Raw genomic sequence first — 144,179 nt, 5'->3', positions numbered from 1 at the left:
TTATCACACCCCACACGGCACCACGCTCCCTCCAATCCTCTAGCACTGCTCGACAGGTCCCACCATCTCTCAGGGTACAAGGAAGACCTGCATCAAGGCTCTCCTCTATTCTGGCACCAAGGTGGTGGAAAGAACTTCCCCTAGATGTCCGAACAGCTGAGTCACTAGTAGTCTTCAAAAAGACTTACCTCTTCCTAAAGTACTTGACACTTTAAAAAAAAAAAATCTTTGTGTTGTCTGAGCGCTTGTTATTATATTACCTCCCAACAGAGTTTTTGGACTTAAAACCTGAGCGAGTTATGCTTGCATGAAGCTATCTTCCCAATAAGCAATCTCTAACAGCTATTGTTCCCGTGGACCCCTTAACAACTTCTAGTGACTGTTTGCACATGCTTTAGCTACTTTTCAATAAAATTTTACAATGAGCTTTTTTCAGTGGGTGTTGGACTAAAACACACAGTCCTGTGCACAACTCTAGATCTCACTCACGTTTCTTCATAGAAGAGCTGGAAGAGAAAACAAGAGAGGAGGGACAAGACCATGACCTGTGGGTGAGGCCAGTTCATTCTCGCATCACCTGGAAAGAAACAATTTAATTGTTATACTTAGTTTAACTGACATACACACACACACATACACACATACACACACACACAGCAGTGAAGTGTTCCAGCCAATTTTATTAACATTACTCTGAGTTTTAGCTAACAAGGTCCATGCTAGTGGCCCATGTGGAGCAAAGCCTGTAATATTAACGTATTAAAACAGTTCTTATTGTAGTTATACCTATACAGTGAAATTTTCTCCCATATTCACCTTCTAAGCCACCACAACATCTATGACTGGAACATCTATAGGTTTTATTATGAAACCTACTGTTTTATAAAATGTATCATTTATTTATTGTCTGAATATGTCATTTGATTCTTATGTGGTACAAAATATTTTGTGATGGGGTGCTTGTGTAACAGTTTTAGAACCAATATGTGCTGGGGGGCCAAGAATTAATTTTTTCAAAATATCTCCTGCCTTTTAACTTCCATTAAAATCTCAGAGGAGAACTCTGATTTTAATTATTTTAATTTGAATGTCAATACACTGTGGTAAACAGTAAAAATTATATAGCTTTGTCAATGTCCAAATATTTATGGACTGTACACAGTGTGTATATAGATCAATATACATGACGTAATCTATATAATATGTAAACCTTGGTGGGATTGGTCAAACTTTCTGCAAGAATGTTTGTGATTCGACAGAATTCCTTAGGGAATGGGCAAGAATAGGATAAAAAACAAAGTCCTCTAACATTTTGAAATAAATTGAATTAGCGGTTTTACAGGAAAGTAAAACTGTTTTGCAGATAATGAAATATAGAAGTTTGATATTGACTCACTTGTGGGAAATGATGTTTCGGATAACCTCTTTCCATTTGTTTCTCTGGAGGACACAGGTTTTACTGTAAGGGGGAAAACACACACCCTTATTAGCTTTATCTTTATCTTTTAACCGTATAATAAAGTATACAACTTGTTAATGCATTTTGAATAATGACAATTGAATATGCTGACAACCAATGATTACCATTCAAATAGTATTTCAAAGGAAATACACCTCTGTATGTCTCAGGGCAGGGTACTTGGTGACCAGTGCAGTGATGAAAACCATGTACCCATGAAATTAAAATTGTCACCTGTTCCTTGCTGGACCTTAATTTTATCTGTCCCTTAGTCATATGGACACCAGTGTGATACAATGCCTGGAAAAAACTACAAAAATTGATCTGGATATATTATCATTTTAATTTTATTGTTTGTCACTTCCAGGAAAATGATCAGAAAGAACAAATCTTCATCATGATCCAATTAAATGTTGTCTAGAATTTATAGGTCCCACAACTGGAGGCACATCTTGATCTATCTTGGTTCATCTGTGTGTTTGGCTCTGCATTTTCCCACACACTATTTCCTTTTCCAAATGTGCTGGTGAGGAAAATAAAATGATTGGAGTTTATTTGTTTTGAAGAAGGTGGACTTTGTATGAGGTTTTGGTTATGTGATAGGCACTTCTCTGTGGCGCTTTACCAACTTGGGGCTGTTCGATGCTGGAATATGTCCTCACAATTCAATGGGATGCTGCCATTATACACCACCAGGCTCGTGTTAATCTCTTCTCTGTTCTCCTTATTAATCTAGTTCACTGCTGTCAAAGTTTGTTTAGAATCTGGAGGGTGTGGTGTATCTTCAACGCTACTGACTGGAATAAGCTTAAAGACATCACTCTGACTTCCAGCGTTTTTTTTTCTCTTGTGTCAAGTTAATCATGCTGTGTATATTATATATATGTATTTCCAGATTGTGTTCCAAGTCTTTGCGTGTTCTTGTTTCTCATCATCCTAGTTATTTTGAATGTTTAACCATCTCTTCAAATTCTGTATTTTTTTTTTTTTTTTTTTTACATATTCCTTAATATTTCTTCACGCATTTGTATCCAGTGTAATGAAACTTCACTGTTTTGAACCCCATCAGAAGAACACTCTGTAATAATGGATTCAGCCAAACAACATCCAAGAAGGCATGTAGCAACAATCAGTTTGGAGGATGTGGTAGTGGGACAACGTCTGTGGGAGCAACAAAATTGAACCAACTTACCACTGCAATCGCAGGGCTTTCAGAACTGCTCAAAGTACATGCTTCCACAATCCCTAGGAGTAAGAGTTTGGAGAAAGCAGCCACGGCTTCTTGATCTCCCCCACCCAACTCCGGCAAGGACACCACTGCTCCTCCTCATGACTCCGACATCGCTCCGGCTCCGCCCCCGACCCCACAGAGGATATTATCGCTCCACCACCTCCACATCTGCTGACTCCACATAGAATGCTGCCGTCACTCTACCTTCTCCTGACTCGTCGCTGCCTCTCTGCCTCCCCCCAGACCCCGCTAATTCTGTCATTGTTGCTCCTTCTGGGCAATGCTGGCCTCCAGTCCCCTTGCCACAATTCAGCGAACAAAAATTGGTCACGCACACAACAATACAAGTACTACATGGAGTGAAATGCTCTTTACTTTTTTTTTTTTTTTTACTTAAAAACAAAATTTACTCACATAGAAAGAGAAAAAAATATAATATAAAAGATATAAATGGATGTATAAAAGATATAAATAGATGGCAGATAAATTATGAACTGTATGTGGAATAAAGTGCAGATATGAGCAGTAGTAGCAGTATGAGTGTTGTGCAAAGAAATCTAAGGTCTGTATTTATGTGTGTATTTATAAAGAGTCCTAGGTGTTGTCCTGGTTCAGGGCCCAAATGGCCTTTGGGAAGAAGCTCCTCTTCTCTCTGTGTTGGCCTTCAGGGAGCATAAGAGTTTCCCTGACTGCAGCAGAGAGAAAAGTCCATTGTGTGGATGGCTGAGGTCCTTCACTATCTTCCCGGCCTTGGTCCAGCACCACTTGATGTAGATAGACTGCAGGTCAGGGAGCTTAGTACGGATGGTACGCTAAGCTGATCACAACACCCTCTGGAGATCCGCCTATCCTCCTTGGTGCTGCTCCCAAACCAGGCTGTGATGCATCCCATCAGGATGCTCTCGATGGTGCAGGTGTAAAAGTTCCTTATCACCTCAGAGGGGAGTTTAAAATCCCTTAAGCATCTAAGGTGGTAAAGACACTGACGGGCCTTCTTTCGTCACATTTCTTATTTCATATTTCTAGTTTATCATCCTAGTTACTTTGCACGTTTACCCTTCGTTCTGAATTCTGTATTATTTTTACATTTATTCATTCAAACTTGTAATTGTATCCAGTGGTTTGAAACTTCATTGTTTTGAGCCTTGTCAATGCCAAGAAAATCACTTCATTCTTGAGGTCATGGGTAAACACATTCTGATTAAAAAAATCTTTTGCACATGTGTGTGAATAAATTATGAACATTTAAGAAAAGATGTCTGAGTGTGTTGAAACAGAAATGCAAAGATGGCCCAGTGTTTTATGTTCTCCTGTCTTGATCTAATACCTATGAAGAGCTTTAATTATCTGTGTAGTTCAGAACACAACTAGGATTGAAAAAACACCATTAATTTGCATGCCATTAAATTGGCAGCAAATCTCCCCATATTCTTGTTTTCTCATGTCATTGTGTAAGTGTGTTCTATTGATCAACCCACTTACCATCGACTGAGAGTTCAACACTGTTGATCAGATCCCATTTTTCATCGACACGGGTAGATCTTTTTGTGCGTCTCACTGCCTGGTAGCTCTTGTACACACCCTTATCAGCAAGTGTCAGATTGTGCAACACCAACGAACAGTCCCCCTTAAGCAGCTGGTCCTCAGGAACGTCCACACGACTCTCATATCCCTCAGCCTGAAATGACTCCTTGCCACTCCGCTCAAACACATCCCTATCGGTGCTCCACCTAATGTATGGGGTTTTACTTGGCACTCTCAGTTTACACGGCAGGACAGCTGTAGACCCCACTTGGCCAGTGATCTGACGTTCTGCAGAGAGGGGGCCTGAGATGGGGAAAATTAAACTCTAGATTAATTTTAGTACCTTTTAGGCAATACTCTTATGTTAAGAGACTTATATTTCGTCTATTTTATTAAAACAAGCTGATTACTTACCCACACAAATGGTGATCCACAAGATGCCAATTGGGAAAGTGGAGGTCATGATGCTGTGATAGTCTCTGGAAGACTGCGTGCAGGTCTTCAACAAGCAACGGCAGGCTTTAATAGAGAAATATATACAATTAAATATCTATAGGTAATACAGTGTATCTTGTAATTTAACAATAAAGCAACAGAGATAAACTCATAGTATCAGTGTACATCACCACGAGTTTCATCAGTGTAAAATAAGTCAAAATACCCAGCCCTGAGGTTTCTTTTCAAGCAACTCAAGAAAATCTTTAGCTTCCATGTACATTATTTAATGACCAGTTACCACACAGTTCCAGTAGGTGGAGTTCATGTCTTTGTTATGGGAATCTTCAACTACAGTGTAGACTAGTGATAGCTGTGTTACCAAGACATTATACAGTACCCAATCCTTATTATCTTATGTATGTTGAAATACAGTTAAAATATACAGTTTTCTGGCAATGACCTGTACAGCATATGTATTTTATATATGATAAATATGAACACCTTCTATTTAAACTGAGTGTTTCCTAACTTCAGTTTTAAATTATATCTTTTGAATATGCAGGCAGGACAAACAGCCCATTTTGAGACACACACACACACACACACACGTTTTTTCCCCAGTGTCCCAGTGTACATAGCTGGCTTTGTTTCCCATAAAAGATCACATTTCAATAACGACTCTTACTTCCTCATTGTCGAGTGTTGAATGTATGATGAGGCAGAACAGCACTATTTCTTAGCTATATACTACTGTATATGTTGGCTTTACTTGACAGTATTTTAATTGTATTAGACTTACTTGTCAGTAGACAGTAGAAATAGGCTGTAGGCTTTTGAAAAGAAACTACATTGGTTGTCTATGAATAAAATTACCCTGAGTCGCTGGAAATTTCCACTTCAAATGATGGCGCAGTGACACTGAACGGTGCTGTTTAGTAATAGAACACTTTTTAAAAATAAACTTTAATACAGTATAGTCTCAAAAAGAAGGTGAAATAAACATACTTAGTCACATTAATATATGCACTTTCATGTGGAGTAGTCTATTATACATTGTATACACTAGATACTTTACTATATACTATATGATAGTTTTCAATGGCTTGTACATCTGCTTTCATCATCCCCACACACATTTCATACAATTATGTAGAACATTTTAAAGTAACTTGAGCTTTTTTTCCTCCCACAAGTTAAAAAAAACCTTAAAAATATCTTTTGACAGAAATTATGCCATGGTGAATAGGAATTGATTTGATTTAATCTGTGACCTTTGTCTTGTATTTTCTTCCTGTAATAGCCTACTTACTGTTGGTCTTGAGTTAAAAATAAATAAATAAATAAAAATCCACCCAGAATATCAAAAACTGTTTTTTTTTTTCCACAATAACACAGCATTATATTTTATAATATAAGCAAATAACAAGATAAATGTAAAATCAAGTCTTTTTAAAATTAAGTCCTATTAATTTGATTTATTTCTATATCAAATCACTCTATGAATCAGATAGCTGTTTTTTTTTTTTTTTTTGAAGTTTACTATATTACCATGTATTAATATTTAAATGCTGTAGACTCTTACCTTGGAGAAGGAAGAATATAATGTTTATATGCCGCGAATTCACAAAGCCGTTTTCCAGGATGAGTCACACTCCTTTGAGACTGGAGCCGTGTGCAGATGTGATTATTCACACTGCACCACACCTAAACAGAGCTGGGCCGTGTGCAGAGCTGCAAAACACTTCCTGTAATCACTTCTTTCAAAAGCTTTATGTTCTGTTTTCCCTGAAGCAATATCTATGTAGTATTGTTCAATTCCTCCAACTAAAAAAATTTAATAAATAAAAAAAATGCAATGCAAACACAGCAAGGTGCTATGTTTGTGTTTTGGCACACTCAGAAATACAAGTAGCAAACTGTACTTTTCCTTGTTGCTGGAAGTAGTGTACCATTAATGTGTATCTTTTATTGGGAGATGCAACTTTAATTAGCTTTTAGAAAAAAAAGTTTCAAAAGGCACATCAGTGGTCCAATTATGTACCTTAAACTATTTTTAAAAGTACAGTATATTCACATTTCCAGGTGAAAGATGCATATTAAATGTACAAAAGTTGTACGCTTGATGGTACCTGCAACAAGAAGAAAGTACAGTTTAAAACCTTCATTTCTAAGAGTGCATGCGTTCCTAGATTCATATGATTGTGTCCTACTTTTTACATTTTTAAACCCCATCTTATGGAACGTTTAACACACACATCATTCTCTAAATCGTGTACCAAACAGTTGAGATTATGATGAAAAGTTTCACTAGGTGCATTCAGACCAAAACCGCAAAATTGTTTAAGTGCACTAGGTCTGTATGAATAATGATAAATTTACAAATTCACAGCTAGAGCATCAGGATGCAGCTGTACCTTCATCTACAAAAAGTCCATCTTTGTTCACCTAAAAGCTCAGAACAGGAGAATACACTGGGATTAAATGATGTATATATGAAATTTCCTTAAGCCATTCAAGTTTGAAGATTGTCTGGTATTTATTCCAGGTGTCTTTGAATAGAGTTGTGAGTAAGAGCTGAATTATGAAAACTAAGAGGTTTGTGGCATTTGTGGTGTGTAGCATTTGGCATGTGCTCTTCTATAGGTGAAGGATACTATAACTCAAGGCTTATATGTACATGTGTATTTGTCTGGCAGATGCTTTAGCTAACATGGAAATTAGATGCATTCCAATGTAAATCAAGAGCTGAGCTGTACTTGGGTTCAGGGACCTTACTCAAGAATCCACCAGTGCCTTTCTGACAGTGCGCAGAACTTTAAATAAACCTTACTGAGCTTCTACCGCCCACTCAGTGCTTAAAGTTCAAGCGAGGAGGGGATTTTATGACCGCATTTCTGCATGAAAGTTAAAGTTAGCCCCACACCCCCACAACACTCTCTGCAGGGCTTCATAACTCCATTCCTGAAAATCCCTGTGTACTATATGGTTTTATTTTTTCATCCTGTTCAGACATGCCTGAAACTGAATAATAAGGACATGTGATACATGATGAAAAACACAAACCTAGTTTATATGCCAACCTGCTCCGACACAATGTTGTGACCTTAAACACCAAACCTGCTGTGCGACTAGATACTGTTTCCTCAGTACAAAACAGCCTTGATCACATAATCTCCTTAAAAAATGTAGACCTAAGTGTACAAGACAATACACATCTAAAATCTTATCTTCTTCTCAGTGATCAAGAAAATGTATTCTTAAATAATATATTCAGAGAAAATGTTAAGTAGACCTTAACTGTGTAAGTGAGCTGAGTGACTGTGTAATACTTTTAATTTGAAAATATTGTGTGACCGATATAAAGGATAAAAAATGTACTCAATTCAGGAAAAAGCCAGTCAGAAACAGAAGCTTAACCCAGCAGCTTGTTTGTCAGAGGGGAAGGAACTGAAAGTATGATAATGCCTGATGTGGTTTTGCTTTCCTGTGAAGGCTGTGAGCTGTACTTTGTGTTCCTGTAAGTCACATGGTTCTTTTTATACAACTCAATGATTTTCCCCTTGACCTTTTCAGTACGTTTCCCCAGGCCTTACTCATTACTTGAATCAGTAATCAGTGGTGATTGGAAAAGCTTATTGCTTATCAGTCTATTCCTCTAATAAAATTATATTTCATTATTTAAGAAAATAACTCTCAGGTCTATTACTGGGCCACTCTATTACTTCTCATACACACTCATGTTTTCTCCCAGAAGCAGAAGTACAATTACATTTAGGTCAGTCATGAGACATGGCTTTTCCCTCAAATACTAAATGTTAACAAAAATGTTTGGAGGACAGGTTCAGGGAATATTTATCTGGTGTCACCCAGATGAGGACGGCTTCCCTTGTTTTATCTTGCCACCTTTGCCTCTGGCTTGCTAATTAGGAATAAATTTATAATTTTGTGATAATGTCCATTGTTAAAAGTGCTACACAAATAAAACTGAATTGAGTTTTCACTTTCTCAATAGTGAGACCACTGTGCCATTGCACTTACCCAGTGGGTAGCATCACTTTCTTTTAGACTAACTGTTGGTAATCCCACTTGTGGAGGCTCCACATAAAATGGAGAATATTCTTTAATCTCTATCAAGCTCCATTCTCCATGAGACTAGGCACCACACTGTGTGTGAGGAAGGTGGACACATCCCTTGGTGGTGGCCCATCAGAACCTCTCTTCCAAGTATGGCTGTACTCTCCTACCTCTGAAGTTGAATCCCTTGTTTTAACCAAGAGATCTTTCTTTCTGCTTTTACTTCTGTTCAGTGGACGATGAGTTTCTTAGGGTAGACAATTTCTTGATGGGTTTAGAATTTGGCTCACTCCTAAGTCCCGATGGCTGGGCCAATGGCAGAACTTAAGTTAATATCCTTACAGTTTAGTCATCAGAAACTCCTTTTCTCTTTTCTTTAGCCATTTAAACTCTATTTTCCTACATCAGAAAAAAAATTTGACCATAAGCATCCAGTCTGCAGCTCTTGCCCTTCCTCTGGGTGGGACAGTGTGGTCAACAGCTGCAGTCTGTGGTAATTGCTCCCAATTAAGTAACTGTAGCTTATGTCCTGTCTGTGCTGTGCATGAGGCAATGGCATGAGATCTCACCCAGATGACAGCAGTTCAGTGTTTTGCCCTTGTGGGCCTGAACATAGTGCTTTGTGCAGTCAGGAAATTAGCAGCACAGTGTATAAGTAGTGCAGTAGGCAGCAGCGCAGTATATAAAATCATGTAGATACAGGTCAAAGAGCTTCAGTTAAGCATCAGAATGCAGGGAAAAATATCAAACTGCTGATATGACTTTTTTTTGCATATACTCTCATACTTGAACTTTGCTTTTCAGTGTACTGCAAAGTTTAATTTTTAATCTTGCTCTGACATGCATGACTCAGTTTAAGAGGACATTTTGTTTCCATTGTATGACAGGAGTGTTAGAGGAAAAAAATCTTGTCAGACCGGTCAGACACAACTACTTGTTCAAAACTAAACAAGCCAGATCATGTCATCTCTGGATTTACTGACTGTACACGTATAACAAACACTATAATGAATGGCAGAAATAGAGTCCCTTCTCATGGCAGATGTGTTTGCAGGGTGTTACATTCCCACAAGCAAAGGCCTGGGTGAGTGCATGAATGATAATTTAAGATTGCAGGTTGGTTGGATGATAGTGATGGTGGATATGAGTAATTTCCTACACACAAACAGCAGGACTGGCATTTGCCTAGTCTCATCTAGAAGAGAGAACATGGACGGTGCCAAAGGAATGAACATGGCAAAAATGGACTACACTAGGCTGTATTTAAAGTGGCTAAACTAACCGCCAAAAACATCAAACAAAAACTAGCTAACTACACTAGGCTAAGATAACAAGAAGTACAAGGGATGGCACCCACCCTCTAACCTAGTGTGTCTAGACATTCAAAAACACCTATGTGATTGGGTGTAAGTGCACACACAATCTTATCTCAAACCATGGGAGCTAGTATCACAACAGGACATGACAGGACACGACACCAGGGGGCTGACAAAGGGCTTCAATGTGCGGCTTTTAAACAGATGGCTCCACCTCTTTTGGTCAGGTTCCTGCCTTCCCATTGGTCAAGTCCTGTCAACTAGTTTATGATGATTGCCACAGGAATCCACCTATAGGAGGACAGCCAGAGATAGAAGCGCAAACAAACAGTGGAAAAAAGAGCAGAGAGGGAGCACACAAAAGTAAGCACACTGACATGTTACACAGAGTGTAGAAGTACAAATAGCTATATATAATTTTTAAATGGAATGTATTTGTGACAGATATATTATTTAAAAGCCAGTCAGAATGAGAAGTAGAATCCAATAGCATGGTTAGCAGAGCACAACTGAGTGCTCCTGTAAGTCATGTGACTTCAGTATTTGTTCACACTGCAGCTTTGGTTTTTAGTTCCCCAGTGCAGCCATGCAGTATAATAATAGTGACTCTGATAGACACTGTAATAAAAACCATCACAGACGACACACTATGCATCTGTTTTGTTTTTTTTATGTTCATTTTATGTCTGAGTGCAGAAAAAAAGAGGCACAACTAAAAGATTCGCTCAACTTCCTTATTACCCCAAGGCTTAATGTTTTAATAAAGGCTGTGTGTGTTGAGAATTGTATGAGTATTGAGGGTTTTTTATTGAGTATTCTTTTTGGTAAAGATCAGTGTGTTGGTTCTTCAGGTGCTTTGCTAGCATTTTGGTTTTAGAATCTCCTGTTAGCATATCTTGCATACATGTGGCATGTTTTGGCATGCAAACCCATGCTCATTTGCCTGGAAGCTGAAGTATCCTCTTATTAACCTCTAATCTGCTGCACTCCTTATTTATGAAGCTTTATCAATTCTGAGTTTTCTGTTAAAATGAAATGGCACTTAACAGCTCTCATTAAGGACCTGTGGATATCAGTTATGACAGGTGTATTTTATAAAGGGATATAATGATAAAGTACTGAGTGTGTGTACTGAGGCCAACATGACCTTAAGTGCTGGATCAGATTTGACATTAGACGATGTGATCTTTGTAGTTTATGCCATAAACATTATGACACATGACATGACACTTATCATGCACTTGAACAGAGGACCATGATCCCTGTGACATTTTGTATTATAACTCAGGAACAGAAGCTTGCACAGAGTCATCTCAGTTACTTAGTTGATGTCAGCAGCTGCCTATATGCAGTTTTGATATCAGTAATGAAGTGCAAGAAGAGACCTTTAAGTAGCACCTATTTAGTTAAATTCTCCTCCTTTTATCACCTCTATATGATAATAGATTGTGTTTTTGTTTTTATGCTTTACATTTATTTTACATTTTGGGAGTGAAATTTGAACACACTAACATACCATAGCAGTTATGGTCATGTGACCTTTATTCAACAACATTTTATATTATTATTATACAGTTTTATCTGGGTGAGGAGCCATTTTGAGATTATGGGCTATCACTGTCAGTTCTGACATTCCTACATGGGAATATGTAGAACATATTGTAGAGCTAAAAGTTAGTTTCTCCTCCAGCTCACCACACTGACACTTCCAGGATCTTTTTTCTGTTAGACTGTAAATAAAAACTGACTGTAAATAAAACAGATATTGATTGGTCAAGGCCGGCTATGTTGCATTTTTTCAAACTGGATGATAATCTGGCAGATAGAACCTTATAAAACCAGCTTTATCCATGAGTTTAAAGATAGAACTTTTTCTAATATTACACCAACAACTTCTGTAATATTAAAAAAATCACTTCAGGATATTATATATATAAATATAGGACACTATATTTATGCTCATGTTGGACCTAAAAGTTTTAGCAAAATAATCCAAACACATTTCATCAGGTTCACTTGTCATACAGATAACTCTGTAGGTGTGCAATTACAGACTGTAGTCCATCTCTTTCTCTGCACAAAGTATTGGCACCCCACTACCATCCATTAATGGACAGGGAGCACAACTGGGCAGATACAGTATATGGGTGGTGGTTTATTCTCAGTACAACAATAATACTGACATGGTGGCATTTGTATGAAATTAACCAGCACCACTATACACGCTAGATGATGACATCTGCTGGTCAAATGTGTGTAAATGTATCCGGAGAACACAAAACAAAACAGAGTACTTGATTCAGTTCTGCATTTAAGGGTAATATTTATGTGTTGTGTTTTTATAATATACAAAAGACCAGAAATGTCATCAAAATTAATATTAAAGTCTCCAACAATCAATGATTTGTCTAATGAAACAACCAGGTTAGAGATAAAATCTGCAAATTCACAAAGAAATTCAGAATATGGCCCTTGGGGTCTGTAAATAATAATTAGTGGAATCGACTGGGTAGACTTATTTTTTTGTGGTTACATATTTTATGTTAAGAAAAAAAAACTTAAAACGCGTTGAATTTATGACTAGGTTTTTGTGAGATTATCATTATAAATAACTGTGACACCTCCTCCTCTGCCACTTAGATGAGGCTGATGTATGTAACTGTATCCAGCAGGATTAGCTTCATTTAATGTTATGTACTCATTTGGTTTAATCCACGTTTCTTTAAACACAGTACATCAAACTCCTGCTCAGTAATATTTTCATTAACAGTAAGCGCTTTAGATGTAAGAGATCTAATATTCAACAGTCCTAGCTTCAGATCAAACGTGCTGGATGTGCATTCAGTATGTTTTAATTTTATTTTGATTAGGTTACTAAAACAAACTTTGAATATTTCTACATTTTTGTGTAGCTCAGGGAACAGACACAGTCTCAATACGGTGGAACCTAAGTGACGACTCAGTGCAGCTAGCAACCGGTCGGTTTAACCTGCTTGTCTGCTCCCTGGCCTTGGCTCGGGATTGTCACAGAATAACTAGGCCTGTTCTGAGACTATGTGCTATGCTGCAAGAAATGAGAGCAGCACTTTCAGGAGTGGGATGGATACAGTCCCGTCCTAACAGGCCAGCCTTGCCCTCAAAACTACTCCAAAAATCTATAAAGCCCACATTGTTTTCGGAGCACCACCTGGACATCCAGCAGTTCAGCGATCATAACCTGCTGTAAGCTACATCACCACGCCGCATTGGGATGGGGCCAGAGCATATTTGAGTTGGGGGATTGCTAACTCTACATAAGGTAACCAGACTTTCCCCTACAGAAACTACACTGCTCTCACTCTCGCTAGCCCTCTCCATTCAGGCATTACGTTAGATGGAAAACTCCAGAACCCTACAGAACCCTGACGCACACTGAGAACGTCGAGAGCGTTAAAAGGTAAACATGCCTCCATGTTCATCCTTCTTGTTCAAACCTCAAATCAATTTCCCAATCAACTGTCTATGAAACATTAACTTGAGGATAAATAGCATAAAAATGAACTCTAGGTAGGTGTTAGAGATGGAGTGAGATAGTCAGTAATTTCAGATCCGCAGTGCAAATTCTCTCCCAAATCTGTACAGCACAGCTGTAAATGGGGAAAGAGAAAGTAAAAGCTACCCGCAGTTTTACAGGAAATTGTTAACGGCAGTTGAGAGCAGAACCTCCTAAACTCATCAACTTTATCTAAATCACGAGAAATATTCTTCCAGCTCCAGGGTAAGCTCAGTTTTGGATTGTTATCTATGTTTGTGTAAATCTGTGGACTGTGCTTTCAGTAGTTTAATGTTCTACTAGTCACCACTCTGTCCTCATCCTCATATTTCACATAGAAAAATAAAACTTAGTTGCACACTGTGTGTTTATTCTTTTTCCCCTCCATTGTACTTAATAGAAAAATGGTACTGATTGATTGTTTTTAATTTTACTTACTAAAAGTCCCTCTGATATTCATTTCTGATTGACATTTTGCAAGATCAATGTGTGGATTAAGCACAAACATCCCTAATTCACCAATTTTTAGTTAAAATGACACATTTACTCAATAAATAATTATAAATAGATATTCTATATTATATAATCTCCCAAGTAAAACAAAGCATCAGGGAGAAAAGCATTTGTTAAATCAGCTTTACACTTAGTGATCTCACTCATGCTCATCACATAACATTAGTGCCACTGAGACCAAAGTCAGTCCACAACAAAGTTCTCTCTGTGTGTGAAATTTCTTAAGCGCTGCTATGACGCTCGTCTTAAATCCACCAATAGGAGGACGGCAAACTCAGGGGACAGCTACATAGGTGACAGTTAAAGCCTATACATGGTTAATGTATAGAAATGTGGGATTTTAAATAAGAGTGATTTGTTGTTTTATCAGGACATAAAATTGTCACTATTACACTGAGCACTTGTTTGTGTTTGCGCACCTGTTTTCTGCACGAGCTGATTTCCTTATCATTATGGTTGATGTAAACAGAATGTAGTGATTATCTTTAATCACAGGTCTATTGTTAGACGATCTTCACCATATAATCTGACATGGAGAACACACAATATCACACAGTGTGTTATAGCATTCAGAACAGAGTTTATCCGGATCTCGTACAGTGTGATGAGTAATAATCTTAAAAGAGCGCTGAAATCACCGGATATAGATGAACATGCTCTTAAATGTAATTTTGACTAATCATGACTCATATGTGTAGTAAAAGTGTAACATCACTACAACTATGTGTGAAATCAGTTAGCTGTAAAGTCACTTTTGTTTATAACCTGCATTTGTTTGTTTCAGAAAATCTGCAGACACTCAGCAAGAGTCTTACAGGCATCATGACCCTCCTTTATATTTACATCTTATGGGTCGCTGCCTGTGTGGGTGAGTGATCAGGTTCCATAAGACTAACGAGACATAAGTGTCCTATCATTGACTAAAATATTCTACAAATAAAATAAAATGCTACAGATCATGTAGATTGTGATTCTCACATTACTGTATCAGCTCGAGTGGGTTCCACAGTCGTCCTGCCATGTAACCTGAGAAAGGAGTTCACAGAAACACCACATGTTCGATGGCGCACCGATGTTGGGTTTGTGTTTGAGCGAAGCAGTGGTGGTACGGATATAGGCCCAGGATATGAAGGACGCGTGGACATTTGTAATGAATCGCCGGAGGCGGGTTGTGTAGGATCCATTAGCAGATTTAATAGCAGATAATCCAAAACAGTGGGCAGAAACGTAGTCGAGAAACAGGCAGTAAAGTCCGGTAAACCATGAAGTCGAGCAGCGAGGCAAACAAATCCAAAAACACAAGGCAAAGGCAGAAAACCATAAACGTGAACAGGGTCGAGCACAAAAGTCAGCAAAACACTATGGCAGAGAGAAAAGGCTTGGTAATGTCCCAAAAACAATACTTCGCGTCCTAGTGTAGTGAACGCGCTGTTTAAATATCTGAAAAAACCCCGGAAGTGTTTCTCGTGGGTGGTGTCAAAACTCGGGTGAGGGCTCCCTCTGGCGGGCAGGTGCCGATGGTGATGCTACAGAGCCCCCCCCTCTAGGAACACCTCCAGGTGTTCTACGACGTGGACGGCCCCGGGGCCGAGGAGCTGGCCGGTTGGGGTGAAGGCGATGGAAATCCTCCACCAAGGAGGGGTCGAGGATGTCGTCCGCATTTACCCAGGATCGCTCCTCTGGGCCGTACCCCTCCCAGTCTACCAAATACTGTAGGCGGTTACCATGGCGTCGAGAGTTGAGGAGTGAGCTCACCCTATAAGCTGGGGACCCATCAATATCGAGCGGTGGCGGTGGTTCATTCTCCGTGGTTGTGTCGTCCTGGTGGGGGCGTGCAGGTTTGAGCAGGGACACGTGGAAGGTGGGGGAGATCTGATACGAGGCAGGGAGTTGGAGGCGGTAAGTCACCGGGTTCACTTGGCGGATGATAGGGAAAGGGCCAATGAATCGTGGACTCAGCTTGCGGCAGGGTAGCCTCAGTCTTAGGTTTCGCGTGGATAACCAGACCCTCTGACCCACCTGGAGTCTGGGATGTGGGCGTCTATGACGGTCCGCCTGTATTCTTTGACGTCGTATGGCACGTTGCAGGCGGACGTGGGCGCTTTCCCAGACCTCCTGGCTACGGCGGGCCCAGTCGTCTATGGCAGGTACGTCAGAGGGTTCTCCTGACCAAGGGAACAGAGGTGGTTGATACCCCAGAATGCACTGGAATGGTGTGAGTCCCGTGGATGAGTGGGTGAGGGAGTTCTGGGCATATTCTGCCCACGGGAGAAACTCACTCCAGCGCTGCTGTTCAAGGCTACAGTAAGAGCAGAGGTACCTGCCGATCTCCTGGTTCAAACGCTCGGTCTGTCCATTAGACTGTGGGTGGTATCAAGAACTGAGGCTTATGTTCAGACTCTCCAGACTCTAGACGTGAATTGCGGGCCCCAGTCGGACACGATGTCCTCAGGAAGGCCGTAGGTGCGGAAAATGTGGTGAAACAGTGTTGTAGCCGTTTCCATTGCTGTGGGTAGGCCTTTGAGGGGGACCAGTCGGCATGCCTTAGAGAACCTGTCGATGGCTACTAGGATCGTGGTGTACCCTGCAGAACTAGGGAGGTCAGTAACAAAGTCTATAGCCATGTGGGACCACGGTCGCTTGGGAATGGGCAGAGGTTCTAACAGGCCCATGGGGAGCTGGCGGCTGGTTCGAGACTGTGCACAGGAGCGGCAGGTCCCCACATACTCCTCCACGTCCTGGTCCAGTGCGGGCCACCAAAAGCGGTTGCTGATCAGGGCTGTGGTGCACCGGATGCCGGGGTGGCCGGAGCTGGGCGTCTCATGCACCCACCGCATTATTCTCAGACGAAGAGGGGCAGGCACGAAGAGCTTGGTGGGTGGACAAGCTGGTGGTGTTGGTTCATTGGCCTGGGCCCGCTGGATCTCCTCCATGATGTCCCATCGGATAGGTGCGAGTACTATGGCGGGCGGTAGTATCGGTTCCGGGCTGCTGGGCGCATTTATTGGGTCGTGTCGACGGGATAGAGCATCGGCTTTGCCATTCTTGGTGCCGGGTCGATAAGTGACAGTGAACCGGAACCGGGTAAAGAACAGTGCCCATCGAGCTTGTCTTGGGTTTAGTCTCTTTGCGTTACGCAGATATTCCAGGTTACGATGGTCGGTCAATACTATGAACGGGTGACACGCTCCCTCCAACCAATGCCGCCATTCTACTAATGCTTCCTTGATAGATAGGAGCTCCCGATTGCCAACATCGTAGTTGGCTTCAGCCGAGGTTAGCTTTCGGGAAAAGTAAGCACAAGGATAAACTTTCCCTGGGTTTCCATGGCGCTGTGAGAGTACGGCCCTGATTCCGCAGCTGGAGGCATCCACCTCGACAATGAAGGGCAAGCTGGGGTCTGGGTGCCTCAAGATCGGCGCCGTGGTGAAGCTAATCTTTAGCTGGGTGAATGCGGATCGGGCCTGTTCCGTCCAGCGTAGATGCCGTGGTTTACCCCGCAGGAGTGACGTCATTGAATTAGCGATGCTGCTGTAGTTCCTTATGAACCGTCGGTAAAAGTTTGCAAACCCTAGGAACCGCTGCAATTCTTTGACTGTGATAGGTTCGGGCCAGTCCGCGACCGCCTCTACTTTGCCGGCGTCCATCTCCACCCCCTTCTTAGAGGTGACGTAACCCAGGAAAGTAATGGAGTCTTGGTGGAATTCACATTTCGCGGCCTTGACGTATAACTGGTGTTTCAGCAGCCGGGTGAGGACTGCTCTGACGTGGTGAACATGTTCCTCATAAGTGGATGAGTAGATAAGAATGTCGTCAATGTAAGCGATGACGTAGCAGTGGAGCACATCCCTGAAGATTTCGTTTATGAATGATTGAAACACTGCTGGGGCATTGGTTAATCCATAAGGCATCACTAGATACTCGTAGTGTCCCCTGGTGGTGTGAAACGCCGTCTTCCACTCATCCCCCTCCTTGATTCTTACTAGATTGTACGCGCTGCACAGGTCCAGCTTAGTAAATATCTGAGCCTCCCTGAGTTGCTCCAAGGCTGCTGGTACCAGTGGCAGAGGGTAGGGGTATTGGACTGTCAACACATTCAGTCCCCTGTAGTCGATGCATGGCCGCAGACCCCCACCTTTCTTTTCAACGAAGAAGAATCCCGCCGCTGCTGGAGAAGTGGAGGGTCGGATGTAGCCCGTGGCTAGGGCTTTTTTGACGTATTCCTCCATAGCCTTGGTCTCGGGGAGAGAGAGAGGGTAAACTTTATTCTTGGGGGGCATGGTGTTGGGCAGCAGCTCGATCGCACAGTCCCATGGGCGGTGGGGGGGTTACTGCCTGGCTCTTTCTTTACTGAACACCTCTCGTAGATCCTGGTATTCGCACAGTATTGAGATGTCTTCTGATGTGTCGGGGCTTTCGATGGAGGTCGAGAAACATGGCTGTGACTGGATCTTGCGGAGGCAGTGGTTCTGGCAGTGGGGTGACCAGCGGATCAGTTCTCCCTCCTTCCAGGACATGACAGGGTTACGAAGTTGCAGCCAGGGGAAGCCCAGGATGATGGGGTTTGAAGGAGCGGAGATGACGTAAAACGTAGTCTCCTCAAAGTGCAGTGCTCCCACTTGTAGGGTGAGCAGACGGGTCTGATGAGTGATGAGGCCTCCCCCGATGGGACAGTTATCGACGGCCGTCACTCGCAGGGGGGGGTTCTCATGGCAGCGTGGGGAGGTGAAGGTCCTCTGCAAGCTGTTGGTCGATGAGGTTGACGGCCGCCCCGGAGTCCACTAGTGCTGGAACCAAAATAGTGCCCTGAGTGTGGTGCAAAGTCACTTTAAGTGTCATGCAGGAAAATACGAGGTCGTTTCTCACCTTGGAGGTAGATGGTTTCTTGGGACAGTTGTTAACCCGGTGGCCGGCGCCCCCGCAGTAGAAGCATAGATTACGGCGAGCCCGATGTTGACGTTCCTCCAGGGTCACTCTGGTGCCGCCCAGTTGCATAGGCTCCGGCCCCTCCTCCCGTGGTCTGCTGTAGTCCTCCCGAACCCGAGGTTCATAGCGAGGGCGAGACGTGCGGCGTTGCTGGCGGAGGAGGTTATCCAGACGAATGGCTGTGGTGATATACTCAGACAGCGTGACGTCCGTGTTGTGGCAGGCCATCTCCGCCTGTAAAGCCGGAAATAGTCCCTCCCTAAACACTGCGAGCAGTGCGGGGTCATTCCACCCACTCTGGGCCGCTAGGGTACGGAACTTCACGGCGTAATCCGCGGCCGGTTCGGTGCCTTGACGCAACTCCAAGCGTTGTACTGCTACGTCGCGCCCCCCCGCCGGGTATTCAAAAACATCGCGGATCAGCTCAGAGAAGTAATTAAAAGATGTTTTTACCTGAGGATCAGTGTCCCAGATGGCCGAGGCCCAGTCCAGGGCCCTCCCCGTGAGCAGAGACAAGAGGAAGGCACACTTGGTGTTCTCCTCCCGGTAGGCCATGGGTTGAAATGTGAAATAATTCGCGCATTGCTTTAGAAAGCCTCGGTAGTGCTCCGCGGAGCCGTCGAATTTTTCCGGGAGAGCCATCCGGATCGATTCGCTGTGTGCCGGTGCGGCTGAAGCAGCGAGAGTCGCCGGAGTCTGCTGGAGCTGTTCGTGAGCGGCCTGCAGCGCCGCGAGTTGCTCCTGATATGCGCGAATGATAGCTCCTTGGCGGGCCACCACCGCCTGGAAATTCACGCGCTCTGCTGGATCCAAAACAGGCGAAGTATTCTGTAATGAATCGCCGGAGGCGGGTTGTGTAGGATCCATTAGCAGATTTAATAGCAGATAATCCAAAACAGTGGGCAGAAACGTAGTCGAGAAACAGGCAGTAAAGTCCGGTAAACCAGGAAGTCGAGCAGCGAGGCAAACAAATCCAAAAACACAAGGCAAAGGCAGAAAACCCTAAACGTGAACAGGGTCGAGCACAAAAGACAGCAAAACACTATGGCAGAGAGAAAAGGCTTGGTAATGTCCCAAAAACAATACTTCGCGTCCTAGTGTAGTGAACGCGCTGTTTAAATATCTGAAAAAACCCCGGAAGTGTTTCTCGTGGGTGGTGTCAAAACTCGGGCGAGGGCTCCCTCTGGCGGGCAGGTGCCGGTGGTGATGCTACACGTTCCTGTAGACGAACTGCGTAAAGGAAACTGTTCCCTGGTGTTGAAGAACGTCAGAATCACTGATGACGGTGCCTATAAATCCTTTGTGATGGAACACGTGGACAGAACTAACAAATGGAAAGAAATCAACAGGGTTGAACTCTCAGTTGATGGTAAGTAAATTATACAATGTAAAATACTGACTAATTATAGAAGTCATAGCATATAACAGATAACAGATCACTATTTTTTTTTTTTTTTTTATTTATTATTTTTTTTCTAAATAATGTAATTTTTTAACACAGCAGATTAAATATCAAAAAAATCTTCTTTAATAATAAATAAAAACATAATGTTCCTAACATAAGATCATTTCCTAAAAGGTTTTTCCATGTCTCTGCAGCTTTTCAGATATCAGCTCAAGTGGGTTCCACAGTTGTCCTGCCATGTGAATGGAGAAATCTGTCCATCCAAACACCTCATGTTGAGTGGTATATCGATTCCCAGACTCTGTTTGAGCGAAAGGGTAAAGAGTCATTTCAGGGTGAGGGATATGAGGATCGTGTGGACGTTCCTGAGGACGAGCTGCTTAAAGGAAACTGTTCCCTGGTGTTGAAGAACTTCAGTGCTACTGATGCTGCTGTCTACAGAAGCTCCATGGTAGTGAAACACTCAAAGAAATCTGTCTTGGTCCAGGAAGTTGAACTCTCAGTCTACGGTAAGTGGATTAGTCTAAGACGATACTGAATATGACACATATCAGTACACAAAGTTTAAAATGCCTGGAAAGGTACTAAGCTCACTTTAACAGCAGATTTAATGTTAATGTCAGTGTTTTTCAGTCCTGGTTGAGACTGCACTACACAGTTTAATGCCTTTCACAGCTAATTATAAAGCTTATCATGGCTGTGTTAGATTGAGTGAGGAGAACACACACACACACCTCCTGTCCTGCATTTCAATACTGTTTTCAGCACACACTCATTGACTTCCCCTTAGTAATCGAAGTGTGTTGCCTGCATTACACAAAAGAAGGGGTCTTTTTTTCACTTTTGAAGTGTAGAGTGATGTAGATTCAGTCCTCATCTAAGAGCCACGTGAGCTGATAAAGTACTGAAATGGTTCTTAACTCTATAACTATATTAGAAATTTGATATCTATTAGGGATGTTCTGATCCGAAGGACTTTGTCACGTGCTGGTATTAAAGTTGATCCAGGCACATTCTGATGGATCGTGATCTGCGAAGTCCTATCCACGATCGATCCTTTATTGATGTTATTTTACGTCAGTGTGTCATTTTGTGTCATTTATGCGATTGTCGTATAAGTCCACAACTTTCACAACTTAGTAGAAAGTAGAAAACAAAAACAGCACAACAGCCACATGCACTGTATGAAATGCCAATACAAGCAACAGAGGTGCTTTAAACACAACCAATATGATACAACATTTGAAGGAATACAGCGAGTTCCCGCAGGTCACTCAAGAAAAATCCTTCACCAAAGCAACAAACACTGGAGGATGTTTTCAAAGAGAAGTTTCCTCAAAACAACAAAAAGGCGAGAGAAATTACAGAGAGTTTAGTTGAATTTATTGCTCTATATGACCAGCCAGTCTCTGTTGTAGTGAACAGAGGTTTTCATCGCCTTCTGGAGCTTTTGGAGCTGCAGTACGTCGTCCTGTATCAACACTACATTTCACTGCCATACCGGAGCTTTACAATAATGTTCATGACCACCTACGAGATTGTGTTGCAGATGTGACTGCAGTCAGTTTTACTACTGACATTTGGACTTTAGATGTTCGCTCAGTGTCAATGCATAGCCTTACTGCACAGTGGACAGACTCCAGTTTTAATTTAAAACGTGCAGCGTTTTGAGGTTCTCATACAGCTGAGCATGTAACTCAGGCAACTGAGGAGATGTTGAATATTCAATTCAATTTTAAATTTATAAATTTATCCCTAATGAGCGAGCCAGAGGCGACAGTGGTGAGGAAAAACTCCCTGAGACAACATGAGGAAGAAACCTTGAGAGGAACCAGACTCAAAATGGAACACATCGTCATCTGGGTGACACCGGATATTGCGATTATAAATAATTCCATTCTATAACTGTGTGCTACATGGTCAGAAAGTGCAATTGTGTAACCAGGAAATTCATTACACTTTTCAAATGAAGTCTGTTTTGTTGAAGTTACCAACTGTTCACTGATGGAGACTTGAGTGCAAAACTGTTCATGGGAATCGCAGTCCTAAAGCTATCATAGCAATTGTAGTCCTAAGACATTTTCATGGTTTCTAAGTGTTACCATCCACAGTAATCTCATGTATCTTTAGACTGTCCATGTGGAACCATCAGGATGGACACGACGTGTGAGAAATAGACGTGCAATGGGGTCACATTATTTTGAGGCACAACCCAAGATATATAAAAAAATAAATAAGAACAATTAAAGTATAGCTGTGAAGATAGGTGGTTTTCTTAATGCAGAGTTATTTGAGCTCAAGTATATCTGGCCTTAGTGTGTATTATTTATGAAAATATAAAGTTATTGGATCAAGACATCCCTAATATCTATCAATTTTTTACATTTATCTGTGCAACAGAGATTGGTAAAGATTGTTGTTTACTCGTTAGCATGTGTTTGGTGTCCTCTAGTGGCTCTTCAGTGAAATCCAAATATGTCACTTTTTTATCAGTCATTTAAAACGGCCGCCTGCATGTGACTGAGACGTGTTCATTTTCCAGTGAAAGACTGCTGAATCTGAGAAATACATGATAGGAGTAATATCAGTCTTATGAGGGTTTTTTTTTTTTTTGTAAATGAATGATGTGTATTTGTTAATAAATTGATTCTATGTAACCTCACTAAATGCAGTATTTATACATTTCTATTTAAATATGAATAGTAAACACAATATTCATTATTCTATAATTAAAACAATAGTATTAGATCTTATAAGTGTAATTTATTGTTGTGTGTTTTAGATGCCAGAAAGGTTCACTGTCCTGGACGTGTTGACTCAGATTTTAGACAGAAATGCATTTTTTTCTGGTCGATTTTAGTATAAACTAAGATAAACTTACTGATAAATTGTTGCTCTAGCCTAGTAGTAATTTCAGTACTCTGTGCTGTGGGGAAAAATTACCTTGAGAAAATTGTTTAAAAAACTGACATCAGATATGACACAACAAAAAATTTAAACTTTGCAAATGATTTTTGTTACACACTGGGACCAATTATATTTTTAATTTTTAAAACTTGGAATTTTTCTGAACTTTTTGTACGTGTCAGGATTTATAGGGTTCAGATGGGCAGAAAAAAAAAACTGGAAATGAAGAGAATTAAATAAAACAGAATTAAAATGCAGGATAGCACTGGGAGAAACACAGGACTGTATTATTTGTAAGACTTTCGAAGCTCCTGCAGTTATGAAGTAAATATATTTATAACTGTAGAGAAGAGAAAAGTGAACAATGGAATGTTTCTAAAATTCTTCTTTTTCTTTTTCCTCCAAAGAAAAATCAGATGAGTAAATATCAGATGTAAAGATTTACTACAAAACAGTTTTATTTGTTGTTCTAATAATTATTATATGGCTCATTAACCCTCTAAATCTCCGTTTATATTTCTTATCTTGTCATTTTGTCAGATAAAAGGTTTATCACGTTTCTACCCAGATCTCATTTTAAGATTTTATTCAAGAATGTTTAGAATAAATCTTTTCTGTCTGTCTCCAGGTGAAGCTGGAATAAATTGGCCTCACCTGCTGATCTTCATCCTTTCCCTCTTTATGTGTTTTCTCTTCTCACATTGAGGAAACATCAGCGTGATCTCTCTGTGTACAGAGACTGATTTAGGAAAAAGAAAAAAGAAACAAGGAAGATTTCACTGTCTTTCATCTACATTGTCAACAAGCGAACAACTGTGAGGTTCATGAGAACATTTCTGACCCACATAAAGCTGTGATGCTGAAACACTACAATATCAGCGCGTGAGAAAGACACTGTATTACTAAGAGCATCATACAAATCACAGCTCCTAACAGTTGTTGGGTTGTCCTGTCTGCTTTGTCTGTTTTTTTATATATTGGTTATACTTTTTAGTGCAGATGAGAGTAGTGTCTAAAGGTGAAGTTTGATTTGGAGGCATTTGTTTGGTCTCCACTGATTCTTATTTCACTGCCTTTGAGCAGGTGCCAGCTTCTTTACATTGACTCAAATACACTACTTTAATTTACTCCTTCAGTGTAAAGTAACTGGTAAAGTCCAGGAAGTGTGTTCATCCTTAAGTGTGGAACAGAGCCTGCATTATAATGAGGTAAAAGTGACTGTACTCTGAGGTTTACAAGGCACCTGAGGCATCACGGATGTGTGTTAATTTGGGGACCGGTTTAGCCTTCTTGTCTGCTCTCTGGCCTTGTCTCTGGATTGTCGCCGATTAACTAAGGACTGTTCTGAGACTATGAGCTGCTATGAGGTTTATACCTGTTACGTTCTGGGGTATGTTCGCGTGTTTTTTGTGTTTTGTTCTCTCCCCCTTTTCTCTCGCCCTCCCTCTCTTTCTCTCTCTCTCTGCAGCGGTTGCCTGATTGGATAACGTTCCTGTCTGTCTCAATTAACCCCGCTGATGTCATCGACCGTGACATCCAATCAACCTCTGACCCCGCCTATTTAAAACCCGCTGCCATTCATTCAGAAGAAGTCGTTGTTGTCCTGGTTACGTTAAACTAAAACGCTGTTGTGTCTCTGTTTGTTCTGTGTAAAGTTACGCTGCCTTACTGTGTCCTTGTATGTCATTTGTTCCATGTTTCCCCGCTTTGTGCTAGTCACGTGTTTGTCTGGTAAATTGGTTGTTTGTTACCTAGTTGTGACTTTGTTAGTGTTGGGGAAAAGGGGACAGGTAAGTACGTCACGTGACATACATGGTGCAGCACGCAGGAGGTCCGTTTGTATTAGACACACTAGGTTAGGAGCGAGCACCACCCTCTGTACTTTTGGTTTGGCTAGTTAGTATAGGTAGTTAGAGCGTCCTGGACGCTGAAGATTTACTTTCTATCTTTGTTTGTAGTTAGGTTAGAGGGCTAAATAGGTAGATTGGTTTTGTTTTGTTCATTTCTTTGCTTTGGTGCCGCTCGCGTCCCTTTTTCCCCTTTTGTGTCCTTCTCTGTATTACTGTAAATAGCTGTAAATATAACCACTCTCACCCGACACTACACACTTCACTTGTATATTGATAAATAAATCACGTGGCTTGTTTTTGCACTTCTGGTCCCTGGTCCGTGATTACCCGCACACCACTTATATTTTAATAATCCAATAAGTGTTATTCCCCACGTACCCCTAGACTAATTGGGGTTGTAACAATACCTCATAACTGCATGTATGTGCAGGTGTTCCTAATAAAGTGAGGGTGAAAACTCCATTATATTTATATATATATATATATATATATATATATATATATATATATATATATATATATATATATATTCACCCTCACTTTATTAGGAACACCTATATTTATTAGGAATATATATATATATATATATATATATATATATATATATATATATAATGTGTGTGTGTATATGTATATGTAATGGAGTTTAAATAATGTTAAATTCGGAAAACTCGCCATTTGTTGTGCACCACTTCTAGTCACGTTCATTATATTAGTGGGCGGTGCTACGTAATCGGAAGCAGTTTCATGATGACTCGCTGCTGGTAAGCTGCATTGATGATGACTTTTCCACGACATTCTAATTTATTGAGATGCACCTGTATATGCTCTAGGGGTGCTGTATCAGGGCGACGCTCTGACCCCAACTTACTGGGATATGTGTAAAAAAAAATTTTACTTTACTGTAATGTATATATGTGACAAATAAATGCATCTTCTAAATGAACGGTTGCTTGCTGAACATACTTGTGTTTCTGGTCCTGACTGACTTGGACTTGAGAAAATGGTTAGACTTACTCATACTGTCCATTTTTAATTCCACACTGGCAATAACAATGACCCAAGACAAGTGGATTTCAATTATATCACTAGATTTGCAGAGCAAAAAATGCAAACAAGTCCAACTTTAAGAACTTTAAGATGTTTCTTTATTAAAGTATATAGTAATACATTAAAATGTGAACATTTTCCAGATTTTACATACAGTGTAGATTATGCAGTTTCCTTTTACTTTATTATTGCTGTTTTTATTAATTTGTTAGTTTGTTATAAGATGCTTATTATTATTATTATTACTAGTATTATTATTATTATTAATGTAAACCATTAATTGCTATGAGAACTCAGTTCTTGACTGCATACTGCTGAAGACTGGTTAGGTTTTAACATGATGAGGCTAATATAAAATAAATGTAAGAGGTACACAGTTTTATTTTACATTTAGAACATTTTTCAATACTTGAGGTATTAAAAAAATTAAATATGAAAGCAATATTTACAATAACTGATAATTATTGTAATTGATAATACATTTACTTACAAATGTTCAGCTGCTGTAGTGAATAAAATACTTTATGAATTTATGGTCATACAGACCAAATTCTCCTATTCTACCCGACTAAATAAAGATTCAGCTGTTTGTCAGAATCAGGTAATTAGTGGTGTTTGTGAAGCAAAGCATCACTATTGTCATCTCACACACTTTATTATTATTATTATTATTAGTAGTAGTAGTAGTAGTAGTAGTAGTAGTATTTCTGGACAACATTTTGGCACATAACTCATCCCACACCGTTTGTGCTACAGATGTGAACGAGGGCTCAAATCGACCGGCTTACTGAGAAGAAGTGTGACATGACTTTTATAAGTGAGCAGACTTATGATGTTTGAACCACAGACAAAAAAATCTCATGTTTTCGGCCCATAGAGAATGCGTGGGGAATAAAACCCGAGTGTCACAGCTCGGACATTTTGTTTGGCTCACATGCTTGTATCAAATGATGTCAAGTGGCTTAATGAAGAGAATTGTGTTATGAGCATTCTAGTGACGTCACGTGCACCTTAATGCCCAAAATAAATGGAATTACAAAATTACAGCAACATAGGCATGCAACATATCAAAACGCTTGGCTCAATGAGAAGAATTGCATTATGGGTATGCGGACTGCCATAAAGCCTGTTATATTAAAAAAAATTAGAGTTAAATACAATCATTACAGCTACCAATATAGGTCAAATTAGTTATGCTTCAACAAACACGTACACACACGTAGCCTCCCCTAATGACCGGCATGTGCAGCTGCATGTCGGTGTCGAATTTTCCATTGGCAAGCACCACTGATGTTTTCTTCAGAAAATGTAAATTCTAGTTAAGTCTTTCTAACTGTGATTATGTTTTAACCAGATTTGCTAAGAAGAAGAAATTAAATTGAACAAATTTGAACAATTGAACAAATGAGAAAATCTTAACCGAGATAACTGCAGTTGTTACAAAAACTCAGAATTCATAGTTTTGATATTTTCACTTCTATCCAAAATTTCTTCTTTACAATGTAGAACAGAAAATACGGTAAAGATAAAATAAGGGAAAAGAGCAGGAATAGCTGAGAGAAGGTAGCTCCAGCATCTTCTGCAAAGAAACAGAAATTTGTTATAATTAATTTTTTTCTCATTAGTCACTCAATAAATCTGATACCACATTTTTTGCCTAATTTTTAAAGTATTAACATTAAAAAAATTCTGATTATTAAAAATAATTGTTAAAAAATATGCATTTAAAATATATATATTAAAAAATGTAAATATTAAAAGATACAATTATTTTTAAAACTTCACTTACCTATATCTTCAGGTATTTGGGAGGAAGAGGAAACAAACAAGAAAAAGAAAGAAGTTAATTTTTTAGGAACTTTTTCCAACAATTAATCTAAAATGTAGCTCTAGATCAGAAACATGTTTAGGCCAAGAACACAAAAAAATTGCATTCCAGTGTTTCCTCATCCCAGTCCTGCTCTGTTCTGTATTGTTTTTAACTCCGCCCACTTCCTCTCACTGACTTCCTATTGGTTAAGGACTTGTCCATCTCATTATTTTATCATATCAAGAAGACAGTGCAAAATGGACTTACTGAAAATTCCTCTAAGATTTGACAAGCACAATAAAATACATATTAATATCTTAATTGAAGAAGTGTATCTTATTTTATATCACAGCGCTGTTGAATTCTGGATTATGATTGGTCAGAAGGTGTTGATTAATTTACTATAACAGCAGCTCTGACTGTAGTGCAGCTGTAAATCACAGGTTGCACTGTTTTAGTCGAGTAAGGCTGCTTTCACACTCATTTATGTTGATTTAAAAAACCCGTGATGTAACCTACACATTGTAACCATAACAGCTCGAGTGAAAGTTGGGTTAAATCACTCCAGCATGCTGGTCAACCTCCTCACCCAACCTCGCTGAGTTAAAACAGCTCATGCTAGGTTTCCAAATTCACCAAAATGAATTATTCTTAAGCAAGCTATTTTAGAGTGTACTATTAAAAAAAACTTACCATAAACTTCGAGTTCGACTCTCTGGATGAAATGAGTGACAGATCTCTTTCTGCGTTTCACGAACAGGTAGCTGTAGTAAACTCCAGCATCATCAAACCACACGTTCTTCAGCACCAGAGAACAGTTCCCTTTCAGCAGCTGCTTCTCAGGAACGTACACACGGCCTGTATATCTTTCACCCTGGTATAAATTCCTTCTCGTTCTTTCAAACACAACAGCAAAATCAGTGCGCCATTGAATATACACTGTCGGCTTGGATGTGTTACTCAGTTCACAGGGCAGGACAGCTGTGGAACCCACTCGGGCAGATATGACCTGAGCATCTGCAGAGCATTAAGCATCTAGATGAGTTTTAGCATCTCTGAGGCAGTTATGAGAATTATCTGTCCACTTACCAACAGAAGTGATCAGCCATATGATGTAAATGTAGAGGAATGTCACACCGCCCATGGGTCCCTGACTTTCTAAAACACACACACAGACTATAACATATGGAGAAGTTTGCAATACACAGACCTTTCATTTGTGACACAAGGACAGCGTGAAAGGACAACACTGAAAAGCAAAACCTTCAGTGAAAACCAATCAGCAGGAGCTGTTTAAGAGTGAAACGCTGACTTCATGTAAGACGTGAATGTAATTTTCTGTTGCAGTCACTGTCCAGTCACAGACCTAAGCCAGGCCCAAGGGTGTATTTGAAAAAGGGGAGAGAAAGAAGGGCCTGAAAGTGTTTCTTTTTTAACAGGAAATGTTGTTCATATAAAGGAAACACATTATCGTTCAGTGATTCTTCATTCCTGATGCATTGACTGTTGAACCCTTAATCATCAAGCCTTTTAGAATTATTGCTAAAACATGAAAAAAGTGGTCATATGGCTAAAAATGACTCCCTCGTGTTGCTTTATTTTAGGGGACAGGTGAACATTAGCATACTGTTATTATTATTATTACAAATTTCCATTCTGGATTTTCATTAAGTGGCATGTGTGTGCATTTATCTTTAAAAATGAAAAAAAAAATTTCTCTTGTCACAAATCAGATTAAATGGTTTTTCCTGACAGCTATTTTTTTTTTTTTAAATATTAACAATTTTGTATGAAGGTGCACATATTTGTTGTATTTTTTATGCTTGATAACAAACCTCACTGTCATGCCTATGATTGATACATACACTGTAATAATGCCTATAAATGGTGCTGTTTATTAATGTTTAAAATGTAGAAAGTTGGTGAAATATATCTTAAGGGAGGAAAACAGTTTGCCTTTTTGTTTGTATGAAATATGAAGATTAATAAAAAAGCTCCAAGCCACTTTTCAACCTTCAATTTTCATACTTCCAATACTTGTCAAAGTTGGGATTCTGGAAAAACAGGAAAATAGCATCACTGTGCATGTAGCCTATATCATTGTAGATATTTATTGTAGCTACATAAAGTAAGTAATTACTTTAAGTTTTTTTAAAACTATATAAGCCTTTATTAACCCGTTTATGCTATACATTCTTACTGGAAGCATGTAAATTCTTTTATTACAGCTTTTCTTTAATTTCCTCTATGTATAGTTCTTAAAAATCTCTTTCAACAATATTTCCTATTGTCCTTTTTTTAATATTAACATTAATATTTTTATTTTTAGGAACTTCACTTGTTTGTTAAAGTTTTAAAAATGGCATTTCTATGGAATTTCCAAGGCACTGCTTTCCTGTAAACCTGTATGACAGCCGGCAGCAGACTAAAACCTAACCTGTTCTGAAAACCAGTTTCTCACCAGCAAATACAGCAAGGATCAAATCCCATTTAGTTACAAAAAACAGTCAGGTCTTACCTTGGATGGAAAAGAATATTTACTGTGTGTTGTATAAGATAAAGTATCAACAAAAGTTTAACAAGGACAAAAGTCAGTTCTGCCTGTCACACCAGCCTGCATGTTGTGCCACAGGGCTGCTTTTGTTTCCTGCAGGTATAGAGAAAAGGCGGAGTTTCGAAAGGAGTAACAGGTCCTTCTGCTCTTATGAGGGGGCGTACATTCAGCGACATCACAAACCTCAGTTTTTTTCACTTCTCTCCTGGTATTACACTTTGATTTCTAATTACACTCAACATTATAGCCAATTAGAGGATTAATTCCAGGGTGGAGGTCAATTTTCAGCACATGTTGTAAATATTCTCCAATGACCTTTGGCCAAACAAATGACTACAATCAGGGATGCAACCTTACAGCCTATAGGTAATGCTTTCAGTACAGACAAATGCCAAAATAATAAACCATCAAAACCTCAGTATTTCAAAGCAGCTCCAGCTTTGTTGTGAACACATCCTCTAATCATTGTTGATGCCTTTATTATTGACACATTATCAGTCTGCTTATCTTGTTAGCGTGTGTGTGTGTGAGAGAGAGAGCGAGATAACAGCAGAGGAACAACTGATAAGTGGAATTTCAAGCATTTCCACTTCTCTCAGTACATTACTCTCTTTATTCTATTCCATGCCTTGAATTCCACTGAGAGCTAAAACCTGATTCCCAACTGAAAACAATCAGAATAATTAGCCTTCTAAACCCTTAACTGCACCCGCCAACCCACCCACACACCCACATACACACCCACACACACACACACTGTATGTAAACATGTCAGTCATTGTGATGAGTTTCTGCACTTTATTGTCTTTATTCTACTCTAATGTTCTTGCGGCGCAAATATGTAGTGTGAGTGTAATTAAAATAAGTGGGTTTATTTTGCATTTTTAAGGTTTTGTACTTTAGCTAATGTAGTTCCCACATTTCCCTCTGTGGGATCAACAAAGTACATCTGTCTGTCTGTAGATTTACAGCAGTTAGCAAACGCTCGTATCCAGAATGCTTATAGCGTCCATAAAAAAAAAATTCCTCACACTAGGAAAAATTGGCTATGGTCTAAGAATATAACAAGGCTAAACTCTGGTACATAAGAGTTAATGCAAAATGTAGGACATTACAAATGTTTTAAAGTTAATAATCTGTGTAGATTTGGTGCATGTTTATGGTCTTAACGCAGGGGTAGGTCTTGAGTCTTTGTCTGAAGACAGCCAGTGACCCTGGTGTTCAGACAGCCAGTGGAAGTTCCAGGACAGAGAAATGTCTTGATTTATGTCATCCTTGTATCTTAAAGGAGATGGTAGGTCCAGTCGAGCCATGCTAGAGGCTCAGGGTGTGTGTGGTGCAGAGCGGGGTGTGATGAGTGACTGCAGGTAGGTTAGTGGGCAGCTCCCAGGAGTCAGTGGAGTAAAACTGAGGAGATTTAAAACATTCTGTAACAGCTGCAGGGGTTGGATGGCATCCTGACGCAGATCTGCCAGGAGACAGCTGCAGTAGTCTAGTCTCGAAATGACAAGAGACTGTTCAAGCACCTGAGTGGCCTCTGTGGATAGTAATGACCAGATCCACCTGATGTTGTAAAGGAGAAACTTATAATGCCTGAGTCAGGTTAGTCATGTGAGGAAAGAAGTTATCTGGTCATCCAGAGCTACCCCAAGGTTGTGGCACATGTGTGCCCATATCTCTAAAAATTGAAAGATTTCTCATGTCACAGATCAGATTAAGTTGGTTTTCCTGACAGCTATTTTTAAATGTACACTATTTTAGCTACAATTTAGGTATGAAGGTGAAATTAAGTATTTGTTGCATTTTTTATGTTGATAACAATCCTCACTATCATATCTATGACTGATTCATATTTCGGTGCTAACGGTTCTGTTTGGAAGAATAATAAAATATTTTCTTGTGCTAATGAAACACTATCATTACTAACACTGTATTAATGCCTACACATGGTGCTGTTTATTAATGTTCAGAATGCTAATGTGAAATATACCTCAAGGGAGGAAAACTGTTTGTCTTTTTGTTTGTATGAAACATGAGGATTAAAATAGTTTCATACTTCCAATATTTGTCAAAGTTGGGATTGTGGAAAAATAAGTCAGAGAGATCATGAGATGTGGATGCATCTTGTTGGATATACAGTAGCTCAGTCTTGCTGGGATTTACTTTCATTTCGAACATTTCCAGTTCTCCCAGTACATTACTCTCGATGTTCTTTCACATGTTTTGTAAGCTCTTTGGCTTCAGTAGTTGGATGAAACCAAGAAGATGTGAAGAAACTCCTACAGAAACAGCTGATCTTTATTTGGAGTTAATCAGAATCACTTCATTGATGACTGCTGTATGATAATTAATTTTAAATGTTAATCTGAAAGTGGTTCATTCTGAGCACAGTCACATGCCTCGTTATTAAAGGGTGTGCATATTTACCAGGTTATTATAAGGCTTTTTTTTTTCTTTTTTCCCAGGAAATGTTTCTATTTGTTTTTCACTTGAATGTTGTTGGTTGCTATGTCACATTAAAGGTGGGAAAAGATCTGACATGATTTACCTTGGATTCATTTTTTTTTACATCACAAGAACCTGCCATTTTAACAGCGGTGTGTAAACTTCTATCTATCTATCTATCTATCAGCTGACCAGCTCTGTCCCATGCAGATGACCACAGAGCATGTGATTGCTGAAGGTCAGCTGCTCCATCACATCCATCACGCAGAAGTCATGTGAGGTTTAACTGGGTGTCCAGTAGGGGGCAGTAATGCTCCTGTCACAAACAAGAGGAAGAGAAAAATAAATCACATAAAGTAAAAGTGAATGTAGTAAAAGTGCAAGTTGCAGCAGGAACAGCAGGCACACTAGTTTTTGTAATTCAGCAATACAACCTGTGGGATTTGTTCAGTTGTTTCCATGAGAAACAGAAAGCTGGGTGTGAGGAGCTCTGTGCAAGACCTGGTCTCTGGAAAAGAGAGATGTTTCCCAGCTGCTGCTGCAGTAAGTAGGATACAAACATTCACCAGGGCAAAAGGGAATGAAACTGCTCTGGTGTTCATCAGAAAATGAAGTCATTCACTGTGTGTTAACTGACTGATGTATTATTTTAATGCACCAGGAGAGAAACGCTGTGCAAAACTCACTGTTTGTATTTTTTTGTGAGAATTTAGTTTCATTTTCGTCATTGAGGTAATGCTGTGTGGACAAAAACAAACAATCAAACAAACAAACAAACACATTACTTCTGAATTTAGATTTTTTTAATGTAACTACGGTTTAAGAGAAAATATGTTATAGGTACAGTTTATCTAAAGAAAGCTAAAGAAATGTCATTTCTGCCTGTAGTGTCTTGCCTTAACTGGCTTAAATACATTTTAAGGCTTAATCATCCCTATGAATGAGTATAAAACAGCTTCTTTAATGTGTACAATCCTCAAAAAATTGAACCAGGTATAAAACAGCTGCACTCTGTAATTATTTTATACAGATTAAGCCATTAAAAATCTGTCCAAACATGGGTTCAGCTGTACATGTCCTTGTTGCTGGGATGCTGTACATCTTTTGTACCTTTTTTTTTGTGTGATTTACTTAGTAGAGTGCACATAGTATATTTAGTATACTACTTAATGCTTAATTATGGTCCGATTATGGTACCTTATTCCACATTTCCAGGTGATATTAAAGGTACAAAGGATAAGTGTACTTTCCCCAGCTATCAGGACAGGTACAGTGTAGTACCCTTTTTTTCAGAGAGTGTATATCATCAAGTAAAAGCACAGACAGGACATTATGTTATAAAAACCTTATGAAGTAACAGGAGCATGAAATTAACTGTGACTTTAAAAAAACAAAACAAAAAATGTTTCTTACACTTTTAGGAAAGGAGTTTTTCAGGGTTCTTTGGATAGTAAGGGGCACGAGGAGTCTTTTCTAATAGGGAGACACTGTGCTATTTAAGGGTCTATACAGAACTTTTAAGGCTTTCCGCTAGTAAGACAAATTGAAGTTGTTCTAGATTTAACTTTTTGCTCTAAGAGAGTAAAAGAAAGCAGCAGCAAAAAGTTTTGTGTCAATTGTGTGTGGTTTTTTCCCCTCCCTGGTGAACTGTAAGTGCTATTACTGTGAGATCGAAGCATCTCAGAGCAACAACAGCTCATCCATGAAGACTGTGAAGACCATGGATTGGGACCATTGAGTGCTGAAGTGTCTAATGTATAAAAATCATGCATCCCTCATTGCATCACTCACTACAGAATTTCAAACTGCCTCTGGGAGCAACATCAGCACAAGAGCTGTGTGTCTGGAGCTTCATGAAATGCGCATCATTTGGCCGAACAGCTGCACACAAGAATAAGATCACTATGTGCAATGCCACGCATGGGCTGGAGTAGTGTAAATCACCAACACTGGACTCTAGAGCAGTGGAAATGTTCTCTGGAGAGATGAATCACGCTTCACTATCTGTTAGTCTGATGGGTGAATCTGGGTTTGTTATGGGTTTGCCAGGAGAAATCTAGCTACCCGAACACAGAGTGCCAAGAGTAAAGTGGGGTGGAGGAGGGATAATGATCTGGGGCTATTTTTCAGGGTTTGGTCCGCTTAGTTCCAGTGAAGGGTAATGTTAATGTTAATGTTAATGCGACGCCATACAGACATTTTACACAATTATGTGTTTTCAAGTTTGCGGCAGTAGTTTGGGGAAGAACCATTTCCTGTTGCACATTTTTATAACAGCAAAGGGGGAACAACTCCATATTAATGCTCACATAAAGCACATCTCAGTGTGATGTGTAAATATGTGATTAGTGCTTTTGTTTAAATTCTAATCTCACATGTGATATTGGAGCTATTATGTCACTTTTATTAAAGTCTGTCTTTGTTTTGATTTAGAAAATGTGCACACACAGCCCCGGAGTCTATTGTTCGAAACTTCTCTCTTTTGTAATTACGTCTTGGTTTGCTAACGGTGTTGGTAAGTAACTAACTTCAGTAACAGACAACACATAAGTATGAGAAATAATTAAGAGCATTGCTTAAATGTTGCTAAATATCCATTTTGTTTTTGTCTTCTGCTGTCTGCAGATTCTCAGAACATATCGGCCCGAGTGGGTTTGACAGTTGTCCTGCCGTGTGAATTTAATAGCACCTCTGTCCAAATACTGTATGTTCGGTGGCACACTGATAAAGAGGTAGTGTTTAAGCGACTGGGTAAGGATTCATATCAAGGTGAGGGATATGAGGGTCGTGTGGACGTTCCTGAAGACGAGCTGCGTAAAGGAAACTGTTCCCTGGTGTTGAAGAACGTCAGTGTTAGTGATGCAGGACACTACAAAAGCTACCTGAAGAGGTTTATTCAGAGTGTTGAACTCTCAGTCGATGGTAAGCCTCCATATCAGATATCAGAAGAAGTTGTTACAAATAAGGAATATTATTTTATATTGCCATAGCCATCTGTGATGCCATTGCATTCTGTGGCCGGGAGTCCAAGAGAGCAAAACTGAGCATGCTCTCTCCCCCATCAATCACAGCGACACTAGCCAATCATAAGCATCTGTGAGCTCATGTATGCAGAAGAGGGCGGATAGCGCTTTCCTCTGAGTGTGTTACGCTGCTCCCTGATCTTGCATGAGCAGCATTTCGAAAAGATGCTTTCGGCTGGCTGCACGTGCCTCGGAGGAAGCACGTGATAGCGTTCGCCCTCCTTGGCTGGTAGCTGTCGTGTGATGGGGAGAGATGTCTGATGGGTGGGAATTGGCCGTGACTAAATTAGGGAGAAAATCAGGAGAAAATTTTAAAAAATAAGAAAGAAGGAATGTTTGGAAAGGTAATCGCATGATTCATTTATTTTTACACAATTCATTTTCACATATGATTTTTACACATTATTATTTTTTATGATTTCATGATTTAATTTCATGTTATTTTTTTCAACATGTGATTTATTAATTTTTTTACATTATTTTTCCACACATGATTACATATTACTCGCATAATCCCATGTGAGTTGTATGTGATTTTTCCGCAAGGGATTTAATATCAACCATAGTTGAAAATCTGAGCACATTACAGTTTAGTGTTTTTCATACTATACAGCTGTACAGCTAATAATAATGTAACTTTCCAAACACAAGTAATTGGACGTTGACAAGAAGAGCGAGATGTTTGTACCAATAGCATGTCAGTATGCCAATATGAAGGGGTGTGCTGTTATAGGAAAATAATCCATGCCTTTATTTTCCTATAACAGCATGTCCCCATTCCTCTTACACCACAGCAATCTGCCAATTATTACAAATTTTATATACATTAAAGAATGACACATTATGCTTTATAGTTACATTTAATGTTGTGAAACATGTTAGTTCCTGTTCTCACTTACGTTACAGCAGCTATAAACAGTTGTTCCCTCACCAGCCTCTCTTTTTTCTCTCTTTTGAAGTTAATAAGCCAAAAAATTGCAGCTTGTCATGTTACTGAGAAAATACAAGGAAGCGTAAACTCTTCTGTCCTGAAGATTTCGGAAAACTTAAAGTTACAGCTTTACCTCTGACTGTTACAAAGCGCTGACACTGGAGACTTTATTCTGTTTATGTAGAGCATCTGCTGTACACGTCCCTGTGAATGAGCTGTTACTATAGAAACGATAACGTATTAGAACGAGTGCATTAATATAAACCTGTGATTTGCAGCTGCACTACTGTCAGAGCTGCTGTATAGAAAATTAATCAACACCTTCTGACCAATCACAATGCAGAATTCAGCAGCGCTGTGGTGTAAAGGGCCATATTAGATTGGTAACTACCTCACAGCTGGCTAATTTTGTTGTCTTGGCCTGTACACTTTCTTAGCTTACACTTCATTTCTGTTTTTTCTCCCCTGATCCCTGTGCACAAAGAAACTCCAAAAAAGCCATCTGTCACAGGTGAGCAGGTATATCACCTAAAACTGAAATCCTACAGAATTAAACTTATAGCGTAAAGCAAATTTGAGTTTAAGAAACTCAACATTATTTTGCATTAAGCAGTCAAGCTCAGTACACTCTTTAAAAAAGCAACTGAAAATACATCTTTTTAATTTTGTGTTTAGTTTTTTTTTGGTATTTATTGTTTCATTTTACTTTTATTAAATTTATTTCAATTTTTATTTTTATTTTATATTATTATATATGGACTATTAAAAGAATTCATAGTATTCATAGCAGTGTTTGTAGAATATTGTACTGCATGTATACAGTGCCTCCAGAAAGTATTCATTCACTCCCAGAGGTTATTTCTCTTTTTACTGTATTGCAGCATCGAATTTAAGCACATCAAATTTTTTGCTTATTTTGAAGTGACTCTCTACAGAAATAAAATTAAATAAAGTATTAGATGTTCTCATAATTATTAGAAAAAAAAGTTCTTTCATTCCTCAATGCAAATTTTCTCCAACTTTGCCAAATTAGATGGAGAATGTTGGTGGACAGTTTTCAGGTCATGCCACAGATTTTCAATTGGATTAAAGTCTGGGCTTTGACTCGGCCATTCCAAAACACAAACGTTCATTTTTTCCCAAGTCATTCCTTTGTGCTTTTTGCCCTATGCTTTGGCTCATTGTCCTTCTGGAACAAATATTTTCACCCTAAATGCAGATGATGTCTGGCTGACTGGAACAGGGTCTCCTCAACAATTTGCGTATATTTGTCTTCTTCCATGTTGCCTGTGATGGCACATGGTGAAAAGCAACCCCAGAGTATGATGCTACCAGCACATGCTTGATCACAGGAATGGTATTACCTGGATTTGGGGCTGTATTTGGTCTGTACCAAATAAAAGACTTTAGGCTTCAAATGGCTCCACTTCAGTCTCATCAGATCACAAAATCATTTCTCTAAAGCTCTCAGATTTTTTTTTTTAACATGGCCTTTCTCAGAAGTGGCTTCAGGCTGCTCTCCCATAGAGGCTGGATCTGTGAAGAGCTGATGATATTGTTGAGATTTGCACAAGTCCTCCTGTTTCAGACAGTGAACTCTGTAATTCCTGCAGTGTTGTAGCTGGACTCTTGAACACTTCTCTGACAGTGGTCTTCCTTTGCCGAGTCCTCAGTTTGGCCTGATCTTGGTAGTGTCTGGGTTGTGGCACATTTTTTCACTTTGTTATAATGGATTTCACAGTGCTTATAGGAAAGTTCAAAACTGTTTTAATAACCTTCTCCTTCTTTTTTCCTCCTAACAACTTAATCTCAAATCCTGATCTGAGAACTCCCAAAGTCAGAGATATTGATTGTGTAAGCATACAGCTGGACACGGGTGGATTTAAAATGAACACAGGCCTTACCCCGTTTAACGTATTTCATGTGAGTCCTCAAGAAAGTTAAGTACTAATCCTAATTTAGATTGCTAAAAGGGAGGCGAATACTTATCACTTATGCAGTTTTTAGGCTTTTTATTTTTATTTTTTAAAGAATTCTGAGGACATCTAAATGCATTATTTACTTTTAGTTCTGTAGAGAGTCACTTCAAAATGAGCAGAAAAAATCCCATACTAATGTAGTTATATTTAATGTGGCAATAAAGTAAAAAGAGAAATAATCAGTTGGGGAGGGGTGTGAATACTTTCTGGCATAACTATATATATACAGTGAAGGGAAATAATTATTTTGGAAGATTTGTTTTTGAATTACAACCATGAATTTGTCTCCCTCCAGGTGACGCAGGAATGAACTCTCCTCATCCGCTGGTGATTGTCTTGTCCCTTCTCTCGTTTTTACTCTTTCATGTCTTTGGTAGGGAGTTAAAATCATCACAGCTGCACATGTAGTGAAAATGAGATATATATACTGTGAAAAAAAATACTGTAAAATTCGCCTGGGAGGAAAATCTTGCTTTTTAATGTTTACAGTGTTGAACCCTCGTCTAATGATCTACAAACTTCACTTAAGCTGATGAAGTGGAGGATCAGACTGATGGTTTAGAGGATTTAACTGAAGGAAAGTTGAAAGTATTAGGCTCTGTGTACGTTGCAGTCATTGACTCATTTTTAGTTTTTTGTACTTGTTTCACCACATAAAATCTAGAAATTAGAGATGGCACTGTTCCAACGCCCAGGATCAGTATCCGGTTGATACCAGCAAAAACGATGTTTTGGATATTGGAGGAAAAAAAAAATAATGAAGTTGATCCGATCCTGTAACAAATGGAAAAGACTGGAATTAGATTTGGAAGAGATTTTTTTGAGACTGTAAATGTTTACATATAAACAGACTTTTTTTTTTAGGATTAACTTTATTATCTTTAAAATATTTATTATATTTACATGTAAGAGATTTTTGTGTAAAAGATGTGGTTTTGAGTATGTCATATTTTAGCTATTTATTGTTTCCAGTATTTAAAAAAAAAAAAAAAAATTTTAAAGCTTACTAGCTTTTTAAAAAAAATGAGATCTTGGCTGATTCTCAAGGTTTCAGTATTGTTATCTGCAAAGAAAAAATGATATTGTGCCATCTCTAATAGAAATAAATATTTATGAACGAACATTTCAGTGTGAACAGTCAAGCAGGAAGTACAAGTCTGCTATTCTACAGACTGTTCTCTGGTTAAGACGTGTAACTCTGGCTTCAGTTTCCAGCATCTGGAAAATCCTGCTGATTTTTTTAGCTGTCCTCACACTCTCACTGTTTTTAAAAAGCATGAAGTGGTCCATATTAACGGTACATCAGGCGCTAACGCCGATCTGTAATCTGCCCTGTAATCACTGCTATAGTTCATCAGACTTATTCCAGATCATTCATTAATTTTAATTTTGGAAGGATGAAAAACAAGCAGAGAAGAAATACTAGAGCTTTTTGTAATATTTATTGTTTTCAAGGTAAAAAAGGTTTTGAACATCTCGTTTGCATATTGTTATCATCTAAATGAAAAAAAAAAATGAATGCAACATACACAGATCCACTAATGTTATCTTTAATTGCTTATGCACTGTAAATATGTATATCAGTGGCACTACAGTATGATGTGTAAGAAATGATCGGTAGCTGTGCTTTCCATAACTGACCCTTTGCTAAAGCTTAGCCACTGTAAGCACTGTTTAGCGCTGTTCTCTGACAAGCTTTCAGGAGCTCAGATTAGTGTGCGGTACTTGTAAATCAGACAACCAACATCCCAACAGACTTAGATGAAAATTACAGAGTAAACAACAGAAATACCAGTTAAACCCTTCAAATATACCAGATGACACATGTCTCTGGCTAACTAACTAGCTATCTTGCTAATAAAGTCTGTTATTGTAATCTCATTCAGTACCATAAATGAAAGGATTTAATAATAACCAGTTCCAACATGCTCAGTAAATCATACAGTCCGGTTCTTTTCAGTGGATCAGAACATTTGGTTTGGCACATCATCAAGAATCGACTCTCTTCGGCTCCTGAACAGCTTATTGCTGTTTTCCTCTAAAACCTAAAAACAAGGTTTGCAAGAATACGGACCAGTGATTGTTCTTTTACTAAACTGTGACTGATAATGCTTCATGAAATCGGACTCGACCTGATAACTAACACAGCTGTTTTTATCATTTACTTAGACGTCTAGTTGAAGATGATTTTTTCTCTTTGTAATGTAATTATAACGTAACCAATAGACTGGAAACCTTTTTGTTTACATCTCTCAGAAATGATCCTTCTCATTGAAAACACAATAGTTAACGGTTCACTTGAAAGCTTGTCAGACGTAGCAACTGTAACCAATGGGGCGGGGCTTAGCAAACAACAATGATGACAGTCATACTGTCGAAATGACAATCAGCATTGCTGAGGAGGAAAACTATCACACTGTCACTGTGTAGTTCAGTGCAAACTCATCTGATGAAATACAGGCATCATGAGCAAAGATCAATTTTTATTTCGTTGCCTTTTATGTTGAGCAGAATCTTCCATAATGTGAAGTTAATGGAGTTAGAGGTAGTTTTTGTCTACCAGTGTATGTATATCGAGAGGAGTGACTCATATTTTACCAGAAAAAATAAACAACTTTATAAAAATCAAAAAATTAAAACAAAAAAATAAATTAAAAAAAAAATGTTTCAAATCTTCTCTGGTGTTGTTTGTTTTTATAGGTCTGTTCAGTTTTTCCACTGTATGTAAGAGAAAGAAGGTTCAATTTCTGTGTTCTAATCCACAAATAGCACTTATTAGGTTTTGCTTATGTTATTATTATTATTATTATTATTATTATTATTATTATTATTGAAATGATGTCCTAAGGATGAGAGGATGAGAATAAGTGTTAATTGACCCTGTAGCAGCAGAGAGAGTTTATGAACAACCTGAAGAGCTCCAAGTCTCATCAACAGCTTGACACTCATCACACTCTCTCTTTATTAATGTGTCTGTTAGACTGAATGGAGCTCAGGATTTAAACCTGATGGCACTCAACCCGTATATGTCCCAAAGCCACTGAGATGTCAGCGAATTGGACATGTGGCAGCACTATGTAGGGGAAAAATGAGATGTGCAAAATGTGGAGGAGAACATGAATATGACAAATGTCCAGAGACAAATGGCCTAAAATACTCTAACTGTGGAGGCCCTCACAGTGCAACATATGTGAGGTGCAGAAAAAAGCAAGAGAAGTCCAGAGATATAAGACTGAACATAAAGTTTCAGAACTTAAGAACAAGCAAGACACAGTGAACATGGAAACAGAAAAGTCAAAGAAGATAGAATGTAATCATCGATGTGCCCTAAAAGAGATTGTATAAATAATGACAAAAGAGAATTTTCTGGCCTTCATTGTCAAGATGATTAATGTCACAGCTATGTTGTCGAGCAGATCAGCCAAGATCAAAATGATTATAGAAGCGGCATCGGAATTCCTAGAGATTCCTGGAATCTCAGTACATATGATACTTGAGATACTTAGGAACAGCAGATGCTTCTCAGATATCCGATTACTCTGATGGTAATAAGCATATTACAGTGAAATGCATGAAGCCTTATAGCAAATGGCTAAGAGTTTAAAAAATTTGGATAATTTTTATAAGATAGCCTCATTGTAATACAATAAGATGCAGAGTCGCTCCTGTATGGGGTGCCAACATGGATAAATTCCTGATGTAAACATTTACTTAAAGATATTGGACAAGAGAAGGGAATGAGAGCAAATGTGTAAAATTAAACAATGTAAATAAGTATATCCAGGAAAGATTCTACGCAAGTACTCAAGTATATACAGATGGATCAAAAAAACACAAATTATGGGCTACAGGAGTAAGAATATACAGTGATGCTTGGAAGTTTGTGAACCTTTTAGAATTTTCTATATTTCTGCATAAACATGAAGTAACACATCATCAGATATTCACACAAGTCCTAAAAGTAGACAGCAAGAACCCAATTAAACATATGAGACAAATTATTATACTTGGTCATTTATTTATTGAGGAAAATGATCCAATATTAGATATCTGTGAGTGGCAAAAGTATGTGAACCTCTAGGATTAGCTGTTAATTTGAAGGTAAGGAAAATAGAGTCAGGTGTTTTCAATCAATGGGATGACAATCAGGTGTGAGTGAGTGCTCGTTTTTATTTAAAGAACAGGGATCTATCAAAGTCTGATCTTCACAACATGTTTCTGGACACAACATGTATCATGGCACAAACAAAGGAGATTTCTGAGGACCTCAGAAAAAGAGATGTTGATGCTCATCAGGCTGGAAAAGGTTACAAAACCATCTCTAAAGAGTTTGGACTCCACCAGTCCACAGTCTGATAGACCATCAGGAGAACACTGAACAACAATGGTGTTCATGGCAGGTTGCAAGGAGAAAGGCATTGCTCTCCAAAAAGAACATTGCTGCCCATCTGCAGTTTGCTAAAGATCATGTGGCCAAGCCATAAGGCTATTGGAAAAAAGTTCTGTGGGTGGATGAGACCAAAATAGAACTTTCTTGTTTAAATGAGAAGCTTTATGTTTGAAGAAAGGAAAACACTGTATTCCAGCATAAGAACCTTATCCCATCTGTGAAACATGGTGGTGGTAGTATCATGGTTTTGGCCTGTTTTGCTGCATCTGGGCCTTGACGACTTGCCAGCATTGATGGAACAATGAATTGTGAATTATACCAGCGAAGTCTAAAGGAAAATGCCAGGACATCTGTCCATGAAGTGAATCTCAAGAGAAAGTGGATCATGCAGCAAGACAAAGACCCTAAGCACAGAAGTCGTTCTATCAACACTTACCGGAAATGACGGATCAACACTTACCGGAAATGTTTAGTTATTGCTCCACAAGGAGTTCACACCAGATACTGAAAGCAAAGGTTCACGTACTTTTACCACTCACAGATATGTAATATTGGATCGTTTTCCTCAATAAATAAATTACCAAGTATTATATTTTTGTCTCATTTGTTTAATTAGGTTCTTGTTGTCTACTTTTAGGACTCGTGTGAAAATCTGATGTCGTTTTAGGTCATATTTATGCAGATATATAGAAAATTATAGAGGGTTCACAAACTTTAAAGGACCACTGTATATCCCAGATCTGGATACAACTATAACTAAAAGATTAACATTGGAGTTATCTATATATGCTGTTGAAATGGTCGCTATCATAGTAGGTTTGATGTGGGTAGAGGAAATAGATAGAGTGGTGATATGTTCTGATTCTGCTTCTGTCTTAACATCACTATCTACCCATCAATCATCTCGAGAAGACTTGATAAGTGAGATGTTTGTTATTATGGCGTATACAAAGAAAAGGAGTAGTAAAAAGGTTTACTGGGTACCAGCACATGCAGGGATATCTGGAAACAAAACAGCGAATGAGCTAACAAAAAAAGCTTTAAAAAGGAAGGAAGTGGTCATCAATGTGCCCTTAGGCAAAGGAGAATCTAAGAGTATTATTAAGAAAAATATTACAAAAGAACGGCAAGAAATTTGGAATACGGACACTAAGGAAAGGCATTGATATAAAATTAAAAATTTGGTAGATTTGTGAACTATGTGTGGTAGAAATAGGAAGGAAGAGGTCATAATAACTAGGCTAAGACTTGGTCACTCAGGACTGAATGCCTCACTGTTCTTACCTGGAGAAGGTGATAGTGATTTATGTGAGTATTGTTGTGAGAAAAAAACAATAGAACACAACATATGATTGTGAAAGGTACAGCGAAGAGAGAAAGGACTTAATAACATATTTAAATAAAATGGGTAAGAAGGAGAAGGACTTGGAATATCTACTGGGATATGAGTTTCTTTTTCAATACATATTCAATATAATAGTACAAGACTAAATGCAAGGATTTATATTAAAATGAAGTAGTGATGCTCTGCTCCACTCCGGAGCCTGAGAGCTTGTGTGTGGAGGATGGAGGAGCTGAACCCTCATGGAGCAAGTTTTTTTTTTAATTTATTTTTTTTATAATAATAAACCATGACCTGAAGACAGTAGGAGGCGGTATGCACACAGGCCAAAAAAAACAAAAAAAAACCCAAAGAACAAAAAAAGGAACTGCAGAGAAACATGTGCATGGCTGGGCACGTGCTCGCTCTCCTTCTTCTTCCAAGGTAAGCCTCAATGGTATTTATATTGTAACACTGAATTATTAGGATTATCTGTTCAGGTTAGAAATGATTAAAATGTGAGAAGTGATGATGTGATGAGAGTTAAAATGAGATGTGATTATGTGAGATGTGATGATGGCTTTCATCAGGACTCGTGGTTTTATGAGGAAGTGTTGTGAAGGTCACAAAGTTCATCGATTTACAGGACTTTCTCATTGACTTTTTTTTTTTAGAAGATAGAAAAAATAAATAAATAAAAATAGTTACCGTTATGACTGTTTTATCCTTTATCATACATCCCTGATCCTGTGCAAAAAAAAGTATGTTCAGAACCAACGGAAACGCACATCTCTCCATGGAGGTACTGAAACCCCTGAAACTGAGAGAATGCCACGTTATTCAGTCGCTCTTTAACATTAACTCCATGCATCAGCACTAGTAATCTCACATGATGTGGATCATTCTGATATCTGCAGTCGCTCTTCTGCCTTCATGCTTCTATGAGCTGCACCATACACGATGGCGTTACTGCTGCGGTTAAATTCAATTCAATTCAATTCAATTTTATTTGTATAGCGCTTTTTACAAAGGTCATTGTCTCAAAGCAGCTTTACACAAACAAAAGTAAAGTGAAGTGTGTGTGTGCCGTCTCTGATGAGCAAGCAGGGCGACGGTGGCAAGGAAAAACTCCCTGAGATGGTGATAGGAAGAAACCTTGAGAGGAACCAGGCTCAACAGAGAACCCATCCTCATATGGGTTTACACTGTAGTGTGCGTGTGTGTGAGCACAATGTGTGTTGGTGTAGTCCATGGAAAACAGCTGAAGCGTTTTCGTGGCAGTATGAAGCATTGCCGGTGGACAGGTCCAGAGTGAAGGGGGGGAGGTCTGGATCACCGGCAGCTCAGGAGTGATGCTCATCTGGTCCAGAGCGTAGGGGGGTCTGGATCACCGGCAGCTCAGGAGTGTAGCTCGGCAGAAGGAGAAGGAAAGTGGTTAGGTACACTCACAGTCACCGTGTGGAGATAAAACTCAACATCCACGAGTCCCCCACATCTACTCCTTTGATAAAAACACTAGTCGCTAAATGCTAGGTTAAATAAATAAGTCTTCAACCTCGACTTAAACACTGAGACCGTGTCTGCTTCACGTACATTAACTGGGAGGCTATTCCATAATTTTGGGGCTTGGTAAGAGAAAGCTCTGCCCCCTGCCGTGGTTTTGGCAATGCGTGGTACTGATAGACAGCCTGCATCCTTAGAGCGAAGTAGGCGCGGCGGAACATAAGGTACTAACATATCGCTTAAATACTGCGGAGCGAGACCGTTTAATGCTTTATAGGTTAGGAGTAATATTTTAAAATCGATGCAGAATCTTACCGGGAGCCAGTGTAATGTAGATAAGACTGGCGTGATATGCTCATACTTCCTAGTCCTAGTCAGGACCCTCGCTGCTGCGTTCTGAACTATCTGAAGCTTATTTATGCATCTAGACGAACATCCAGATAGTAAAGCATTACAGTAATCTAATCTGGACGTGATAAATGCATGGACTAGTTTTTCAGCATCACTTAGCGAAAGTATATTTCTAATCTTAGCAATATTTCTGAGGTGGAAAAATGCTAACCTGCTTACATTATCTACATGCGCCTCAAATGAGAGATTAGAGTCTATAATCACACCGAGATCTTTTACTGTTAGACTACTTGAAACAGAGAGACCATCTAAAGTAACAGTGTGATCTCTAAACTTACTTCTAGCGGCTTGTGGTCCCAGTACCAGAACCTCTGTTTTTTCTGGGTTTAGCAGGAGAAAGTTGCTTAGCATCCAGTCTCTTATGTCTATCGCACATGCCTCAACTTTCTTTAACTGGCTATTCTCATCTGGCCTAGCTGAGACGTATAACTGTGTGTCATCAGCATAACAATGGAAGCTAATATTATGTTTACGGATTATGTTACCTAAAGGGAGCATGTATAACGTGAAAAGCAGTGGGCCTAAGACTGAACCCTGCGGAACGCCATATTCTACTCGATAACGTGCTGAGTGGTCACCGTTTAAATCTACAAACTGATAGCGATCGGTTAAATAAGATCTAAACCAGTCGAGGGCTGAGCCCTTAATTCCTATGACCTTTTCCAGTCTGTGAAGAAGGATATTATGGTCGATAGTGTCGAACGCTGCGCTAAGGTCGAGTAAAATTAATAGACTAATGCAACCCCGATCAGAGGCTAATAGCAAGTCATTGACTACTTTGACTAATCCTGTCTCTGTGCTGTGGTGGGGCCTGAAACCTGACTGATAAAGTTCATAGATATTATTACTTTGTAGATATGAAATTAGCTGCTGCGCTACTACCTTCTCTAGTATTTTAGATAGAAAGGGAAGGTTTGAAATCGGCCTATAGTTAGTTAAGTTGTTAGGGTCAAGGTCTGGTTTCTTCACTAGTGGTTTAATAACAGCTAATTTAAGTGATTTTGGAACGTACCCATTGCTCAGTGAGGAGTTAATTATTTTAAGCAGGGGTTCAGTTACGGTTCCAGTTAAAGCATCTACAGCTTCCTGTCTGTGAAGCGCACGAAGAGACTATTCACTATTCACACATTGTTGATATCAAAATGCACTGTCTCTATGTTAATTAAGCCGTTTTGGGAAGGAGCTTTGTTCTCTCACCTACTCTGGAGTGGAAGCTGGGCAGAGCACATTTCTTACAGTGATGTTCTGCGCTCGTGCACACAGAGTTTGCGCCTGTTGCGTCTGATTGCTGCTGCAGTTTCACTGTCTGTAACTGCAGCCCATGACTGCTTTCCATATCACAATCCAAACCTTTAACTGTTATACACTGTAGTTATAGATGCATGACATCACTGGATGTGTCTATGCGCAGAGAATGCATGATGTGATGATGATGATGATGATGATGATATGATTATATATTTAAAAACATGCTGTGGATAAACAAACTAGGATGGTGTCATTCACATGCACATTCACTCACACAGTAATGAGTTGTGATTATTTGTATGTTTTGTATGCAGTCTCTTATTGTGTACAGTAAAATGATATGTGGTCAGGCTGCAGTCTTGGATTGTAAAGAGCATCTTAAAATAAGTGCACTGTCCAGATTAATCTAGAATTTAATTTCCCATCTCAGGCCTCCTCTCTGCAGAAGCTGAGATCACTGTATCTGACACTTACTGATGCAGGTGTCTACACGAGCTACCAGACAGTGAGACGCTCCAAGAGATCTGCCTCTGTCAAGACAAAAAGAGAAGAGATCAGCCGTGTTAATCTCTCAGTCCAGGGTAAGTGAGTTAGTGTCAGTAGAACATGCAGTAACTGTTACACACATCAGAAAACAAACCTAGAAATAAGGAATGATTGGAAAAGTGCAAATCTTACTGTATAATGAAAATAAGGACCAATTTTCATTAACACAATGAAAAACACAAGAATTTCCCTCATGGGATCAATAAAGTATATCTATCTATCTATCTATCTTATTGGCAACATTCCAGTTTTCCAATCCTAGTGGATTTCTGCACTACACAGCAGATTACAAAGCTCTTCATGGGAGTGTTAGATGGAGCCAGAAAAACACAGAAACCTGATCATTTTTGTGCTTCTCTTTTTACACACATTTGTAAACACCATCTAACAACTTTAAATTGGAAGCATGTGCATTACACAAGTGCACTAGATTTTAATTCAGAAGATTTTTACCCCTGGAAGCAGGAACACTGCAGCTGAAATGATTTTCTGGGTCATTTGTAAAGTTTACTTAGCATTGAAATAGTATTTAAAAGTATTAATTAATCAACATATTCAGTTGACATTATTCTTAAATATTATATCATTATACACCGATCAGCCATAACATTATGACCACTGACAGGTGAAGTGAATAATATTTATTATCTCGTTACAATAGCACCTGTCAAGGGTTGAGATATATTAGGCAGCAAGTGACCAGTCGGTTCTCGAAGTTGATGTGTTGGAAACAGGAAAAATGGGCAAGCGTAATAATTAGAGAGACTTTGACAACGGCCAAATTGTGATAGCTAGACGACTGGGTCAAAGTATCTTTAAAACAGCAGGTCTTGTGGGGTGTTGGTTAGTACCTACAAAAAGTGGTCCAAGGAAGGACAACCGGTGAACTAGCGACAGGGTCATGGGCTCCCAAGGCTCACTGATGCGCGTGGGGAGTGAAGGCCCATCTGGTCTGATCCTACAGAAGAGCTACTGTAGCACAAATTGCTGAAAAGTTAAAGCTGGCTATGATAGAAAGGTGTCAGAACACACAGTGCAGTGCAGCTTGCTGTGTATGGGGCTGTGTAGCCACAGACCTGTCAGAGAGCCCATGCTGACCCTGTCCACTGCCAAAAGTGCCTACAATGGACAGGTGAGCATCAGAACTGGACGATGGAGCAATGGAAGAAGGTGGAGGCAGTGTGATGCTCTGGGCAATGTTCTGCTGGGAAACTTTGCGTCCTGGTATTCATGTGGATGTTATTTTGACACGTACCACCTACCTAAACATTGTTGCAGACTGAGTACACCCCTTCATGGCAACGGTATTCCCTAATGGAAGTGACTTCTTTCAGCAGGATAATGCTCCCTGCCACACTGTAAAAATTGTTCAGGAATGGTTCGAGGAACATGACAAAGAGTTCAAGGTGTTGACTTGGCCTCCAAATTCCCCAGATCTCAATCCAATCGAACATCTGTAGGGTGTGCTGGCCATCAAGTCCGATCCATGGAGGCCCCACCTCACAACTTACAGGACTTAAAGGATCTGCTGTTAACGTCTTTGTGCCAGATACCACAGCACACCTTCAGGGATCTAGTGGAGTCCATGCCTCGACGGGTCAGGGCTGTTTTGGCAGCAAATGGGGGACAAACACAATATTAGGCAGGTGGTCATAATGTTATGGCTGATCAGTGTATATGCATATGAACATACAGTATCTCACAAAAGTGAGTACACCCCTCACATTTCAGCAACCATTTTATTATATGTTCTCAAGGGACAAAACTATAGAAATGAAAATTGGATATACTTTAGAGTAGTCAATGTGCAGCTTGCATAGCAGTATAGATTTACTGTCCTCTAAAAATAACTCATCATACAGCCATTATTGTCTAAATAAGTGGCAACAAAAGTGAGTACACCCTAAGTGAACATGTCAAAAATATTTTGTGTGAGCACCATTGTTGTTTACCACTTCCTTAATCCTCCTAGGCATGGAATTCACCAGAGCTGCACAGATTGTTGCTGGGATCCTCTTCCACTCCTCCATAATGACATCACGGAGCTGCTGGATGTTAGGCACATGGCGCTTCTCCACCTTCCTCTTGAGGATGCCCCACAGGTGCTCAATATGATTTATATGATTATATGATCCTGGGACGATGGTTAAAAAAAGTGACAGAAAAAAATGTACTATTTTTCAAAAGTGTCCCACTTTAGCATTGTTCACCCTGAATGAAACAGTAGTAATAAATATAATAAACAAGAAGAATAAAGAGGGTTACAGTAAATGAAATTCTGAAATGAATTAAAACATATTCTATTAACTTATAAGTGGTACACCATAAAAGTGTCTTACAAGCAATTGGATTATTTGAGTTCTTTAAAGAATTCAAATACAGATCAACATCTTTCTTGAAAATAAAAAAAGAAGGTATTTTCTTTGAAGATGTACACTTATGAATATAAAACTTTGCAAGGAGTAGTAACAAAATAATTATACACTTTACATGGGAAGAGTCTGATTTCAAGGAATCACTAAAAAAATTCTAGCTAATACAGAAGTTTGGGGATAAATTCCTTTTTACAAAATTTGAAAAGTCAATCCAAAACACTTTGCAATAAACACAATTCCAAACTAAGTGGTGACCTGTTTCTTGAAAGCGATGACAAAAGGAACAATTGGGTGAAATAGTGTTATTAAACTTTGCTAGTTTATAATTTACAGGGTAACAGTTATCAATAATCTTAAAAGAGACTTAAGAGAAGAAAGTTTTTCTGAAGAAGCCAGAATACATTTAAAATGTATATCCTGAATGTATTTATTTCTGTAAAGCTGCTTTGTGACAGTGTCCATTGTTAAAAGTACAGTCAGGTCCATAAATATTGGGACAGTGACACAGTTTTGGTAATTTTGCCTCTGTACACCACCACAGTGGATTTGAAATGAAGCAGTCAAGATGTGACTGAAGCGTAGACTTTCAGCTTTAATTCAAGGGGTTTAACAAAAATATTGCATTAACCGTTTAGGAATTACAGCCATTTTTTACAGAGTTCCTCCATTTTCACAAGCTCAAAAGTAATGGGACAATTGACTGATAAGCAGTTTCATGGCCAGCTGTGGCCTGTTTCCTCCGTATATCATGATAAATTAAGGAGATAAAAGGTCTGGAGCTGATTCCAAGTGTTGAATTTGCATTTGGTAGCTGTTCATGGGAACTCTCAATATGCCATTCAAAGAGGTGTTGATGCAAGTGAAGGAGGCCATCAGTAGGCTGAAAAACCAAAACAGACCTATCAAAGAGATAACAGAAACTTTAGGAGTGGCCAAATCAACAATTTGGTACATTCTTAAAAAGAAGGAATGCACTGGCGAGCTCAGCAACACCAAAAGGCCTGGGAGACCACAGAAAACAACTAAAGTGGATGATTGCAGAATTATTTTCTTATTGAAGAACAACCCCTTCACAACATCTAGCCAAGTCAGGAACACTCTGGAGGAGGTAGGCCTATCATTGTCAAAGTCTACAATCAAGAGCCACCTTCATGAATGTAAATACAGACGGTTTACCTCAAGATGCAAACCGCTGATAACACTCAAGAACAAAAAGGCCAGATTAGACTTTGCTAAAAAACCTCTAAAAAAAGTCTGACCAGTTCTGATGCAAGATTAACTTGTACCAGAATGATGGGAAGAGAAAAGTATGGAGAAGGAAAGGAAGGGCTCATGATCCAAAGCATACCACATCATCCATCAAACATGTGGAGGCAGTGTTATGGCATGGGCATGTTTGGCTGCCAATGGAACTGGGTCACTGGGGTTTATTGATAATGTGACTGTTGATAGAAGTAGCAGGATGAATTCTGAAGTGTACAGAGCTGTACTTTCTGCTCAGATTCAGTCAAATGCTGCAAAACTGATAGTACAGCGCTTCACAGTACAGATGGATAACAACCCAAAACATACTGTGAAAACAGCCCAAGAGCTTGGAAATTAAATGTTCTTAAATGGCCGAGTCAGTCACCTGACCTCAACCCAACTGAGCTGCTTTTCACTTACTGAAGACAAATCTGAAGGCAGAAAGACCCACAAACAAGCAGCAACTGAAGATGGCTGCAGTAAAGACCTGGCAAATCATCTCAAGGGAGGAAACTCAGCATTTGGTGATGTCCATGGGGTCCAGACTTCAGGTAGTCATTGACTGCAAAGGATTTACCTCCAAGTAATAAAAATAATCCTAATATTTATGATTATATTAGTTTGTCCCATTACTTTTGAGCCTGTGAAAATGGAGGAACTCTGTAAAAAATGGCTGTAATTCCTAAATGGTTAATGCAATATTTTTGTTAAACCCCTTGAATTAAAGCTGAAAGTCTACGCTTCAGTCACATCTTGACTGCTTCATTTCAAATCCACTGTGGTGGTGTACAGAGGCAAAATTACCAAAACTGTGTCACTGTCCCAATATTTATGGACCTGACTGTATATAAAAATATGTCCTCGACGGCGTGCATCAGTTGCCAGATTGGCTGTAAATCTGTAACTTTCAAACCGCCTCAGTAGCTGCTGCAGAGATTTAATCAATGTGCCAATTAATCAATTTAATCAATGAACTTCAAAGACTTTCTCTTTGAAGTTCTCTTCAGTTCTGATTTTAAACCACACACACACACACACACCAAATATCATAAAGCAAAAATCATATTGTGTATTATAGTCATGTGTTCGATATTTTTGTTCCGTTTCCGGTAAAATTATAAGGCATCAGCTCTAACAGTGTGAGTTTTGGGCTGCTTTTTGTGGAAATGGGGGATTTTACGCTGGAGTTTGGCTGGAAAAAGCGTCAATCAATCCGGCAACCAATCCGGCAACGGAGGCGGATACAGACCCAGCAGAAGGAAAAGGGTGGAGACTAGTGTTGGGAAGTTCGGATCATTTTACCGACTCGGACCTTTGAGTCTCGTTCAGCAAAATGAACAAATCTTTTTTCGAGTCATTTCGTTCATTTCGTTCATTTTAGCAAAATATAATTAAAATGTTACGTGTTACTTCCCCAACACATCGACTACTTACGCAAACGTTGATCACACTACAAACAAGACAAAACTATAATGCTATAAGAAACAGAAAACATTAATTCATTGTTTACCTGGATCTTTAGTCTACGATTAGCTCACCTCACCTCTTATCTGACAAGTCTATCTAATACTATAACGTAATAATAATAATAATAATAATTACTATGCATTTGTAAGGAAGGTTGTAAATTAACTGATTTCTCTATCCAATGCTGTCATTTCACGTGACAAAAGAACGAACGACTCGAAAGACTTGAGAGATGAACTAATCAATTCTCTTTCCGGCTCAGGCTGCATTGGTTAAGCTTATGGGGCTGTTACGTGATGAACGAATCGTTCAAGAATGACCAGCGGAGAGTAAGAGGGTGTTTACAGATTTCTTTCCTGCTGTTCTAAAGGTAATTCGTGTTTTGTTTTCTTTTTTAACGGAAGTGTAAGACTTTTCGGCCAAGTCGTTTGTTGTGTGGTTCTATTCCTGTGTTTACATTTACTAGAAGCGAACAAACCTTTTCATATTTTGTTTGAACTGAGATGAGAAGCTAAGCTAAGATCTCTCCCAGGCTGACGTTCAAGGGTTCCAAGGAAAAAGGTTGGGAACCACTGGCCTAGGGCCTCGGGCAGGGCCTCCATAACCGTAACAAACAAGCGGAAGACCAGTAACAAACAAGACCAGTAAAAGTTTAATAAAAACAGCAATCGCAGCTAGGCTAGACCATTGTTTATTATTTCAAAAAGGTACCTCAACTGTCTGTCTAAATTCCGGTGATGTTTACATTATCACAATAACCTACTTCATACTTTTAGTTTTCAAATAAATTGTGCTGTTGTATTTACTGAATAAATACAATTGTTAAGAATTACCTGCGTTCCACAATGAATCAGGAACGACTTAGTGGACTTGCTTTAATCAGCATTAACAGAGAGCTTGCCCAGCAGATTTCGTATGAAGCAGTTATTGATGACTTTGCTTAAAAAAAAGCAGAAAAGTGCCTCTGTAGGTGGCTGTGGCCATGGCCGAGGAATAATAATAAGAAGAGCTGGTCCAGAAGACCTTTCATATTTTTTTTAGTGTTGACCTTAGTTACAGTTTAATTAATATGCACATTTAAGTAAATATATACAAGTAATGATAACAGGTTTTGTATAAATAAAAAAGTTAGAAATTTTATTTGTTTCAAGTGCTTTTTATTTATTCTGAAATGTGGAGGGAAGGAGGCCAGGGGGCCTCCAATATAAATTTTGCCTAGGGCCTCCAAATGTCTAGAACCGGCCCTAGGCAGTGTGCAGAAGAGCTGGGTTTTGTTCATCACTGTACACAGTCTCTTCATGCATTAACTGGTGGTTCCACTTCATGTGAGTGACAGTTATTTTATATCCAGTGGACAAAGAGCCTGGTCTTATGCTGCCCGTCTTGATTAAAGAACCATTTGATTTAAGTCTTTAGCCTTTATTTTACATTTGAACAGCTAGCAGGCAAACTAGCAAGCTAATGATATGTAAACAGTAAGATAAAGTAAGTAAGATAAATTAGAAAAGGTCCATTTCCAGATCATGACAGAATTTAATTCTATAATAGCTTGAATATACGGGTCATTGCAGTAGAAGAGTTAGCTAGTCTCATATAGCCAGGCTATAGCACACTCACACTGATTAGCAAGCTGCTGTGGTGTTGTTAGCGTGAGTGTGACAATGCAGAAGCCGTCTGTTTTTCTGTGCTTGTGGTCCTGTTTTGTGTGTTTTTAAGTGTACAGGTTCACCAGAAGGGGTTTGTTCTAATCCGTTAGATGGGATTCACCAGCATGCAGTGCGTCTCTGCTTTAAAGATAGCTTCCTCTCATTTGTTTAAATTGCTTGACACACAACACACACACCACTCAATCTTCACTCCAGACAACATCCCAACATTACTGACTACTGATATGAGCCGTCTAATGCTATAGTTTTGCGTTCTGTATTAAATGTAGTCTTTGGCAATAGCAAACTCCACCTGCTGCCTCCCTCTTGTTGTGGTCCAGGCGGAGAGCGTAACAGTGAGCTATAGATTTTTCTGCCAGAAATCCTTTTGCTATAATGTGTTGATGCTAAATGTGTTCCTATTGTGGGAATACAAAGAGCTATTCTTTCTCAACATGTATAGTTTCTGCCACTCTTGTTCCTTTATTTATAAGTCAAATGAACCAAGATACTGTAACTATCACCTTTTTGTAATTGTTGCTCCTTTCATATCCTTTGAACTGGGTACCATTGTTTGTGTTCCTCAATACCTGAATGTACCCCCACAGGTGTGGATTTTTCTTTGTTTCTATGATAATGAACTGTCTGAGTAGGATAGTTATGTTGATTGAATTAAGACCAGTGAAACGGGGCGGGTGCCCAGAACTGTCTACTTCATTTGCATGCTTAGGATCGCCACCCTAGTGCTTTGCCTTCATCTCTAGGCACTGCCCCTAAATGTATATAATCTACAGTGTATCACTGCCTTAGTCAGACTTGATGACTGCAGCGACCGACCAGCGTGTTCTCAGTAAAGAATCCTGCTGAAGAGAACCCAAGTCTCCTGGTCTTCACTCAAAACGTTTTGAACACTATTAAACGGTTCTCCTCAGGGCTGGATATTCTGACGTATTTGATGCTGCTGAAACTGGTGGTGATTTACAGTGACATGACTTCGGCCATCTTGCCTTGAATTCAAACCTTTGGGTTTAATATGTTTGTTAAAATATAATATTATACTATATAATTAGATAATATTTGTTTGTTGTAGAAAATGTGCACACACTGAGGGCACAATGGGCATCATGACCTCTTTTTTTTTTTTTTATTTCTTACACTGGGGGAAAACGTGTGTCTCGGCACCTGCTGTTTTTACTGTATGCATATTCTACAGAATATTCCTAAAGATGGCAATTTTCAAATTAGAAACGCTCATTTTAAACAGGTGGAGTAGTTCATATGTATCTAGAGCATATTTTAATTTGTAAATTTAAAATATATGCACTGTACCAATCATTGCCAATATACATCCAGTGAACTGTATTTCTACATAAATTCAGCAAAAGTCAACAAGAACTGTGAACAGAAAACTTAAATAGCTGTGTGCTGTTTATTTTATACAGTATTTCTTCTAATCTGCAGAAGGGTGCCAATAATTCTGGAGTTCATAAAGGGAAAAAAAGAGAAAGAGGAAGCAAGTTAAATGACATTTCTCTGGAAAATTTGCAGCAGTTTCTCAAACTGTATTTTTAGAGTATATACAGTTTGAGAGTAAAAGTGAAAATGTTTGGAAGGTGTTATGAGCCAGCATGATGGAGCTGTGGTTTAAACAGTTGTAGAGAAACGTGAACAACACAGACTTTATTTATTATCATTATTTATCATCATATACAGTACGCCATCACAGCGCTAGCTTGTTGTTTTGGGGCGTGATGTATCCTACAGGCCTACAGTATTAAGTAGGAGAGATATTTTTCTGTTTATTTTCATTTTTATTATATCATTATTGCTATGTTTTACCTTAAAACAGTTGTATGCTGTAGAGAAAATAAATGCACTTATTATTACTATTAACTGTATTTCATTATTCAGACTATAAGATTAAATAAATTAGCTGTAAATGTTGAACCTAATTAGAACCTCAAACAGGTTTTATAGCATGCAGGTACAGGGGTGTACATATAGAGCCCTTATACATTTCCTTCAATTAAATTTTATCTGTGTTTGATGGTCAAGGATATTTGATATGTGATTGCTATAGGAAAGACTCGTTGGAGATGATGATACTGATTAGCATGCTGCAGCTGTCACGCCAATGTAGATTTTTTTCTTCCAATAATATTTTTATAAGTATATTGATGTATTAGCCGCAGTGGAAATGGTGGTGATTTACAATCATATGACTTTAGCTTTATTATTGGAGTCTGAAATTACATATTATATTATATAGTATAAATAAAAAAATTAATAAGAAATTATTGATAAATACCAAGAAGCACTCTATTACCTGTTGATGTTCATATAATTTTCCTTGTTTTAGGAAATTTCCACACACTCCTCCAGACAGTATCAGGGCATCATGACCTCCGTTTTTTCCATTTGCATCGTATTGGGCTCCATGTGTGTGTGTAAGTAACTTTTTGTTATAAAACAGATGAAACATTAAGGCTATTAACATAAGATCACTGGCTAAAAGGTGCTGAAAGTAATCTAGATTTTAATTTTCCCATCTCAGGCCTCCTCTCTGCAGAATCTGAGATCACTGTATCTGGCCAAGTGGGGTCTACAGCTGTCCTGCCGTGTGAACTGCAGCGTGTAGGCACTGAAACACCGTATATTAGGTGGCGCATCGAATCTGAGATTGTGTTTGAGCGATCGGGTGAGGAGAGCGATCAGGGTGAGGGATATGAGGACCGTGTGGACGTCCCTGAAGAAGAGCTGCGTAAGGGGAACTGTTCCTTAGTGTTGCGCAATCTGTCACTTACTGATGCAGGTGTCTACACGAGCTACCAGATAGTGAGACACACCGAGAGATCTGCCATTCCAAAAACAGAAGAGATTAGCCGTGTTAATCTCTCAGTCTATGGTAAGTGAGTTAGTGTCAGTAGAACACACACTGACCGTTACACACATCAGAAAACAAAGCTGGACATACTGAATGATTGGAAAGGCACTAAGCTTACTGTATAACAAAAGAGTTCATATTTAAAGATAATGTCAGTGTTTTCAGTCCTAGTTGAGAACTTCCGCACTGAACAGCTAATTACAAAGCTCTTCATGTGTGTGTTAGACTGAGAGAGGAGAACAGAGAACACCTGACCATCTGTGAATTTCTGTTTCATCACACACTTGTAGACGTTCTCTCACAACTTTAAATCTAAATAATTTTCATTACACGAGTGTGCTCTAGAGTTTTAAATCAGAATGTCTTTACCCCAGATAGCAGGAACTGTGTAGCTGAAATTATTTTCTTGGTTATTTGTACAGTGTGTTCCCTTTGAAATACTATTTCAGTGCTATTCATTGGTTGTCAGTGATACTCCAAAATATTATAACTTTATACAGTAATCACATATTAGCTATAGTATTAATAATGTGAAACATTGCAGAGATAAGACAGTCTTGTTCATTTTAGTGGAGAGGGTGATTTAATAAACGTGTGTTAAAACAGTACTGGAGTCAAAGATTGTGAATGTAAACACTGAGCTACGTTAGCAGTGAGCCTGACCTACACGTGTTCCTGATCTACAGTTACAGAGTAAATCACTTTAGCATCATTGAGGAGAGTACACACAAAAGAGCTATGAATGTACCAAGATGATAGAATAATGTTTTTTTTCCATTACAGAAAAACCTCCTGAAAAGAGAACTGAAATTCCCACAGGTGAGATACACTTGTGTGTTTCATTACCTGCAAAGCAGATTTAATTTCTTATACAACCAATAACTCCATTTATTTCAGGATGTTAAGTGCACTGGGCTTTTTTCTGTCTACTTCATTTTTTTGTGTTTTTTGTTTTTAATTGCCCATGAAATTTTTGACCTTAGTTAATTATACACTACGTGGCCAAACGTATGTGGACACCTGACCATCACAGCCACATGTGATTCTGACTTTAAATTAGTATTGAGTTGCAGTGATGTTTCTCTGTGAAGGGCGAGTGGACACAAACCATACCAGCAAAATAATAACACCAGAGTTACCAGTTTTTCCTTTAATTTGTCACCCGCCTCTGTATATATACATGTATATTGTTTGATTTTGGTTGTAAACCTCACTGCTTAGACTTTATGTGGAAAATGTTCTAGCTAAACTAGATAAAATAATTAATTTCTGTTTTTCTCCAGATGATGCAGGAATGAAGTGTCCTCACCCACCGATCATGGTCTTGTCCCTCATATCATGTTTACTCCTCCAGTTCTTCTTTGCGTAAACCTGAGTGTGAATTAGTGGTGCACAGGACTGTCTTTATGCCTCCAGCACCACGTGGTGGAAGTGTTATGTTTTTGGGTTGCGTTGTTGCGCCTGTCACTCTGTGTGTTACCTTTCAGAAGGTCAGAGCCAAAGCATATAGGGAGGGTCAGACAAAGATCAATCCTAATGACCCCCATAAAGGGTACAGGAAAGAGAGAAAAGAAATGTACCCTGTCCACTTTAGGGTTACAGGAACCCAGCCCTGGAGCCAGGCCACAGGCAAGCGTCTGGTTACTGGGCCCCCCACATAACCCAGTCGCTCTCATCCTGAAATGCTGATGTGGAGCCATTATGTGGCATTAGTTTTACGTCTGACTTACAACTCTGACTGGAGATTCCTTCCATAAATATTAAGAAGTTACAGCAGATGTAAAAACATTTGATGCTTGTGAGTTTTTTGCTGGATGCCACTGGAGCCCAGTCGTGATGCACAGCTCTAATGTGACTTGTTTATTGTGACCTGTGGGAACAGTAGGATGCCATTTCAGACATGGAAAAAGTGTACATAGCTAAGGCCAAATCCCAAATAGCTTCCTACTCTTTACATAGCTGCACAACAATGAGTTGTACACAAACACAAATATATTTAGACCAGTTTTAAACATAACTGGAAGATATAAGAATGTATATTGAATCTATCTTCTGTACTGCTTAATAAGGTGTAGTGACACAAGTTACATTTTTGTTGCAGATGGTTTGATGATATTGCTTTTGGCAGTGCTGTCCGACAGCTACATAGACGCTTAATTTCATTAGCTTCATTACACAAGCTAACCTGTTAGAAGTTTTCCTACATCACAGTTGAAGTATTATTCTCAGGGTTTGCTGTTAAACTGCAATGACTGTAAGTGATATCCATGACTGTAAGTGTTATTGTTACTGATGCTGTATATAATCACTTTTGCTAATAAAGGCACTTTGCTGAACAATTTATAAGGAATAATGTGCGAGCTCAATCAACATGTGACCATATTTTTAAAATATCAACAGGGATGTTACTCACACCAGCTTTACACTCCTCCTTTTATATTCTTACTTCAAAAGAGAATGTATACTGACTTTATATTTCCATGAATCAAGTACATCACTTAAAGTACATAACTTAAATTACATCACTAATATCACTGTTAGACTCTTTTAAATTCATCATCATCTTCAGTGAACATTTTTTCCTGGTCAGGGTCGCAGTGGATCCAGAGTCTTTCCCAGGAAAACTGAGCACAAGGCAGGAAAACACCCTAAACTGAATGTCAGTCCCTCACAAGGCCTCATAGAAGCACATTCACATCCTCATTCACACCAAGGGGCAGTTTAGAGTAGCCAGTCCACACACCTGCATGTTTTCAGGGAACTCTGTGGAAATGCACTGTTTTTACTGTTGAAGACCTGTGTGATTTTCTGTTAAATGCATTTTCCCCTGATTGCTGTTCATTATTCTTATTGTTCATAAATCACACAAAGGTCTTCAACAGAAGAAATATGAAATCTGTAAAAATTTTATTTGTAAAGTTATTATATACATATATATTTTATTATTACTTTATTATTGTCCTGCATAAATAAGTACCAAGTGATATTGGCGATTTGATTGAAAACAAAATGGTGGTCTCTGACAGTGCTGTATAGATACTGTATAGAAATATTAAACTGCTTTTAAAAATAAAAAATCAACTAGTAATAAACTCAAAAGAGTCAATATTTGGTTCATTTAAAACACAGAAAAAAACCACTGACAAAATGTACATTTATCAAATACACCACAGAAAAATATTTAATTTAATTTAAATATTTGATTAATATTTGAAATGTATATAACTAAAATCTATGAAATTCAAATACTTTTATTAGCTATCAGGCTCCATAATTTTGCCCCTTTGCCTGTTGTACAGTTTTATAAGGAAATCCACTGGGAAGTTTTTCAACAATTTAGAGTTACTTCAACTGAAACTGTTTTGTTGTTGAACATATAGAGCTTATATGTACTTATTCTGTAAGTGATTATATTATAAGTACTTATAATGTAAGGGATTTTTCAAAGCTGTAGATCTGCACTCTTTTATATGTGTATAAAAAAATATATATATACTGCCTCATAAAGGCTTCGAAGCTTCAGGAAGCAGTGTTTTGAAAGCAAACCCATCACTAGGTTCTGTCTTTCAGCTTCCAGTACAAGGGGAATGTTCCAGAGCTGCTATGGGAGTAAGTATGCTTTTAAATTCACCAGGGCTGGACTGAGACATTGCTTGGGTTGTTATCCGCCCGGGTTTTTCAGGGATAGTCCCAATTTTTGTCCATTTACCCACAAAATTATGTTGCTTTTCCAGAGACACCTCGTTAATAGCTCTATGTTCGTCATTATGTTATTATACAGGCCACTCAGCTGACTGTGATGAGCTGAAGACTGCGGATAAACAGCTGCTTTTTTAAGGGAGATTTTATGAGTGCGGCTTTTAGACACTTAGCAGCTAGAGCGTCCACGAGCTCCTACACAACCAAAGTGACTTAAACTAAAACTTACCCAGGCTTAATGTGAAAGACAGTGATATTAAAAGAGCAAATTCAGTGTACACCTTATTAATAAAACATACTACATACAGACAAAGAAGATGAGCCCAGACTCTGAACTCAACACGCAAAGTTTCACATTAAACACACAACAGTTCAGTGTTTATGAGTGTACAGGCTAAATGTTTTTATAATCCTTTACATTTAAAAATGGTGAGTTTAAAGAGACACTACAAAGCATTAATCCAAATAAAAATACATTTACTAAAACATCTTTTAAGAGAATGTATTATTGTTATTAGGGGGCCAAGCACCGAAGGACTGGCCGCAACATACAAAGGAATAAAGTACAGACAAAAATACAATCATGAAAAATATGAAATAAAAAGGTAGAAATGTACAAACATGCAAGAATTTTAGTATATAGTAATGAGCAGTGACAGATGAAGTCAACAGTCATCACCTAACATAACGTACCAGAGCTTCCCATCAGGCGTAACCGCACACCTAGTTCAAGTTCAAGCTGTTCACATGAAGAACAAGTAGGGAACACTAGGGATACTGCTGGGTAAGGACACCTTCACTTGTAGTGAACGGGTCACTTCAGGAAGGGAAAGTACTTTACTCCCTGCCAAATCGTTACCCAGTGTAAAAGAAACACCAGCAACTGGTAACAGTACACTCTCATACCTCAAGCTGAACTGTTCACAAAATCTGACCGACATTTGCCTAATAAGAAGAATGAAGGAAAAAATCAACATAAAGTATGCCTGTCATGTTATTGTGCTGAAATGACTGGCTAATAAGAGGAGGGATACGACCATCATCAGAGTGGGAGAAGAGTTCATTCCTCCATCATCTGGAAGGAGACACAGATTCATGGTTATAAATAAACAGGTTTTTCATTAAGCACACTCAAGTTTCAGAAGCTCAGTAAAGTCACTATCTGCTAAAAGTTTACTTGAGAGATAAATAGAGTTGTGCAGGATTTCTAAACCATAGCACAACAAAAAACTGTTTTTCTGATGTTTAATATTTGCTTACCTGTGGCAGCTGGCTGTGTGGGTGATTCTTTGTGCAGTGGAATGCAGGAAGAAAACATAAAAACACAATTACAAACACGTACAGAGTCTGTGGATACTGAGTCCATTAGCCGTGACTAAGTTAGCAAGCTAATATGACTCTATAACTAAAATAAACAGACCATACACATCACAAAGGTCAAATTTAATTTGATATTTTATTAGCTACACAGCTGTATTGGGTAAAACATCTAAAGTATGTTGAGCAGTGATTCTCAACCTGAACTGAGAAACACTGATGATGCCATTAAACAGGCCTTTAAACTTCTGGTGTCAGTCATGATCAGTGATAAGGCTGTAATGATTACCGACAGAATCAGTTATGTAGACTAAAGAAAAAATATTAACATATGTTACGTTCTGGGGTATGTCCGCGTGTTTTTTGTGTTTTGTTCTCTCTCTCTCTCTCTCTCTCTCTCTCTCTCTCTCTCTCTGCAGCGGTTGCCTGATTGGATAACGTTCCTGTCTGTCTCAATTAACCCCGCTGATGTCATCGGCCGTGACATCCAATCAACCTCTGACCCCGCCTATTTAAAACCCGCTGCCATTCATTCATGGAGAAGACGTTGTTGTCCTGGTTGCGTAAAACTAAAACCCTGTTGTATCTCTGTTTGTTCTGTGTAAAGTTACGCTGCCTTACTGTTTGTCCTTGTATGTCAGTTGTTCCATGTTTCCCCGCTTTGTTCTAGTCACTTGTTTGTATGGTTAATTTGTTTGTTACCCTAGTTGTGACTCTGTTAGTGTTGGGGAAAAGTGGGCAGGTAAGTACGTCACGTGACATACATGGTGCAGCACGTAGGAGGTCCGTTCTGTATTAGACACACTAGGTTAGGAGCGAGCACCACCCTCTGTACTTTTGGTTTGGCTAGTTAGAGTAGGTAGTTAGAGCGTCCTGGACGCTGAAGATTTATTTTCTATCTTTTGTTGTAGTTTAGGTTGTAGTGTATTGGATAGAACTCAGGAATATATATTAGTTGGCCACTCTTTGTATTGATACTGAGTTAGTGTTTTGTTGGCCATCCTTTTTTTCTCGTAAGTCTCCGGCTTCATTACTGCAGACAGTTCAGTAAAGAAAAATAAGAAGAAATGCCCGCCCGTGTTTAGACTCTTTATTGAGTTTTTATCACGCACAAACACAACAATTGGCTACGAGGTTTACACGGACATGATAAAGACGCCGAAGCGCTTTGTGCAAACTGGCTGGTTATATTGGAAAACTTGACGCTTTTGACAGTGGGACGGATGATTGGACAATGTATTGTGAACGAATGGAGCAGTATTTCAAAGCCAACGATATTGGAAATGAAAAGCGTGTGTCTGTGTTGTTGAGTGCAATTGGAGGAAAAGCATATGCATTGCTGAGAAGCCTCACTGCACCTGCAAAGCCTGCTGATGTCAGCTTCGACAACATTGTAAAAACGATGCAAGACCATCTCATAGCAGAACGATTCAGATTTCACAAGCGAAATCAGAACGAAGGAGAGTCAATCGCAGCGTACGTAGCTGAGCTGAAAAAGTTATCTGAACACTGTCAGTTTGGGGATGGACTGAATGATGCGCTGAGAGATCGTCTAGTCTGTGGCATTTTACAAGAGAGTATTCAGAAGAGATTGCTCACGGAGGCTGATCTCACTTTCAAACGTGCAGTTGAAATTGCCGTAGCCATGGAAACAGCTGCCAGAGACACGGTGGAGTTGCGGTCAGGAGTAAAAATGTCGGTGAACAAAATGTTTGCAGTGAGTAAAGCAAAGAAAATAATGCAAAGAAGTGAACTGTGTTACCGATGTAATAAGGGTGGACACAAAGCAAACCAGTGCAGATTTAAAACAGAAACCTGCAGGAAATGCAACAAAATTGGACATATACAAAGAGCATGTCGATCTGATGTACCAAACAGTGAGAAAGACAGACAGTACAAGGCTCAGAAAAAGAAAAGCAGGAATGTGCATGTTATCGCTCAGAATTCAGATGAAGAAAGTGATACTGTGCTGGCAAACTTGGAAATTTACAGTCTGAAAAGTGACTTGAAGCAAGCAATTTGGCTGATGCCACAAATTAATGGAAAAATCATCCGAATGGAGTTGGACACAGGCTCCGCTGTATCCGTGATGTCACAGAATGAGTTTGAGAGACATTTTGACAATGTTAAGCTAAAGCCATCACCTGTTAAACTAAAAACATACACCGGTGAGCCTATACTTCCCATTGGGGTAATGCCTGTTACTGTTGAGTACAATGATCAGCGGAGTGAATTGGATCTGTACATAGTACAGACAGAGGGGCCAGCACTTTGGGGACGTGACTGGTTGCGAAAGTTAAGGTTGGACTGGGAATCCATTAAAAGTCTGCAAGTCACAGTTCCTGATGCATGGAATACTCAAAAGAAACTGGAAAGAGTGCTGGATGGTGCTGTAACAGTGTTTCAACCAGGCATGGGAACCTTAAAGCATATCAAGGGAAAAATAACACTGAAGGAGGACGCAGTTCCCAAGTTTCATAAAGCACGTCCTGTTCCTTATGCTATTCGCCAGAAAGTCGAAATTGAGCTGGATCGATTGGAAGCTGAAGGAATACTATCCAAGGTTGACTGGAGTCCCTGGGCAACTCCAGTTGTTCCTGTATCCAAGAAGGACGGAAGTGTAAGACTTTGTGGAGATTTCAAGGTGTCTGTCAACCCTGAACTGCATGTAGAACAATATCCACTACCAAGAATAGAGGATATCTTTGCCACACTTTCTGGTGGTAGACACTTCAGCAAAATCGACCTGGCGGAAGCATATTTACAGATGGAAATGGAGGAAGACTCAAAAGTGCTTCTGACTATTAACACCCATAAGGGATTGTATCGCTATAACAGGCTGGTTTTTGGCATTGCCTCAGCGCCCGCTTTATGGCAGAGGGCTATGGATCAAGTGCTTCAAGGCTGCCCTGGTACTCAATGTTACCTTGACGACATCATCGTTACAGGTGAAAATGACAGTAGACATTTGGAGAACTTGGCACGTGTGTTAAGGAGACTGGAAGATTTTGGGCTACGAGCAAGACGTGACAAATGTGAGTTCTTTAAGAGCAGCATCACATACTGTGGACATCAAATCGATGCAAATGGCCTACATAAGTGTCCTGACAAGTTGAGAGCCATAGCAGAGGCTCCACCACCCAAAGATGTCTCACAGTTGAGGTCATTCCTGGGATTTGTCAATTACTACAACAGGTTTTTGCCAAATCTAGCCACTGTTCTCCATCCCCTTAATGCCCTGTTGCAAGCAGGAAAGAAATGGATGTGGACAAAGCAGTGTACGGAAGCTTTTCGGGAAGCAAAGCGACTGGTGATGTCAGACACAGTATTGACTCATTTTGACCCCCATAAACCATTGAAAGTGGCATGTGACGCCTCACCGTATGGCATCGGTGCAGTGTTGTCCCATGTGATGAGTGATGGGACCGAACGACCTATAGCCTTCGCTTCACGTTCTCTCAGCGCTGCGGAGAAGAACTATGCTCAGATTGATAGGGAGGCGCTGAGCTTGGTCTGGGGGGTTAAACGATTCAATCAGTATCTGTATGGGAACGAGTTTACCTTGGTCACTGACCATCAGCCTCTGGTTTCAATATTCAGTCCACAGAAGGGAGTTCCACTGACAGCTGCAGCACGGATGCAGAGGTGGGCTTTGTTCCTAGGAGGACACAGATACCGGATTGAATTCAAAAGAACGCATAGACATGCAAATGCAGATGGACTTTCACGCCTGCCATTAGACCTTACTAGCACAGAGCCAGTGAAAGAAAGCATATCTTTGGATGTTTTTACACTTGCGCAATTGGAGGGCTCCCCTGTTACGGCTGAAATGGTTCAGAGAGAAACCAGGAGGGATCCCACATTGTCTCAGGTATACGCAGCTACACAAAATGGCTGGAACGCAGAAGCAAAGAGCCGGTTCGCACAGTACTATCAGCGCCGCGACAAACTGGCTTTGGATGGAGGTTGCATCATATGGGGTTTAAGAGTCGTCATACCTGCTAAGTTGCGAAATCGAGTCTTGGAGGAGCTTCATGTCGGACACTTAGGAGTAGTCAAGATGAAGTCACTTGCAAGAAGCTTTGTATGGTGGCCAGGAATAGATCAGCAGATCGAGCAGCTTGCCATGCATTGCTCAGGATGTCAGCATGTTCAAAAGATGCCAAAAGCAGCCCCATTACACCCTTGGGAATGGCCCGCTTTGCCGTGGCAAAGGATACATGTTGATTTTGTGGGACCCTTCATGGGCATGTAGGGAAAATTTAGCTCAATTAGATTAAGCTGATGTATTCTCCACCAATATGTAAGGAAATTAGCTGTTTAGGTTAAGCTGTTGTATTCTCCACCAAAATGTGTAGGAGAATAGCAGATCAGCTCAAAAGGAGAAATTTGTAAACTTAATATTTTAATAGCTGATCAACTATTCGTCCAGCGATGAGTTGAAATGAGTGTATTTATTAATTGTATATGGGATATTACCTCCGTGGCCACCGGCAATAATATCCTAAATATAGTGAAACGCTATATTAAGAGCACAGTAACAAGATCGGCAGTTTAAGGCAATAAATTTGAAGCACAGAGACACAAGACACTGGCCTTTATAAAATCAGACGAGACTTTATTACTATTCTAACAACACAGAAACTAATCTAACACAAACACACACACACACACACACACACAAACAGGGGTGAAAATGGCTTTGAAGAGAGAGTGAATGAAATTCCAAGTAACTAGCAGTTTCTCAGACCATGACCTGAATGAACCATCAACTTATGAGTTTGATTTAACATTCGCTTCGTTTAGAAGGGCTTTAAACTTGTATTAAATGCACCAGTTCAGCGAGAATCTGGAGGTACTATACTTGCGTTTGTGTTGCCAGGGATTCCCTCGTTGCGTTGTTGTTTGGAAGGGGTTTCCGGCGATGTTGATTGGTCGGCGGTCTGGTTGGCCTTATGTAGCGTCTCGAAAGACCAATGAGGAAGGCGAGTGAGGCGCGAACCCGGCGGAGTCTCATAGGCGGGTTGCAAAACTTTGAAGAATGGTTCACAGCGGTGCGAAGGCGACAGTTGGAGGCTTTGCAAGAACCAGTCTGGATGCGGAGTCTCGGAGCAAGCCTGATCTCCTCGTGATGAACGTCTAAAGCTCTTGGTTGATGAGACTTCCTTCAGATGTGGATGGAGACTCTTGCAGAGATGTAGTGGATGAGACTCCAAAGATGTGTTGGATTCTCTCAAAGATGGATAGGATGAGACTCTTGCAGAGGTGTTGTGGATGAAACTCCAAAGATGTTTTGGACTCTCTCAAGGATGGATAGGATGAGACTCTTGCAGAGGTGTTGTGGATGAGACTCCAAAGATGTTTTGGACTCTCTCAAGGATGGATAGGATGAGACTCAGAGTTTCCTTTGTGTCAGGGGGTTTTAACCCTTTCCGGTTGGGCTGACCCCAAAGTGTTTGCTCCAATCAGCAGGATCTTGGGGCAGGGTGTAAACTGTATTCTCCTCCTCTGACACTAATTAACACTCTGGTCTCTGAGTTATGTGCTTTGCAAACTTTGCATAAGGTTAATTTAGAACTTTGTTAAGGAATTTGGTAACATGCATGTAATACATCGTACTCAACTTTACATTATACCAACCCTTAGGAAATTCAATAGTGATCACACACATACCAAACATGACATACCTGCTGTTATTGATACACACACGAACACTATGGTCCCTGTTAAACGATCAAAAAGCATTATAATGACCTGGTGGCTATAAGCATGACACACATACGGAATGACATTAAAAGATGCAACAAGTTTCCAAACTATGGTGCATCATCTTAAAAGTCATTGTCCTTGTAGGAGATGTAAAGTAGCCTTATGCAGTCTGTTAAAGCTGGGTTCTGTGGAATGTGTGAAGGGTGGTAAACTTTGTGTTCCTGGGGAGAACAAAGGTCTCATTCCATGAGGGTCCTTGGGTGAGTTCCCCCCCCCCCTTTTCTGTAGTTATCAGTTTTAGCATCATGTTGGGTGAGCCATCTGGTCTTGGCCAGCGATCTAGATCAACAAGTTTGACAGAGGTTCCTCTTGGCTAAGAGGGTTCGTCCTCTGGTCAGGGATGTCCTATCAGTGGTGATTGTTGACAGGGCAGTTGAAATCCAGCAATCAGTAAACAAGTGGTAATTAACTTGGGTCTGCAAAGTCTGGAAGCAGGATTCCTAGCTTTATGGCTTCTTTGCTTTCCTTGCCTGTTCACTTCAGATCCTACAGGCACTACATTTCTCGTTGTTGATGCATGTTCGAAGTGGCCTGAAGTGTTCAGTATGACCTCCACAACTGCTTCTCAAATGGTGACAGTACTGAGAGAACTCTTTGCAAGGACTGGTGTACCTGAACAGCTAGTGAGCGACAACGGGCCCCAGTTTGTATCTGCAGAGTTTCAAATCTTCCTCAAGAACAACGGGATCAAGCATTTGACCTCAGCGCCATACCACCCTGCTACAAATGGCTTAGCTGAGAGATTTGTGCAAAGCTTAAAGAATGCTCTGCGCGCCATGACAAATGAAAAAATGACACTAAATCAAAAATTGCAAAATTTCCTGTTTGCGTATCGAAACGCAGCCCATGCTACCACGAATCGAACCCCTGCCATGTTGTTCCTGGGAAGACCCTTACGCTCTAGGCTGGATTTGTTGAAACCAAATCTGAAAAGAACCATACAGGACAAACAATTGAAACAATCGCAAGGAGGAGGAAAAACACGCGAGTTGGAAGTGGGGGATAATGTGCTTGCTAGGGATTACAGAGGAGATCACAAGTGGATGCCTGCAAGAGTCAAAGAAAGAACAGGTCCGCTCTCGTATACAGTGGAGGTTGCTCCCGACATCCTCTGGAGATGGCATATTGATCAGCTGAGAAGCTCAAATGTTCCTCTGGAAAGTGTTCCAGTGAATGTTCCATCTACACCTACTGTCCCTGCTACCACTGAAAGTGAAACGGCCCTACCATCAGATGGCACAGTAACTCCCTGTAAAGCGCCACAGTCACCTGTTCCTATCTGCGAAGAGAGACGTTACTCTACCCGTGTACGGAAACCTCCAAACCGTCTGAATTTATAAGAACTGAAAAAAAAGAGAGAAAGATTTAAATGAAACAATAGTTATTTGATTCTTACATTTATTTTTGTAAAAGAGGAAAAAAAAAAAAGTTGCCATGTTTATTTGTAAGGAAATTGTTTGTGTGAGACTTCCTTATTTAGAGGGGAGGAAATGTAGTGTATTGGATAGAACTCAGGAATATATATTAGTTGGCCACTCTTTGTATTGATACTGAGTTAGTGTTTTGTTGGCCATCCTTTTTTCTCGTAAGTCTCCGGCTTCATTACTGCAGACAGTTCAGTAAAGAAAAATAAGAAGAAATGCCCGTCCATGTTTAGACTCTTTATTGAGTTTTTATCACGCACAAACACAACATAGGTTAGAGGGCTAAAATAGGTAGACTTGTTTTGTTTTGTTCATTTCTTTGCTTTGGTGCCGCTTGCGTCCCTTTTTCCCCTTTGGTGTCCTGTTAAGTGTTATTGTAAATAGTTTGTAAATATTACCACTCTCACCCGGCACTACACACTTTACCACTTTGATATAGACAAATAAATCACTTGGATTGTCTTGTACTACTGGTTACTGGTCTTTGATTACCCACACACCACTCATATTTTTAATAATCAAATAAGTGTTATTCCCCACATACCCCTAGACTAATTGGGGTTGTAACATTTATTTGGGGGCTCGTCCGGGATCATAAAAACCTATTTCCCGTGATTATTAATAATATTTGTGTGTGTTGGTGTCACTGACGTTGCTGTTCGGCCTGGAGTAGTATTGGTCGTAGTGTTGCGCAACACCGGTTAGTGGTAGTGGCGGTAATGTGGTGGATTGTGTTACATGTGTGGACTTGGAAATTTTTATTTATTTTTTTTTTAAATGGCTTTGTTTGATTTAGAGACAATTAAAAATCCCACCACAGAGCAGCTTGACAAGTGCAGGAAGGATGATTTGTTTGCAATAGCGGCACATTATAAAATCCCCGTTACTAAGCAAGCCCTTAAAAAAGAAATCAAGCATACAGTATTGCAACATTTGGTTCAGTTAAATGTGCTTGCGCTGTCTGCTACGGCTGATGAGGAGACCGATGGGGAGACGCACTCTGTTGGTGCCGAGGCCCAGCCTTCTGCCGCCTTGGAATGTGCTGAACGAGGGGGGGGGATTTGGCTGCAGCTGAGGCCGAGGAGGAGTCCAACGCTAAAGTCGGCTTGTCACCCTTTGAACCGTTCTCTCCCGCGTCTGTTGGGTCCCGTGAAGAGGCGCGACTGAAGGTCCGCCTGGCCCGCTTACAGATGGATGCACACGAGAAAGCCCAAGCACGGCAGGCTGAATTAGATTTGCGTTTGAAAATACGCAAATTGGAAATAGGCCGATACGCAGATAAAGTTGCGACAGCTCGAGCTGGAATCGCTGAAGGCTGCTGCCAGCTCGGCTGCACAACCGAGTCCCGCACCAATCTCTAAAGTTTCCCCGGGTGTCAATTCGTCCTCACCAACCTTTGACGCGAGCAAACATATTGCTTTAGTGCCTCAGTTTAGAGAAACGGAGGTGGACTCTTATTTCAGTGCATTTGAGCGCATTGCGCTTTCCCCTCCGTTGGCCGAAAGATGTTTGGTCTCAGTGTCGACTGATGGGTAAAGCTCAGGAGGTCTGTTCTACACTCTCCGTAGAAGATAGCTTAAACTACGATTGTGTAAAAGCTGCTATTCTTCGTGCTTATGAGCTGGTGCCTGAGGCGTAGGAGAGCCAAATCAGGTGATCCCACCTGCTCCCCTCTCTCCCGTCCCCGTTATCGGTGAGCCCTTTGAGCACATTATCGTGGACTGTGTGGGCCCACTGCCTAAAACAAAGTCGGGAAACCAATTCCTTCTCACAATGATGTGTGTTGCCACCCGATTTCCTGAGGCAGTTCCCCTGCGGAAGATTACTGCACCTGTCATCGTTAGAGCACTAATAAAATTCTTTTCTACGTTTGGATTACCGAAAATTATACAGACTGATCAGGGTACAAATTTTCTCTCCAAAATCTTTACACAAGTGTTGAAAACCCTTGATATTACTCACCGAGTTGCCAGCGCATATCACCCCGAAAGCCAGGGCGCGTTGGAAAGGTTTCACCAGACACTTAAATCTATGCTCCGGAAATACTGTTGTGACACAAACAAAGATTGGGATGAGGGACTTCCCTTAGTTTTATTTGCTGCCCGAGAGACGGTAAAGGAAAGTCTCGGTTTTAGTCCCGCGGAACTCGTGTTCGGTCACACGGTTAGAGGGCCGTTAAAGGTTCTGAAAGAGAACATGATGACAAACGAGACAGATCGTAAAACTAACATTCTGGATTATGTGTGCAAGTTCCGAGAACGACTACATACCGCCTGTTCTCTTGCTAAAGAGTCTCTCGCTGCTGCACAGAAAGGCATGAAGCGCCTTTTTGATGAGAAAGCAGTTTCTCGCTCATTTAAACCTGGTGACAAAGTTCTGGTTTTACTGCCTGTCCCTGGTTCAGCTCTGTCGGCACGTTTTGCTGGGCCCTATGAAGTCATAAGGAAAATCAGTGAGACCAATTATGCTATACGTACTCCTGACAGGAAGCGCCAGTCTCGTGTATGCCATATCAACATGTTAAAAGCTTATGATAGAAATGCGCAGGTCTCGGCCACAGAAGAGGTGAAAGAGGCTGTTGTTTCTTTGATGGCAGTAGTCTGTACTGCAGAACCCTCCGCGGTTGTGGATGGGGCAGATGAGGATGGTATTGTGCTGCGCAACGCTCCTCAGCATTGTGCCCGGTTGCATAACTCTGAAATACTGGGAGATTTGCCGTCACATCTCAGGCATTTAACAGAAATGCAAAGGAATGAAATTGTACAGTTAATCTGTGATTTTCCATCACTGTTTGCTGACATCCCTACACAAACTACAGTCTTACAGCATGATATTAATGTCGGTAAGCAACTCCCATTAAACAACATCCTTACCGAACTAATATGACAAAAAGGTCTGTGATGAAGGAAGAAGTGGATTACTTACTGGAAAATGGTCTTGCTAAGACTAGTTGCAGTCCCTGGAGTTCACCATGCTTGTTAGTACCCAAACCTGATGGAACATTTAGGTTTTGTACTGATTACCGTAAAGTAAATGCTGTAACAGTACCTGACTGTTATCCGTTGCCTCGCATGGAGGACTGTATAGATAATTTAGGTTCTGCTCGCTTTGTGAGCAAATTCGATTTGTTAAAAGGATACTAGCAAGTTCTTCTTACCCCACGTGCATCTGATATCTCCGCATTTGTAACTCCTGATAGCTTCCTACAATATAATATCATGGCTTTTGGACTGCGGAATGCACCTGCAACTTTTCAGAGGCTTGTTAATTTGGTGTTGGCAGGGGTTCCTAATTGTAATGCGTACCTGGACGATTTGGTGATTTACTCGTCAGAGTGGTCAGAGCATATGTCCATCTTGAAAACTGTTTTTGAACGCCTTGCAGAAGCCTCCCTAACCCTTAATCTAGCCAAGTGTGAGTTTGGACAAGCTACTGTTACATACCTCGGTAAGGAGGTTGGGCATTGCCCAGTTGCCCAGTTCCCCGCTCCGACCACGCGGCGTGAGCTGCGCAGGTTCCTGGGCATGGCTGGGTATTACTGCAGTTTCTGCAAAAATTTCTCCACCGTTGTTCATCCCCTCACCAGTCTGCTTAGTCCAACAAAATCCTTCACCTGGTCAAAGGAATGTCAATACGCCTTTGAAACTGTTAAGTGTTTGTTATGTAATGCACCTGTCCTTGCTGCACCTAATTTTGCATTACCTTTTAAGCTGGAAGTTGATGCCAGTGCTGTTGGTGCAGGCGCCGTTCTCCTCCAAGAGGATGAGCGGGGCATTGATCATCCTGTTTGCTATTTCTCCCGCAAGTTCAATAAACATCAGGTTAATTACTCAACAATAGAAAAAGAGGCATTAGCATTGTTACTTGCGTTACAACATTTTGAAGTTTATGTTGGTTCCTCACCTCTGCCTATCACGGTGTTCACTGATCATAATCCGTTAATTTTTTTGTCCCGCATGTATAATCAGAATCAGCGCTTAATGCGCTGGTCTCTAGTTACTCAAAATTACAACTTAGAAATTGAGCATAAGTCAGGGGTAGAGAATGTTGTGGCGGATGCGCTCTCCAGAGCTTAGTGGCCGTAATTAATTCAGCTGTGTGTGTTTTTTAAAAACAAACAGGTGTTTGTTCTTATGGGGTGGGGTGTTACGTTCTGGGGTATGTTCGCGTGTTTTTTGTTTTGTTCTCTCCCCCTTCTCTCTCTCTCTCTCTCTCTCTCTCTCTCTCTCTCTGCAGCGGTTGCCTGATTGGATAACGTTCCTGTCTGTCTCAATTAACCCCGCTGATGTCATCGGCCGTGACATCCAATCAACCTCTGACCCCGCCTATTTAAAACCCGCTGCCATTCATTCATGGAGAAGTCGTTGTTGTCCTGGTTATGTAAAACTAAAACCCTGTTGTATCTCTGTTTGTTCAGTGTTAAGTTATGCTGCCTTACTGTTTGTCCTTGTATGTCAGTTGTTCCATGTTTCCCCGCTTGGTGATAGTCACGTGTTTGTATGGTAAATTTGTTGTTTGTTACCCTAGTTGTGACTCTGTTAGTGTTGGGGAAAAGTGGGCAGGTAAGTACGTCACGTGACATACATGGTGCAGCACGCAGGAGGTCCGTTTTGTATTAGACACACTAGGTTAGGAGCGAGCACCACCCTCTGTACTTTTGGTTTGGCTAGTTAGTATAGGTAGTTAGAGCGTCCTGGACGCTGAAGATTTATTTTCTATCTTTTGTTGTAGTTTAGGTTAGAGGGCTAAAATAGGTAGACTTGTTTTGTTTTGTTCATTTCTTTGCTTTGGTGCCGCTCGCGTCCCTTTTTCCCCTTTGGTGTCCTGTTCAGTGTTACTGTAAATAGTTTGTAAATATTACCACTCTCACCCGGCACTACACACTTATTAAATTGGGGGCAGTGGTGTCCTAATGGTTAGAGAGTCGGACTTATAACCCGAAGGTGAACCTGAAGGTCGTGGGTTCGAGTCTCAGGTCCGGCAGGGATTGTAGGTGGGGGGAGTGAATGACCAGCGCTCTCTCCCACCCTCAATACCACGACTGAGGTGAGACCCTTGTTCATTTTTGAGAAGCTATATAAAAGTGCATCTTGTCTCTAGAATCTAATTATTTTGTTAGCAAAATATTTTATCCAGAAATGTAAGGTACTAAAAGTCACCCCCTTTTCTCTCTTTCATACAGATATTAGAATTTATATTAACTCTTTGTCCACTTCCTGTAACAGAAAAGCTGCCAAAACAAAGAATATATGCTCACAATTTAATGTTTTTATGTAATTTTATTTATTTGTTTGTTTGTTTGTTTATTGACACAGCATGTTGTGTAGCTGTAAGTCAGAGGTAAAACTAACTTTAAGTTTTCTGACTGACCACCACCCTTCATTTTGAAGCCCACATAATGGCTCCACATCAGCATTTCAGGATGAGCGTCATCCGTCAGTCACCAGACGCTTGCCTGTGGCCTGGATCCAGGGCTGGGTTCCCGTAACCCTAAAGTGGACAGGGTCTTTTTCTCTCTTTCCTGTACCCTTTATGGGGGTCATTAGGACTGATCTTTGTCTGACCCTCCCTATATGCTTTGGCTCTGACCTTCTGACAGGTAACACACAGACTGACAGGTGCAACAACGCAACCCAAAAACATAACACTTCCACCACGTGGTGCTGGAGGCATAAAGACACAGTCCTGTGCACCACTAATTCACACTCAGGTTTACGCAAAGAAGAACTGGAGGAGTAAACATGATATGAGGGACAAGACCATGATCGGTGGGTGAGGACACTTCATTCCTGCATCATCTGGAGAAAAACAGAAATTAATTATTTTATCTAGTTTAGCGAGAACATTTTGCACATAAAGTCTAAGCAGTGAGGTTTACAACCAAAATCAAACAATATACATGTATATATACAGAGGCGGGTGACAAATTAAAGGAAAAACTGGTGGCTCTGTTATTATTTTGCTGGTTTGTGTCCACTCGCCCTTCACAGAGAAACATCACTGCAACTCAATACTAATTTAAAGTCAGAACCACATGTGGCTGTGATGGTCAGGTGTCCACATACGTTTGGCCACATAGTGTATAATTAACTAAGGTGGAAATTTTCATGGAAAATTAAAAACAAAAATAACAAAAAAATGAAGCAGAGGGAGCAAAAAAGCCCAGTGCACTTAACATCCTGAAATAAATGGAGTTATTGGTTGTATAAGAAATTAAATCTGCTTTGCAGGTAATGAAACACACAAGTGTATCTCACCTGTGGTAATTTCAGTTCTCTTTTCAGGAGGTTTTTCTGTAATGGGAAAAAAAAACCATTATTCTATCATCTTGGTACATTCATAGCTCTTTTGTGTGTACTCTTCTCAATGATGCTAAAGTGATTTACTCTGTAACTGTAGATCAGGAACACGTGTAGGTCAGGCTCACTGCTAACGTAGCTCAGTGTTTACATTCACAATCTTTCACTCCAGTACTGTTTTAACACACCTTTATTAAACCACCCTCTCCACTAAAATAAACAAGACTCTTATCTCTGCAATGTTTCACATTATTAATACTATAACTAATATGTGATTATTGTATAAAGTTATAATATTTCACAGTAACGTCCACTGAATATTTTGACAACCAATGAATAGCACTGAAATAGTATTTCAAAGGGAACACATTGTACAAATAACCAGGAAAATAGTTTCAGCTACACAGTTCCTGCTGTCTGGGGTAAAGACATTCTGATTTAAAACTCTAGTGCACACTCGTGTAATGAAAATTATTTAGATTTAAAGTTGTGAGAGAACGTCTACAAGTGTGTGATGAAACAGAACTTCACAGATGGTCAGGTGTTCTCTGTTCTCCTCTCTCAATCTAACACACACATGAAGAGCTTTGTAATTAGCTGCTCAGTGCAGAAGTTCTCAACTAGGACTGAAAACACTGACATTATCTTTAAATATGAACCGCTTTTGTTATACAGTAAGCTTAGTGCCTTTCCAATCATTCAGTATGTCCAGCTTTGTTTTGTGATGTGTGTAACGGTCAGTGTGTGTTCTACTGACACTAACTCGCTTACCCTGGACTGAGAGTTTAACACGGCTAATCTCTTCTGCTTTTGTCTTGACAGAGGCAGATCTCTTGGAGCGTCTCACTATCTGGTAGCTCGTGTAGACACCTGCATCAGTAAGTGACAGATTGCGCAACACCAAGGAACAGTTTCCCTTACGCAGCTCTTCCTCAGGGACGTCCACACGGTCCTCATATCCCTCAGCCTGATAGCTCTCCTCACCCGATCGCTCAAACACAGTCTCAGATTCAGTGATCCACCAAATATGCGGTGTTTCAGTGCCTACACTCTGCAGTTCACACGGCAGGACAGCTGTAGACCCCACTTGGCCAGATACAGTGATCTCAGCTTCTGCAGAGAGGAGGCCTGAGATGGGAAAATTAAAATCTAGATTACTTTCAGCACCATTTAGCCAGTGATCTTATGTTAATAGCCTTAATGTTTCATCTGTTTTATACCAAAAAGTTACTTACTGACACACATGGTCCATAATACGATGCAAATGGAAACAAAGGAGGTCATGATGCCCTGATACTGTCTGGAGGAGTGTGTGGAAATTTCCTAAAACAAGGAAAATTATATGAACATCAACAGGTAATAGAGTGCTTCTTGGTATTTATCAGTAATTTCTCAGTAATTTTTTTATTTATACTATATAATATTTAATTTTAAAGCTAAAGTCATATGATTGTAAATCACCACCATTTCCACTGCGGCAAATACATCAATATACTTACAAAAAATATTATTGGAAGAAAAATATCTACATTGGCGTTACAGCTGCAGCATGTTAATCAGTATCATCTTCTCCAACGAGTCTTTCCTATAGCAATCATACTCAGAATTTCAGAATTCAGTTTAGTGGTTCAGTTTAGCAGATTTATTAGATTATAATTCAGTGTTTTGATAATGGATGAAATCCAGTTGATTCAACAGTGAGCAGTGTGTGCACTGTGACGGTGAATCAGATCATCAGAAATCAACACTGATTTAACACGTCTATGTTATCTGACTGACGGTGATTCAATGTTAAATAACGTCCCTTTGCTATCTGGGTAGGATCTAAATCTACAATCAGATTTCTGTAAAGATGTTTTGTGACAATGTCTATTGTTAAAAACGCTGTACAAATAACATTTAAATGAACTGAAATCAGCTGGTCAGTTTTCTTTTTTGCTGCACTTTGATGATGTTCCCTAACATTAACACTAAAATGTTTCCTGAGCTGGAGTTAGTCAGTCAGTGGTGGCCAGTGTTTTTCCCAGGTGTCTGTTATTAAAGTGTATCTAAGTGCAGAAAATCATGCAGGTACGGGCCATCAGCTTCAGGTAACGTTCACATCAACCATCAGAACGGGGGAAAAAGTGTGATCTCAGTGATTTTGATCGTGGCATGATGGTTGGTGACAGATGGACTAGTTTGAGTATTTCTATAACTGCTGATGTCCTGGAATTTTCACAAAACAATCTCGAGAATTTACACAGAACGGTGCAATTAAGGAAAAAACATCCAGTGAGTGGCAATAAAAAAACAAAAAACATCCTGTGTGTGGAGGGTCTGCAGGCTGAAACACCTTGGTGAGGAGAGAGATCAGAGGAGAATGACCAGACTGGTCTGAGCTGACAGGAAGTCTATAGTGACTCAAATAATCACTCTTTACAACCGTGATGAGCAGAAAAGCATCTCAGGACGCACAACACATCAATCTTTGACATGGATGAGCTACAAAAGCAGAAGACCACACTGGGTTCCTCTCCTGTCAGCCAGGAACAGCAATCTGAGGCTATCATGAGCACAACCTCACCCAAACTGGACTGCTGAAGATTAGGAAAAAAAACTCTCTCTCTCTCTCTGTGTGTTTTATTAGTTTCATCTGTTGGTTTGGCCTTCTGTTTAATTCTCAGTCTCTCCTTATAAGTGTTCTGTGCCAGCAAGGCACATACTGTTTCTTTTTTTTCTTCCTTCCTTCCTGATGTGAACTGAAGCTCTTGACCTGTATCTGCATGATTTTATGCATTGCTCTGCTGCTACATGATCAGCTGATTAACTGCAGGACTGTGCAGGTGTTCCTAATAAAGTGATCGGTGTGTGTATATAGTGTTACACTTCCTTGGGTAAACACACAGCATTAGTGTATTCATTGTAAGTGTATTATTGATCCTATTGAAGTGCTGTGATCCAGGAGTTACAGGTTGAGTGCCATCAGGTTTAAATCCTGAGCTCCATTCAGTCTAACAGACACATTAATAAAGAGAGAGTGTGATGAGTGTGAAGCTGTTGATGAGACTTGGAGCTCTTCAGGTTGTTCATAAACTCTCTCTGCTGCTACAGGGTCAATTAACACTTATTCTCATCCTCTCATCCTTAGGACATCATTTTCAATAATATTTTAATGGACCTACAATTCTTACATTTAGGCTGTTTATTAGCATTTTTTTTTTTTACTAATTCTTCTTCAAACCTCACACAAAGTTTTCACTCTGGAATATTATAAATATGAATAAAGAAATTCCTAAGAATTCAGACATTTCACAGTGATTTTGTTGGATTTTATGCACATTTCTTTTTATACAAAAAAGCTACGACTGCTCAGCAGCCTCTAATCAACAAACTGTGTAACAAAACCTCATGAAATCCCCAAAAGCACCAATGACCATTAATCATGATCCCTTCCAAAGAACTGGTATGGACCTCGGGCCATTAGATCAGATTCCACGAGGGCATCGCTTTGTGTTAGTGCTAGTGGACTACACAACACCACACCCGGAAACAGTGTATTTCCGCAACATCTCCACAATATCACCACAACATCTCCACAACATCACCACAACATCACCACAACATCTCCACAACATCGTCACCACATCATCTCCACAACATCTCCACAACATCATCACAATATCGCCACAACACTTCCGCAACATCTCCGCAGTTGCCCAGAGCTAGTTGGCTGGAAAACTTTTAACTCTCGAAAATCATCGAATTTTATGGAAACTTTGGAACAAATCTGGTTATAGGATATTTGCTAGAATAACCGAAAAAATAAAAAACGTAAACTGTAAATATAAATAAATGAACAGCATGTGAGAGATGTTAGCTTAGCTTAGCTTACCTTAGCTTAGCTTAGCTTCTCATCTCAGTTCAAACAAAATATGAAAAAGTTTGTTCGCTTCTAGTAAATGTAAACACAGGAATAAAACCACACAACAAACCGAAAAGTCTTACACTTTCGTTAAAAAAAGAAAACAAAACACGAATTAATTTTAGAACAGCAGGAAAGAAATCTGTAAACACCCTGTTACTCTCCACTGTAACACACTGGCGCTGTCTCTGTCTTTCGTAGTGATGGGTCATTCTGTCTCGGGAAGTGATTCGTTCAGTTGCGCATGCGCAACATCCTATAGGTTCTGTACTGGAATTACAGTTCACCTCTCGAGTCTTCGGGTTTGAGTTCCATAAGCTTAACCAATGCAGTCTGAGCCGGAAAGAGAATTGATTAGTTCATCTCTCAAGTCTTTCGATAGAAAAATTAGTTAATTTACAACCTTCCTAGTAATTATTATGCATAGTAATTATTATTATTATTATAGTGAAGTGTGGCCAAGGTGTACGTACACACACACACACACACACACACACACACACACACACACTTTTTTGCCGCGGCACCCGGGGAGCAGTTGGGGGTTCGGTGCCTTGCTCAAGGGTCTCACCTCAGTCGTGGTATTGAGGGTGGGAGAGAGCGCTGGTCATTCACTCCCCCCACCTACAATCCCTGCCAGACCAGAGACTCGAACCCATGACCTTCGGGATGACCTTCGGGTTCACCTTCGGGTTACAAGTCCGAGACTCTAACCATTAGGCCACAACTGCCCCTTTATGTCATTACGTCATTACATTATAGTATTAGATAGACTTGTCAGATAAGAGGTGAGGCGAGCTAATCATAGACTAAAGATCCAGGTAAACAATGAATTAATGTTTTCTGTTCCTTGTAGTATTATAGTTTTGTCTTGTTAGATTAGATTAGATTAGATTCAACTTTATTGTCATTACACATGTATAAATACAGAGTAACGAAATGCAGTTTAGCATCTAATCAGTAGTGCAAAAAGCAGCAAGTGCAGTATGTACAGTATAAACAGTGTGTATAAACAGTAGTAAATATAAATATAAACAGTATGTTTAAACAGTAGTAAATAATGGAATGTACAATATAAACAGTATGTATAAACAGTAGTAAACAAACGGAATGTACAGTATAAACAGTATGTATAAACAGTAGTAAATAATGGAATGTACAATATAAACAGTATGTATAAACAGTAGTAAACAAACGGAATGTACAGTATAAACAGTATGTATAATCAGTAGTAAATAAACAGAATGTACAGTTAAGAGCAGTTATGTACAGACAAGGGCAGTGAGAGATAAGTGGAATTAAATTAAGATAGTGCAAGAATATACAGATGTAATATGTACAATATACAGGTGTGCTATACTAATGCTAATATGCAGATGTAGTATGAACTAATCTACAGATGTGCTATACTAATGTACAGATGGGCAATTGAAAGACCTGGTAAGAACAATATGTACAAGTACAGAGATGAGGTATGAACAATATATACAGATATGTATATACAGTTAGATAAAGTTATATACAGTTCAGTGGGGGACAGAGTTCAGTAGGGAGACAGCTGTAGGGAAAAAGCTGTTCCTAAACCTGCTGGTTTTGGTCTTGAGGCTCCTGTAGCGCCTCCTGGAGGGGAGGAGCTGGAAAAGACCGTGGGCAGGATGGGAGGAGTCCTTAAGACAGCGTTTCTTCTGGACCACCTCAATAGCAGGTAGTGGAGTCTTTGTGATGCGTTGGGCGGTTTTCACCACCCTCTGCAGTGCCTTCCGGTCTGCGACAGAGCAATTCCCATACCAGACTGTGATACAGTTGGTAAGGATGCTCTCAATCGCACAGCGGTAGACGTTGCTCAGGATGTCAGCGGAGAGGCGGTTTTTCTTTAGTGTCCTCAGGAAGAAGAGGCGCTGATGGGCCTTCTTGATCAGGCTGGAGGTGTTGGTTGACCAGGACAGGTTCTCTGAGATGTGGGTCCCTAGGAACTTGAAGCTGGAGACACGTTCAACAGCCATGCCATTGATGTGGATGAGATCATGTGGCACGCTCTTCTCCTTCCTGAAGTCCACAATGAGCTCCTTGGTTTTGCTAGTGTTGAGAAGCAGGTTATTGTCAGCGCACCATGCAGCTAAGTGCTCCACCTCTGCCCTGTAGTCAGACTCGTCGTTGTCACTGATGAGCCCAATCACCGTGGTGTCATCTGCAAACTTTATGATGGAGTTAGATCCATACACAGGCTTGCAGTCATGAGTGAACAGGGAGTAGAGGAACGGGCTCAGCACACAGTCCTGGGGTGCGCCAGTGTTGACTGTGATGGTGGTGGAGCAGTTGTGGCCTGACCTAACATTCTGAGGTCTGTTGGTCAGGAAGTCCATGATCCAGGTGCAGAGGGAGGGACTGATGCCAAGATCCCCAAGCTTAGTGATTAGCTTGGAGGGAATGACTGTATTGAATGCTGAGCTGAAATCAACAAACAGCATCCTTGCGTATGTGTTCTTGTTCTCCAGGTGGGAGAGCACACAGTGCAGTGCTGTGGACACAGCATCCTCTGTGCTTCTATTGCTTCGATAGGCAAATTGGTGAGGGTCCAGTGTGGGGGGCAGGCAAGTCTTGAGGTGAGCCAGGACCAGTCACTCAAAACACTTCATCACAATGGGTGTGAGTGCTACAGAGCGATAGTCATTTAGGCACGCTGGAGAGGAGTGTTTCGGCACTGGCACAATGGAGGTGGTCTTGAAGCACGCTGGTACTACTGTCTGGGCAAGGGACAGGTTGAAGATGTCTGTAAAGACGCCTGCCAGCTGCTCAGCGCATGCTCTGAGCACACGTCCAGGTATGCCATCAGGGCCAGCAGCCTTGCGTGCGTTGATTCTGCTCAGTGCATTATGGACGTCAGCGGAGGAGAGTGTGAGGGTCTGATGGTCATCAGAGGGTTCTGTATAGGCAGCCTTTTCCTTGTTGCCCTTATCAAAGCGGGCGTAAAAGTCATTTAGCTCGTTGAGGAAGGACACATTCATGACTGCCGGTGTGGAGTTACTGGGCTTATAGTCTGTGATGGCCTGAATGCCCTGCCACATGCGTCGGGGGTCGGAATTAACAAAGTGTTCCTCCACCTTCAGCTTGTAGTCTAGCTTGGCCTTCTTGATGCCCCTCTTCAGGTCCGCTCTGGATGTACTATAGGCCTGTGCGTCACCTGATCTGAATGCATTGTTAAGGGCCTCCAGCAGGAGCCGCACTTCCTTGTTCATCCAAGGCTTCTGATTGGGGTACGTGGTGATCTGTCTCTCCGTTGTTACACTGTCAATTGTGGTGTTGATATATTCCAGTACTGAGTGGGAGTAAGAGTCAATGTTTGTGTGAGAGCCACAGGTAGCCTGAGAGGCAAACATACTCCAGTCTGTGTCTTTAAACCTGTCCTGGAGTACGGAGTCCACCCCTGCTGGCCACACTTTGATGGTCCTCACTGATGGCTTCACACGGCTGATGAGTGGAGAGTACTTGGGGGTGAGGAACAACGAGAGGTGATCAGATTGTCCCAGGTGGGGGAGGGGGGTTGCTGTGTAGGCTCCAGCAATATTGGTGTAGACATGGTCCAAAGTTTTATCCCCTCTCGTGTGGCAGGAGACATGCTGATAGAATTTGGGAAGTACTGTCTTGAGGTTGGAGTGGTTGAAGTCACCCGCCACAATAAATGCAGCCTCTGGGTGTGCAGTTTGTTGTTTGCTAATAGCCACATGCAGTTCGTTCATGGCAAGCTTAGCATTAGCATCCGGGGGAATATATGCAGCTGTTATTATAGTTGAAGTGAACTCCCTCGGCAGATAGAACGGTCTACACTTCACCATGAGAAACTCAAGGTTAGCTGAGCAGTGTCTTCCAACAATGACAGAGTTCGTACACCAAGCCTTGTTGACATAAATGCACAAACCACTGCCTTTTGTTTTACCGGAAAGTTCTACTGTTCTGTCTGCCCTGAGAGTGAGGCGTCCGGCTAGCTCAATAGCATTGTCGGGTATTCCGCTGTGTAACCATGTTTCCGTGAATAACATGACGTTACAGTCCATAAGTCTCTTGTTGGTGGTGATTCGAAGTCGTAACTCATCCATTTTGCTTGCCAGTGACCGCACATTAGCGAGGAAAATGCTGGGAAGAGAAAGCCGGTGTGGTGTTAGCTTTAGCTTAGTTCTTAGACCTCCACGCTTCCCCCGTCTTTGTTTACGGTCTCTGCGCCGCCTTCGAGAGCTTCCGGTCGGCCGGGTAGCCTGCGTAGCGTCGGGTGTTCTACTGAGCTCAGGGATGAGACGAAGATTGCTGATAAAACCGTCGGAATATTGCAATCTAATATCCAAAAGCTCTTGTCGGGTGTAGGATGTTAAAGAGAAGCTGTTCTGAATGAACAAACCCGAAATGAGCAGGAATATCGCTGCCAATTTGCAAAAACTGAAGAGACGCTGAGCCTCGCGTTGTGCACGCGCCGCCATCTTGGTCACTTATGACATTGTAGTGTGATCAATGTTTGCGTAAGTAGTAGATGTGTTAGGGAAGTAACACGTAACATTTTAATTATATTTTGCTAAAATGAACGAAATGACTCGAAAAAAGATTCGTTCATTTTGCTGAACGAGACTCAAAGGTCCGAGTCGGTAAAATGATCCGAACTTCCCATCACTAGTCTTTCTCTGTACCCACATCCTCCATCTGCTGTCTCTGTCTTTCTCTGTACCCACATCCTCCTTCTGCTGTCTCTGTCTTTCTCTGTACCAACATCCTCCTTCTGCTGTCTCTGTCTTTCTCTGTACCCACATCCTGCTTCTGCTGTCTCTGTCTTTCTCTGTACCAACATCCTCCTTCTGCTGTCTCTGTCTTTCTCTGTACCCACATCCTGCTTCTGCTGTCTCTGTCTTTCTCTGTACCAACATCCTCCTTCTGCTGTCTCTGTCTTTCTCTGTACCCACATCCTGCTTCTGCTGTCTCTGTCTTTCTCTGTACCACATCCTGCTTCTGCAGTCTCTTTCTGATCTCTTTCACTCTTTCATTACCGCGCATGCGCAGTATCACACTTTCCTACCCCTCGATTTGTGCTGCTTACTGTTTCAGAATGAATCACATCATTACCACAGCAGCTTCTCTAAGTAACTGCAATGTTTTACTTCAGTGACATGGTAAGACATGGAGGATGCATTTAATTCATGACAATGGAAAGAATTCTGGCTTCTTCACAAAAACTTTCTTCTCTTAAGTCTCTTTTAAGATTATTCTTAACTGTTACCCTGTAAATTATAAACTAGCAAAGTTTAATAACAGTATTTCACCCAATTGTTCCTTTTGTCATCGCTTTCCAGAAACAGGTCACCACTTAGTTTGGAATTGTGTTTATTGCAAAGTGTTTTGGATTGACTTTTCAAAATTTTATAAAAAGGAATTTATCGCCAAACTTCTGTATTAGCTAGAATTTTTTTTAGTGATTCCTTGAAATCAGACTCTTAATAATCCAATAATCCAATTGCTTGTAAGACTCTTTTATGGTGTACCACTTATAAGTTAATATGCTTTAGTTCATTTCAGAATTTCTTTTACTGTAACCCTCTTTATTCTTCTTGTTTATTATATTTACCACTGTAAATGTTTAAAAAAAAGAACTGGAACATTTAAAGCTGAATGAAACGGGGTGAATAATGCTAAAGTGGGACACTTCTGAAAAATAGTACCTTTTATAAAAAGCCTCATATCTCACAAGGAAACATCAAGAAATACCAAACTTCTTTAAATCTCTGCTTATTGACTTTTTCATGTGATGCTGTTAAAGTTAGCACTGTTATCACATTTCTTTATGTAACCCATCCAAATAATTGATGCTGTATCATTATGAATGTTCATATGCATATACACTGATCAGCCATAACATTATGACCACCTGCCTAATATTGTGTTTGTCCCCCTTTTGCTGCCAAAACAGCCCTGACCCGTCGAGGCATGGACTCCACTAGATCCCTGAAGGTGTGCTGTGGTATCTGGCACTAAGACGTTAACAGCAGATCCTTTAAGTCCTGTAAGTTATGAGATGCGGCCTCCATGGATCGGACTTGATGGCCAGCACACCCCACAGATGTTCGATTGGATTGAGATCTGGGGAATTTGGAGGCCAAGTCAACACCTTGAACTCTTTGTCATGTTCCTCTAACCATTCCTGAACAATTTTTACAGTGTGGCAGGGAGCATTATCCTGCTGAAAGAAGTCACTTCCATTAGGGAATACCGTTGTCATGAAGGGGTGTACCTGGTCTGCAACAATGTTTAGGTAGGTGGTATGTGTCAAAATAGCATCCACATGAATGCCAGGACCCAAAGTTTCCCAGCAGAACATTGCCCAGAGTATCACACTGTCTCCACCTTCTTCCATTGCTCCGTGGTCCAGTTCTGATGCTCACCTGTCCATTGTAGGCACTTTTGGCAGTGGACAGGGTCAGCATGGGCACTCTGACAGGTCTGCAGCTACACAGCCCCATACACAGCAATCTGTGATGCACTGTGTGTTCAGACTCCTTTCTATCATAGCCAGCTTTAACTTTTCAGCAATTTGTGCTACAGTAGCTCTTCTGTAGGATCAGACCAGTTGGGCCTTCACTCCCCACGCGCATCAGTGAGCCTTGGGCGCCCATGACCCTGTTGCTAGTTCACCGGTTGTCCCTCTTTAGACCACTTTTGGTAGGTACTAACCACTGCATACCGGGAACACCCCACAAGACCTGCTGTTTTAAAGATGCTTTGACCCAGTCGTCTAGCCATCACAATTTGGCCCTTGTCAAAGTCTCTCTAATTATTACGCTTGCCCATTTTTCCTGTTTCCAACACATCAACTTCGAGAACCGACTGGTCACTTGCTGCCTAATATATCTCAACCCTTGACAGGTGTTATTGTAACGAGATAATCAATATTATTCACTTCACCTGTCAGTGGTCATAATGTTATGGCTGATCGGTGTACAAGGATATAATATTTAAGAATAATGTCAACTGAATATGTTGATTAATTAATACTTTTATATACTATTTTAATGCTAAGTAAACTTTACAAATGACCCAGAAAATCATTTCAGCTGCAGTGTTCCTGCTTCCAGGGGTAAAATTGTTCTGAATTAAAATCTTGTGCACTTGTGTAATGCACATGCTTCCAATTTGAAGTTGTTAGATGGTGTTTACAAGTGTGTGTAAAAAGAGAAGCACAAAAATGATCAGGTGTTCTGTGTTTTTCTGGCTCCATCTAACACTCCCATGAAGAGCTTTGGTCCTTGTTTTCATTATACAGTAAGATTTGCACTTTTTCAATCACTCCTTATTTCTAGGTTTGTTTTGTGATGTGTGTAACAGTCAGTGTGTGTCCTACTGAGACTAACTCACTTACCCTGGACTGAGAGATTAACACGGCTGATCAGGTCTCTTTTTGTCTTGACAGAGGCAGAGCTCTTGGAGCGTCTCACTGTCTGGTAGCTCGTGCAGACACCTGCATCAGTAAGTGACAGATTGTGCAACACCAAGAAACAGCTCCTCTTATGCAGCTCTTCCTCAGGGACGTCCACACGGTCCTCATATCCCTCACCCTGATAGCTCTCCTCACCAAATCGCTCAAACACAGTCTCATATTCAGTGATCCACCTAATATGCGGTGTTTCAGTGCCTACACTCTGCAGTTCACACGGCAGGACAGGTGTAGACCCCACTTGGCCAGATACAGTGATCTCAGCTTCTGCAGAGAGGAGGCCTGAGATGGGAAATTAAATTCTAGATTAATCTGGACAGTGCACTTATTTTAAGAACCTTATGTTTCATCTATTTTATGGAAAAATGTTACTTACCCACACAGATGGTGACAATGTAGATGTAAGAAAAGGAGGTCATGGCGTCCATTGTACCCTCAGTGTGTGCAGATTTTCTACAACAAACAAATATTATCTAATTATATAGTATAATATATTTTAACAAACATGTTAAACACAAAAACCTTTGCAATCTCCAGCTTTCTACACTGCCATTCACCAACATCCAGCGCAAGTCACCTACTGCATTTGGTTTCACTGATAAATCCATCAGTAATACAAACGAAACCCAGCCCTCATCTCTGCAACTGCTTTCCACCCTTCAACTTCATAGTTGCAGTTTTACTTTCTCTTCTCGAAGATTTAGAGTTCTCAGCAGGTGTCAGCATAAAAGTCCTTGTGTGATGTGTAGCGATCTGAACCAATTTCAGATTATAAAGGGTACAAAACCACTTTCCATAACAATATACCTAACTTTACATAAAAACACATGTAGATGCATAGGCTACATATAGATACATACATCTTATTTAGTATCCCAGAGCCACAATAAACTAAACTGTCCTACTGCTGAATGGCCATTTCAGGCTTCCATACGATTATCATTAGCCAATAGCTGACTCGCTGATCATGGCTTTGAGTCTTGATATAGTAACTCAAACAACTCAATCCAGCTATACTAATCACGTCTTCAGGTGTGTTTGTGGAACTGAATTAGCCTGTTTGTAATTATCTCAATTAGTGAATCTGGTATATATCAATTTATTGACCAACATAGCAGAACTTTATCATCATATGTTGTGTCTTTGTTTTCACGGAGATGTGGCTTAGCGACAGAGTTCCAGACGCCGCCATAGCTAGATGGGCTAGCCTCATTTCGTGCCGACAGAAACACAGCTCTGTGCGGTAAGGCTCGCGGCAGCGGCTTGTGTTTTTACATCAACACGGAATGGTGCAAGAACTCTGTGCTAGTTTCTAGTTACTGCTCATCGCTGTTGGAGTTTGTGACTGTTAGATGCAGACCATTTTATTTACCACGGGAGTTCACCACTGTTCTCATAATTGGAGTGTACATTCCCCCCAGTGCTAATGCTAAGGAGGCGCTCTGTGAACTGTATGGGGCTATTAGCGATTTACACCTCACGCTGCATCCGCAAAGCCACCAGCATTGTGGACGACCACACACACCCCTCTCACACACTCTTTACCCTCCTGCTGTCTGGCAAACGGTACCGAAGCATTCGGGCCTCACGACCAGACTGTGCAATAGTTTCTTCCCTCATGCCATCAGACTCCTCAATACTCAGAAACTGGACTGAAGGAACACACACACACACACACACACACACACACACAAAACTGAGCATCCTCCATCCTCTCTGCAATTTTTTTTGCAAGTTTTTGCACATGTTTATGCTGCTACAAATACTTATTACTGTACATAAGCTGCTACTCTTATGTTTACACTTATGTTTACACTATTTCAGCCACTTGTATCGTACTCTTGTAATATTTGCACTATTGTCACTAGGTCACGTTTAAACAGAACTGTGTACTGGTCGGCGCTGTAGCCATTGTACAGTCTTGTGCTGTCTTGTGCTGTCTTGTACTGTCTTGTGCTGTCTGCACATGTTTGCTCTTGTGCACCTTATGTATAAATTATGTAGTCCCTTGTAGTTCTGTGTTGTTCTGTGTCGTCTTATGTAGCATCTTGGTTCTGGAGAAACGTTGTTCACTATGTACTTGTATATAGCTGAAATGACAAACTCCACTTGAACTTGAACTTTATATGTAATGATAAGAGACCGTTTTAATAAAACTCTGTGGCTTTAACACATGTTTTTTGGGGGGGGTTTTGATCATCCAGTCAGCTGCTTTAGTGATACAGATCTGGCAGCCCTTTTTCTGTCAAGAATCCCTTTATCCTGAATCAAGAACAAGTCCGTTTCAAGGGAAGTGACAGTAAAATGTCCCTAATAATTATTACCTCCATATTTTTAGCGTTATTTGAGACTTTGCCACCAAGTTCCCTAGACATAAAAAGGGGCATGTAACAATCAGTAAGAGCATCAAAAGGCTTTTCCAAACTCAGGTCCACTAGCTAGCTCAGTTTCACTGAAGAAGGTAGTGACAGCTACATATTCAGGTTGCTTATTAGCTTTTTTTTTTTTTTTTTTTTTTTTTTTTTTTTTAATAATTCTTCTTCATAGAAAACTTCACAGAAAGTTTTCACTAATTTTAAAATATTGCTTTAAGACTGAGGACAGAAACACAATGTTGATGTTTATTTTAAATTTTATTTTAATTGAATAACATTTTGAGATGATTCATTGTACAGAAGACCCTAGAACAAAACTTAAAATCACATGGAGACATTTTTAGGCTATTAGCCCATTTTCTGCTGCACAAAAAGGTTATAAAAATACCTTCTTACTGAAGATGAACGAATGAACAAAGTAATACATTAAAACAGTCTACTATCTACAGTCTACACACACACACACACACACACACACACACGTCCTGAAACACAGCACTGTACCTGAAAGTGCTAAATGACGATCAGTAAAGCAGAAGTTCATTCAGTGTTATTTTACTGTGTCTACTTGGCATCTAATTATTATCTAATTATATAGTATAATATATAATATTATACTATAGTGTTCCCCCTACTACCTTTGTATTGAACCCCTGGGTACATACTGTAATATCTACCTGTGACAGTGCATAGTAAAATAAGTTTTTTTTTTTCTAAAAGGTTTTGTGTCCCTCCTTTCCCATCAAGTGTCACCTCTCTTCCTCATGTTACTGCCTCAAAATCCCTAGACATAAAAAGGGGCATGTAACAATCAGTAAGAGCATCAAAAGGCTTTTCCAAAATCAGGTCCACTAGCTAGCTCAGTTTCACTGAAGAAGGCAGTGACAGCTACATATTCAGGTTGCTTATTAGCATTTTTTTTTTTTTTTAATAATTCTTCTTCAAACATCACAGAAAGTTTTCACTCTGGAATATTATAAATATGAATAAAGAAATTCCTAAGAATTCAGACATTTCACAGTGATTTTGTTGGATTTTATGCACATTTCATTTTATACACAAAAAGCTACGACTGCTCAGCAGCCTCTAATCAACAAACTGAGTAACAAAACCTCATGAAATCCCCAAAAGCGCCAATGACCATTAATCATGATCCCTTCCAAAGAACTGGTATGGACCTCGGGCCATTAGATCAGATTCCACGAGGGCATCGCTTTGTGTTAGTGCTAGTGGACTACACAACACCACACCCGGAAGCAGTGCATTTCCACAACATCTCCACAACATCTCCACAATATCACCACATCACCACCACAACATCTCCACACATAATGTTGCAGAGACTCTCTTCCGTGTTTATCTCCCAAATCGGGATCCTGAGTAAGATCCTGACTGATCAGGGCACGTCCTTCATGTCATGAACACTGCGAGAGCTTTATGAATCGCTGGGGATTAAAGAGATTCCCACCAGCGGGTCTCCTCCACAGACGGAGGCTGTTTGAATGCTTTAATCAACAGGGATGTTTCTCAATAGTGCACTATGTAGTGTGCAGCGGTGGCCATTACTTTATCTCTAACGTAGTGCACTATGTAGTGTGTAGCGGTGGCCATTACTTTATCTCTAATGTAGCGCACTATGTAGTGTGTAGCGGTGGCCATTACTTATTCTCTAATGTAGTGCACTATGTAGTGTGTAGCGGTGGCCATTACTTATTCTCTAATGTAGCGCACTATGTAGTGTGTAGCGGTGGCCATTACTTATTCTCTAGTGTAGCGCACTATGTAGTGTGTAGCGGTGGCCATTACTTATTCTCTAATGTAGCGCACTATGTAGTGTGCAGCGGTGGCCATTACTTTATCTCTAATGTAGCGCACTATGTAGTGTGTAGCGGTGGCCATTACTTTATCTCTAATGTAGCGCACTATGTAGTGTGTAGCGGTGGCCATTACTTATTCTCTAATGTAGCGCACTATGTAGTGTGTAGCGGTGGCCACTACTTATTCTCTAATGTAGTGCACTATGTAGTGTGTAGCGGTGGCCATTACTTATTCTCTAATGTAGTGCACTATGTAGTGTGTAGCGGTGGCCACTACTTATTCTCTAATGTAGTGCACTATGTAATGTGTAGCGGTGGCCATCACTTATTCTCTAATGTAGTGCACTATGTAGTGTGTAGCGGTGGCCATTACTTTATCTCTAATGTAGTGCACTATGTAGTGTGTAGCGGTGGCCATTACTTATTCTCTAATGTAGTGCACTATGTAGTGTGTAGCGGTGGCCATTACTTATTCTCTAATGTAGTGCACTATGTAGTGTGTAGCGGTGGCCATTACTTTATCTCTAATGTAGTGCACTATGTAGTGTGTAGCGGTGGCCATTACTTATTAAGCTACGCGGCGTGAGTTTAGAGACTGCTGCGTCTTTGTTTTCACGGAGATGTGGCTCAGCGACAGAGTTCCAGACGCCGCCATTCAGCTAGACGGGCTAGCCTCGTTTCGTGCCGACAGAAACACAGCTCTGTGCGGTAAGGCTCGCGGCGGCGGCTTGTGTGTTTACATCAACACGGAATGGTGCAAGAACTCTGTGCTAGTCTCTAGTTACTGCTCGTCGCTGGTGGAGTTTATGACTGTTAGATGTAGACCTTTTTATTTACCACGGGAATTCACTACTGTTTTCATAATCGGTGTCTACATTCCCCCAGTGCTTACGCTAATGCTAAGGAGGCGCTCTGTGAACTGTATGGGGCTATTAGCGAGCTGCAGAATTCAAACCCTGACGGACTGTTTATTGTTGCCGGAGATTTCAACCATGCAAATCTCAAGTCATTGCTCCCTAAATTCCATCAGCATGTGGACTTTGCAACGAGAGGGAAAAACGTGCTGGACCTTGTTTACACAAACATCCCCGGCGCGTACAGGGCGGAGCCCCGCCCCCACCTCGGCTACTCAGACCACATCTCTGTTATGCTAATGCCAGCATACAGACCGCTAGTCAGACGCTCCAAACCGGTTCTGAAGCAGGTGAAAACCTGGACAGCAGGAGCCATCTCTGCTCTTCAGGACTGTTTTGAACACACTGACTGGCACATGTTCAGGGAAGCGGCAACTGACGGCGACTTTACTGACTTGGAGGAATACGCGACATCAGTGACCAGCTATATTAGCAAGTGCATTGATGACGTCACCGCCTCCAAGACCATCACCTCACGCTCCAACCAGAAGCCGTGGATGACTGCAGAGGTGCGTGCGCTAATGAGGACTCGAGACTCCGCCTTCAGGGCAGGCGATAAGGTGGCCCTAAGAACAGCAAGGGCCAAACTGTCCCGGGCCATCAGAGAGGCGAAGCGCGCACACACCCAGAGAATCCACGACCACTTCAAGACCAGCAGAGACACCCGGCGCATGTGGCAAGGCATCCAGAACATCACCAACTACAGGTCATCACCATCTGCCTGTGACAGTGATGCCTCCCTCCCAGATGCGCTGAACGACTTCTACGCTCGGTTCGAACGGCGTGACGGCGAGGAAGACCACCCCTTCTCCCAATGACCAGGTGCTGTGTCTAACCACGGCTGACGTGAGGAAGACTCTACACAGAGTCAACCCACGGAAGGCTGCTGGACCAGACAACATTCCTGGCAGGGTGCTCAGGGGATGTGCAGACCAGATGGCAGATGTTTTCACGGACATCTTCAACACCTCTCTGTGCAGCACCGTTGTCCCGAACTGCTTCAAGGCCACCACCATCGTCCCCGTGCCAAAGAAGTCTTCAGTGTCCTGCCTCAATGACTACCGTCCCGTTGCACTTACACCCATCATCATGAAGTGCTTCGAGAGGCTCGTCATGAGGCACGTCAAGACCCTGCTGCCTCCCTCACTGGACCCCCTGCAATTCGCTTATCGCCCCAACTGCTCAACAGATGATGCCATCACCACCACCCTCCATCTGGCCCTCACCCACCTGGACAATAAAGACACTTATGTTCGAATGCTGTTCATAGACTTCAGTTCAGCATTCAACACGATCATTGCTCAGCAGCTGATTGGAAAGCTGAACCTGCTGGGCCTGAACACCTCCCTCTGCAACTGGATCCTGGACTTCCTGACTGGGAGACCTCAGTCAGTCCGGATCGGGAACAGCATCTCCAACACCACCACACTGAGCACTGGGGCCCCACAGGGCTGTGTGCTCAGTCCATTGCTGTTCACTCTGCTGACTCACGACTGTGTAGCAATGCACAGCTAGAATCACATCATCAAGTTCGCCGATGACACGACCGTGGTGGGTCTCATCAGCAAGAACGACGAGTCAGCATACAGAGAGGAGGTGCAGTGGCTAACGGACTGGTGCAAAGCCAACAACCTGTCTCTGAATGTGGACAAAACTAAAGAGATGGTTGTTGACTTCAGAAGAGCACAGAATGACCACTCTCCGCTGAACATCGACGGCTCCTCCGTGGAGATCGTCAAGAGCACCAAGTTTCTTGGTGTTCACCTGGCGGAGAACCTCACCTGGTCGCTCAACACCAGCTCCATAACAAAGAAAGCCCAGCAGCGCCTGTACTTTCTGTGAAGGCTGAGGAAAGAACATCTTCCACCCTCCATCCTCACCACGTTCTACAGAGGGACTATCGAGAGATATTACAATGTAGTTCACTATGTAGTGTGCAGCGGTGGCCATTACTTATTCTCTAATGTAGTGCACTATGTAGTGTGCAGCGGTGGCCATTACTTATTCTCTAATGTAGTGCACTATGTAATGTGCAGCGGTGGCCATTACTTATTCTCTAATGTAGTGCACTATGTAGTGTGCAGCGGTGGCCATTACTTTATCTCTAATGTAGTGCACTATGTAGTGTGTAGCGGTGGCCATTACTTATTCTCTAATGTAGTGCACTATGTAGTGTGTAGCGGTGGCCATTACTTTATCTCTAATATAGTGCACTATGTAGTGTGTAGCGGTGGCCATTACTTATTCTCTAGTGTAGTGCACTATGTAGTGTGTAGCGGTGGCCATTACTTATTCTCTAGTGTAGTGCACTATGTAGTGTGTAGCGGTGGCCATTACTTATTCTCTAGTGTAGTGCACTATGTAGTGTGCAGCGGTGGCCATTACTTATTCTCTAATGCAGTGCACTATGTAGTGTGTAGCGGTGGCCATTACTTATTCTCTAATGTAGTGCACTATGTAGTGTGCAGCGGTGGCCATTACTTATTCTCTAATGTAGTGCACTATGTAGTGTGCAGCGGTGGCCATTACTTATTCTCTAATGTAGTGCACTATGTAGTGTGCAGCGGTGGCCATTACTTATTCTCTAATGTAGTGCACTATGTAGTGTGCAGCGGTGGCCATTACTTATTCTCTAATGTAGTGCACTATGTAGTGTGCAGCGGTGGCCATTACTTATTCTCTAATGTAGTGCACTATGTAGTGTGTAGCGGTGGCCATTACTTATTCTCTAATGTAGTGCACTATGTAGTGTGCAGCGGTGGCCATTACTTTATCTCTAATGTAGTGCACTATGTAGTGTGCAGCGGTGGCCATTACTTATTCTCTAACGTAGTGCACTATGTAGTGTGCAGCGGTGGCCATTACTTATTCTCTAACGTAGTGCACTATGTAGTGTGTAGCGGTGGCCATTACTTATTCTCTAACGTAGTGCACTATGTAGTGTGTAGCGGTGGCCATTACTTATTCTCTAACGTAGTGCACTATGTAGTGTGTAGCGGTGGCCATTACTTATTCTCTAACGTAGTGCACTATGTAGTGTGTAGCGGTGGCCATTACTTATTCTCTAACGTAGTGCACTATGTAGTGTGTAGCGGTCGCCATTACTTATTCTCTAACGTAGTGCACTATGTAGTGTGCAGCGGTGGCCATTACTTATTCTCTAACGTAGTGCACTATGTAGTGTGCAGCGGTGGCCATTACTTATTCTCTAACGTAGTGCACTATGTAGTGTGTAGCGGTGGCCATTACTTATTCTCTAACGTAGTGCACTATGTAGTGTGTAGCGGTGGCCATTACTTATTCTCTAACGTAGTGCACTATGTAGTGTGTAGCGGTGGCCATTACTTTATCTCTAATGTAGTGCACTATGTAGTGTGCAGCGGTGGCCATTACTTTATCTCTAATGTAGTGCACTATGTAGTGTGTAGCGGTGGCCATTACTTTATCTCTAATGTAGTGCACTATGTAGTGTGCAGCGGTCGCCATTACTTATTCTCTAATGTAGTGCACTATGTAGTGTGCAGCGGTGGCCATTACTTTACCTCTAATGTAGTGCACTATGTAGGGATAAGAGAGGCATTTTGGATTTGCATTCTGAAACTTTTAACTCTCGAAAATGATCACATTTTCTGTAAACTTTGGAACAAAGCTTGTTATAGGATATTTGCTAGAATAACCGAAAAAAAACCCCGTAAACTGTAAATATAAATAAATGAACGTCAGTCTGTGAGAGATGTTAGCTTAGCTTAGCTTAACTTCTCATCTCAGTTCAAACAATATACGAAAAGGTGTCTTCACTTCTAGCAAATGTAAACAGAGGAATAAAACCACACAACAAACCGAAAAGTCTTACACTTTCGTTAAAAAAAGAAAACAAAACACGAATTACCTTTAGAACAGCAGGAAAGATATCTCTGCACATCCTCTCACCCTCCGCTGTAACAAACTGCCACTGTGTAACTCTGTCTTTCTCTGTACCCACATCCTCCATCTGCTGTCTGTCTTTCTCTGTACCCACATCCTCCTTCTGCTGTCTCTGTCTTTCTCTGTACCCACATCCTCAATCTGCTGTCTGTGTCTTTCTCTGTACTCACATCCTCCTTCTGCTATCTCTGTGTCTTGCCTAGGAAAACAATGTTGCCGGATGGGTTGTCAGATCGATTGACGCTTTTTTCAGCCAAACTCCAGCGTAAAATCCACCATTTCCACAAACAGCAGCCCAAAACGCACACTGTTAGAGCTGATGCAGTAGAACTTTGTTTTTTATTTATTTATTTATTTATTTATTTATTTATTTATTTAATGGACAAAAAAGTAAAAAAACAGGATAACAGCTCAAAACAAAATTTCACAACAACAGTGGAAATATAAACAGTACATAAAGAACCAGGAAAACAAACAAAAAATAAACATTTAGCCAGGAGTAATATAAAATTTAAAATAAATTAATTTGGAGATAAAAAAGTAATAATAAAAAATTATAATAAATTAAATAAAATTTATTAAATTTATTAAAAAAACATTATGAAAGAGCATAAATATTATACTTAGTACACAACATAAAAGATTTTAAAGCTTTGACATTGCTGGAAGTAGAGATGGTATCCAAATAACATTTCAAGTCTTTGCAAAATATACTAAATAGAGGTTTAATAGACAAAAATTTACACTTATGTGTATAAAAGTTTATAAAAACTTACCTAGAAATATATAGATTTATTAGAAAATATTGATCTTTTTGATTCTTATTATAGATATGAATTCCAAATAAGACATCTTTAAACACCAAATAAAAATTGTCTAAGAGACAAACATGGACAAACAGACAAAATTTCTTCCAAAAAAAGAGCTACATGTACACAATCCCAAAAAAGGTGAGGGACAGATTCATCTTCCACTCCACAAAAGGAGCAGAGGGGATCTATCTCAGGTAACATTTTTTTAATATAAAGATTGACAGGGTAAAATTGGTGCAGCAACTTAAAAGACACGTCTTTAGCCTTATTAGTGATTAAATATTTGTTGGGTAAAGACCACACTTTCTTCCAAGGGATATCTTCAAATAAATTACTCCAATAGGATATTACAGAAGGGCCAGTAATTATATCTTTTTGAAAGAGTTGCCTAATCTTCCTATTCCTGAGAGAGGGACTGGACAAAAAGCAAATCTTCCCTATTGCGGTTTCACGGGGATGTGTCCATGAAATAGAAAAGGGTAAAGAATCAGATGAGTTTTTTAAAAGTGCAATAGCTCCACTGGGGATAGCACCCATCACTATGGCAAAGTTCGTGGGGTGACAGGAATACAGTAATTAGTTAGGAACTCAGAATAAGAAAACAAATAACCATTTGAGTTTATGAGCTGAGAAACCAAAAGAATATTCTTGTTAAACCAATCTGGAAAAAAAAGAGATTTATTTTTGTATCGAATATCTTATTCCAAATGTAATACCTGTGGGGACTAAAATTGTGTTTGTAAATTAAGTGCCAGGCCAAAAGCACCTGCTTATGGAAATTTGATAATTTGATGGGCAATTTAGAGATATTACAGTTGCATACCATCAGAAAGGGGAGACTGCCAATTTTAGAAAAAAACAAAATTGGGAATAGTGTTCCATATGGATTCGGAATCATTCAAGAACTGCCTCAACCAATTTATCTTAAATGTATTGTTTAAAGAAGCAAAGTCAAGCAAATTAAGACCTCCTTGCTCAAAGCTGTTTATGACAACCGATTTTTTGATGTAATGTCTCTTATGTTTCCATAAGAAGTCAAAAAGCATTCTATCAACCTGTACGTAAACTGATTTATCGACATACAAAGAAAGAGCTGGATAGATTAATCTGGAAGTACCCTCTGCTTTGGCGAGGAGAGCCCTACCTCGTAAAGACAAGTCTCTTTGGAGCCAGGAGTTTAACTTTTTCTCAGCTTTAGTAATTACTGGATCAAAGTTTAATCTTCCTCTAGCATTATCATCTTTACAAATAATTACATCTAAATAGTTTACTTGAGATTTAACAGGAATATCATACAAGAAAGGGGCAGAACAAGATTTTAAAGGCAGAAATCTTGTTCACATTTATCTAAATTCAAGCGTAGACCAGAGGCTTTAGAAAAGATATTAATAAGATCAAGAGCGATAGGAATCTGTAAATCATTTTTTTAAGAAGAGTGTGGTGTCATCAGCTCATTGGCTTATAAGAATATGTTTATCACCTATATTAATACCTTGCAATTGACTATTAGACAAAAAGGTAGTAGGTAGTTGAGCAGCTATCAAGAACAAATAAGGTGAAATCGGGCAACCCTGGCGAACCCCTCTAGACATATCAAACCTTGGAGAAGTGCCAAATTTAAGATTAATTGAGCAGTTGCCATTATTGTATAAAGTTCGGACAGTTTTGCAAAAGAAATCACCAAAACCAAACTTACATAGGGATTGTAAGATAAAATCATGTTCAAGGGAATCAAAGGCTTTATAAAAATCTAAAAAAAAAAAAAACTTTCTTCACTAATCAAGTCATCATAATCTAATAAATCTAAGACAAGGCATATACTGTTAGCAATATGTCTCTTTGGAATAAAGCCTGATTGGGTTTTATCTATTATTGTACCCAGAACACGTTTAAGTCTTTTAGCCAGTAACAGAGCTAATATCTTATAATCACAATTTAACAGACAAATTGGATGTCAGTTATCAAGCAAAAGAGTATCTTTTCTAGGTTTAGGTTCCTAGAAAAATCTAGGTTCTAATATCCTTCAAAGACTGAAAAAAAGATAAAGCTGAATTCTTGCAATAATTAGACTTGTAAAGATGTGGGTGTTCTTGCAATTAAATGAGTGGAGACAACATGCGAGCTGGATGCTGAAGCCGTGAACTGGCTAACTTTATTTTCCGAACAACCCACAAGCCAAAAAACTCTGATCTCTTAAAGGGGAAAACCTTACAAACACCGTACGTGAATTCTGTCACATCTTTAAACATAAGTCGCCACACAAGCCTCCCCAGAATTCACAGAAATCTACACATTCAGTTTGTCAGGAGCACGAATGCTGCATGCCGCTCTTGTATGGGTCACCTGCAGTGAGCTATCAGCAGGAGAAGCTCGAACAACAAACTTGCCAGACAGCTTGACAAAGGCAGGTCGTCCACGTCGGGGTGCCACAGCCACCTCAGCTGGCCAATCCATGTCTCTGTGAGCTGGTTTAAGGCGATCAATTGAGACACATTCTGACCTCCCTCCTACATCAATAACGAACGTCTTGTCCAAGGATTCCAGAACCTGGAACGGTCCATCATATGGAGGTTTCAATGGCCCCCTGTGCGCATCATGTCGAACGAACACAAATTTTGTAGACAACAGATCGCTGGGAACCCAAGTCTTGCGAAGGCCGTGCTGAGAGGTGGGCACTGGGACGAAAGTGGAGACATGGCTGCGCAGGGTGGTACGGTTAGGTGGGCCAGACCACGGTTTGTCGGTATCAGGCACAAAGTCACCAGGCACCCTAAATGTCTGGCCATAAACCAATTCCGCTGAACAAGCAAGTAAATCCTCCTTAGGTGCCGTACGAAGTCCCAGCAACACCCATGGGAGCCAGTCATACCAGTTGTCATCCTTCAAGGCAGACTTCATGGATCAAGGCAAGGCAAGCTCTCAGGGCAGACTTCATGGATCGGTGAAAGTGTTCACACAGACCATTCGCGTGTGGGTGATAAGCTGTAGTGTGATGAAGCTTAATGCCCAGACTATGCGCGACTGCAGCCCAAAGCTCAGACGTGAACTGGGAACCACGGTCTGAGGAGATGTCCAATGGGGTGCCAAATCTGGCGATCCAGGTGCCAATAAAAGCTTGAGCAATGTCTGCAGTTGATGTTGACACCAAGGGCACCATCGTGAGCAGGTGAGCGTACCCCCGAGACAGCGGAAGAGGAACAACAAGGTTGGAGTAATCCGGAGTAATTCACCCCCAAGTGTATTGGTGCTCGCCTGCGACAGGCAATCTGCTACCACATTGGACTTCCCTGCAACGTGTTGAAGATCCGTAGTAAATTCTGAAATGTAAGCCAGGTGCCGTTGCTGGTGGGCAGACCATGGCTCTGAAACCTTTGACATAGCGAAAGTCAATGGCTTGTGATCGACAAAAGCAGTGAAGTGCCGGCCTTCGAGTGAAAAACGAAAATGTCGAATGGCGAGGTAAAAGCCAAGCAACTCCCGATCGAACGCACTGTATTTTTGTTCATTTGGACGAAGTTGGCGGCTAAAGAATGCAAGTGGCCGCCAATGCCCATGCACCGACTGTTCCAGGACAGCCCCAACAGCGAAATCAGATGCATCTGTAGCAATAGCGATTGGACTGTCCGGAAGTGGATGCACCAACATGGCAGCCTCTGCTAAAGCCTGTTTAGTGCTGTCAAAAGCTCCAATCATTTCATCGGACCACTTGAGTATGTGACAAAGGGTACCGCGTTTAAGGGCCCTATAGAGGGGGCACATAAGCTCAGCTGCTTTGGGAATAAATCTGTGATAGAAATTAACCATTCCCAGGAATTCTTGGAGAGCTTTAACCGTAGGCGGCAATGGAAAACCCTTAACCGCAGCCACCCGTGAAGGCAATGGAACCACGCCGGCGCTGGTAATTCTGTGTCCCAGAAAATCGATGGATGAAAGGCCGAACTGACATTTGGCGGGGTTAATGATAAGGCCATGAGCACTAAGGCGGTCGAAAAGTGAGCGGAGATGCGACAAATGTTCTTCCTTGGATGTGTTTGCAACCAAAATGTCATCTAGGTAGACAAAAAGAAAGTCCAGACCCTGTAACACAGAATCCATGAGCCTTTGAAAAATGTGAGCGGCATTTTTCAGGCCGAATGGCATTCGCAAAAACTCAAACAACCCAAAAGGGGTGATAATGGCAGTTTTCAGAATGTTGTCCGGGTGGACTGGCACTTGGTGGTACCCCCGCACAAGGTCTACCTTGGAAAAAAATCGCTTTTCCAGCTAGCCGTGCCGAAAAATCTTGAATATGCGGAACAGGGTAGCGATCGGGAGCAGCCTCCAGTAAGTGGCTCTTAAGCTCAGAATGTGCATCAAAAGGTGTTGCTGGCAGCACACTCACCTGAGCCCCAGTGTCACAGAGAAAATCTCGTCCTGATATATCATCCGTAATGAAGAGAAGGCAGCCAGTGTGTCCACTGTCCACAGCATTCACAGACTGTGTGGTACTCTTACCACGGAAATTACATGCAAACGACACTTCTTGGCCCTGTCCCCAAAACGAGCATGATAAAAACAAAATCCAGAGTCGGTTCGCCATGGTGGTGCTGGTGCAACCCAATTAGCTGCTCCTAACAGCAGATTAATGGAGGTGTTGATACATATTGGTATAGCACAACTCTGTGCAGCGGTATGTAGACTGTCCGCCATTTTAGCCAGCTCTCATAAGTCCGTAATTGTCGTGCCGGCCAAAGCCGTGCGGACTTGATCTGTCATTTGTCGAAGAAACAGCTCCTTGAATATAAAGCAGGGCTTATGTTCACCTAACAATGTCAACATGTGATTCATAAGCTCAGAGGGCTTTGCATCACCCAGTCCTGGTAATGAAAGAAGCTGCCTCGCACGCTCTGATTCAGTCAAACCAAAAGTTCTCAACAGGTAAGTCTTATGGGCGCCATACTTGTCCCTCTCCTGGGGTTCGTTTAACAGGCTTACAGCTCGCGATGCAGTGGAGCTGCTGAGTGAAGCTACGACGTAGTAATACTTCGTGTCATCCGCAGTGATGTCGTGCAGAGCGGACTGCGCCTCCACCTGTGCAAACTGTGCCACGGCTTGCTGCTCCCAAAACTCCGGTAACTTGAGTGCAACCGCATTGGCCGTCATTTCGTCTTCCACAACAATGACAAAAAAACCTCTGGAAACGTCCAAGAGCATCGGGGTCACCACATGTGGGTGTTCGTGCAATTAAATGAGTGGAGACGACATGCGAGCTGGATGCTGAAGCTGGGAACTGGCTAACTTTATATTCCGAACAACCCACAAGCCAAAAAACTCTCTTAAAGGGAAAAACCTTACAAACACCGTATGTGAATTCTGTCACATCTTAAACATAAATCGCCAAAGATTAGAATAGACATTTGCACAAAATGAGCTGATTACTTTAGAGTCAGAAGTAATGGTACCATTAATATTTAAAGAATTGATTATTAAATTTCTAGAAATATTCTTTTCCATTTTAAAGAAATATGCTGTACTTTGCTCACCCTGCTCTAACCATCTTCTTCTAGAGCGAACAAAAGAGCCCTCTGCCTTATACTTGTAGATTGAATCCAACTGAGTTTGCAGATCAGCAAATTCTGTTAGCTCAGAATCTGACAAACCATCCTGCATTATACTAAAGAGGGACAATATTTTAGAGATGACAGTCTCCTCTTCATGTCTTTTGAGTTTCGTTAGATTACTACCAAAACATTTAGCACATTTGCTAACTTCGTGTTTAAGAAGCTCCCAGTTAGGGCCACATTTGTCTTCCTTTTGTGCTTTGATCCAGTAATATTCAATCAAAAATAAGATGTTTTTTCTCAACTGATCATGCTTAAGCAAAGAAGAGTTAAGCTTCCAGTAAGAGGCTCTAGATCTTGAAGGAGAGAAAACAGAAGCTAGAGGGGACTGAATAAGAATCGCCTTATGATCAGTCATGGGGGAAGGTAGAATGCTAACATAAACATTAAAATCTCTGACAGACTGAGAAACCAGCCAATAGTCTATACGAGACTGTCTAGAACAACTTTTGTTACTCCAAGTATAAGATCTAATATTCGGAAATTTCACCCTCCAAATATCAATAATATCAAATTTATCCATAAATATTTTAAATATTATCAGGCACAATATTCACCACCAATGAAAATTAAAGCATTTGGGTATGCATTAAGCTATAGTTGTCGCGTCACCACCAGCACCTGCCCGCCAGAGGGAGCCCTCGCCCGAGTTTTGACGCCACCCACGAGGAACACTTCCGGGGTTTTACGGACATTTAAGTAGCGCATTCACCATGCTAGGACGCGAAGTATTGTTTTCGGGACATTACCAAGCCTTTTCTCTCTGCCATTGTGTATTTGTTTTGCCTTTTGTGTATGACCCTGTTCACGTTTACGAATTACTGCCTTTGCCTTGTGTTTTGGATTTGGTTACCCCGCTGCTTGACTTCCTGGTTTTTCGGACTTTGCTCTTGTTGCTTGTTTATGTTTTCTGCCTGCTGTTTTGGATTTGTTTGCTATTAAACTGCTTATGGATCCTACACAACCCACCTCCAGCGATTCATTACAATAGTATAATTTTTTCTTCAATTGCTTCAAGCAGTAAGTCATTTTCACAAGAACTATTATACCCATATATATTAATTAGAATTATCAAAGTATTATTTAAACAGATTACCAAAAACAGAAAGTGTCCATTCGGGTCGCTAAAATGGTGCAAAATGTCCCCAGCAAAAAGGTTTTTCAAAATTAAAACTCCAGCTGAATGTTCCAAACCGTGAGCCATCCAAACGTCATTGTTCCACTGATTTTTCCAAAAAGCAGTATCACTTGTGACGGAGTGGGACTCTTGAAAAAAACGAAAGTCAGTCTTGAACAATTTAGCATACAGGAATAAAGCTTTCCTTTTGGTATTGTCTCTAAGACCCCTGGCATTGAGAGAAATAACAGAAATAGACATACAAAAAGAACTCTTAACGATGAAAAAAGATGAACAGAGCTTTCTGAGTTTGAAAACATGAACACTGCTGCTGACGAAACTAAGTCAAGAATGTTTACAGCCGTTAATAGTGACCTGATTCGTAACGAAAAGGAAACTAGAACTTGAAAAATCTCTCTTGAAGTGATCAACAGTTTGAACAGGCTTACACAGGGTTAAATTCAGAGCCTTCGATGAACGCACGATGACCCACAAAGTGCGCCCTTTTCCCCTCCTTGTGGGCCTTTTCAACAGCCAGCCATAGCAGCCTGTCAAAAGCAGTAAGATCCTTGGTAAACCTAAGACCGTTCGCCTGCAGGAGTTCTGACGATTTCACCGGTCTCCACACACCATCTCTCGTCACGTGTGAGGAAAACTGGATGATGATTGTTGTGCTCAATTATGAAGTCTGTTGGTTAAGAAGTACCACTAGGGGGAGTTGTTGTAAGGGATTGTCATGCATACATGTAAGTGAAGGAGGAATGTTTTGTCGTGCAGTGCTTCAGTAAACAGATGAAAGTCTTCAGATAAGTGTGTTCTTTTCTGATTTATGCTGGTGACACAGAAAATTGGTGACGAGGATGGCAGTTAATCTTCCTTCTACATATTTGCAATGCCCGGGGGAACCTGCAATTCTGTTCAGTACATGGATACAGATGTTTGAAAACTATCTGTTGGTGATTCATGCAGAGGGGAATGACTGGCCTGATACTAGAAAGCATGCTACACTGCTTCAGTTGCCTCTGGAACATGCTGATGTGCATCTTGTCACATATTCCAAGGATAACCTTCCTGTGCTGGGACGCATTAACACTCAGGCAACACATGGATATTGTTCAGTACCCGCTACATTCTATATTGTGAAAAGTGGAAACCCACTAATGGGCATGGACTTAATATCTTCCTTGAATCTGTGCATAAAGGGAAACACCGTACTCACTGCCAAAGAATCTGTGTTTGAGGTGTCAAACTCCACAGCAAGTTTTGGCTGTGCCAAGATGTTTCACCTGTGCAACAGAAACTGCGTCGATTACCGTTTTCTGTGAGGGACGCTGTGTCAACAGAACTGAACCGTTTGCTAGTGTGGTACCTGACGCGCAGAATACCTACATGTACTTTACTGTCTGACTACGCCACCCCCTAAAATGGGCGGGGGAAACCCCTTTTCTCTCTGTAGTGTGGCTGATTCTTGACCCTGCCCGCAAAGAAACAGTTTACACAAGGCATGTACACAAGCTCAAATTTATTACAATTTTGAATAGGTACAATTGCTAATGTGAAAAAGAGACAAAGGGAAACTGGCTGGAGCTTCTCAAACTAATAAGGTCGGGTCGGCACGGCACCCACAGCTCCTCTCCTAGGAGGCCCTGGTGAGAGAGACAGACACAACAAACCCAACACCATACAAGCATGCAACATAGCAAACACTGCACACACAAGGTCAGTAATTACCACTACAAAATACCACACCGTGTTGCATGTTACCAGTACACACCAAAATAGTGTCCCCTCAGTGCAGCCCCCAACTGAAAGGAGCAGTAGTGAGGTGCAGATCCGGCCTTGTACAGAGAACCTATACAGAGACAAAAAGAGGAGAACAGCCAGCTCCCAACACAATGACCACCGCGCTGGCTTGGTCAAGGCAGGGTTACACTAGACCAAGGACCAAAAAAAAAAAGGACAAAGCCAAAGGCAAACAAAACAACCAACAAACAAACTAAAAAAAAAGACTTGTACACTGACAATAAAACAGTGGCTGGCCTGGTCCATTTAAAATGAAATAATACCACATTAATCCCCAATTTCATTCACCAGCACACATAAGACCAACATATACAAGAAGTATTGGCCTACTTTGCAAGTGTGTTCAATACTCCCCGCAGCACAATAACCCAGGAAGATAAAATGGGGCACTCCAGTGCTACAAATACAAGTACATAATCAACACATTTTAAATACCAATATAAAACAATTTAAAATGAAAAAATGAAATCACATAAGACAAACTACCAGAGTGTCTGCAGCCCAGCAACTCAATAGGAGGTCACAAGTCCTTCAAATGCCACGCAGTCACCTGTGTCCTTCATAAAGAGTGGAACACATTGTTCTAGCAGTCACCCTGATAAAGTTAAAACAGAACATGAGAATTCAGTTCCTATATCGATTAAAACACAGTCTAGTCACTCCATTACCTGTATGACGGGAGTCTAGTTGCAGTGGCAAATGGCAGCAGCAAGAGAGTGTGAACTCCACAAGCCAAACTTTATAATCTCCTAATGTGTCATGTGACATGCCTCATGTGACCCAAGACAAGCAGCCACACAATGCAGATCACATGATCCCCACACTGATTATCAGTGCAGGTAACCACCAACAAGAAAACACAGATCCCCACACTAGCATCAGACGTTATTGAAAGTGTAGATGCTTCACCCTGGGTATCACCTATAGTAGTGAACCAGAAGAAATCGGGAGATATCAGAATGTGTGTGGATCTCAGGGATCCAAACAAGGCAATCGTTGTGGACAGTTACCCCATTCCACACATTGAGGATCTGTTTTCACAGCTGAGAGGTGCAGTGCTGTTTTCCACAATTGATCTTGCAAATGCCTACCATCAGGTCCCCTTACATGAAGATAGCAGAGACCTTACTGAATTCATAACACATGAGGGTCTGTTCCATTACAAAAGAGTCTGCTATGGATTAGCTTCAGCCCCGGCAGCATTCCAAAAATTTATGTCCACAATCCTCAAAGATGTTCCAGGTGTCCAGTGTTATCTCGATGATGTCACCTTGTTTGGTGACTCTATTGCTAGTCATGATGCTCACCTAAAAACAGTGCTGCGCAAACTTCAAGAAGCAGGGCTGTGTCTAAATGAGCAGAAATGTAAATTTCACCAGGAAAAACTCACGTTCCTGGGCCATATCATCTCTAAAGAGGGATTGATGCCAGATAACAGTCACCTGGAGGCAATATGTAATGCTCCACCTCCTTTGGACGTGTCTACACTAAGATCGTTTTTAGGTCTTACGGCATGGTATGCAAAATTCATTCCAAACTTTGCAGCCGTAGTCAAACCTATGAGAAATGTGCTTAGAGCAAACTTCACATGGACTACCAAAGCTCAGAAGAGTTTCCAGACAGTCAAAGAACTGATTGCACAGAGCTCTGCACTGGCTTTATTTGGATACAATTGTCACAACATACACATTGGATTACAGTATCGGTGGTGTTCTGACCCAGCTCCATCCAGATAAATCGGAAAGGTCTGTGGCTTTCCCTTCCAGAGCCCTGACCACTACAGAGAGGAAATACTCAGTAGTCGAAAAAGAAGCCCTTGCTTGCGTCTGGACCACTGAGCGCTGGAGAACGTATCTGTGGGGCATCAAATTCAAGTTGAGGTCGGACCATCAAGCATTGACTTCAGCTGTGCCGCTGACCAAGTTCACTGTTGAGTGCTCATCCTGCCCTGAGCTCGCCAAACTCCACAAGTATGTTGAGAACGGTTGGCTGGCAACAGCTAAAACTCTGCCTGATGACGTGATTCCTTACTTTCCGGTAAGAGATGAACTGTCGATTCATGACTCGTGTGTTGAGAGGAACACATAGGTTGATTGTACCACTCAGTTACATTCAAGGTTGGTCACTCTAGCTCACGAGTTCCTTCAAGGAATTGTCAAGTCAAGTCAAGAGGCTTTTATTGTCATTTCAACTATATATAGCTGACACAGTACACAGTGAAATGAGACAACGTTTCTCCAGAACCTTGGTGCTACATAAGACAACATCGTCACCTCACACAACATAGAGTTACAAAACACAGAGCTGAGGACTAGACTAAGTTGTCCTAGCCACATAAAGTGCATCGTGTGCAACCTAGTGCAAACAGTGCAACAACAAAACAGTGCAGAACAGACAACACGAGACAGTGCAGGACAAGTACTGTACAGGACAAGTACACAAACACAAAATAGCAGCAACCCGTAACCTACTGTATATATATCTATATACAGTGCAATGTGCAAATTTATAAGTATTAAAGTGGCAGTGCCAGTGATGTGCAAAAAGAACCGAGCAGAGCAGCAGTAGTAGTGGTGGAATGTACAATGTAAACAGTCGAACAAGCCAACTTGTTTGTGATAACTTAATGAATGTATGAAGTTGAATGAGTGTGAGTGTGTGTGTGTGTGAGTATGTGTGTGTGAGTTTAGTTCCAGTTCAGTTGTGTGTGTTGAGAAGCCTGATGGCTTGAGGGAAAAAACTATTGCACAGTCTGGTTGTGAGAGCCTGAATGCTTCAGAACCTCTTCCCTGATGGCAGTAGTGTGAAGAGTGTGTGAGAGGGGTGTGTGGGGTCGTCCACAATGCTGTTGGCCTTTCGGATGCAGTGTGTGGTGTAAATGTCCGTGACAGAGGGGAGAGAGAATCCGATGATCTTCTCAGCTGTCCTCACTATCCGCTGTAGGGTCTTGCGATCCGAGATGGTGCAATTCCCAAACCAGGCAGTGATGCAGCTGCTCAGGATGCTCTCGATGGTCCCTCTGTAGAACATGGTCAGGATGCGGGTGGCAGATAGGCTTTCCTCAGCCTTCTTAGGAAGTAGAGACGCTGCTGGGCTTTCTTGCTGATGGAGCTGGTGTTGAGTGACCAGTTAAGGTTCTCCGTCAGATGAACACCAAGGAATTTGATGTTCTTCACGATCTCCACGGAGGATCCATCGATGTTCAGTGGAGAATGGTCACTCTGAATTGTGAGGACCAAGCAAAGGCTGAGAGAGCTATATTGTTGGCCTAAGATGGATTTACAAGTACAGTCCACCATTGCAACCTGTGTCACCTGCCAGCTTCACGATAAGACAGCTAGAACCACACATGCACCGCTGACTCTTGTTCAGTATCCAGCGGGCCCTTAGCAGAAACTTGACATAGATTTGGTGGGTCCTTTTGAGATAGGTCCTGCTAGCTGCAGATATGCTATTACATTAATTGACTATTACTCAAAATGGCCATAAGTAGCATTCATATCGAATTCATATACCATCCTGAAGGAAATGGAGTGGTCGAACGTTGGAATAAGGTACTGAAGGATGCTATTCTGACTGCACAAAGAGAAAGAGCTCCATGGACTTCCTTTGTGGTAGAATTCTTGCAAATGTACAGAGCTACTCCTCACGCCACTACAGGAACGTCTCCTTTTGAGCTTTTGTTCGGAAGAAAGATGAGAACAAAGTTGTCAATTCTCACGCCATGCAGCATAACCCCTGCTACAAGGAGACTGAGAATGAAAGCAAAGAAGAAACGACTAAAAATGAAAGCGTACCTGGATACAAAATGGAAAGCAAAAATTCCAAAGCTAAGGGAAAGGGGATTGTGTAGGTGTGAGAAAACTGGCACATGTTATGAAAGGAACCTCAAAATTCAGTGACCCTATACAGATTATCAGGAGAAGAGGAAAGTACAGCTACGAACTGAATTATGGACGGACATGGGACGTCTCATCTGGCACCATTGCATAGAGATCTCGGGTCAGCGGAACAACCAAGCTCTGCCTCAACAACAGAAAGTGTTGATAGACCAACAGAAGGACAGCATGTCAGAAGGAAGCCAATGTGGCTGAAGGACTATGTAACGTAAACCTTGATAGTAAGATTGAAACCAAGATATGTCTTAGGTTAAGTCAAACTGTTCTAATATTCACATAAATGTTCATGTTGTACATGCTTGGTTAACAAGACATTGTTCAGTAAATGGGTAAAGTATAAAAGAGAAACACTAATCAAGATATAGTAAATTCCCGAACTTTTGTTGATGTTTGTATTACTGTACAATTGCTACGGAAGTACAGGTGTTATTGTTAAGTTAGGGGGAGATGTTGTGTTCAATTATGAAGTCTGTTGGTTAAGAAGTACCACTAGGGGGAGTTGTTGTAAGGGATTGTCATGCATACATGTAAGTGAAGGAGGAATGTTTTGTCTTGCAGTGCTTCAGTAAACAGATGAAAGTATTCAGATAAGTGTGTTCTTTTCCGAATTATGCTGGTGACACAGCAATGATCGCTTGTGGCCTTGCGGTCTTCGAAATTCTCCTCCCAATGCGGTGGACAGTATCAATCTTATCTGGAAAAGTTTTGCCCTTCTGTGGAAAGGTGGCCACACAAATGCGGATGGATTCGGCTCTGATATTTTCATTTTCTTTTTCAGGTATTCGATTCTTTTTTTACAGAGCTCCATCTTCTTTTCCTCAGTAACAAGTCTAACTTCGAAGTGCCCGACCCTCCCTTTAATATCATTCAGTTTAGCACAGACAAAGTCCACAGTTTTTTTGAGTCCTTCAAGTTTAAGAGCGTTGTCCTCCACCATTTTCTCCAGGGCGTCAGAGCGATTATTTATCAGCTGAGAGAGGGTGGAAATCACATCGTCCTCCTCTGCGAAGTATTTAAGAGGATCTCACTGGGAGATGCATAGCTGTGAAAACTCACGTTATCAGACACACGTGAAACATGCAATATCTCTTTTTCTTTTCTTTTGTCTGCTGCAGGTTTCATCTTTAAAGCATCGAGGGGCACTATATCTCTCTCTGACTCTCGCTGGAGGCGGTCGCATTTTTTCCTCTCTCTGCTGTGTCTGTGTGCCTCTCCTGTCTTGTCTCTATTTTTCCTTCTGCTGGTGAAGCTTCTCGAATCCTAAATTATGGAATTGATAAGCTGGTCCCTCAACGCAATTGATACGATCCTTTTACGAAGGAATGCTGGTTTGGGAGAGCCGACATGTCCGGACGGGACTTTTGCTGCTGGATACACGATGGACTCTTGGAACAAGTGGAACATCGTCTGTCTGGCACCTCTGTCCCTAGAAGATGTCGACGATGTCTACATATTTGGATTTTTGATAGCAGGTGTCCTGATGATTGGCCTGGGGATGTTCCTGATCTATCGACAAATTGGAAAGCAGGCAGCCAATAAAGAATCCCCCAAGCTGTCAGCTGTCATCACACACCATTGTGGAGCCGTTGCTGACCAGGTGAGGGCATTACATCAGAAGGTGACACGGATTGAGGAACTGTACCATCTACAATCCGTGGACATCCCCCGACGCTTGGATACCATCACGAATATGTTTTCGGAACAGTGTAAATCCAACGCGACCCAGTCCGCAATCATGGTCACGCGCCAGGAGGAGATGACTAGGGGTCTCACGGCCCTGCAAGGGGACATAAAGTTGGGGGCCATGCAGAACCAGGTGCCCGACTAAATTGTACGATCTCCTGAGTTCTTAGATTTGCTTGATTATATTTGTGCATTTTCCTCCCCGGCTAATTTTTCTTTCTCCCAGAGGACCTTCATCGCAGAATATGCTTTGTTTTGACTCTGATCTGCACCGGACACACAGCTGTGATAACAACAGCTCCCCAAAGCACACCATATCAAATTCGGCTAGTACACACTGTTTTCGTAAATACTCTGCCCTGGTCAAGGACTGCCTCAGTGTCACATTTTCCTCTTTTTTTCTAATCTCAAAAAGCGCTAAAGATACTTGAATCTGCGCTAACACAACAGTGTAATAGCAACATCTTGTGGACAACACAATACACTGCCCTACATCCACACCTTCTTTAATTGATAACTGATTAACCAAAACTCAAATGTGGTCTGATCTATGACAATCAAATGCCGGCTTCTTCTTGGGTTTCTTCTTGGAGGGTTGGGCCCTTGAGTGGAGGTGGCACCACTACCAGTCACAAGCACTCCCTCTCCTTTACTTGTTTCTTCTGTCCAGATGTCAGCCTCCTCTGTGCTTATTTGCCTCCCCTCTTCATCAGCTGTTCCAATCAGGGCTCTGTCCAGAATCTCATCTGAACCATCATCCCCTGTTCCCTCTTCGCCCTCCAATTCAATGCCTGCCTCACTTATCTCACCATCTGACTCGCCCCCTTCTACGATCACTCCTTTGTTTCGTTCCACTGGAAGAAACATACACTGCGTCAAAAGGTTTCTATGAACCACTCTCTCCGCTCCTCCCTCCTCTGGCCGCACCAAGTACACAGGCAAACCTGGTTGCTTCCTGACCACAACATATGGCCATGCCTCCCATCAATCTCCCAACTTCTGCTTCCCCTCCACATGACAGACCTTGACTAAGACTCTATCTCCTGGACTGAAGTCTTCACTCTTAGCTCTTTTTGTCATAATACTTTTTCTGTTGTCCTTTTGCCAGCTGAGATGTCGGATTAGCCAGGGCATAGGCCTCCGTCAGGGAGTCATACAGGGTCTGGACATACTCGCTGTATTCACACAGCTGGTTCGTTGTGGGGGACCCGAAGATGAGGTCCACCGGGAGCCTGGGATGTCTACCAAACATAAGGTAGAATGGGCTATAGCCAGTGGAGTCATGTCGCGAGCAGCCCGTTGCCCTGGGGGTGGTAGGGCATGGTGTGGGTTTTAGTGATGCCAGCACACTTGCATAGCTCCTTCACAATTGCACTTTCAGAATTGCACCCTTGATCAGCGTGTAACCTTGCAGGGAACCCAAAACAGCAGAAGAAATTCCTCCACAAGACCCTGGCTACTGTGCCTGCCTTTTGGTCCCTGGTGGGGTAGGCCTGCGTGTAGCAAGAAAAGTGATCCGTAACAATGAGCACATTCTCCATACCACCCTTGGCTTTCTCCAGCATCAGGAAGTCCACACAGACCAGCTCCATGGGGGCACTGGTAAGGATACTGACAAGGGGGGCCCTGACGTTGGCTGTGGGAGTTTTTCTAAGGCTGCACCTCTCACACTGTTTGCACCAAGCCTTGATCTCCTGGAACATTCTTGGCCAGTAAAATCTTTCTCTTATCATCTGTAGTGTCCTCTCATTGTGAAGGGCTGTTTTGATGGTTTCACACAGCTTTTCTGGCAGTATTAGTTGCTCCACCACCCCTTTATGGCAGTCTCTAACGCTGCGATACAGGATCCCTTTTTTTACCACTAACCTTCTCCACTCTTTTAAGAGGAGACCCCCAGTGGCGCCCACTTTCATCTACTTTCATAAGAGCCATTAACCACTACTGTGGAGTGTTCAGTGCTGAACACGGGCATCTCAAAACCAGGCACAAATTCTATTTTTTGGCCTCTGGTAAAAAGAGTTAATTACCACTGAAAACACTGAAATTATACTTAATTATACTTAAATGCTGCTTTTATACTTAAAGCAGCCGCTCTTCCTGAAACTACGGTTAATCAGGCCGCTTGTGCAATTCTGGGGCGCGGCTTTTAGACACTTAGCAGTAATAACACCGAAAGCGGAAAGCGCGCGCCCGCGAGCTCCTACACAACCAAAGCAACTTAACTTTTATACAAACTGAAATTTAAATAAATAACAAAACCAACACACAACAGGTCACAGTATTTATGAGTATCCAGGGTAAATGTTTTTATATTTACGCCTTTACTTTTAAATAATGGGCAAAATCGATCAAGTTTATAGAGACGGTATAAATCATTAAGGCAAATAAAAATAAAAACATCATTTAAGAAACTTTATTATTATTATTATTATTATTATTATTATTATTATTATTATATAAAAATATTATTATATAAAATATATATTAATATAATAATATACAATATAAAATAATAATAATATAAAATAATCTAAAATATTATTATTATAAATCTAATCATGAATAAATTTTTAAAAAATATAGATGGATCATTTCACAGAGGAAATCTCTGACACCAAAAATATTAATATTTCTCTTATTATATTTTCTCATCCTGGACAGAACATCACCCTGCTCTGTAACATCACTAATTATACTGAGATATCATGGTATCGACTGAGATCTGAGGAGGTGAAGCTGCTGATATCTGCTGAAAAAGGGAACCTGAAGAAAACCTTTTTCTTCATTTATAATGTGAACGAGAATCACTTTGTTGTAACAGAAAGCAGCAGTTCAGTCGGTTTAGTGATTATTGGAGTTAGAGAGACAGATCTGGGATTTTATTACTGTGGAGGTCGAAACAGAACGACACACATTCAGTTTGGGAAACCCATCAGACTGAACTTTACAGGTGGGTGCCAATACTTTATTTACGGTGCTTGTTGATAGTGCATTTAGTTTTTGTGTTTATATTTACATACTGAATTACTGCAATGTTAATAATTATCTGAAGACTATTTAAGATGCATTATTGTTTAGTACTTGTATCAGAGCACTGCTGAATTCTGCATTGTGATTGGTCAGAAGGTGTTGATTAATTCTCTATAACAGCAGCTCTGACACTAGTGCAGCTGCAGATCACAGCTTTATATTAATGCACTCGTTCTAATACGTTATCGTTTCTATAGTAATGGCTCATTCACAGGGACGCTCCACATAAATGGATTAAAAACGTGTGTAATTGTTGATATGGTGATGTTTTCTGTAAGTAGATGTTTATTTAAAATTTAAGAAAGGAGTCTCCAGTGTCAGCGCTTTGTAACAGTCAGAGGTAAAGCTGTAACTTTAACTTTTCCGACAAGCTGCGTTTTTTTGTCTAACTTGTTTCCTGGACATTCCACAACATTAAACATAACTATAAATGAATAAAAATAAAACACTCAAGGTGTGCTGTTATAAGAAATGAATGTGTGTGTGTGTGTGTGTGTGTCTGATGAATGTGTGTGCATCTAATGAATGTGTTTGTGTCTAATGAGTGTGAGTGTGTGTCTAATGACTGAATGAAACCAGCAGTATAAATGCTGTTTAGGTCAATTATGACAGAATTTTATGGGGATTGAATTCTGTTTTCTTCCAGACAAGTGTGTTAGCAGTAGAGACCTGATCGAGAAGGTACCTCAAACACTCCTGATGAATCCTAGTGAACAGAGTCAGAAACTCTTCTCATTATTAAAGTAAAGCATCATTAGTTCAACTCCACACGATGTTATGAAACAGTTCTCTGCTGCTCCTGTGTGTCTCTCTGCAGGAAGTCAAGCTGCAACACACTGCTGATTTGACCTGTGTGACCTACACAAGAGTCTCCTGAAGGCCCAGAAACTATTTAACAGCATGAATCACCACGTCACAGAGAACCTGCTATGATCTGGTCTACATCTGACCACAACATTTAGTACAATCATTTTTAATAAGTTTCATTAAATAGATAGATATGTGAGAATTATTCTAAAAGCTGTGGTCAGTTTTCATTTAAAGACGTTTCAGAAATGGTATTTATAGCGGCTCTGAATTCTGAGTAAAGGTCTGAGCTCATGTTTCTGTTCAGCTGTGTGCTATGTCCTGTTCAGACCGTGTGGTTAACACCACCAGTAGCCCTCATCTTCCTTCCATTTTAGGATATGTGAAGAAAGCATTGTGTTGTGTTTTTTTTTTTTTTTTGTTAGCATTGTAGGTAGATCTGTGTAAAGAACATAAACTGATAAAATGTTGATTGTGCTCGGATCTATATGCACCTTCGTGATGTGAGCAGTTTATTGGACAGATAAAATACAGAGCAGGATGTAGGACCATGTGGCTAAAACCAGGCCTGAAATGCACCCTGTTTTTTTTTTTTTTTTTTTTTTTTACTCCACAAACTGAGTGTGAAACATCAGCACTTGTTCTCAGAGTGCTGGAGGGTGTGTGTGAGACATGGCCAAACTCCTGTCTACATTTATTCTACAGATGCTGTTTGGTGAGTTCATACACACATTAGCAAAATAGATAGTAAACTATAAATGAGTGTTATTAGCCACTGTAGCTGTGAGAGTGTGAGTGATGTTCAGGAATGGATTAATGCACTAAGGCTGGTTTGGACAGTGATGATGAATCTGCTCTCCTGTTGTGCTTTTAGCTTTCTTTACACCGTGTCTCCTTCAGATTGCTTCAACTGATCATTTATCTGTCCATCCTGGAGAGAGCATCATCCTGCTCTGTAACATCACTAATTATTCTGAGATATCATGGTATCGACTGAGATCTGAGGAGGTGAAGCTGCTGATATCTGCTGTAAAAGGGAACCTGAAGAAACAGTTTATCCTCAGTTATAATGTGGACGTGAGTCACTTTGATATAACAGAAAGCAGCAGTTTAGTCAGTTTAGTGATTATTGGAGTTAGAGAGACAGATCTGGGATTTTATTACTGTGGAGGTCGAAACAAAACGACACATATTCAGTTTGGGAAACCCATCAGACTGAACTTTACAGGTGGGTGCCAATACTTTATTCAGTCTGATTATGGCTATTTGATTTTGTTTTAGTATGTATATTTATTTCTCATAATATTATTTATAACATTTTGGGTATTATTTCAAGGCTTGTTTTTAATGAACAAACAATAAAATCTAGCGCATCTAACACTCCAGACTTCATTTCCTCTCTTGCTTCAATTTCTTCAAGGTTTCTTTATTTTTGTTCAACAACACTTTAAAGAACAACATTAAAATTATGGCTACATTTATTTTATGTTCAGAGTTTAATGGGTTCTTTGAAAGGTTTAGTTGTTTAGAAGATACTATCATCTCTGATAATCTGATCGATGTGGCAGGATTAAGCACTTTAAAAAAAATTGAATATTTCAAAATCTGTATTGATGTGGTTTTAGACGTTGAATATACTGAATTATCTGTGAGAATATCGGTTCAGTGTGGATGATAAGTGTTTCAAATAGTGACTCACTTTCCAATTTCATGATTGAGTTTAATAAAAACAAAATATAATATGAAGCCTTTGATGACCGCTAAAACAGAGAACAGAAAATACTTTTCTCTTGCTTGGGTTATTATTGTTTTGTTGTTGTTTAATGTTACACAGTGTATCAGAGACAGCCTGATTGTTGTGTGTGTTTAATACTAAATTACAGTTAGAAAAGAGCAGAATGTCTTCGGACTCACTTTCCGCTCTGATACTTTACTGATATCTCTGTGCTCCTCTGCGTGTTTCAGAAGATCAACATCGTGAGACTGATCACTCAGACACACAGCAGTCTGCACCTCCTGCACACTGTGGAGATATTATTATTATTATAATAATCCTGTCGTGTGTGTGGTCTCTGTTTCAATAAGCATCACCTGCTCCTCTCTGTACTGTTCCAGTCTACAAGGTGAGAACTTGCAGCTTAAAGACCAACATTCACACAGTTCACCCTGTCACACACATTTTCCTTTATTTACTGCACTTCCTGTTGTGATTTCATGTCACGCAGCAGCCCTCGTACACTAGTGCAGAATGAATGCGTGTAATGAAAACATTAGTTATTGTGAAAAGCTGTGTAGTGTTCGACATTTCTGAGATTGTTGTCTTTGTCTATGTTGAATTCTCTTATTTTTCAGATAAGTGTTCTTTCACCGGGGACTCGGATGAGAAGGTAGCAGAAAAACAAGGAAATGTAGTTGATAGAAGGCAGTGCTCAGATCATGTCACTATAAAAGCAGACTAAAAATGTCACATTATCAGATGTTTCTCTGTGCAGGAAGTGGACCTGCAGCTGTCTGATTTGACCTCTGTGACCTACACATGTGTCTCCTGACAGCCCAGAAAACATTAGCAACAATTTATAAAGTTTATATAAACACATGGACAGAGGTGTGGTGCAGTTTCCTGCTTTTATTTCTGTACTTTTATAGGGTTTATAGACCTTATATTGCTAATAGTTGCACATGATTTGTACTGCTTTTGTAGAGCTTTACTCTGTCATTGTCTATAAGATTAAAATGTAAGGAGGAATACCATGTTTCAACCGCACAGTGTTTCTTTAAACAGGCAGTGAATGGCGCTTTGAGATTGAATATGACTTGTACATAGTCAGATGGTGATGAAATGCGTGTGTAAGGCCAATTCATTTGTAAGTGCTATACACCAAAACATTTGGGTTTGAGATCAAAAAAATGGATATGAGACAGAATTTAAGAGTTTAGGATTTCAGCTTTTGTTTCTAAATCTAGATGTGTTAAATCATAGAACCTTTTGTATCAGACAACCCATTTTTTAGGTGAGCAAAAGTATAGGAACAGATAGGTTTTGAAGTAAGTCAAAGTAAATAAGACAATACTTGGTTGCATATCCCTTGCTTGCAATAACTACATCAAGCCTACGACTCACTGACATCACCAAACTGTTGGTTTCTTCTTTTGTAATGCTTTTCCAGGCTTTTACCGCAGCCTCTTTCAGCCTCTTTCAGCCTTCTTTACATCTACATATAAATACCAGGAAATAAAAGCTGAAATTCTATGCTCTCTTCTCATATTCACCTTTTGATCTCAAACTCAAATGTCTTCAGTCTACAGCAAAAAAAAAAAAAAAAATTTAACTGACCCAAAATTGCTGTCCCAATAGTATCAGAGGGGACTGTATACCTTATTGGTAGACATATTTTCACCATATTCCTATACTGGGAAATAATATAATGTTTTTTTGTACCTTTTAATAATGTTGCAAGTAATTGATCTAAAACATGTAATATCAGTGCGACAGAAGCAGCTCCACAATCAGCCATTAAATAGTTTAATATAAAGGCTTGTGATGGAAATAAATGATTTATCTTTACTGTATGTTAGTGGTGTAGACAGTAATACAGTAATACAGGAATGTAGCACATGTACAGTATCCTTTTGCTGCCACCTACAGGTTGAATTTATTCAGTGTGTAAAGGGTTAAAGAATATAAAAGACATTATTTCTCTTTAATTAGAGAGGCAATTATCATTGATGATGTACAAACACAGATGTAATGACATGCAAAACTATCTGCTGAAGTCAAATCGAGGTTTAGACATTTAGACTGAGAGATTCAGAATGAGATTTTCTCTGTTTTTGTCCTAGACACAGCAGATCCTGACACAAACACACACTATAAAAGATTACAATGATTACACATTTTACACTGAGATTGTAAGTCTTATCATCCAGTTTTAAATGTTCTCATTTTAGTCCCTATAACTTTTTTAATTTAAAATTGCATACATCACAGTGCTGTTGAATTCTGGATTGTGATTGGTCAGAAGGTGTTGATTAATTTTCTATAACAGCTGCTCTGACAGTAGTGCAGCTGCAAATCACAGGTTTATGTTAATGCACTCGTTCTAATATGTTATCGTTTTAAAAAATGTGTGTAACTGTCGATATGATGACATTTTCTGTAAGGTGACAGACCTTATCCTGAGAAGACTGGGCAGGAATACATTGTGCACACACTCATTCACCCCTAGGGGCAATTTAGCACAGCCGGTCCACTTCCCGGGGGGCACAGTGGCTTAGTGGTTAGCATGTTAGCCTCATGCCTCCGGGGTTGGGGATTCGAATCCCGCCTCTGCCCTGTGTGCATGGAGCCTACATGTTCTCTCTGTGCTTTGGGGGTTGCTCCGGGTACTCCAGTTTCCTCCCCCGGTCCAAAGACATGCGTTGGCATCTCTAAATTGACCGTAGTGAGTGAATGGGTGTGTCAGTGTGTGTGAGTGTGTGTGTGTGTGTGATGGGTTGGTACCCTGTCCAGGGTGTCCCTTGACTTGTGCCCCGAGTTCCCTGGGATAGACTCCAGTCTCCCTGCAACCCTGTGTAGCATAAGCAGTACAGAGGATGGATGGATGGACAGTCCACCTACTGGCATGTTTTTGTGAAGAAAATGGAGAACATGTGAAACTCCACACAGACAGTAACCTGAGTTCAGGATCTATGAGGACCTGTGAGGCATCAGTGCTACCCACTGCACCACTGCGCTGCTCTTTGGGTTTATATGGTTAAATAAATAAAAGATTATCTATGTATTTTGTGTTCTCCTAAGCTTCTCTAGAGCAGGTTGGAACTCTTCACCTGCAGTGATCCTGACTGTTAGACCCTGTGACAACATCACACTGTACTGCAACATCTACCAGCACTGATATGGTCTGGTGTTGATGATGTTCCTGAATCAGGTACAGAGAGAGAGGTATGTAAACCCAGGAGGCTCAGCCTCTCTATCAGACTCTGTGAGAAAATACTAAACTGAAGTAAAGGACCAGCATTCTCACAGTCTGGTCTTTATATATCTGAAGTCCGGAGTGATGAATCTATTACTTGATACTTTTTATAATGGAGGCTATAAATGCAGTCCATGTGGATTCATATCCAGGATTTCAGTGTATGAGGAAGGTTGTACTTATCCTACTTTCATTAGAAAGGGAATATAATGTGATGACCATCACTGTATTTTAGAGTGGAAAGTTTGGCAGCCACAATAGCTCTAGTGAAACTCTGTGGCCTGCACTTCAGTAAAGGTTTTATATATACATATATATATATATATATATATATATATATATATGTATATATATATATATATATATATATATATATATATATATATATATGTATGTATAAACAGACATTGTGCTGTGGTTTTATTGAGAAAAGGCAGTTTCCAGCCACAACCCACGCAGTTCATTCTTTTCCTGTTCTGCCTTCACAACACACTGTGGTTTATGTTTCAGGTGTGGTTAAGGGCATCAGGGAGTGTGCAGCGCTGGACGCCTCTCATTTCTATCTGCTCACTCTCATTCTCATGCTTAACCTCAGTGTCATCTACAAACGAGTTGAGAGGCTCAAGTATAGGTGAAATTAGAATGCATGTTCATGCAAAAGTAATCCATTTCTTTGACACCCGATGTATTATGGATTTTATATATCATACTAATGATATTAATTAATAGGTAATAATATATAAAGGCTTTCACATACCATACTGCAAATGCAACAATTACTTTTTTACTATTTTCTTTTTCCTTTTTTTAAGTTCATCAGATATAAAGTAACTGTTCATTAACAACTGCAAAAAAAAAAAAAAATTAAACAGTTTGCTGCAGCGGTTACTTCAAAAAATCAATAGAATATGTAATTTAGCCAGGGTGGCCAAACATTTGCATACAACAGTATATCCAATAAATATTCCTAATGCAATACATCCTATTAAAAACAAACAAACAAACAAACAAAAACACATAGTTTTGAAGTGTATAATTGTTCTTATGAACAATTATCAGGTCAAATAATCAGCACAAACCTGAAATAAAACCTATTATTCTGTCATAAAAGTATCTTCTATCAAAACGTGCACTAGTATAAGGGGTGAAGAGGCCTAACAGGCAGCGTAATGGAAAGTACATCATTCAGAATGTGTGAACATAGGCGTTTGACCACAGAGGGCTCTTTTTTCTTGCTGGGGGAAAAAAATAAACACACTTCTGTATCTGCTGGTGCTGTTAGTAACCACAAATGCTGCACATGAAATAACCACCACACTGGTAAACAAAAGTTCTGTTACAAATGATTCAGTACATCTCTTCATACAAGGGGTTTAGACCACTTTAATTTTCTTCGCAGTGTCCAAGGGTTTATGCCCACCATCTTGTTGCCTTTTGGTTCTGCGCATACACCCTGAAATTCACCCATTTGTTTCCAACACTGTTGAGTATCTGCACTTTATATCGGTTCTGTTGGACTGCTGCTGCCACCATCCATATATCCATATATATATTCATATACACCTTTTTTTTTAATCCCTTCATATATTTTTTATATTCAATATTTTTCTTTATATTTCTCTACATATATTTTTTTATGTATATATTTTTCTTTATATTTAATATTTTTCTATATTTTCTTTTCTATGTTGGAACAGTTGTAAAAAGCATTTCACCGCAAGTCGTACTGTGTATGGTTATGCATGTGACAAATAAAATTTGAATTTGAATTTGAGTAGGTAGGTACATCTACATACCTTGAGATGTGCTTATGGCACTTACTCAGCAGCCTGTATACACATTTAACAAGAACAGAACAATTACTCATACTCATACTCATTACTACAATATGCTACAGATGTGGGGCTGGAGTGAAAAAATATTGGGAAAGTACTTCATGAGACATGGCTACAGGAGCATACGGTATATCTGATGCTAATGCTAACATCAAACACTTTCAGACCTTACATAGCTGCTGTTTTCTGTACCTCTGTGTCCTTGTAAATTTTTGTATTTATGTAATCCTTGTAAATTGGCATGCCTTGTTTTACTGCAGTGACAAAACAATTTCCCAGAGGGACCATTAAAATACTGAACCTACCTTCCTACAGACCTAACAAGCAACTAACCAATCAAGATATGAGTGTTTAGTTTTAATCAAGATATGAGTGTTTAGTGAAACCAAACAGCAAGCTTGACTCAGTGCTGGAGGTAGGTGTGACCCCTTGGGCACTAAGAAACTGAAATGGGTCTAAACCCAAGAGACGTACTGAAACTTTTGTAATGGAGCTTTTGTTTACCAAGGTGTGGGTTATTTCCTGTAGAGGGTTTATGGTTATTAACACCACCAGCAGATATAGAAGTGATTTATGTGTTGTTTTTCTGCTAATGAACACTGTCTTCACGTGTGTTCTAAAAAAGTGATAAATCTGTGGTAATATGCATAAACAGTCTGTAAATACACTTTCCATTACACATCACCCTGCCTGTTAAGCCTATTCACCCCTTATACTAGTGCACGTTTTGACAGAAGTTATTTTATGAATTTCCCAGATCAAATGATTATTTGACCGCACCCATCATTAGGAATCAACACAAAACACTACAAACAGGATATTTTATACTACCAATATAACTAAACCAGTTACTCATGTGAACACATAACATTGTTGCTGTCATTATTAATTATTATATTTATAATATTATACTAGTATTTTATCATAGAAACTCTATTATTATTATTATTATTATTATTATTATTATTATTATTATTATTATTATTGTTGTTGTTGTTGCTGCTGTTGCTGTTATAATTGACTTTTTGCACTTCCTTAAAATTCCTTAAAACACCCTTACAATTAACACATGTATTTTAAATGTGGCTATTACAGTAAAGGTCAGCTACGCGGCAGTAAATATGACAGCCCATTAAATATGAAGACACCAATTGTCTCTCTCTCTCTCAACCAACTGTCTGCACAAAGACAAAACATGAAAACATGAAGGAAAACATGCTTCCACAATTGCTTGTTAATTTAAACAATATGCATTTAACAAATATTATTAAAAAAGTATTTTAGTGACTTCTTTAGGGCCAAAACTTCAAACGTCCTGGGATCTCATTTATCAAAGCATGCATAAGTTGTCCCTCTGGGGATATATACACCTATAACAATAACAATGATATATATACCTATAACTGTAATGCTACGGTCTACAAAGACATTCTATACAAATGTGCGCTTCTAACTTTGTGAAACAGTTTGGGGAAGAAACACATATGGGTGTGATGGTCAGGGGTGCACATACTTTTGGCCATATAGTGTATTTTCCCCACCGTTCCATACCCTTCCCTTCCTAGCAGAATGTTTTTTTTAGAAGCTAAGGACCCTTATTTATTCAATAAACCCTTGAAGGATCTTTTTTCTAGCTAATGCTAGCTGGCTAACGGATAATGTGGCCGGTGTGTTTTTGTACATTAGAGGCTCGAATACTAAGACTGCAACCCAAACCACATACATATCTTACATAAACATTCATGAATGTTTTTTTTGACTGATCCGAGCTATTATTGTATATTGTATAGTGTACAGCCCTATTTATATATCTATAAATGATGAACAAAAGTGTTTTTTCAAATCACTTCAGTTTATTTGTGCATTTTCACACATACATTAACATCAGGTGCTCAAGTTGGGCATTACATCGATTATTAATTTAACTCTGGAGTATTTTAGAGGTTTGTAACAGAGCCATTAGATAGACCAGTTTCTTATGCAACATTGAATTACACCTCATCTTGTTTCTCACTGCCATTTTATCTCTACCAGTATCTCAGCTTTTCATCTCAGTCCTATGCAAATTTTTTATATAGGGCTTATATAGGCTTTATGAGCCATCTACTTTGCCTAAGCATTAAAAAATATTTTTTTAATTTATCTAAATAACCAGATGGTTCTTGTAACATTTATTATTTATAAATATAGTATTATAATATTTATTTCAAACTTTATTCCAAATATACTAAGTATTTATTTCAAAATAGTTCATTTTATCTCCATGGAAATCCATGTTAACTCAGTTATCTCTTTAAAACAAATTATTAAGAGCCAGAGAGAACAACACAGTTTTTATGATGTAATAATAAATTTATGACACCTTGTGTCTCCGAGGCTGTGAGGCGACTGTTGCGTAAGTCACGCTGTCCAAATCTGATGCTGTGTTTTTCTTAGCAGCTACGCTGGACCTTCTTTTGTGTTGAATGCTGGCATAATGCATATTTTCTTCCTATAGCGAGAGAGGGAATGCCATCTCATTACACCATGAAACAACAATTTCAATTTAGTTAAAATGTATTTACAATTTATTTAAATAATTTAAAAAAAAAATCTGTATCTTCCATACTGCTTATCCTACACAGGGTTTCTTGGAGCCTATCCCAGGGAACTTGGGACACAAAGGAGGGGACACCCTGGATGGGGTGCCAGTCCATCGCAGGACACAATCACACACACATTCACAGACTGCAGACAATTTGGAAATGCCAATCAGCCTACGATGCATGTGTTTGGACTGGGAGAGGAAACCGGAGTACCAGGAGGAATCCCCGAAGCATGGGGAGAACATGCTAACTCCACACACACAGGGCAGAGGGGGGATTTGAACCCCCAACCCTGGAGGTGCGAGGCAACAGTGCTAACTACTAAGCCAAAAAAGAATTTGATTAACCTGTATAATGTTTTCTTTTTCGCTTCCTTTAGTTCCAACTTGGAATTGACATAATACTTGTTTTAAAGAGCATAATTTTTCTATATCAAATAATGATTTTACTTGGTGATTCCATGATAAAAATTAAACAGCTAAACTTGAAACCTCATTGAGAAATCCTGATTGAGTGAACCTGCAAATTAAACACTCCTAAATCCTACAAGTCTGTTCCTTTCCCCTGGTAAATTGATGTATCATGTAGGTGCATTTTCATATCGGACCATGATAGGTGCTTTATTTTTATTTTATCATGCAGTAATACTTGCCTGTCACATGTTTAACACAAACTTTTAACTTTCTTTTAAAACAATGCATCAAAACCTGCTACACTGAATATATTCACACAATGACTGTGTGCATACTTAAATTATTTCCACTGAATAGATATAATAATAATAATAATAATAATAATAATAATAATAATAATAATACCTTAAAATAATTTGTAAAGTTAATACTGACTTTAAATCTGAGGACAATATGTTTAACTGTTGTAAAAATTCTTCTCTCTTTTGACTCTAAATTTGTTGATATTACTTACAAACTGATATTATTGAAACAATAATGAACAAAACCATAATATAATATAATATGGTTTCATATACAAATATATATAATATAATATAATATAATATAATATAATATAATATTTCATATCTCTGGTACCTTTTCAGCGGAGTCTGTGGTGTTACTGCAACAGCTGCACGATGGTACTGACTTTCCTGAAAGGGAAAAGAATTTGATTTGAAAATTACAATACATACTAAATTTAAACACAGACACTAGTAGAATAAAAATTCAGGCTATTCAAATTTCAATGTTAGTTGACCTTCGAAAGATATCTTTTTTCTCTTTTTGCTGTAGCAGCTAAGTTCTGTGAGAAAAGAAGTTTGTGAGTCACTGCTAGTTCACTATGCAATGTATACCATAGCTGTTCTTAATTATGCATGGATTATTTACTACCCTACTCATCACTTTTTCATTTACTCCATTCTGTTTTGATTAATAAGGTAGGAAATAAAGGGTTAATTCTGTGATCTTGAGATTAAATTAGCAGATGATTTTGAATTGTGAAACTGTGAATCTTCATGTAACTGGTAAGGAATTTACAGAACTAACATTTTTAAATAGTTATTTTACAGCTTATTGAAAAATGATGCCCAATTAAAAATGATATGGATAAATAACTGCACCTTTGAGCCTGCAGCAGAACATGTAGATGCAGATGAAGTTTATTAGGACAGAGACACACAGACACACACACACTGTAATCCAGAGCTCTGATCCTGACTGCTGGGTATGTGGAGGCTCAGATGAGTTATCAGTCTTACGATGTTGGTCTTCTGAAATACAGAAACACAGAGTGACACAGATATCAGTGGAGTGCAGAGAAAAACCTCTTCTGTACGATTCAAAATGAACAATTTGATTAGGCCATCACTGACATGTGTAAGAGTTAAAAACAGATTGTTTATTTATCCATTTTCTCTTTAAGCAGTTTCATCTCACAAGACTTCTATTAGTTTCAAGCACTCCTGTTTCCTGGCACTCCAACTGATGCGCCTTAACGCTATTTCATTTGTCCAAACAACAACCGTCTTGCAGTTAATTCTGGTCACTTGGTGAAAGCTTACAGACAGCTTTAAAATTAGCAGCACTCTTTGCTAAAATAAGCAAAATAAACATCACACACAATGATTCAAGTGTTTTTACACAAATTTGGAGAAACAGAAACCCATTCGGTTACAAAAAAAGGAGTAAATAAAAAAAAATTATAAATGTTAAAAATATATAGTAACTTCTTTTCAGGTAATAATGTTTGGAAAAAGTATTATTTACATAGATTATGTACATTAAATCAAAAACAGTTTCTTTTTTGTATGTATTATCATTTTAAATTTGCTCACAGTTTTCAGGAAATTTAATGTTACTTTAATCATGTCCCTTTTCTTTGGGGTATTAATATGAGGGTGCACACGCAAAATCCCTTTGTTTGAATTTGAACACAAAAGAGACATGATTGCTAATCTGCACAAGTCTGGTAATATATATGTAAATACATAAGCAGTTAAAAATGTTTCAAACATCTAGAGCAGTTAAAAAGGACGCACAACTATATGGCTCTCCTGCCATACTGGAAGAGTTGCGTCAAAAAATCCCTTCCAGAAAGAAGAACAAAATGCAGCTAATAATATTATAAAGCAGCTTGAAATGTCGTGCATGGAGCAGGGTCAAAGATCCTCTACAAGTGTCTCTAATCTTGGTAGAAATTACAGAAAGAGACTCAGTGCTGTTATTCAATCCAGGGAATTTTTCCGAATATTTGCAAATGCAAAAAATATCATTCAGTGCAAGCATTATAAATTTTTATATCCTTTTTGATGCAGGGTGCCAATAATTATGGATTGACTAGTTTTGCAGCACTTCTAGCTCCTTAAACATTTTGGTTTATTTGTTTGGATAAAACTGTCTGCCAAAAAAAAAAAGGAAATTGTAATTGTAATATTTTTCGGAAGTGAGAGATGGTATGTATAGTTCTTTTATTACTGGCAAACTGATCTTACCACTAACTTTAAACTTTAGTGATATTTTAAAAAAAGTTTGGTTTAAAAGTAAAATAATGTCTCCTGACACAATGATCAGTTGATTATCTTGGGTAACAAAGGTATTTTCAAGGAATCTTTCAAACTCTACCAGTTTAGTGTTAGAAATTTAGTGTATCCTTAGGGTTTAATTTAATTGCATGGTCAGCTAGAAACCTCCAAAATAACTGAGCCAATCAAGTTAGTGAAAAAAGATATTATAGAATTTACAGATATTACAGATATTATAAAATGAACAATTATGACTTATGCTGTTTTGTAAAATGTACAATTTTATTCTAAAATCTTTATTAACCTCTTACAAGGGTTTAATAGATTTGCCAGATTATCCATTAAAATAGAAGTGAAAAATGTTTAATTATATGATAACAAATTGTTATACTATACAAGTACACAAATATACAGTAAGACAGTATTAATATTCATACCGAATAAAGTATTGTTACTGACCTGTAAAGTTCAGTCTGATGAGTTTCCCAAACTGAATGTGTGTCGTTTTGTTTCGACCTCCACAGTAATAAAATCCCAGATCTGTCTCTCTAACTCCAATAATCACTAAACTGACTGAACTGCTGCTTTCTGTTACATAAAAGTGACTCTCGTTCACATTATAACTGAGGATAAACTCTTTCTTCAGCTTCCTTTTGTCAGCACATATCAGCAGCTTCACCTCCTCAGATCTCAGTCGATACCACGATATCTCAGAATAATTAGTGATGTTACAGAGCAGGGTGATGTTCTCTCCAGGATGGACAGACAAATGATCAGTTGAAGCGATCTCAAGGAGATTTGTCCAAAAGACACCTGAAAGAACAACACCACATTAAGAGGTTCATCATCACTCTCCAAACCAGCTAATCTTTCAAACAGTGTAGACTCATTTACACTTAGCAAAGTGTCTTCAGATACATTTCTGGCATACAATCAGATATTCTCCTCAGTATTAATAACTTACCCAAAGTTGTAAATACCATTCAATCTCTCACTGCTACACTAAATAACAGTTCTTTATAATTCACACCTACCTGATTATATATATATATATATATATATATATATATATATATATATATATATATATATATATATATATATATAAACTCACCAAACAGCAGCTGCGGTGTAAACAGACTCAGGAGTTTGGCCATTGCTCCCTGAGATGCTCCGGTGGTCTATGAAAAAGTGATGCTTTTTTAATTTACTTAGTTAAGTCAAAACCTCTCTGTTCCTACTGTGTGTCTTAAGTTCCTGTTAGCCACTTTAGCCACAAGCCTCTACATCCTGTTGTTCTTGATGTGTCCAATAAGCTGCTGACATCACTAGTCTCATTTTAATTCTCAGTTAGAGCATACAGACCCAGCCTCCTTGTTGCACATGAATTTGTGCATCACATGCTATTTGTGGAATGGCCTGCATTTATTCATAGATTCATGCAGTTCAATCCACAAATTGAGACAATCGCTAATGCCCACATTACTCCAACCAATCACAACAGTTATAAACGCAACCAATTAACAAGCACCAGGGAGAGACTTCTGCAGCACACACTTGATATGGAGAAATGTTGGACTAATAATCATCAGACATATGGAGTGAAATCAGTGTCAGCAGAAACTGAATTTGTAATGAATGAAAAAATATGTGACATAAAATCAGATACTATTGTTAATTGTTTATTTATCTGTTATTACATTACATGTCAGCAGATGCAGCTAGGTTTTAGAATATGACGGCTGCAGAAACCTGTATATGGGGTTTTTACAGTAACCACCATAGGCTTCATGGAAAGGCTGCTGCTGCTCGTCTAGTTCAATGATTGTAAATATGACTGGTGCCATTCACTCCCCTTGTGCATTTTTGAAGCCTTTTTTTTGGTAGAAATGGGAGTCGCCACTCAGCCAAGGCATGCACAGTAGATAGGGCTGACTTGTCAGTGGACCTGCCTCTCACCCGCCCATTTTGGTGATGGACACAGTCTGTGAAAGTGCACACTGTGAGGCACCTGAAGTACAATGTATAGCAAAAACAAAAGAATCGACCTTTCAGAGGAGACTGTATATACATATACTTACTTGGGGTACACATATGCACACCTGATTCAGCTCTTCTTTTATATTAAGTCATTCTTGAATCATGCAGGTGCGCTGGGAGCAAGGAAACCTCAAAAATATTAACCTTGAACCTTAGAATATTCAAGCCAGATCTGGACTCAATTCTACTGATGTGGCTCTTTTCGCCCTCTAGACCTTCCTGATTCATTTGCTTTGAAGGTTCTGCACTTGTGATTCCATGAAGATTTGCACTTCCCAAAAACAGTTTATGCCCAAGACTCACTCTTGCTTTAGTGGATACTGTAGATTTGTACCTACAACTGCAGTAATCATAAAGACTGTCCTGTGCTCAACCCAGGATGCTTATCGGGGAAGAAGATCATCGGGGTCTCTCTTCCCTCCATCACAGGCATTTACACCTCACACTGCATCCGCAAAGCCACCAGCATTGTGGACGACCCCACACACCCCTCACACACACTCTTCACACTCCTGCCGTCTGGTAAACGGTACCGAAGCATTCGGGCCCTCACAACCAGACTGTGCAACAGTTTCTTCCTCATGCCATCAGACTCCTAAATACCTAGAACTGGACTGAAGGAACACACACACAAACACACACACATACATATACACACACACACACATATATACACACACACAACTGAACTGGTCCAAAGGAACTCACGCATACATACATACATATATATACACACAACGGAACATCCTCTATGCACATGCATTGCACATGTTTTGCACATGTCTTACTATTGCTGCTACTACTATGCTTACACTGTTTACACTACCTCAGCTGTAATATTTGCACTACTGTCACTTTATCACTTTCAACAGGACTGTGTACTGGTCGGCGTCGTAGTTATGTACTGTCTGTTCTGTCTTGTGCTGTCTGCACATGTTTGCACTTGTGCACTTTGCGTTTAATTTATGTAATTTATGTAGTCCCCGTAGTTCTGTGTTGTTCTGTGTTGTCTTATGTGGCACCTTGGTCCTGGAGAAACGTTGTTTCGTTTCACTGTGTACTTGTATATGGCTGAAATGACAATAAACTCCACTTGACTTGACTTTGCTTGACTTATTCCCAATTTTCTCATGCTGAACATACTTTCAGCACATTTAGTACTGTTGTCTTTATTCTTTTATTCCCGTATACTGTAATAATTTATAATCCCACTACCCAGAAAAAGATGGGTTCCCTTTTGAGTCTGGTTCCTCTTGACATTTCTTTGTCATGTCGCCTCTGGGTTTTCATTAGGGATCTAAGTCTACATCCAGATTTTTGTAGCAGTGCTTTGTGACCATGTCTATTGTTAAAAGCACTATACACGTAAAATTTAAAAGTAAGTTCCCAGGATTGAAGTCCCCGGGACCATATGTAGTGTACTTTTGCCCTGAGTGCATGATACTTAATACCTTTGCAAATCAAGGCTACAAAGTGAACAATTCAATATAGTCTTTATCCATCCAGGCCTATCTCTCTCTTTCTGTCTACAGTTCTCTCTCTCAATATTTACATGGGGCTACGTCTACGACTATCGACTCCACAAGCTGCCTCTGTGTGCTTTTATACAAAAATATAATTTAATTGAATTGAATGTTCAGACAATAGATGTAGACTATAGATGTAGACTATAGACTATAGTCAAAAGTTTGGACACCCCTGCTTATAGATCTTAATTTTTTAAGAGAGCTTTTTAAGAGATGTACAGCACCGGGCGCTCCACCCCCTCCACCACCTGGGACAACACAGCCCCCAACCCTCTGTTCAACGTGTCCATTTGCAAAATAAAAGGGAGAGAGAAGTCAGGAGAATGCAACAGTGGTCTGCCACACAGTGCAGCTTTTACCTGAGTGAAAGCCTGCTGACACGGCTCCGTCCACTGGACCGGATCTTTTAGTGAGATCAGTCAGTGGGCTGGTGATGTCTGAATAGTTAGGCACAAACCTCTAGACAGGCCGCAATCACTGCGGTCTTATCAATTTGGGGACACACTTGCCCATGACCCAAGTGGAAGCCCAGATACCGTACTTCCACCTGCCAGTCATTACTATAGATAATAATGTCATCCACATAAGCAGTGGCATAAGCAGCTTGCGGGTGGAGGATTCTGTCCATGAGTCTCTGGAACGTCGCGGGGGCCCCAAACAACCCAAAAGGAAGGGTCACGAATTGGTGTAACCCAAACGGAGTGGAAAAGGCTGTTTTTTTTGTGAGATATTGGAGTCAAGGGGATCTGCCAATATCCCTTTGTCAAATCCAGTGTCAAATAAAAGTGAGCCGCACCTAACCATTCAAGCAGTTCATCAATGCGAGGCATTGGGTATGCGTCAAATTTAGACACCGAATTGACACCAAGTTGTCCACACAAAAACGGACAGTCACATTGGCCTTGGGCACCAAAACCAGTGGGCTGCTCCAGTCACTGTGGGACTCCTCAATTACTCCCATGTCGAGCATAGCCTGGAGTTCCTCCCAAACCACATTTTTCTTGTGTTTGGGCAGATGATAGGGTCGGCTGTGTACTACTACCCCTGGAGGTGTCTCTATGTGTTGCTCTATGAGATCAGTGCCTCCGGGGAGACGCAAGAACACATCGGAAATCTCCGCTTATAGTTTTGCCACGTCCGTAATTTGGGATGGAGAGAGGTGGTCCCCAAAAAGGACTGGGGTTTGGATTGAGCGGCAGTTTTTAAAGTTACTTCCAGTCCTAGCTCCTCTCTCTCCGGAAACAGTTCACTAGAACCAATACAAAGAGATGCCCTCATGCAGTCTGCTCCAATGGCCCGACGAGATCCATGCCAATTCTTTCGAAGGGGACCTCGATTAATGGTAGGGGGCGCAAAAGCGCTTTTGGGGTGGCTGGCGGATTCACCGGATGACATTCGCGACATGCCGCGCACCACCTGCGAACATCGCCGCGAATGCCCAGCCAATAGAAGTGGGCCAGGAGATGGGCCAGCGTCTTATCCTGTCCTAAGTGCCCCGCAATCGGATTATGGTGAGCCGCCTGGAATAATAATTCCCGATGGCTCTTCGGAACCAACAACTGGGTCAACTCCTCTTGTGTTTGAGTGTCCTGCATCACTCGATATAACCTCTCTTTAATAATCGAAAAATAGGGGTGGGAGAGCATAGCACTAGGCTGAATTCTCAGACCATCGATTACTCTCACTTGGCTGAAGGTGTGCCTGAGACTCTCATCGCACGACGGCTCCAAGGGGAAATCCTCGAGGGAAATCCCCACCAAGAGAGGAGGAGCCGAGCTCCCCCTGCTCTCGATGTCCCCCTGCCCAGCCAATGCTAAGCCCTTCCCACACCATTTTCCATGACTGCAGGACCCATCCACAAACATTTCTTTCACTAATGCTCGGAACCCCCGCCAATTAGTCGCCAGGATGTGGATCGGTGAAGTGAGGACTAACCGCTGCCTCTACTCTATATTTTTGTCCCCGGAAGTATATAAGGACCGGCACTAGCATATATTCGTGAACATCCCCGTGCACACACCTCACCTTCACCAACCATGCTTTCCTCAATGCCTCACCTTGAAACAAGCACTGGTGGATTGAGGTCTGGTTACAGCCCGAATCCACCAATGCGTGGTATGTACTCTTTGAACACTCACCGGTATGCGATACGTCCCGGCTTGATCGGGGGCGCCCTGCGGCATATTGGGGAGCCAGACCGACGCCCCCACCTCCATCACGTGGCAGTGGTCTTGGGTATGCCCGGGCTCCCAGCAGTGCCATCACACTGGCCCAGGCCTTACTCCCACACCTGCAGGCCCAGATTCACTCACCTGGGGGAGACAAGAGACAGACACGGGAAGAGGAAGGGGGAGTGAAAGCATGGGTTTGGGGAACAGGTTTCGGGGGAATTGGCCCCCGTTTCCATGGAGCAGGCTCAGGGGAAGGGTGAGGAGGAGGGGGAGAGACACGAGAGCGAGAGAGGGGGGGGGGGGGGGGGGGGTCGCCTGCCCCCGGATATGCCGCCATGTGGTCCTCTGCCAGCTGGACGGCCTCTTCCAGCGATGCCGGTCGGTGACACTGGACCCACTCCGCAGTCCCCTCCGGAAGTCGGGTGATGAACTGCTCCAGTACCACAAGGTTGATCACCTCCTCTGCGGTGTGGCCCTCAGCCAACAGCCACCTCCGGCAGGTTTCCCGGAGCTTCTGGGCGAACATGAACGGGCGGCCGAGCTCACGGAAGGTCAGCGTTCGGAAGCGCTGGCGATGCTGTTCTGGGGTGTGGTTGACCCGTTGCAAAACCGCCCGTTTCAGGTCCTGATAGATCAGCATAGTGGCGACTGGCAGCTGCTGGGCTGCAAATTGGGCTTCACCTGTCAGGAGCAGCAAGAGGCGTGCCGCTCACTGATCCTCGGGCCAGCCTCACGCCACCACGGAGCACTCATACAGTTCTAGGAACGCTTCCGGATCATCCCGAGGTCCCATCTTGGTGAGGGTGACGTGGGGCGTGGCCCTGGAGGCCGCCGGCTCCGCAGCTGCGATGCCAGCCTGCCGGACCAGGCCCTGGAGCACCTGCCGATCTGCTTCCTGTGTGTCGAGCAGCTCCATGAATCGCTGTTCCTGGTTTTGACCCAGCTGGAGAAGAGCCTGATGCTGAGTCGGGTGGATGCTGGTGAGAGACGAGATCCATGACGGCACCTTCCTCAATTCTCCCAGGTTTCGGGACCGGTGTGACAAGCTCACTGTATCAGGCTGAAATGAGGAAGCAGGAGACAGGCTTAGCACAACCCAGAGGCTCTTTATTCACAACCTTTTTTTCCTGCTTTTGTTTTCCCCACTCTAAGAAGTCACGTCTTTTTCCCCACAACTATACACACACATACACCCACAAGCACACTGCTCTGGGCTGGTTCATGCACTCTCTCTCCAGGCGCTCGTCTCTCTCGGTCTCTTATCGTTGCCTCCACTCACAGCAACACAGAATGCTTGTTAGTTAAATTCCCCGTAGGTGCGCACTCCTTACCACTCCTCTTCTCCGACCCTGCCCTCCATTCACAAATCGGCGCTCGACTACGCCGCCGCTTCCACAACGTATTTATTTTCTTAAGTGCATTTTATTCAAAAATCATTTACACCATTTAAAATTTCTTAGAAATAAATTACAACCATAAACATTTATCATAATATGTGTAAGGCCATTAAAAATATATAACACAGTGTGTTCAAACATCTGACTGGTAGTGTATAGTAAATTGTTGCTATTCACAGAGCAGTCTCAGATAAACTGGGTTAAGGACTTCTCATCTTTTTATACAGGAACACATACTGTAGCTGATGTTTTCACCTCCTCACCTTTGGGTGTGTAACACTAGCAATTGGCTAGAGGAGTGCCACAGAGGGTAGTTAGCAGCTAGATAGCTAGAGGTTAAAGAGAGGCTAGAGACAGGGTATGGGAAAATAATGATAGTTAGGAGAACTGGCAACAAAAAGAGACTAGCATGCATACACATGCACTTTGGAAAATAAGACCAGCAACATGTTGGATTCACATTTGCTGAGTAAAGCTTCTATAGAATCATGAATAGCATCATCTATGAAATATACTGCATATAACACTGCAGTGCACAAAATACTGTAAGTGGTTCCCTGAGCAAGCATGACTCCACATGTTTTGTTTCCAGCATGTTTATTACAATGGACAACAAATATTTTGCTACCTGAAAAAGATTTTCCTGACACACACTGTTTCTACTGTTTTCAAACTTTAATTTCAATGTTGTGTACAATGCATGTAAAAGAAATGTTTTCCAGATATGACTGGTCATGTAGATCACGACAGATGCTAGGGTTGCAGCTCGAATACACCAAGTACTATGCTTCATTTGTGAAAGGGTCTCATTACATTAAAAAGGACTAGCCACATTGTAAGCATATGGTTCCAGGGCAGAAAAGTATGGTGCATAAAGTGCTTGTCTGCCTAACAAAAATATTTTTGCCTCCTTCTCATATAATACTTGGGCTGATTAAATTTTTTTATGAAAGTAATGAAGAAGGAAAATGAAGAATTTCAATACAAGACAGATGTTTTCCAAAATACCTGATGCCAAGATAAAGGAAGGCTTTTTTTTTTTGGTCCCAAAATCAAACAGGTCATCAACGACAGGCAGTCTGAAGCACTACTAGTGGGGCCAGAGAGAACTGCATGGAAGTCATTCAAGAATGTTTCTGAACATTTTTTTGGGAACTATAGAGCGCCAAATTACATGCAGCTGTTTGACAAAGTGCTTTAAGCATAGAAAACCATGGGGTAAAAGTAAAATTTGTGTTTATCCAAGCTCCTATGTGACCATCTGAAATTATATTAAAAAAAGAACTAACCCCCTTTCATCAAACTGCATCTTGACAGTTCTGTCGTCCAATCAGAGTGCGCCACGTCACGAAGTCCCTCCCCTTTTTATCCAATCAGAGCGCACCGTGGCGGAAAGTCCCGCCCGCCTTTCGACCAATGAGATTCTTCTTTTTTTCCAGATGTCCCGCCCCGATCCCCCTCCCTAATTTTTGTGGGTCCGTTCACGCGCATCTGTGTTCCGTGCGGGGGTCCGTTCACGCGCTTTAACCCCCTTTCTCTCTCACCCCCCCTCACCCCCGGTCTGGGGTCCGTGCAAATTGTCCGGCCAGTGCACGAGGTCGGATTTCAGGCGGCTAGTGTCATGCCGTTCCGCTCTTAAACTTTAGCTAATATTTAATACATCTTAGATAAATTTGGATTAAAGCTAGCTAGCAAAAATTCCCCAATTGAAAGAGTTTAGCAAAAAAAAAAACCTGCAGTGCTTAGCATCAGTTAGGTTAGTCTCGCTATTTATATTTAGCCACGTTTTACCAAGAAGCATACGGGGAACATTTAATGCACAATGTACAAATTATTTATTTGTTACTGCTGTGTATAAGTGATTTATTCGAAGCTAGTCAAAGTTGATGGTCGTAGTGATGAACTTTTTTCCCTTTTCCCGTGTATTGTGCGATTTCGGATCTTTTATTAATACTTTATTTATTTATTTTTGAAACATAAACGGTATCCCTGTTATATGCAAAAAATATATATTTTAATTCGAGCATCACATTTTATTCTGTTTCCCAGCGCGATCCTCATATTCTGAAAATATATTTTATGAAAATATCCTCATACTCTCTTTTGTCAGCTGAAAATTATATTTTGTACCAGGATTCATTCATTCTGATTCTCAGCGGCCACAGAGCATGTGTTGAAGGAGGGGTCGCGACAGTCTACCCCTCCACCCTCTAAAGCGATGATATGAGGCATCAGGTGTATATGTTTGCTTGAGAACTTGTGACAGGTGTATCGGTGGGAAAAGAACTTTAGGGTATATAAGAAACAAGACAGTCTAACATTTTCCATGAAGAAATTCGGGGATCAACATGATGGCTCATGGTAAGAAAACTTGTTGAAATTATAAGGTATTTCTTTTCTCTTAAAAACATTGTTTAAATAAACACTTTATGTATTCTCAGCTTTAAAAGTTCAAGCTGAAATTCACCAGGTGCCTGAGGATCAGGGTAAGCTTTTCTATTAATTTCTCTTTTATTTTAACCCTTCTGTACTTTTTTTTAAATATGTTTTTCTCTTTAATAAAGTGACAGCGGAAGAAATAGAGTGTATTAGCCTCACTCAGACAGATCCAGGTACCATATCTCTCTCTGTGTTTTTTTTTGTTTTTGGCCTCTGTTATTTAGTTCTGGTGAAAAACTTTTTTTTTTTTTACTACGCGTGACAGATTTTACACGCGGTATTAATCCTGATGAGTTTACGAGAGGATCGGGAAGCGACAGTCTCGGCGATGATTTGGATTTGATTCTAACTGGGGCTTCGCCAGCGATCTCGCGAGATCGCCGCGTTCCGTCCTCTCCTCCGAGAAGTGGAGACGGCGTAATAGAAATATCAACAACTCTGAGGCCAGTGAGGCCGCAAGTCGCGAGCGTGACACCCATCTTAAAAGTCTGTGACGCGCCCCAGCGAGCGAAGAGACGGAGATTAGTCAGTAAGTCTCCGTCGCTAGTGAAGCAGCTATTTACAGGTTTGTCTTTTATTTCAATATTTATTATTCATATATATCACCCACGTGGTCACCCGCGTGTTCAATGAGGGAAGTGGGTTGTGGATCTCAATGCGTGATTAATGGTGTGTTTTACATATATATATATATATATATATATATATATATATATATATATATATATATATATATATATATATATGTGTGTGTGTGTGTGTGTGTGTGTGTGTATGTGTGTGTGTGTGTGTGCGTGCGAGTGTGTGTGTGTGTAAATACATTTTTTGATATGAGCCTTCTTTTTTAAAACAATCAGAGACCGAAGCGGAGACCGAATCGGATAACGGCCCAGAACGGAATCAAGAAGCAAAGCGATGTCTGAGAGAGCGCCAGAGTCCCACTAGGCCTCTGTTTAAGCGCAGGTTTCCTCAATGACAGTTTAACGGTATGTCCTCTATGTATATATTTATATTACATTTCTTCTTTATATACCTATAAAATTTTGATAGGGGTTTTTATTTTTTTTCAGCCAACGTCTCTAACCAGGAAGCGAGACCTGAACGGGTCCGTCGGGTGAGAATAGCGCCACCTCTCCGCCAGCACCGTGACAGCGGAATCTTGCTTGTCTGGCTGACATCTCATCATGGATGACAACTCACCAGCTGAAACTTAATCCCACCAAAACTGAACTGCTGTTCATCCCAGGTGATTCATCCCCATCTCAGGATCTTGCAATTTCCCTAGACAATTCTCTGATCTCGCCTTCGATTACCGCACGCAACCTTGGGGTAACCATGGACAATCAACTGTCCTTCTCCTCTCACATTGCTAATCTAACATGCTCATGTCGATTTCTCCCTTATAACATCAGAAGAATTCGTCCATTTCTTTCCTCACAGGCCACACAGGTGCTTGTTCAGTCCCTTGTCATTTCAAGACTGGACTACTGCAACTCACTCCTGGCAGGTCTGCCTCTGAGCGCCATTCGTCCTCTGCAAATGATCCAGAATGCAGCTGCACGATTGGTTTTCAACCTTCCTAAATTTTCCCACACCACCCCATTGCTGCGCTCCCTCCACTGGCTTCCTGTAGCTGCCCACATCAGATTTAAAACACTGATGCTCGCCTACAAAGCCAAAAATGGACCAGCACCCACTTATCTCAAAGCATTTATCACACCTCGAGTGCCACCACGCTCCCTCCGATCCTCTAGCACTGCTCGACTGGTCCCACCATCTCTCAGAGTACAAGGAAGGCATGCATCGAGACTCTTCTCTGTTCTGGCACCAAGGTGGTGGAATGAACTTCCCCTAGATGTCCGAACAGCTGAGTCACTGGCAGTCTTCAAACGACGTCTAAAGACTTACCTCTTCATAAAATACTTAAATTAGCACTTTCACAAAAAAAAAAAAAAAATCACCTCCCCAACAGAGTTTTGGACTGATGGTATTCCTAGTTTGTGACCTAGCGAGCCAATATCAGAATGTATTTTTGATAGACTTCAAAGTACTATTGTAAGTCGCTCTGGATAAGGGCGTCTGCCAAATGCCATAAATGTAAATGTAAATGTTGCGGCTCGCCGAAATAACGAGCGATTTGATTCGCGACCTGATTCGCGACTACAGCGCCACGTTTTCTAACGCGTGTGAAAAAGGTTTTGTGTGAAAGGTTAATTTTTTAAAAAATGGATGAGACTTTAGAGCGGGTCCTTGCCAAATTAAGGTTAAGCGTAGAAGGGCTACAGCTTTTCTGCCCCTCCTTTCGCATAGACATGCGGCAGGACATATACAATAACGCCTCGATGATTCAGCAAGATCCTCTACAGGTGATAGAAAATGCAATCCTCAGTCTAAATAGGCACGATGATCCATTTCTGGAAATCGAGGCCGCTATTCATTCTATAAGCACAGAAGAGGAAGAAAGAGGGCCGCACGGTGAGGGGGTAGAAGGAGGTGCAGAGGGTGAGGGGGAGGGAATAGAGGAAGAAGGACCAGAAGGAGGGGTCGTGGGAGGAGGGGTAGAAGTACCAGAAGGAGGGGTCGTGGGCGAAAGGGTAGAAGTACCAGAAGGAGGGGTCATGGGCGAAGGAGTAGAAGTACCAGAAGGAGGGATCGTGGGTGAAGGGGTAGAAGTACCAGAAGGAGGGGTCGTGGGTGAAGGAGTAGAAGTACCAGAAGGAGGGGTCATGGGCGAAGGGGTAGAAGTACCAGAAGGAGGGGTCGTGGGTGAAGGGGTAGAAGTACCAGAAGGAGGGGTCGTGGGTGAAGGGGTAGAAGTACCAGAAGGAGGGGTCGTGGGTGAAGGGGTAGAAGTACCAGAAGGAGGGGTCGTGGGCGAAGGCGTAGAATTGGGAGAAGGAGGGGGTGGAGGAGTTGGGAGCGGAGCTGATAGAGAAGAGGCGCAGGTGGGAGGAGGAGGAGAGGGATGCGCGATGGTCGAAGACGAGGAGGAACATGGAGCTGATGAAAGAGAAATCGATGTCACGACACACAAGAATTTTAATACCGTAAAAATGAGGCGCGTGTTAACGATCCCTCCACCGGGGGATGAGACTGATATCGCTACGTTTTATCAAAACGTTATCGGTCTCATTCGGGAATTGGTCGACTACGCGAGAGTCGTAGCTGGGAGGGGGGACATGGTACAGTTAAGTGAAGAGGGCGAAAATGTAAGAGTTCACGCGTCGGTAGTCGCCGACGGCATGGGTGAAAATATTCTACCTGTTTTTGAAGATATGCTCGATTGGATAGTACAGTCGAACACGGGGGTTGTGGCGAGCGAAAGAGTGGATCTGATTGTTCAGGTGGTGCGGAACCCTAGAGGCGGTGGAAAACGTACGTTGGAGAAAACTTTAGACTGCAAAATCATACGTTAAAAAAAGACGTCACCTGTACGTTACAGAGGACCGCGGAGATCAGCTCTGCTTCGCCATCAGTCTAGCTCACGTGCGTAACGGCAGTTTCACAGACGGGCAGTGTGAGAGACAAGCTAGAGAGTGGCAGCGAGCCGTCGGTCTGGACGAGCAGACACCCGTCACCTTTAGCGACGTGCGAAAATTCGAAAACATTTTAGAACATAAAATCGTACTGTTTTACAGAACGTCTAGCACCCTCTCGCATTTCCCCGACCGTTCCCAATCTTTGTTTTTGTTTTTACTGGATAACCATTATTACGGGATAAAAAAACCTCAAGGGTTTTATAGGTACGCGATTCGTCTGTAATTATTGCTAGAAGGGTTTTAATTGCTCCTATGTGCACACCTGTCGGGGCTATTATCATATTTATAACGATGGGGAGTGTCCCATGCAAGAGCACAATCCCGTAGAATGCTCGGACTGTCTCAGAAAGTGTAATTCCCCAGCGTGTTTCGCCCGTCACAAAGAAGGTAAGAGGAACTTTGTAACGGGTAGGTCGGTCAGTCTCTGCGAGCTCGTTAAAAAATGTGCTAGATGCGGCCAGTGTTACAACACAGGACCGAACACCCGTGTAGGAAATGGTCATCGTTGCGCTAAGCCGAAATGTAGAATCTGTGGGGAGATGTTAACGAGGGAGCTGGAAACTGACCACAGGTGTTACATTCGCCCTCTCCCCGTGATTTGATTTTTTATGACTTTGAAATGTTCACCTCAGAGAACGGCGTGCACGTACCTTTTCTGGTGTATGCGAAAACATTGAAAGGCGAAGAGAAGTGGTTTGACGGTCATGGGTGCGTTAAACATTTTCTTATGTATTTCAGAAATGAGCGCTACAGACGTAACGTTTTTATCGCTCACAACGCCAAAGGGTTCGACAGCTATCTGGTTTTGAAAGGTATGCTGAAAGAGGGGTTATCGCCTCGATGTATTCTCATGACGGGGAGTAAAATCCTCAGTTTTGAAGACCCTTATTACGAGCTAAAATTCATAGACTCTCTGAACGTCAAGATTTTCACGAATGGTACGCCGTGGCTGTGGGGGGCGTTTTTAACTATAGGAAGGAAGCTCTGCGTTATTGTAAAAACGACGTGATTATACTTTCCCAGGGTTGCATCAAATTCAGAGATCAGTTTCTCGGAGAGACGGGGGTGGACCCGTTCGATTCGATCACCATAGCGTCAGCCTGCATGAAAGTGTTTATCACAAATTATATGACTCCTAAGACGTTGGCCATACCATGCCCCTACGGTTACGCTCGGGTGCGTAAAAGATTCTCGCACGCATCCATCCAATGGCTAGAATGGGTCATGGCGAAAGAAAAAATCTTTATTCAGCACGCTCTAAATAGGGGGGGAAAGCAGATCGGTCCTTTTTTTGTAGACGGTTACGCCGAGATTGACGGAGAAAAGTAAGCGTGGGAATATCACGGGTGCTTTTACCATGGGTGTCTGTCGTGTTTCGACCCTGCGGAGACGTGCCCGTTGAGAGGCATCAGATTCAGCGAATTATGGTTGAACAGCGAGGAGAGAGTGAGGACGTTAGAGTCCGAACATGGCGTCCGCGTGATGGTGGTGAGAGAACACGAGTGGCTCGAGATGAAAAGATCTTTCGATCGTGTCAAAGAGTTTCTCCGTACGTTTAATCCTCCAGAGCCTCTGGTCCCTCACACCGCTCTTTACGGAGGTCGAATGAGCGCTCTTAAGCTGAGACACAAAGCGGGGCCTGGGGAAAAGGTGCTCTACGTTGACGTCACCTCTCTATATCCATACGTTAACAGCGCATGCTCTTACCCCTTAGATCACCCTACTGCGGTCTCATCAGAGCCACAGTCTACCCGCCTCATGGACTCTTTTTCCCTGTTTTACCGTACAAAAGCAAGAGCGGTAAATTACTCTTTCCTCTGTGTCACACATGCAGAATCATGCATGCAGAGAGACCCTTGCTCGCATGACGATGACGCCCGAGCATTGACGGGTGTGTGGGTCACTGTAGAATTTAACAAAGCCTTGGAGATGGGCTACAGAGTGGCTAAAATCACGGTGGTTTGGCACTTCGATAAAAGCAGCGACTCCGTGTTCACGGGGTATGTACACGCGTTTTTAAAAGGAAAGCAGGAATTGTCCGGTTTCCCCCCCCCCGAAGCTAAGGATCGGGTCAGCAGGGAGAGGTACATCAGCGAGTGTCAGGGGGTCCGAGTATCTGGAGCGTCAGGGGGTCCGATTAGACCCTGAAAAGATAGAGGCGAATCCGGCCAAGAGACAGGTGGCTAAACTCTGTCTCAATAGTCTTTGGGGGAAGTTTGCTCAGAGAGACGATCTGCTCCACACCGAGATAGTATCAGATCCTGAAAAGTTTTTCAGCTATCTGTTTTCCGGTAAATACGTGATCGATTACTTTGATGTTCTGGATGACCAGAGAGCATTGATCAGGTGGAGATTCGGCGATCGTTGCATTCAGCCCCCAGGCAGAAGGAGTAATGTGTTCATAGCCGCGTTCACCACCGCCCATGCGCGTCTCAAACTGTACGGCTACCTGGAAAAGTTGAGGGACAGAGTTCTTTACACAGACACGGATAGCTCAATTTATGTGGTGAAGGAGGGGGAGACTCCTTTAGAATTGGGTAATTACCTAGGTGAGCTGACCGACGAATTGGACGGGGATGGCATACAGGAGTTTGCGGCAGCGGGGCCCAAGAGTTACGCCTACCAGACAAAGAATTAAAAAAAAGTGGTGATGCGCATCAAAAGGATCACACAGACCGTAGAATGTAGCGAGAGAGTCAACTTTGACAGCGTCAGAGATCTGGTGGAGGATTACCTAAAGATCTCCGGGGAGGGAGGGGTGGCGGGCGCTATCGAGATCCCTCAGCACGGAATAACTCGTGATAAAAAGGGTTTCTCGTTAAAAAACTCGGGTTGTATGCGACAAAAGACGACTCTTTCCAGACGGTACTACTCTGCCGTTCGGATATTAATCTATATTTTTTTGGAGGGGCAAATAAATAAATAAAATGTCACATCTCGAGGTTATAGAAGAAACAGATTTTGAACACAGGTTCGCCTGTCCTTTCTCTTGTATAATAGCGGGCCCTAGTGGCTGTGGGAAAACCTGTTTTG

General features: G+C 40.8%; 5 protein-coding genes and 5 long non-coding RNA genes across 16 annotated transcripts; 4 read left to right on the top strand and 6 right to left on the bottom strand.

Annotated features, from left to right (window-relative positions):
- Window positions 1–28,041: 28,041 nt before the first annotated feature.
- LOC128318809 (uncharacterized) lies at window positions 28,042–30,678 on the bottom strand. Its single transcript, XR_008302242.1, has 3 exons — window positions 30,554–30,678; window positions 29,125–29,193; window positions 28,042–29,052 (listed from the first exon to the last, which is right to left on the bottom strand). It is a non-coding gene; the product is annotated as an uncharacterized LOC128318809 (long non-coding RNA).
- Window positions 30,679–48,233: 17,555 nt separating this feature from the next.
- On the bottom strand, window positions 48,234–53,729 carry LOC128318815 (uncharacterized). Of its 3 annotated transcripts, none has more exons than XR_008302259.1 (3): window positions 53,517–53,729; window positions 50,339–50,520; window positions 48,234–48,370 (listed from the first exon to the last, which is right to left on the bottom strand). It is a non-coding gene; the product is annotated as an uncharacterized LOC128318815 (long non-coding RNA). The 3 variants fall into 3 exon arrangements; XR_008302260.1 differs by having other exon boundaries at window positions 48,247–48,370; window positions 50,326–50,520; XR_008302261.1 differs by lacking the exon at window positions 48,234–48,370 and adding an exon at window positions 49,397–49,990.
- Window positions 50,359–60,349, top strand: LOC117598065 (CD276 antigen homolog). Its single transcript, XM_034307470.2, has 6 exons — window positions 50,359–50,488; window positions 53,736–53,843; window positions 57,479–57,566; window positions 57,674–58,024; window positions 58,787–58,822; window positions 59,287–60,349. The coding sequence occupies exons 3-6, from the start codon at window positions 57,518–57,520 to the stop codon at window positions 59,370–59,372; spliced, it is 522 nt and encodes a 173-aa protein (XP_034163361.2). The 5' UTR covers window positions 50,359–50,488; window positions 53,736–53,843; window positions 57,479–57,517; the 3' UTR covers window positions 59,373–60,349.
- A 1,731-nt stretch (window positions 60,350–62,080) lies between these two features.
- On the bottom strand, window positions 62,081–64,842 carry LOC128318817 (uncharacterized). Its single transcript, XR_008302263.1, has 2 exons — window positions 62,963–64,842; window positions 62,081–62,777 (listed from the first exon to the last, which is right to left on the bottom strand). It is a non-coding gene; the product is annotated as an uncharacterized LOC128318817 (long non-coding RNA).
- Window positions 64,843–65,075: 233 nt separating this feature from the next.
- On the top strand, window positions 65,076–67,274 carry LOC128318736 (uncharacterized protein K02A2.6-like). Its single transcript, XM_053236569.1, has one exon. The coding sequence runs from the start codon at window positions 65,076–65,078 to the stop codon at window positions 67,272–67,274; it is 2,199 nt and encodes a 732-aa protein (XP_053092544.1).
- Window positions 67,275–69,219: 1,945 nt separating this feature from the next.
- LOC128318735 (uncharacterized protein K02A2.6-like) lies at window positions 69,220–70,128 on the top strand. The gene has a single exon (XM_053236568.1). The coding sequence runs from the start codon at window positions 69,334–69,336 to the stop codon at window positions 70,126–70,128; it is 795 nt and encodes a 264-aa protein (XP_053092543.1). The 5' UTR covers window positions 69,220–69,333.
- Window positions 70,129–75,557: 5,429 nt separating this feature from the next.
- LOC113523823 (CD276 antigen homolog) lies at window positions 75,558–97,225 on the bottom strand. Of its 3 annotated transcripts, XM_053236739.1 has the most exons (7): window positions 96,876–97,006; window positions 88,257–88,333; window positions 87,806–88,162; window positions 77,747–77,834; window positions 77,283–77,639; window positions 76,470–76,505; window positions 75,558–76,010 (listed from the first exon to the last, which is right to left on the bottom strand). In XM_053236739.1, the coding sequence occupies exons 4-7, from the start codon at window positions 77,793–77,795 to the stop codon at window positions 75,925–75,927; spliced, it is 528 nt and encodes a 175-aa protein (XP_053092714.1). In that variant the 5' UTR covers window positions 77,796–77,834; window positions 87,806–88,162; window positions 88,257–88,333; window positions 96,876–97,006; the 3' UTR covers window positions 75,558–75,924. The 3 variants fall into 3 exon arrangements, with proteins under 3 accessions (XP_053092714.1, XP_053092715.1, XP_053092716.1); XM_053236740.1 differs by lacking the exons at window positions 87,806–88,162; window positions 88,257–88,333; window positions 96,876–97,006 and adding an exon at window positions 78,011–80,311; XM_053236741.1 differs by lacking the exons at window positions 75,558–76,010; window positions 76,470–76,505 and having other exon boundaries at window positions 96,876–97,225.
- A 6,693-nt stretch (window positions 97,226–103,918) lies between these two features.
- On the top strand, window positions 103,919–118,875 carry LOC128318811 (uncharacterized). Of its 3 annotated transcripts, none has more exons than XR_008302246.1 (7): window positions 103,919–104,342; window positions 114,486–114,774; window positions 115,501–115,535; window positions 115,672–116,376; window positions 116,562–116,889; window positions 117,627–117,784; window positions 118,014–118,873. It is a non-coding gene; the product is annotated as an uncharacterized LOC128318811 (long non-coding RNA). The 3 variants fall into 3 exon arrangements; XR_008302245.1 differs by having other exon boundaries at window positions 116,536–116,889; XR_008302244.1 differs by having other exon boundaries at window positions 115,672–116,889; window positions 118,014–118,875.
- LOC117599966 (uncharacterized) lies at window positions 105,947–107,136 on the bottom strand. Its single transcript, XR_004580313.2, has 3 exons — window positions 106,911–107,136; window positions 106,729–106,837; window positions 105,947–106,639 (listed from the first exon to the last, which is right to left on the bottom strand). It is a non-coding gene; the product is annotated as an uncharacterized LOC117599966 (long non-coding RNA).
- Window positions 118,876–124,321: 5,446 nt separating the features above from the next.
- Window positions 124,322–133,004, bottom strand: LOC128318869 (uncharacterized). The gene is made up of 7 exons (XM_053236945.1): window positions 132,863–133,004; window positions 132,490–132,683; window positions 131,960–132,059; window positions 128,494–128,847; window positions 126,634–126,783; window positions 126,107–126,162; window positions 124,322–124,960 (listed from the first exon to the last, which is right to left on the bottom strand). Exons 1-7 carry the CDS (start codon window positions 133,002–133,004, stop codon window positions 124,823–124,825), a joined length of 1,134 nt encoding a protein of 377 aa, XP_053092920.1. The 3' UTR covers window positions 124,322–124,822.
- Window positions 133,005–144,179: the final 11,175 nt, after the last annotated feature.

Source organism: Pangasianodon hypophthalmus, chromosome 9 (assembly GCF_027358585.1).
Source record: "Pangasianodon hypophthalmus isolate fPanHyp1 chromosome 9, fPanHyp1.pri, whole genome shotgun sequence".
NCBI lineage: Eukaryota > Metazoa > Chordata > Actinopteri > Siluriformes > Pangasiidae > Pangasianodon > Pangasianodon hypophthalmus.
This window is presented reverse-complemented; position numbering and strand designations above follow the sequence as displayed.

Coding starts and splice junctions, on each gene's coding strand:
- LOC128318735 (XM_053236568.1), top strand. CDS start 69,334: ATGACCTCCACAACTGCTTCTCAAATGGTGACAGTACTGAGAGAACTC.
- LOC128318736 (XM_053236569.1), top strand. CDS start 65,076: ATGGAGTTGGACACAGGCTCCGCTGTATCCGTGATGTCACAGAATGAG.
- LOC117598065 (XM_034307470.2), top strand. CDS start 57,518: ATGACCTCCGTTTTTTCCATTTGCATCGTATTGGGCTCCATGTGTGTG. Junction 57,567..57,673: donor ATTGGGCTCCATGTGTGTGT/GTAAGTAACTTT, acceptor TTCCCATCTCAG/GCCTCCTCTCTGCAGAATCT. Junction 58,025..58,786: donor TGTTAATCTCTCAGTCTATG/GTAAGTGAGTTA, acceptor TTTCCATTACAG/AAAAACCTCCTGAAAAGAGA.
- LOC128318869 (XM_053236945.1), bottom strand. CDS start 133,004: ATGTCGCGAATGTCATCCGGTGAATCCGCCAGCCACCCCAAAAGCGCT. Junction 132,684..132,862: donor CTGCATGAGGGCATCTCTTT/GTATTGGTTCTA, acceptor GTCTCCCCGGAG/GCACTGATCTCATAGAGCAA. Junction 126,784..128,493: donor CATCAGACTGAACTTTACAG/GTCAGTAACAAT, acceptor TCTGTATTTCAG/AAGACCAACATCGTAAGACT.
- LOC113523823 (XM_053236739.1), bottom strand. CDS start 77,795: ATGACCTCCTTTGTTTCCATTTGCATCGTATTATGGACCATGTGTGTC. Junction 76,506..77,282: donor TGTTAAACTCTCAGTCCAGG/GTAAGCGAGTTA, acceptor TTCCCATTACAG/AAAAACCTCCTGAAAAGAGA. Junction 76,011..76,469: donor GAGAACTGAAATTACCACAG/GTGAGATACACT, acceptor GTTTTTCTCCAG/ATGATGCAGGAATGAAGTGT.